Here is a 144,179-nt window from a genome sequence, read left to right as displayed (position 1 = left end):
TTGGATCATTGTATTAACCAGAATAGACAATTCTTTCATAGTTTACCATCATTACAACATTGCTTTTAATGTATACAGTGAACTTCCTGTACTTCTCATTTCACTTTGAGTTGTTATAAGTCTTTCCATGTGTTATTTTTTCTGAAACTGCCACCTTCATAATTGGTGATAACACAAAAAATACTCTATCACAATCATATGCTACAACCTGTTCAGTGATTCCCCAATTACTGAACATCCTGAAAATTTCTAATTCTTTGCTACCACAAAAACCGTGGCTGTAAATATTTTTGCACATATAGATCCTTTCTCTTTAAAAAATTATTTTTTGGATACAGGCCCTAGTAGTTGTATGGCTGGATCAAAAGGTCCAATAGTCCTTTGAGCATAGTTCGAGAGAGTTCTCCAGAATGGTTGGACAAGTTCACCAGTTCATTAATGTACCTGTTTTCTCTCATCCCATCCACCATTTATCATTTCTGATGGGTGTAAGATGATAAGTCAGAGTTGTTTTAATTTGCATTTTTCTAATCAATAGTGATTTAGATCACTTTTTCATTTGTCTATATCTTTGATTTCTTCTGAAAAGTATCTATTCATATCCTCTGACCCTTTATCAACTGGGGAATAATTCCTATTTTTAATAAATTTGACTCAGTCTTTTATATAGTCAAGACATGAAACTTTTATCAGAAAAAATTGCTGCAAAGTTTCTCTATAATATTATGAATATTATTTCATAAATACACATATATAGATACATATACATACATATACAGAAATATACATATATATTCAATGTCTATGGTATGTTTAAGCAAAATGTAGTTTCCTTGATCATGTCTTTCAATTAGATACAACTTGCTGTTGCCCTGTCTTGAGATCATTATTGTCACCCTTGCCCTCTCTACTTCATCTTGAAGCAAAATAAATTCTGCTCCAGTCCTTCATTTCAACTCTGTATGTGTCCTCCTCTCCCAACTGTATCTCTTGTACACAATATATTATTGTATTCTAGTTTCCAATCCATTCTGCTATTCACTTCTGTTCTATGGGTTTTGAATGAATGAATCCCATTCTCATTCAATTATGATCACTATTTCCTTCCCTCCCATTTTCCTCTGTTTATCTTCTTTTTAACCATCCCTCCTCAATAGCCTTTCTTACTTCCTACCACTGCCTTCCTACTCTATCCCTGATCATGATTACCTTCCTCCCCCAGCTCTTATTCCCTTCCCTTCTTATCTCCTTATTAGAAAAGAATGATTTCTGTGCCCAAATGAGTAAGTGTATTTATATTCTTCCCTATGTGAACCAGTTTTAATGATAGTGAGGTTCAAGCATTTATCACTCTTTTTGTTTTCTCCTCTACTATAAAAGTTCTTCCTTGCATTCCACCTCTGTGTGAAAAAAATTTTTTGCTCCATTCTATCTTTCCCTTATTCCTTCTCCCAGTGCATCCCTCTTTCTTACCTCTACATTATTTTTTTTTGGTAAATCATTCCAACAAATTTTATTTATACCCCAAAATTTAAGAACCTAGAGTCACTACCATGTCCACAGGAAACTATCAGGGAACTAGGGAAGGTATTTTAAATTTTCTTTGGTATTTCAATATTTTGAGGTTTCAATGGTCTCAATAAGGAGAAGACCATCTCTATCAGTGAAGATGACATATACCTATATGGGGCAGCTAGATGGGGCAGTAAATGGAACATTGATCCTGGAGTCAGGAAGAACTGAATTAAATCTGGTCTCAGATATTTAACATTTACTACTTGTGTGACCTCTCAAAAAAAAAAAAAAAAAAAAAAAGACAATACATCTACATCATGCAATTTTCTTTCAGTTTTCTAAAGATGAACCACTCAATACACTGAAAGTGGTTATATAGATTTTGTAACATTTTCTGAAATACGTATATTATCTATGAGTATATAGGACATAAACTACAATATAAGTATACATAGTAATATATAAGTTCATGGGTGATAAGTACATGATATACATAATGCACATATAAGCATATGCATAATTATCTAAGTACATGGGATAAAAGTGTACTGTAATATAATAAATATATAGTATACATATAATTATATAAGTACATAGGCAGGAAGTATAGTGCATTTATAGGTACTTATAATATTCATGTAAATATACATGTGCTACATATATAAATGTATAATATATAAATATACAGACTAAGCAAATAGTGTATCTAAAGTACATGTGGAAGTGCATATATAATGATATAAGTACATATACTATATAAGTATATAGTATAGGGGTCTATAGGTACATAGCACTTGGGCTGTCTACTTGCCATCCCTCACTTTTGCTGAGTGATTAGACCATCATATTTTCTTTAATACCTTTTATTTCAGTTTTTATCTGTAACTCATCTTTAAACCTGCTATGTGCCTCTCCATTGTTCTTGCAATCCTGCAATTTGGGCACTTCAGAGACTAGAATATTTCATAAAGGAGACATATTACTTAGGAGAGAACACTGGATAAAAAGACATTGTACCTGCAGCTTAGGGGCTTTGAAAACATTACACAATTTCTCTAAGAAAAGCTGACAACTTTGCAGTTATTTAAAGCTTTCACATTACTATCACCATTAATTTACTTGAATAATAGAAGGAGATACTTGGAGTTATTAAGAGGGAATTTTTTCCTTCCCACAACCCATTGGAATCTTTTTTTTCCCCAACTATTCTTCTAAGATTTCCTTCTCTCTTCCCTATTCTTTTCAAATGGATTCAGACACTACCATTCCTTCCCTTCCACTATGGTGAGGGCCCAAAGAAATGGCTTCAGTTTGACCATATGCCCTTTCCAATGGTCATGGATTTGGACCCTTCAAGCCCTATTGGTACAGAATGTATTTGGCTACTCACACTGTTTCTGTGAACCAGGGAATCATGTTCTGATAAAAAAGAAACACTACTGGGTCTAGTCATACTTCCTGCCAAAATGCCCTAAGCATCCATAAGCTTTGTCACATACTACAACTGACTCTTCCTGCAATAAATACCTGAATATAAGTATAATAAGGATATTCCCCACATGTAGCAAAGAATAGGGGAAGGGAATACCTAAGCATCTATAAGTCATGTCATAGATATTACAACTGACTCTTCCTGCAATAAATACCCGAATGTAAGTGTAATATGTGTAATAAGGATATCCCTCACATGTAGCAAAGAATAGGGAAAGGGAATTGATAAACTCAGAAGTCAACTGTGTCAAGCTTCTCTTTAATCCTAGTGTTCTGGCTCACTAATAACATCAGTTTTTCAAACAGCATTTATTAGGGACTTATTATATGCCACATACTGAGCTAAATCCTGGAAATACAAAGAAAGGCAAACAATAATCCCTGTTCTCAAGCAGTTTGTTAGTTTAAGAGAATGTGATTTACTTTTTGTTCCTGTTTTCTGCCTATTATTCATTTCACGTGCTTGTTACTTTAGGTTGGCTTTAAAAATAGGGCAGGTAGCCTAACCAGGCTTGTGAATGTTGGGGAGAGCTTAGCTGTTTTTCAAATACTCTGGCTGGGAGTGGGAGAAATCTTTATTTCCTATCTCACACAGATGCATCCTCTCTCTCAGGCTATTCTTTGTTTAGGTCCTGATTGACTCAGATTAAATGTAAATAGCAACCAGTTCTGCTTTGGCCAGAAACCCTGAGGGCCTCCCGTCCCAGATTTATTTATTTATTTGTGCGTATATCTGTGTGATTGTGTATGTGTGTGTGTATTAGGAGAAAAAGGAGAGTCTTTGCTTTAATTGCTACCCAGCCTTAATCACTAAATGGGTGCAGCCTCTGAGATCTGCTGAATACTTAGCTTAAAAAGGCCAAGGTCTCCCACTGCATCCAGGCCACCTCCAGTCATCTTGATCTCTATCTGGCCACTGGAACCAGATGGCTCTGGAGGAGAAAGGGAGGCAGATGACCTTGACCAGCCTCCCTCACTAAAATCCAACTCACTGCTGCCCCTCCCTGATGTTTTCTTCGAGAACGAAGGACAAACAGAAACCACTCTATCACAAAATATCTCAAATACAATCTGGGTTAACTGCTACCATTTTTTTTTTTAATTTGGCAAAAGAATAACCAAAAGCCAGAGAAGTGGAGGAAAGTATAAGGAACATGACAGCATGAAAACCTGATCAGTACAGTTCACTGGAAATAACATGCTGAGCAGTTCTTAACTTCAATTTATTTGGTCCAATTTCTTTCTCTTTTGTGGGAAGGAAAACAAGGGCATTTTAGGAATGCACAATTACCAAAGTTATATCCTTTATTCCAAAATAGGAGGGAAAGGCAAAGAAAGGTTCCTCCTGCTCACCTCCTGCTAAAATAAGTTATAGCTATTATAAACTGCCAGAATGCCCATGGCCCCACCTACGCTAGGTGTATAAGCTATGCAGAGAGGTATAGAGGCTCAACTTTGCAGGACCCACATAATATCAAGGTAGAGGAATTCAGAGTAAGAATTTTTTTTTACATTTTTAAAATTAATTTTATAATTATAACTTTTTTTGACAGTACATATGAATGGGTAATTTTTTACAACATTATCCCTTGCACTCACTTCTATTCCGAATTTTCCCTCCTTCCCTCCATCCTCTTCCCTAGATGGCAGGCAGTCCCAAAATGTTAAATGTGTTATAGTATATCCTAGATACAATATATGTGTGCAGAACCGAATTTCTTGTTGCACAGGGAGAATTGGGTTCAGAAGTGTTCCTTCTCTGGGTGTAGCTGATTCTGTCCATCATTGATCAAATGGAACTGAATTAAATCTTCAGAGTAAGATTCTTAACCAAAGTTATATTTTTATGTGTGTGTGGTGCTGTAAACTGTTCCAGGTACCCCTCAATTAGTGCAGCCCCCAAAGAGCTCCTGGAAAAGTATCTCCATCTCTATGGTAATCATAATTCAGAGTGAGATTCTGAAGCAAAGTTGTATTTTTATGTATGTGTTGTTTTTTCCTTTTGATTAGAACATGATTTTCTGGATATGAGGGACCATCTTGATTTTCTTTTCCTTTTTTTTAGTTCACAGCAGTTAGCATAGGGTAAGTACCTTGAAGCTTTTTTTGTTCATTTCTGTGGGACAGTTTAAAATCAGAGATTCTCAAGGAAAAAAATGCAAAAAAAATAATATTACACCCTCATGAGAAAGGGCAACTCCCAACAGACAAGGTGTCAGTGGAGGAGTGCAAAGCACAAACTGCAAAATAAGATTAAATAGACCTTGAATGCAGAAGGTCCCCCCACACACACACACTTTTTCTCCCATCATTTGGGGGAGTTCAGGCTTACCCTCTAAACATGGAAGTTTATCCCAGAAACAAAAGAATATTAGTAACAAATTCTTAATTCAACTTTCCCTAAAAGGCCATATTCCCATAAGAGGTCTTCACTCAGTTTCTCCCATTCTCAATGAGGATGAATTGTGGAGATGAGAAAACTGAGCTTCAGCTACATGGTTTTCCCATGGTCACATGGTCAATAATCATAAAATATGGTATTTGAACTCAGAGGTCTCTCTGACTAAAAGTCCAGAACTCTCTCCCATCGGGCCACAATGCTTCCCAGTATAATATAGCAGACTTTCTTCCTCCCATTTAATCCTGCAACACATTTAGATAGGAACTTTGCATTTCTCTACAAATGCTAATTGGCAACATTTAAAAATATTAACTTCCCAGGTAGGTTATTTCTGAGATATAAAGCTTTATAGTAATATGTCAATAGCATCCAAGTTAGTGAATAATGGAAGAATAGCTTTTAGCACAGCTGGGTCCTTATTACTGCAAATAATAAATCTCTCAAAAGTGTTCACATTATAAAAATTTGTACCACATATCTACACTGGATTGGAACCAATCACCATTATAATTTATATTATTATCATACTATAAAATTGTATTATTATAAATTTTATAAAATATTATTATTATTATAAACTTACAATGTACATAATTGTAACTTTGAATAGTGTAAAGACATGAAACCACTTCAGGGAACCTATTCATACTAATTGGGACCCAGCTATATGATGTGTAGCAGGCTATGCTCATTGGTTTGTATTTGCTTAGCTACATTTTTTGCTATTTGGGGGGGGATTGGGTTTTGTTTTGTTTTGTTTTGTTTTTTTGGTTTTCTTTTGTTTTCCAAAAAGTGTCTATCAAAGGTTCTCTAGTGGAGCATTCAGAGAGCAACTCACTAAGGTATTGAATGATGGTCATTAAAGAAAATTCTATCCATTGAAGATTCTTTAAGGAATCATGAAGTTTTCTTCTAGAGCTATTTCTATTATACTTATATTCACAATTTTTCCTTTTTTTTTAAGTAAACAAGAGGGATTAGCAAAAACTGTTGGGAGATTTGAATTTAATTGTTGTAGTATTTTTTCCTATCTTATATTCCTTTTTCTCTTCCTTCTTTGTTTTTTGGGGTGGGTTTGGTAACTCAAGAATAAATCTCACTTTAGAATAACAGGAGAACCCCAAAGATAGAAAAATGGCTCTGATAAAAAGGAATTCATTTTCTCCCTTGGGCTGTGATCTATGGCCCCTGCAGAATCACAAATCACAGCTTTGCTGTAAGCCATGAATCTCTGAAGTTTCCAGTAGCTCGCTTTAGCCACATGCTAGATTAAACAAATATATCTTCTCTTGCAGGGGTGCTGTTGATATGTTAAATACCATTTTGAGGAACTATTCCTAGTTTTACTTTCAAATTGCCATATGGAAATACACTTGTGAGCATGTTGAATACCACTCCATAAGACAAAATATTTTTTAAAAATACAATAATCAAGCAGCATATGATTGCCCCACATCCCAGAAAACAGTCATAAAAGGAACTAAGGCTGTACATGTTATTTGCTTGTAATAAATGGCATAGTTTTTTCAATACATGTCTATCGAGGAAAGGTACCATAATATTAAAAGTAATTCAAATGGAGTGAGCACATAATTCTTCCCAGATTTCTAATTAGGAAGCTGATATGATTCAATGATTTTTTTTATTGTTCAGTTATTTCAATAATATCTGACTATTCCTTATCCCATATGTGGTTTTCTATGGGAGTAGTTTGCTATTTCCTTCTCCAGCTCATTTTACAAATGATGAAGCTGAAGCAGAGTTAAGTGACTTACCCAAAATCATACAACTAGGAAATATCTGAGGCTAGATTTTCCCGCTTTCTTTTGTTTTAGACCACAGGTGGTCGCGCCATCCCTGACTTTTCAGGGAGGTGAGAACCCCAAAAAGGAGGTGATTACCCCCCGACTTCTCAGGAGGGGACATGAAAGCACTAAAAAGGAGATAATCACTCCTCCCTGACATCTCAGGAAGGGAGATGAGAAGCACCAAAGAGAAGTGGGGATTGCTAGCGGGTTTCTGTGTTGAAGGGCCTTATTAGAGACAAGTATGCACAAACCCAACAGCATGGGAGTTATTACACAAGCACATAGCAATAACGCAGAGGCTATTAGTGATGACTCTCCCCACAGTCAGTGCAGACTCGATGTGGTGTAACAAACAGGAATTGTACATGCAAATAGTGATATAACAAACAATATAAATCAACATGGTATTGTAAGAGATTTCCAGAATTCCTAGAAGGAGGGTATGTAAGCAACAGTCACATATACGCCTTCTTCAGCAACCAAGAGATAGTCCAAAACCAATCTATTGTCCATTGCTTCACGTATTAGGGAATCTAATGATCCCCACAAGTTTTTGAAGTCCCACATCAGTCTTTTTATATGTTAGGGAATCCAATGATCCATACAGGTTTTGAAGTCCTGCAACAGTCTTATGATGCCTCAGAGAATCCAATGATTCCTGAGGACTTTCAAGTCCTACAATAGTCTTATGATGCCTCAGAGAATCCAATGATTCCTGAGGACTTTCAAGTCCTACAATAGTCTTATGATGCCTCAGAGAATCCAATGATTCCTGAGGGCTTTCAGTCCTACAACAGTCTTATGATGTCTCAGAGAATCCAATGATTCCTGAGGGCTTTCAGTCCTACAACAGTCTTATGATGTCTCAGAGAATCCAATGATTCCTGAGGACTTTTAGTCCTACTATAGTCTTATGATGTCTCAGAGAATCCAATGATTCCTGAGACTTTCAAGTCCTACAATAGTCTTATGATGTCTCAGAGAATCCAATGATTCCTGAGGACTTTTAGTCCTACTATAGTCTTATGATGTCTCAGAGAATCCAATGATTCCTGAGACTTTCAAGTCCTACAATAGTCTTATGATGTCTCAGAGAATCCAATAATTCCTGAGGGTTTTCAAGTCCTATAATGGTCTTATCACATCTCAGAGAATCCAATGATTTCTGAGGATTTTCAAGTCCAACGGTTTTTGATGTTCATGAGTCAAATGCCATAACTGCCAGGTTCTTTCAGTGGTGGACACAGTCAGCAACGGAACCACCCGATGTTTCTTGGGTCTTCTCCTTCATTTCAAGGGTCTGCTCCATCTCTCTCCGAAGGATAAGGCTAATACGGCTCATTAGCACCCATCTGAGGAGATACAAGCAAACCCTCTCCACCAAGCAGTTAACCTATTTGGTCCCTTCTATTCACCACTTTCTGGGTCTCTCCACATCACTTGGCGATTATCTAAAGACAGTGGAGCTGCTCACACTGGACATTGCCTTTCCAGTGGGTTATAAAACCTGTCTGCCGGAGCCAGTGCATCTTTGTCAAAAATTTAAAAAATTAATGGTATAGAGAACTAAATTTAGAAATTCTCTAGGGTTACCCATGGCTCCCCCTTTCTTTTGTTTTTGGAGGAGTGTCTTAATATCTCTGTTTCTTCTTTCTACTATTGCCTGCCCTTGAATATTAAAGGGTATGCCTGTGGTATGTAAAATCTTATAATGTGTAAAATGTTTAGATGCATATGCAGATCCATTATCTGTTTTTATTGCTTGTGGCACACCCATAATTGCAAATGCTTGTATAAGGAATTCAGTGACCACTCAGGCTGTCTCTTTTGCTGCTGGCATTGCAAATGTGAATCCTGAAAAGGTGTCTACCACAACATGGATAAAAGATAGACGACCAAAAGATTTATAGTGGGTCACATCCATTTGCCAAATTTCATTGGGTCTCAAACCATGAGGGTTCTTCCCTGGAGAGAGTGTAGGAGCATGGAAAGGAAGACAAGCTGTACAGGCTTTTACTATGCTCCTAGCTTCTTCTCTTGTTATTCCAAATTGTAAACGTAAAGCTTGGGCAGCCTGATGATATTTAGAATGAGATTCTTGTGCTTCTTGAAATAAAGGAGTACTGGCCAACATGGTTAGAAGGCTATCTGCCTTTGAATTACCATCAAAAATAGGACCCAGAAGTCCGCTATGGGAGTGGACATGCAAAATATAAATCTTACCCGGATGCTTTCTCACTCGCTTTTGAAGTTCCTTAAAGAGCTGATATATATTGGAGGCTACAAATTTTATTTGGGCTGCAGCAATTCTTTGTACCACACCTACTGAATAGGCCGAATCAGATATTATATTTATGTCTCCCAGATAAGAAGCAAGAGCTAGAATGATTGCATATAATTCATTCTGCTGAGTGGACTGAAAAGGAGTTCTGATTACTCTATAGTTAAATCACGAGAATACACAGCGCAAATATTATGTTTGGATGCATCTGTAAAGATAGTTGGTCCTTTAAGAGGAACTTTAGAAACCTTTTCTTCAAGAATCCATCACCAATTATGTAACAGTCTGGTTATCTTTAATGGAGACCTGTGTGTAAAATTTGGAGCCATGGCTAATAAAATTTGCCACTCTGGGATGGTTTCACAGCACACATTAACTTGTGCATTAGTATAAAAGGTGTATATCTTGTCAAGTCTTATCCCAGATAATTGTGCTTCTCACTTAATGGCCTTTAATAAAATTCTAGCCACAAGCACTGGGTAAGGAGTTAGGCTTTGTTCTGGTTCTGCTGGGAGGTTCACCCACTCTATCACACTGTCTCCTTGTTGAAGGACTGCTGTGGGTGCCTCTTGTGTAGCAAAAACTGATATTTCCAAGGGTTTTTGAGTGACTCTTTCAACCACATTGGATAAAGCCAGTTCAACTTGTCTCAAAGCCCCTTGACCTTCTTTTGTAAGCTTGCATGGTGAATTTAAAGCACTGTCTCCCCTTAAAATGTCATATAATGGTTGCAGTTGACAGGTAGTCAAGCCTAGCACGGGACGCATCCATTGGATATCTCCTATCAATTTCTGGAAGTCATTTAAGGTGTTTAGCTTCTCTGTTCTTAAGGAGAGTTTTTGTACTGTAAGCACCTTAGGATATACTTCATATCCTAAATATTGAAAAGGAGCATGTCTTTGAATCTTTTCTGAAGCTATATGCAGTTTGTAGTACTTTAGTGTTTCCATGGTCTTTTGTAGACATGCTTCTAACATTTGTTCCTCAAGTGCACATCCCAAAATATCGTCCATATAATGTAACAATATTACTTTTAGAAAGGCTTTTCTTACTGGAGTAAGAGCAGCAGCAACATACATTTGACACATAGTAGGGCTGTTTTTCATTCCCTGTGGCAAAACTGTCCATTCATATCTTTTATAAGGCTCAGCTAAGTTAACGCTGGGCACTGAAAAGGCAAATCTTTTCATATCCTCCTTATCTAGAGGGATAGAATAGAAACAGTCCTTAATGTCTATAACCCACAGAGGCCATTCTCTTGGCAACTGAGTAGGAGATGGAAGTCCAGGTTGAAGAGTTCCCATAGTTTCCATCTGTTCATTTACTCTTCTTAAATCAGTCAACATCCTCCATCTTCCAGATTTCTTTTTTACAACAAATACTGGGGAATTCCAAGGACTTGGAGAAGGTTGTAAGTGTTCTTGGTCAAGTTGTTCCTGTACTATATCTAGTAAGGCCTGAATTTTATTGTTATCTAAGGGCCACTGTTCTATCCACACTGGTGTATCAGTCTTCCACTGAATAGGAACCGGTGAAAGTGCAGGTAGGTCTTCAACAGCAGCCCTGCCTAAAAAACTGAAGTACTCATTTTTAACCCTAATTGTTGCAAAATGTCTCTTCCCCACAGATTGATGGGGATTTTTTCAACTATAAAAGGAGTAAAAACTCCTGTTTCACCTTCAAATACCCATCTTAAAGGGGTAGCACTAACTTCAGCTGCTATTGATCCTCCTACCCCAGACATGTAGGTGTCTGCCTTAGTCTTTGGCCAGTGACTGGGCCAGTTGGCACCTCTAATGACTGTGCGATCTGCACCTGTGTCCACCAGTCCTTCTAATGGTATGCCATTTATATAGATGGTGAGCATAGGTCGGTCAGCTGTCACAGCTGCTGTCCAGTATATTCCTGGGTTTTGCTGCTTGGAGTCAGAACGTGGGTGACTGTCACCAAGTTGCTTATTAGGAGTCTGTATCAATAAACCTGATGCTACTACTTTCCCTGGTTGATAAGTCACACATTGTCTCCCTGTGTTAGTGACTGGGATATTATCTACACATTCCCCAGTTTCCCACATCAGTGTATGAAGTGTATGAATGAACACTGTCTTGTAAGTACTCTCAGGAGGTGAAATGGTCAAGCCTACTGTGCCTGGAGGCAAGGGATCCATAGGCTGGAGAGGAACAGATTTCACCTCTCCAGGAGGTATCTCAGTTGTCCCAGCTGCATATAACTCTATCCTCCCTAATTGTAGTCCCTTTCTCCCATCATGTTGCTTCCTGGCTGACTGACTGTGTAATCCCTTTCTCCCCTCAGATGGCTTCCTGGCTGATTGGTCATGTCTGGGTATTGGACTTGGAGGCACTCTCTGGGTGTGGCATCGGCTGCCATCATGCCCCAAGTGTTTTTTGCTTGGGGCCCTGGAGCTGGGCCCCTCATCCCGTTTCCCTGAATCAGTGTACACTCTGTGGCCCAATGGAGTCCTCTGTTGCATTTTGGACATGGGGTTTTGGGTCTTGTTCTCCCAGCCTGTTTTCTCACTCTGTCTCTATGCCAACATTGAACTTTCAGATGCCCTACATTACCAAATTGAAAGCATTGAGGAGTCTCTCTGGAAACCCCTTGCCAAAAGGGACCCTGTCTTCCCATGTTGGGATCTTGGGAAGTCTGCATCATAGCCTGGCTATAAAAGGTATTTGTGCCCACTGTGGCACGGCATCTTATGATCTCCTCTAAAGGAGCATCCCTATTTAGTCCTAGTATAATCCTTCTACAAACCTCTGTCTTCCCAGAAATCAGCTGGAGTCAGGATCACTAAACGTCTTTATTCTTGATCTTTTACGGTCAAGGTCAGGGGGTTAGGTCTAGCAATCTCACACACACCTTCCTCCCTCAAATGCCAGGAGAGACTGAGTCAGCTTCTGTGTCTTAATTCCTCTTCCTCCTCCTACTACTCCCACACAACGTCACTTCCCCCTCTTTGTCCCACAATCAAGTCAGCACAGAACAGGTGGGGAGGGTCAACCTTCAAACAATAGGGAACTGTCCAATTGGCAATTAGTCTCATGTGCTTCATTATCCAAGTGCATTGTTCAGTTCTAGCCCTTTACAAGATTTAAATTCAGGAAGATGAATCTTCTTGATTCCAGGCTCAGCATACATTGCATTAAACAATGTTAAGTGAGCTTAAAAAGTAGTATTTCCAGTATATTTTTTTAAAAGGCCTACAAAAATTGGTGATGATGCCTTCTCCATTACCTCTAAATTCCATGGACTTCTTGTTTTCTATATGACACTGGTGGTTAATTTAGACTAGATCAGAATCTTTTGATATCATATAGTACTTCCAGCCAATTACTTGTGAAGTCTTTGTTCCCCACTAATATTCTCAGGCCCTCAATAGTTGCATAAGTGACTTTTTTTTTTTTCTGGATGATAGAATAGGCACAGATTGATGCTAACAGTGGTAGCTGCTGATGTTTTTTGTTTTTTTGTTTGTTTGTTTTTAGTAAACCCCTTAACTCCCACTTCATTATTCTTATTTATTTATTTATTCATTTATTTATTTATTTATTTGTTTGTTTGTTTGTTTGTTTGTTTGTTTGTTTGTTTTTGCTGAGGCAATTGGGGTTAAGTGACTTGCCCAGGGTCACACAGCTAGAAGTATTAAGTGACTGAGACCACATTTTAACTCACGTCCTCCTGACTTCAGGGCTGGTCTCTATCCACTTCGCCATCTAACTATTCCCTCAGTTCATTATTCTTTTCACTATATCACTTAATGCACCAACAGCATCTTTAATACCTTCATGCTAGGGTTTGATTTGACTCATATATTAAGGTCCTGAACAAGAAAATAAAAATATTATAGCTACAGATGGCATTTTAAAAGTCAGTTTGACTGTTTGAAGTCAAAGCTTACAGAAGAGAGGTGAAGAAGTGAATAACTAATGAAACAGATAGTATTTCTGAACTATGGGTTAAAATACAAAAATAGTGATCTATTAGTCCAAGATGGAGTGTACCTTGCAAGGGCTGATAAAAAATATATATATATACTTGCCAGGAGTATTTCATTTTGATCAAAAACATTGCAATATGTTTACAATGTATAATATTTTACTTTTCACCAATTACTTGTTAAATATTAAACATTTTTTCTTCCTTCCTTCTCTCTTACCTAAGAACATGTGAAATCATGTAAAACATTTCCATAAAACATTATTCTATTTTGTACAAGAAGATTAAATTTAAAAAAAGAATGAAAGTAAAAAATAGCATGTTTCATTTCTTTCTCTGAGGTGAATAGTATACATCATCATTAGTACTTTGGAATTGTCTTGGATCATTGTACTGCTGAAAATAGTTGTCATTGAGAGTTTTTTTTCTTAAATAATATTGCTAATACCATGTGTAATGTTCTCCTGGTTCTGTCCCATTAACTTTGCATCAGTTCATATGTCTTTCCAGGTTTTTCTGAAATCATCTTGCTTTTCATTTCATATAACACAATGATATTCCATTATTTATATGTTACATTTTGTTCAGCCATTCACCAATTGATGGGCATCTCTTCAATTTCCAATTCTCAGACGCCACAAAAAGAGCTGCTATTGTTGGAATACACGGGGGCCCCCTGATTGTGGCTGCTGGAGATCCAATCCAGAATGGATCTCGTCTTGTGAGAGGATGATACAAGGAGACTGAGAGGCTGTTGTGTTTTCTGACCTCTCTCTTCTCTTACTATGGCTCCAATTTATCTCATTCCCAGTCCACAACACCTGTGTCAGCAAAGGCTGCCCTGCAGCTCCTTTGATCCGAAGTTATGGAGGCTCTCGGATAATTGACCTGTCTCTTAACATGCTATAAATATTTATGTATAAATAAGTCCTTTTTCTTTTTTTTTTTTTTTTTTTTTTGATCAAAAGACATTTAAAGTGTAAAGAGAGATTGAGTGGGGTAAAACACCTTCCCTCATAGTACATGATCAAACTAGATATCAAAGGGAGTAATAGGCATAATAAAGCAGAAAGAATAGCGCTGACAAACTAGAAATATATAGGAGGCAATATGTAAGAAGGCAATAAAACCCATGGACTCAGAGATCTATACATAAATGCTGAAAGTATGAATAATAAAGAAAGCTAATGAAAAATTCTAAAGGAAGAAAGTATATTGAATCTCCTAGAAATAATTCAAAAGTAGTATAAATAAAATGGTCACTGAAGTAGAATCAAATATTAAGAAAATGTTTTTATATGAGGAAATCCAAGGAAAAGTTTTATGAAGTACATTGGAATGAAGATCAAAGAAGAAAGAAATAGAAACCATGTTGCCATAATTACATACTATAGGTCTTCTGGACAAAATGAGAGAATAGTGAGGAGTTATAGATAATACACCCAGTATAGAGAGATATACTTTACTAGTTATAGGACACTTTAGCTATGCTGGAATCTGTTGAAGTTATCTATGCCTCTTTGTGTCTCTCTGTCTCTCCCCATGAAACTCAAGACAGCTAATTAATGCATGTTCTCCCTTAATGATAATTACATTTTTCTTTGAAAATGGAAGAGTCAAAAAGTGGACCTGTTGCTCATGACCTGATTCTTAACAAAAATGAAAGAACTCAAATAACAGAAACCTTGAAAAGAACACCATCACAAAGTTCATGATAGAAGAATGATGAATATAAACTGATATGTACCCTGAGTCCTAGGAACCCAGAGTCCAGAGTTCATGGAAAAGATAAATAATATTCTCTGTTTTAAAATTCTGAAAGGAAGGGAAGCTCTAGGGAGGTAATCTTACTGAGAAAAAAAGTAAATGATTCTGATAAAGGAGGAAAAAACCTAATACTGGCAATACAGAAAATGAATATATAGTTCTACAAGTATAGTTCTACAAAATTATTTCTGGAATGGGTTCTAAAGCTAAGAATAATTTGAGGCTAAATACTAAGGACAGCTATAGCCAAGGGTTACTGGGCAATGTAGTGATTCAAAGCAATTCTAATAGACTTGAGATCAAAAATGCCATCCCCATTTAGAAAGTGAATTATGGTGATTCAATATGGATTGAAGCACAGTATTTTTTCCCTTTGTTTTCTCCTGGTTTTCCCCTTTTGGTCTGATTTTTCTTGCACAAAACAACAAATAAATAAGTTTAACCTATATCAGATTACTTGCGGTCTTGGGGAAAGCAGAGGTAAAGGAGGGAGGAAAGAAATTTTGGAACACAAGTCTTACAAAAATGAATGTTGAAAGTTATCTTTACATATATTTGGAAAAATAAAACATTACTGAAATGTTAAAAATCAAAGATATGTTGGGGACAAGAGAAAGTTCAAATAAAGAATAAAAATTCTATTACTCAAGTGGAAGACATGAAGGTAGTAAACATCAGAGAAAAGTCAGATTTATTTGTTGGCAGCTAAGCAAGATAATTATTTGATCAACTTACTGGTTGGTTGATCTTGGGACTTTGACTATTCTCTCATTATTTGGGGGATGAATTAGTTGGTTTGACACTTGTGGGTTGAAGTCATTTCTTATATGCTGGTCTTTAAAAAGGCAGCAGTTATAGAGACATTTTTATCTTTGCAGAACATAGGTTAGTCACCTGAGTATAGATTTCAGTCTCTGGAAGAAATCTATACATTGGAATGGAAATAAATTAGTCATCTATACTCTGTTCCCAACAGTAGAATACTGAGAATTTTTCACCCACAGTTCCCTGGCGTTGAGTGCCGGGATCCAGCCCGGGAGGAGAGTGGGAAGAGCGTGTTGTATCATACAGACTTCCAACAACCATGAATCATGTGGCCAAGTAATGACAATTCACATACCCCCTGGGAATTCTGAGAGGCAAGAGGAAAGCTTGTACAGCATCAACTTCTTCTGGAGGATTATGGCCCCCAAGAGCTGAAGAAACTGCGAGGGATTAAAACCATAACAGGAGAAGAGACAGACCTGAACTTTACTCTCTAATACAGTAAAGTATTTAAAGAGAGCAAGTCTGGGGGAGGAGTTGCATCTCTAGCAACCCTAATATCATTCTCCTTCCAAAGGAATTTAAGCTCTTAGCCTAATACCATAAACCTAGATACTGGGGTAGACTTCTGAAGTAAAAATGGGGATTAAAGGTAATGTCAGGGGATGGACCTTTTAAAAATTAAATTAATTTCCTTTTTGAGGGAAGTCCAAACCACAGGGTGGTGCTAAAAGTCTGGAGGACCATATAGAGTTCTAGAGAATGGTAAAATTCATAGAAAGGGAAAATTTTTATTTTCTTGGTTAAAGATGACTATGAGTCATTTGTTCCTTTTTTGATAGCTAAAATAAAAGCTGAGACCTTATGGGGTGTGGTTTCCCTTTCATATACCCTAGTAATACTGCTTTCTAGGAGCAGGGCAATCTCAGCTCGTCTCCTCTCAGCACATTCATGTTCTTCTGGGGCTGTCAGCTTAAGTTTCTCGGAAGATTTTTCCCAGAGATTTTGGTGTTTCCTCAAATGAACTTTAATCAACATTATTTGTGTGTGTATGTGTGTGTGTGTGTGTGTGTGTGTCTGTCTGTTTAGAAAACCCAGTAATATTCCTCCTCTTTGGCAAACTTCCTGCTTATGTTCAAATAAACAAAAACCTTCACTGAATCAACAGCTATTTGATTTTAATAAAGTTTCAGCCACATAACAGGAAAATGCAAAAATCCCTCTGCAAGAGATAATCATCTAATGTCAGTTTCTGGAGTTGCAGCCTAAAGGAGCTTTGTCATTTTTGCCTCCATTCACAGCTGTTTTAGATAAAGAGCAGGAAGCAGCAGATGAAGGCAGATAAAGAAAAGTCACTCTCTCCTGAAAAAGTGCCAGGACCTGAAGCTGTTCTCATCAGTGCACCCTTTGAGTCATGCATGGCGGATGCTAGCAGGCTCTGGACTGTCCTGGGGATTGGGATTCCTCCTAGCCAAGCCAGGGGAGTGTGGGCGGTTAGCTCCACTCAACCCTGGAAAATCTCAGCCTAAGGGCCAGGTTAGGACTTCTCTAGTACCCAGCTAGTCCTGTCACCACCATTCTCCACTCTCTTCAAACTCTGTCTTTTAGTCATTTCCCAAATCAGGGAGAAATGGACGGTCTCCAGATGATCCATTCCCTCCCATCACCACACATACTCCCCACCTGTTAGACATCCTACCCTCATGGGTTCTTTTTTTGCTTCTTTACCCCCATTAAGCATTGCACCAGGGCCACTACCGTAAGCTAAGCCACAGATAATGGTAGCCAGTGGAATCGAAGGGGTTAAAAAGAATTCTAGTTAATTTTTCCCTGATTCAGCTGAAACTATCTGGCAGAAGGGAGTAGGGAGTGCATGTTGAGGAGTAGGAAGTCAAAGGGCAGACAGCCTTCCTGACCACAAGAAATCTTGGTCTCTGCCAAGGAGATGAGGGAGGTCTGTGCTGCAAAAATGAGGAAGTCTTAAAGGGGCCTCAGAAGCCCTGAAGGATGTTTCCTTCTTCCTCCTACGTTAGAGCTTCGTGGAAATGGTAAAAGGGAGAGGAAAGAGAAGAAAAAAGTAGGAGTTGCTATAGCAACTACGAGTAACCACACCCTAGCAAAGTTGTCTCCACCAAGGTGCAGATTATGATGAGAATGTTGCAGGCACATGAAGGTATACCTGGATACTGTGCATATGTTTAAATGTAATGTCCCATTGCATATTTATTCCTACAAATTATAGGACTATTATTGAATCTCTGGAATCTTGTTATATAACCACACGGTTTGAAGTAGAATGAATTTCAATTTTTTTCCTTTTTTGTTTTTATGTTCTCAATGATATCTGTAGTGCTTGGTACATAGTAGTCACTTAAGGAATAGTTCAATGAAAGCTTTGCAGGATTTCCTCCATTTTTTGTCAATTTTTATTTCTTTTTATTAAAGCTTTTTATTTTCAAAACATATGCATGGGTAATTTTTAAATATTGACCTTTGCATAGTTTTCCCCTCCTTCCCCTCACTCCTCCCCTAGATGGCAAGCAATCCAATGTATGGTAAACATGTTAAAATATATGGTAAATCTAACATCCAATACAGTTATCTTGCTGCACAAGAAAAATGAGATCAAAAAGAAAATAAAATGAATAAGAAAATAAAGTGCAGCTGAACAACAATAAGAGTGAGAATGTTATATTATAATCCACATTTAGTTCCCACAGACCTCTCTCTAGGTGTTGATGGCTCTCTTCATCACAAGATCATTGGAACTGGCATCAATCATCCCATTGTTGGATCACGTCCATCAGAAATGATTGTTGTATAATATTGTTGTTGCCATACATAATGATCTCCTGGTTCTGCTCACTTCACTCAGCATCAGTTCATGCCTCTCCAGGGTTCTCTGAAATCATCCTTCTGGTCATTTCTTATAAAACAATAATATTCCATAATGATAAATTTTAGTTTTTAGTGACTCTCAGTTCTGCTCTGTAAAAGTTAATTATTTTAGTCATTACAACATAATATATCACTTTGAAACAGTGTCCTAGTAAATGTTTAACAAGATTTGAATTCAGGAAGATCAGCCTTCATGACTCCAGGTTCAGCAGTTTATCTACTAAGTCTAGTTGCCCAGATAGTTAAAAAAATCTTTAAATGGGCACAAGATTGTGTCAACATATGATTTGATCTACCATAGCTCCTGTGCTATTTAAATCATGAATCTGGTGCTGAACTAATATAGTCTTTTCTTTATTTAATGGCTTACATCTGGGCACAATTTTTAAAAATAGATATATTTATAATATATCATAAATAGCTTTTTGCAACAGAAACCTCTCCTCAGATCCAAAAAGAAGAAATAAGGTGTCTCTATTAGATAGAATATGATTTTTAAAAAATGAACACTCTATAACATATAACATGTAATAAGAGTGATTTACTGTTTGCTTTTTTTCTATAAATGTTTGTTCAATTTCTACCCATTATGAAATGTTGCATAATAGAGGCAAGGATTTCAACTCAGAACAGATCCTAGAGCCCTTCCACCCCAAGCTCTTCATGTTAGTAATGCATCTTCATGCTAGTAATGGAGAATTTGAGACCTAACAAGGTTAAGTGATTTTCCTGGAGTAACATAGGTAATGAATGTTAAATGGTCCAGGATTCAGGAGGATCTAAGTTTAAACTCTAATGCTAACACCAGTTGTGTTTCTCTGAGCAAAGCACTTAAATCCAATATATCTCTGACAAGGAAATTATCCATTAAGGAATTATCCATAGGAATTATCTATTAAAATGGAGAACTGAGTTCTGTACTATTCTGTATTGGGAATTCCCCAGAGTGAAAAAATTCTAGTTCTTTCATATGTTAACATAAGTTCAGCTTTTCCTGACTGACTTTAATTCTACTTATTTTATTTTTTCTCTCTTTTTTTAAGCACAGAGACTTTTAATTTTTTTTTATTTCCAAATTCTCTCTGCCTTCTTCTATCTCCCTCACTCACCTAAATGAGAAGAAAAGAAAAGGAAAAAAAAAAACACTATTACAAATATGTTTATAAATGTCTTACAGATTTGTACAAAAACATATTTCCATATTAGTCATGTTACTGACTCACATTAAAAACAAACAAACAAAAAACAAAAACAAAAACAAAAAACCCCACAATGCCTAAAGATGTTTTAAAGAATAGCTCTGAGAATATGGGAAAGGTATTCATGGCATGACATTAGATTTAATCAAATTATTCACAAGGCAATCAGGATTTGAAGGAAGAACTCTTTTTTTTTTAATTTATAATTTTTTTCACAGTATATATGCATGAGTAATTTTTTATAAGATTATCCCTTGTATTCATTTTTCCACATTATCCCCTCCCTCCCTCTACTCCCTCCCCTTGATGACAGGCAATCCCATACATTTTACATATGTTGTTGCACATTAAGTATTAGATTCCGAAGGTATAAGTAACCTGGGTAGATAGACAGTAGTGCTAACAATTTACATTCACTTCCCAGTGTTCCTTCTCTGGGTGTAGCTACCTCTGTCCATCATTGATCAACTGGAAGTGAGTTGAATCTTCTTTATGTTGAAGATTTCCACTTCCATCAGAATATATCTTCATACAGTATTGTTGTTGAAGTGTATAGTGATCTTCTGGTTCTGCTCATTTCACTCAGCATCAGTTGATGTAAGTCTCTCCAGGCCTCTCTATATTCCTCCTGCTGGTCATTTCTTATCGAGCAATAATATTCCATAACCTTCATATACCATAATTTACCCAACCATTCTCCAATTGATGGACATCCATTCATCTTCCAGTTTCTAGCTACTACAAAAAGAGCTGCCACAAACATTTTGGCACGTACAGGTCCCTTGAAGGAAGAATTCTTAAAGTCACATATATTGTCCGTAGTTTAAACTGTTAGGAGAAAGTAGACTTTAAGACCCCCACCCCTTCCCAGAGAGTCTTTAGTGGAGGTATCAGGAACCTAGAAAACACAGATATGTTTCATCTGTAAAAGGCTAGGTTCTCTAGTGGGCCACATTTGACAAGAAGTGGAAGTGAGATCCCAAAATAATCGTAAAATGCAATAGTGTCCCTTTAATCTATAGCTATACAAAAATCTCCCAAGATATATATATATAGTTATAGTTACCTGAAAGACTTTACATGGAATATGTTGACTTGAAAGACAGTTTACTAAAGACAAAAAAAAAAAAAAAAAAGTGGGAGCCCTCCAGCATGAGATAGCTGTCTGTCTGTGATTCAGCACATCACAGAGACAGATATTCTAATTAAATCAGGAATATTGATCTGTTTTGTCCTTGGGGCTAAGTAGGTAATCCTATTTACTGACTATCATCTGAGTGTGGACCTTTAGCTACCAGCTGCTACTTCACTCAGAAATTTCTCTTGATTCATTTGGTAAATAGCCTTAAGGTACTCAGAGTGAAAATGTTGGGAGGGTGAGGGAACTTAATTTGTAATTTTGTATACTGAAAACAGAAGTAAAAAAACAAATATTTTTAAAAGAACTGGTCTTCTGAGAAACAAACTTTCACTTCTTGTCCCAAATAAGGCTTCTCCACCTCTCTTTGCCACCAGTATTGTCATCATCAACCTCATCTGCCTCCCATTAAACCTTGGGTTATAATCTTGGGGAAATGATGTTTTTATTGGCTAGTTAGATTCATTTTGTACTGAATCAGAACTCTACAATACTTTGTGACTTATATCCACACCATGTCACCCAGTCTTACAGTTTCCCTTTATTTGCTGTCTCTTTTCTTATTAAAATAAGAGTTCCTTGAGGAAAGGGATGGTATTGATTATATTTGTATCCTCAGTGCTTAGTACAGCTCCTGACTCATAGTAGGTACAGTCTATGTCTTTGTGTGTGTGTGTGTGTGTGTGTATATATATATATATATATACACACATATATATAAACATACACACATACATATTTGTATAAATACATATACACACATGTATATGTATAAATATATACACACACACTATCTACACTTATATGTCTGTTTTCTTTATCTTTCTCTGTTTTCTATTGGCAGTAGAAATTTGGTACTGATAACAGTTATACAGAATAATCACAGTGAATGGAGTGGACCCCATATGTGATGAGGCCCTCTCCCAGCACACCACATTGGGGTGTCTAGAAGGCTTACTTTAAGAATATGGCCTTTTCTTCCCACCAACTTTCTCCAGACTTTCCTTCTTGCCAAGAAGGGAACTAAGATGATGGAGTCAGAGTCTTTAGAGAGAAGAATATGAGACAAGAATTATATCTATCTTTTCTCTTAAATATTATTACTCTAAGGGATATATTCAGGTTCAATATAACTTCTAGTCAACTGTTATTCATTACTTATGGAAGAAAGACCCAAGATGTATATCCTAGGCTTGACTAATCCTTCCATTTCTACAATGAATACACAGAGCAAAATCTATTTATCCAAACCCCACTAAAAAAATATACAAGTAATTAAGACACACTAAGAAGGGGACCCTATCACTTCTCAAGGTAGGCTCATTCCACTTTTGGACAATTCTAATTGCCTAGGAATTGTTTTTTTTTTCCTAATATCAATTCTTAATTTACTTCTTTATAACTTCTATCTTGTGATTTTGCACTGTGAATGCAAAGTAAATTTAATCCTGTCTTCACATAACAATCCTTCAAATCATTGAAGACCTCTATCTTGTTTTTTTTTTTTTTTTTTTTTTTTTTCCTGAGCCTCTTTTTCCGGTAAACTTTTCCTAGTTCCTTTAGTCTGTCTTTATATGTCATGAACTCAAGCCCTTCATCATCCTATTTATCCAAATTATCAATGCTCTTCTCAAATTCTATTGTCTAGAACTTAATATCATATTCCACATAAAATCTAATAAAGGCATAGTACAATGGGATTCTTAAGTCCCTATTTTTGGAAGTTATACCATTGTTTAAGGAAGTTTAGGTTACAATAGTTTTGCTTTAGTTTTTCTTTTGTTACAACTTTATCATACTTACAATTCATATTGAACTTGTAGTTTGCTTTTTAAAATTTAATTTTTTTCCCAATAGCATGTAAAAACAACTTTAGCATTCATTTAAAAAAAATTAGTTCTAAATTTTCTCCCTCCTTTCTATGCCTCCCTCTTCTGTGAGAAGGTAAGCTACTTGATATGGGTTATCCATGTGTAATCATGCAAAACATATTTCCATATTAGACATATTGTGAAAAAGACACAAACCAAAAAAAAAAAAAAAACTCACAAAAAAGAATAAAATGAAAAATAACATGTTGTAGTCTGCATTCAGATCCTCTATCAATTCTCTCTCTAGATATGGGTTCATCATGAGTGCTTTGGAATTGTGTTGGATCACTACAATTGTCTTGGATCATTGTATTGCTGAGAATAGCCAAGTCATTCCCAGTTGATTACTTTACTATACTGTTGTTACTTGTTCTGTTCACTTTACTTTGTACCAGTTAATATAAGGTTTTCCAGATTTTGCCGAAACAAGCATCTTACTTGTCATTTCTTATAGCACCCTAATATTTCATCATCATCATACATTACACCTTATTCAGCCATTCCTTTATTGTTCATATCCTTTAGCCACTTACTTATCAATTGGAGAATGACTTGTATTCTCATAAATTTGATTCAGTTCTCTATATATTTGAGAAATGAGGCCTTTCTCAGAAATACTTTCTGTAAAATTTCCTCCCCACCTTTTTGCTTTCCTTCTAATCTTGACTGCACTGTCTGCGTGATAAACTTTTAAATTTAATACAATCAAAATTATTCATTTTACATTTTATAATGCTTTCTATCTCTTGTTTGGTCATAAATTCTCTACTTGTCCATAAATCTGACAAGTAAATTATTCCTTGTTCTTCTAATTTGCTTATATCATCCTTTTACATCTAAATCATGTACTCATTTTGACCATAACTTGGTATATGATATGAAATGTTGGTCTATACCTAGTTTCTGCTTGAAACTTTGGGTTTATCAAATACTAAATTACTAACATAATAGTATTATTACATACCTAATTTATTTTACTTATCTACCACTCTATATTCTATTTGAGATCCGGATTCTTTCCCTTTTTTCATAGATTATCTTGATCTTCTTGACCTTTTGTTCTTCTAGATTAGTTTTGCTATTTTTTCTAGTTCTACAAAATAATTTTGGTAGTTTGTTATGGTACTTAATAATTTAGATGGAATTTTCATTTTTATTTTATTGGTTTAGTTCACCCATCAACAAAAACCTTTACTAACAGCCAGGAGAAAGACATTCAAATATGAAGGAAAGGCAATTAAAATAATATATGCTTCGTCATGTGAAATCAGAGAAGAAAATAGAATTGCAAATTTTAAAAAAGCAAAAGAGCACTAATTGAAATCCCAAAATACATATGGATAAACTGAATCTAAACATGAACTTTTAATAAAAGTCATGAAAGCATCCATTAAAAAAAATAGTAAACAATTATTCAATGTGGGAGCACTACCAAAAAAATACAGGATAAAATAGTATTATAAAGACCAAGTTATGAAATCATTTTTCTCACTTTTAATCTATTATTTTTAAAAGGAGACAAGATAGTAAGTGTTTATTAAGTGCCTATTCTATCTCAGCATTATGCTAAGCACTGTAATTGTTTGGAAAGAGTTTTTTGCTCTTAAAGAACTCACAGTTTAATGGACAAGGCAACATGCAAACTACTATGTTTAGTACAAATTAAGGATGTTGTGGTTTTTTCCTCATTTTTGAAGAGGGCAATGACATCACTTATTGGGATAAAATTGTTAATGATGGGATTGTGTGGGGGAGTTTTCAGAGAATTGAATTTATATTTTGGGGATGGTGTTTTCTAAGTGTACTTTAGATGAATCAATATCCTAACTCATTAACCCTAAAATCCATTGGGCCTAGATACTGTACCATAGTTACCATGCTTACAGAAACTAAAGCAAGCAATAACATAAGATCAGTAAAAATGTTTCATGAGTACAGAAAAGGAAACAGGGAAAAAGACATACAAAACAAATATTAGAAATATCCTTAACGGCGAATGCACAAGAAAGTCAGATCAAAAAAGAAAATAATGAAAAAGAAAACAAATGCAAGCAACAACAAAAAGGGGAAAATACTATGTCAGGATTCACACTCAGTCCCCACTCTCTCTGGATGCAGATGGTTCTTTCCATCACAAGACCATTGGAACTGGACTGTGCAGCATGATAAATGTGAAAATATATATAGAAAACATGCACATGTTTAACATATATTGGCTTATTAGCCATCTAGGAAAAGGGTGGGGGGGAGAGAGGGAACATGTTTGGAACACAAAGTTTTGCAAGGGTGAATGCTAAAAAATATTTATAAATATGTTTTGAAAATAAAAGCTTTAATAATAAAAAAAGAAATATTATCAATGAACATTCTTGAAATAAATTTATTTCATTTTCCTCTTTCTCAACATGGTCTGAAGAGGAAGGTTCCCTGAAGTCATCCTATCTCAACCTCTGCCACAAACTGGGGAAAAAAGAAAGAAACTAATACCTTGGAGACCTCAGGATCTCATAGTTCATAATGCTTGACTGAGGCGGAAGAGGATTCTGAATATGGAGCTTGGCCAGCGTTACCAGATCCAGAGGGAATTATGTTCTTACAGAGACTGGAAAAAGATAACTCAAATTCAGAAGATAATTGAATATGCAGATCAGCAGTTCTGGGAACCATCTATTCCTTATAAAATGTAGTGATGTCACCACCAAGAACACTATGCCTGTCAGGGATAACAACTCATACATCAACCATCACAGGCCATCTGGGTACCAATATCTATTCTTATTAATTTCTTTCTGAAAGAACACGTTTGTGGTCAGTGTCCTCATGCCTTCATGGCTGTCCCCCATTCCTGAAATGTTCATAACTTCCTCACCTCCTCCTGCTGGATTCCTTTTCTTCTTTAAGACTTCCACACCTTCTGAAGAAGGCCTTTCCTCCTCCTTACCCCCATCCCTACTGCCATGCTTTGCCTGTGAGATTCCCTTCCTTTTTCAGCAGATATATTTTATTATCCTCAATGCCTCATATAATGCTTGATACTCAGGCTCTTATGTGTTGATTGATTTATTGAAGCAGCATAAATGGAATTCACCAGTGTCTTAGGGGCCCTTATGTCTCCAAGAGAACCCACTTCCCAAAACAGGTTAATTTTTATACTTTCCATAAAGCTTGAAGCTTCAAGATTTGGGCATGGTTGCAGGGGGCTGAGATCTTAAATTTTTACAGAATATTGTACTTGTGGTGACATCTAGAAGTGGGAACATTTGGGGTTTCAGGGTTTGGAGGATTGGCCTTTGGAAGGAAAAAGGGGGTGCCATACAGAGGCAGCAATGAAAATCCATTCTAGATCAGATAATGGTACCAAATCCTCATGACATAGTGGTATTGGGCCTTCCCAGGCCTGTGGAGTATTTGTGCAGCTTTTAATACACTCACCTCAATGGAAGATATGCACAATGGCCATCACCTAGAATGGTGTGGGAAAAAATGGAACCTAAAACATCAACTAATGCAAGCTATACCGGAAGGAAAATTCACTCTGTAAGATATATGATAAGTAGTTATCCAGTTTTTCTTAGCTCTCTAATAAAGAAGTAGCTATTTGATAGTATCCCAAATGTAAAGTCTTTCTACCTCTAAAAAGGATTGCATTTGCATGTGACTATTAGTTGGAGGATTGAATAAATCACAGCCCCACTCCAAAAATGGAATGAAAGAATTGACCTGTAAACTGTTATATTCAACTATTTCTGAGAAAGGAGGCATGAAGGAGCAATGATATGAAAAGCATTGTCACAGAAAACAATATAAGAGGCTGAACATCTCTCCTTTTCAGTATTTAAACTGCAGGTCCTTCCTCCTTTAGTGCAACGTGATCAAGGTAGCCCTTGTCCCATTTTTCCACAAGGAGCATCAGGAAATGATAAATCTGCAATAAAGTATGTTTTCAGATATCAAAACAATCAGATATCAGATTACAGGAAGAGAGGAAGAGCTGCAAACCTGAGTGTGAGGTATAGAACTCTTTCTGGTTTCCTGGGCCTATTTAAGCATATTGGGAGAACTGAAAGGTGGATAATATCTTGAGTATGATAAAGGAAAGAAAATGGACAAAGAGCTATAGAATAGAAGGCTCATGTGACTATTAATAAGAACTTTCTGACAGTTTTAAGTAAGATAGTTGGTGACAGATATCTGCATTTATGACATTTATAAACCAGCCCAGTTTGGCGTAGATTGACACATCATCAGATCATCTGCAGCACTATAAATTTCTCAGCCACAGAAACTCATAAAGACTATTGATTGAGGTATGGAGAGGCTGTAGCATTGATGGAGAGACAAGAGGATTTAAAACTGGGAAGGGAATTTGAAATCATCCAACCTAATTCTGTCATTTTATACATAATAAAAATAAGTTTCAGAGGGGTAGGGAATTTCCTATGGCCATAGAGGCAACGAGTGAAATAGCTGAGGATTCAACACTAGGTATCCTGACTTCAATTAAAATATTTGTGCCTGTATATTGTAGAACTTGAGGAACTAAAATAAATGTTCAAAGGTAGGGGAAATGTATTGTTCTTTATTGGGACATACATAGAGATATGCTATGAGATTTTAGGAAAAAATAAAGTTCATATTGATAAATGGGGAAAATGTACTTGCTTCTAAAAGAAATAGCCATTTAAATGTGAGACAGAATCACAAAATTCCAAATGCAAAAGGACCTTGGATCACAGTGTACAACTCCAACCTTCCCTGAAGGTTCTCTGATTTAGCTGAAGCTAAGAGATAAGGAGGAGTAATAGTAAAGTTATAAAGGAAGGGCAGCACAAAACAGAGGAGATTATATTGGAATGGAGAGAGACTTGAGGTTGGGAAGCTACTTAGAAAGCTAATGTGGTGGTCCAGGTAAATGTCTATAAGGACCTGAATTAGAGTAGAGATGATATAAGTGAAGTGTTAGGGATTGTCAGATTTGTCTTTTTTTTTTTTTTTTAATTTGAACCTCTACTTCATTTTGTTAATTAAAGAAATATGTGTATAGGTATTTGTGGCCCTGACTTTTATTACTAGCTTCTTTCTTGAATTGTATGTCCTGTTAACTTCTAGGTATCCCAATTACTATTCTTTCTTAATCGTAGCTATTCTCTTAGGTATCTTACTCAATGAATAAACATAGTGCTTTTTTTCAGTCCTTTATTTAAGGTTCAAAACCAATAGTCTTCAACCTGTTTGAAATCTATGCAGTTTTTCTCTGAGTATCTAACTTGAACTCAGTTTACATTAACTTAAATCTCACACTTCTATTAGGTGGGCAAGTGTTCTCTGTCTGCATTCTTTCACTTTCATGCCTTTGATTATTTCTAGCCTTGGAATATCTCTCTCCCATCTTGAATTTGTAATTTAGCAACAAGCATCTTAGTATTTTCTGTGAGCAGAGAATCTTAATAGAAACTAGGAATATAAAGATAAAAAGAAAAGAAAAGAAAAGAAAAGAAAGGAAAGGAAAAGAAAAGAAAGGAAAAGGAAAGAAAAGAAAAGAAGAGAAAAGAAAAGAAAAGAAAAGAGTCCTGCTCTCAAGGATTATGAGATTCATTTGTGGTGCATGGTTAGATACAGCCTAGACACAGATAGGTAAATGCAAAATAGTTGGATTAAAGGAAGAGTACTAACAACTGGGGATCAGCAAATACCTCATATAGGAAGGGCCATCTGAGTTGGAAAGAGAGAAGAGCTTGTACAAGTGTATGGCAGAATGAGAGGGTATATCATGAGTATAATATACCCATATAATATGGGTATATATTGGCTAGAATATGGAGTTAGAGTATTGTGAAATGAATAGAAAGATAATCTGAAGCCAGATTATAAAAAAGTGCAAGAGCCCAACAGAAGAGTTGGAGGCTATGGAGAATCATTGACTATTTCTAAGCAGGTAGGTGAAATCTTTAAAGCCCAAATAAAATGTCACTGCTGTTATAGCCCTTCCCTAAAGAAAATGACCTTTTCCCTCAGGTTTCATATAGAATTTTGTTTTGCTCTTATAATTGGCTCAAGATCTCAGATCTAAGCTTACACATGGGATGGGCTCAAACTTTATGTCCCTCAAAAGTAATTCCCAAACAGCTCAGACTTCACCCCTGGATCTTAGCCAATGGGAACACAAAAAGACAACAGACTTTCTTCTGTTCTGTTTGCCTGATTCTCCTGTAAAACAATAAAAAATGTTCCAAACAACAGAAAAAAGGAATAGGTGCATTAATAATTGAAAGAAAACTCACCCCAAAATGCAAAAGCAGTGATCTCTAATTTACAGTCCTACCTTAGTCTTAGTACATTGGGAGTGTCTTAACAGCACTTAGCACAGTACTCAGTTTGGAGAAGATGCTTAAGAAATTTTTGTGGAATAATCGTGACTTCATTAAGACCAAAGGCACTGAATGAGATATTGGCAAATTTGGAACCCCCAAAAATAGAAAAAACAAAGATTATTAGAACAAAATCAAAGGAGAAGTGTTGAAATGAAAGCATGCTTAATATTTCTTAAAACTAAAGCAAGTAGTCTTAAAGACATATCTCAGTAAACAGTCTAAGAAGTGTTGATCTCATGGAAAGATGATAACAACAATGAAGCAGTCCAAATATCTTATTTCAGAAAATCACACAAAAAATTATTATTATAAGGATTTGAAACAAGGTAAAGTATAAACTGATATATTGACCAGGATGCTACCAAAGACTAATCCAAAAATATTGTCACCAAGAAATGGAAGAAAAATGTTTGGAATATATTCTGAAAAACAAAGGAAAATAATTTCAGACTTTCAAAATAATAATGCATTATACAATTGAGCACAACAGTTACTTTCAAAAATGTATTCCCTGCATAATTTAAGAAATTTGGCTCATTTCTTTATTTTTTTTGTGTCAAATGTTAATTTATTGCAATAGTCTCCTTTGTAGTTTTAAACTTGCTGGACATTCCATAGCACCACTTGATGTTATCAATGACATCATGAGGATGTTTGCCATCAATATTGTAGCCCAGAGACTGGGCTGTTCCAAGTATCCTTTTAATGTTTCCAGAAAGCTGTCTTGCCAAGGATGGCTGCCTCATTTGTTGAGCAATGTTGATAATCTCATCAAGACTGATGTTTCCTCTGTGTTGCTATTTCTCTGTTTCTTTCTGTCCCAAGGAGGTTCCTTTAGGACTTTGATCTTGAAGAAAATAATCTCAGTCTGGGTCTGAATGGTAAGCTTCCCTGTGATTAGCCCTTTCCAATTGCCAGTTCCCTTGGCGATGTTATCACCAACCTTTTTGGAAGAAAAACTCAAGACACCAATTTTGGGGGCAGAGTTGGCGTGGCACCAACTTCAACATCTGTGCACCTAAAAACACAACAAACTTGGGCAGCACAGTGGCAACGAAGGTCGGGGCTTGGGCTGGATGCTGCGGGGTGCCTGCTGGTGTTGGAAGAACCTGGATTTGGGATTGCCACCACGAGCTGGGATCCAAAAGGATTCACTCATTTCTAAAGAAGAAAAGGCAGATAGGTGACTTGGCAGATAACTGGTCAATGAACATTTATTAAATGCCTACTATGTGCTAGATATTTTGCTACATACTAGCAAAAAATATATATAGGAATTCATAATCTAATAAAGGAGAGAACAAGCAAAGAGATGTCCAAAAAAACCCAGAAAAATTAGGAAAAAATAGAAGGAAGAGACTAGAAGTACGAGGAGTTGCCAAAGGCTTCCTGAAAAAGATGGGATTTTAGTTGGGACTTAGAAGAAGCCAGTAGGCAGAGATGATAAGGGAAGCAGGCAGACCCAGCCACAGACTACTGCAACCATCAGGCCTGAAGTGGTGGAGACCTGTGCTAGTGGTAGCCGTGTCCCAGGAGAGAAAGGGTGCCTTTGAGAGAGCTTGCGAAAGTGAAGTTGGCAGCCATTGGCCATGGTTTGGATATGGAGAGTGAGGGATGAGGAGATCAGGATGACAGCAGGTTGTGAGCCAATGTTATTGCCCTCAAGTACAGAGAAGGTAAAAGCGGGGTAGGGCTGAAGGGCAAGGATAATGAGTCATGCTTTGGGCATATTTAATTTAAGGTGACTCTGACATTTAATTTGAGATGTATGAAAGGTGACTAGAGATATGAGACTGGAAGTCAGCAAAGATAGGCTGTTGGGCCTAGTCAGGAAGACATGAATTCAAATCTCAACTCACATACTTACTAGTTGTATGACCCTGGGCAAGAACAAGTAAAGAAGGAAAAATGTATTTATAACTGGAAGAAAATTCACCCAAGAACCTGCAAAAGAGGTGGCCTTTCTGATTTATAGTATGACCTTAGTCTTGGTACATCTGTTTAACCTATCTACGGCCTATTTGTCTCAGTTTGAAGTATAAACTGAAGATAATAATGGGTAATTACTTCCTAGAGTTGTTGTGAAGATCTGATGAGATAATATTTGTAATTTGTAAAATGCTCAGCTCATTTCCTGGTATATAATTAGCACCATTTAAATACTATCTATTATTAAAGCTATGATCATAATTATGAAGAACTTAGAGACTTAATGGGCATTTGATATAAAAATTAATAAAAATGAAAAAACTAAAATAAAAATCAATGAAAAAGCGGAGTTAAAATTCAATGATTTCATATTGGAAAAGATAATACAATGAACTTTAAAAGTTTCTCTTTGTGAGGGCAAATGAGAGATTAAAAAGGAAATGAAAAGGTGAAAACAATGAAAAGGCAGCATGCAAGATGAGAGAATGAATGGGTAAAGGAAAGCAATGAGTTTTTCATTTATGCCCTTGTCTCCATTTCCACATAGGCCTTCACCACATAATCTCTCTTCTCCAATTCAAGCTTCAATTTGGCAATGACTCCTCACATCATAATCTCTCTCAATAAACTATAGTGGGGGGGGCAGCTAGGTGGTACAGTGGATAGAGACTAGCCCCGAAGTCAGGAGGCCCCGAGTTCAAATCTGGTTTCAGACACTTAACACTTCCTAGCTGTGTGACCCTGGGCAAGTCACTTAACCCCAGCCTCAGGGGGAAAAATAACTATAGTGGTTCTCTATTCCTCAAGATCAAATATAAAATCCTTTGTTCAGCATATAAAACCCTTCACACCTTTGCTCTTCCTACCTTTACTCTCTTCCCCATGCTCAATGATTCAGCCTATTTGGCCTTCTTGCTGCTCCTTGCAGATGACTCATTGTCTCTGTTCTGTAATTTTTCATTGGCTGACCCCATGCCAAAAATTCTCTTCTTCCATAGTTCTGCCACCTGGCTTCCCTGGCTTCCCCGAAGGCTCCACTCACCCACTGTTAGAAGTTTTTTCCTGTTCTCTTCTCATTACTCCCCATACTGCTAGTATCTTCCCTCTGGGATTATCTTCCATTTGCACTTTATATAAGTTACAGTTATTTGTACGTTATAGTTATGGCTAGTTATAGTTAATAGTTATATTTGTTATAGTTACATATTTCTGGTTAGGGTTATTTGCATGTTATAATTATGTTATTTACACACACACACATACATATATATATATATAATGTTATAGTTATTTATATAGTTATTAGCATGTATGGAATTTGTCCCCTTTAAGGGCAGATATTGTATTTTTGCCTTTCTCTTTAACTTTTGCCTGACTCTTTAACTGCTTAGCACAGTGCCTGGTACAGAGTAAGTGCTTAATAAATGCTTATTGACAGACAGATGAAAATGTAGCATTTACCAAGCATGATAATCACTGAGTTCTTGCTTACTCCACCAGTTCCACTATTAGCAATGTGGTTGATTTGAACTGCATTGCTAACATTTTTCTTCAAGGAGTCATTTTCTATGAGACAGTATCCAGAGACGGAAAATTCCTTTAAAATTTAGAACATTCAGGACATCCTCCATAATGTCTTTAGTTAGTATAGTTCTACATATTTTCTGATTCGTTTGGTGCTAGTTATTAGAGAACTGTTGGATAAAATTATTCCCTATGTAGATTTTTCAAAAAAATCTCATGTAATCCTAGCACATACATTGGAGATAGTGTATTGGATAAGAACTTTTAAAGAATGCAATTTGCTTTACAGAATCAAATGTTTGGGATGAGATAATTAACAAGTAAAAACAGTGGAAACTTGTATTCCTTATATTATTCAAGCAACAAGGAGACTGAAGATTTGGCCACTTAAAGAAAATAATTTGTGAAATTCTCTTTGTTTAATTCCATATTCAATTAAGGTACCTTGATATGTATATGTCATTCCAATAAAGTTCTGAGAAATGAGAAAAAAAAATTAGAACATCTTTTACTGGAACAAATTGGGGTCGAAATTTCCCCTAAATAGTTAGGTGCTGATTTTAATTTTAGATGAGATACCCAAGATGATGAAGTACCTTGAGATGATATAATGTCTAGATTTCTATGTATATTTATGTATGTCCACATCTTTGCAAACCCCGAAATGTGATATTAAAAATAGCTGCTACTATTGCAATCAATTGTAGAAGAAAAAAAATTGGGAGATAAGATATTGTAGCTCTCTTATGGAAAGGAATAAATGTATTCTATTTGTTTACAGAGGGTAATGTGGGAAACTAGTTACACATGGACCATGATACCAGCGTGCATTCCTATAGAAAGAAGTTATAAAGGGGCAAACTTAAACCTAACCTAAGGAAACTCTTTTAATCAGATATAGCCTAAAGTGGAACTGGATGCCTCTGTAGTTAGTGAGTTGAATCTCTCTGCAGATCTGTTATTCTAAAACTAGATGAATTACTTGGCCTACTAGTGTTGTGCTGAAGAGAGAATTGCCAGATATGGCTTCCTCCAGCCTCTGTGGAATTTCTCCATAAACATATTTCACAATCAGTTCTCTGTTAGTAAATGATCTTCATGAATTGCTGGGGCCACAAAACTCATACATCTGGTAGCTGAGTCCTTTGGAGAGGACCCTCTAATCCTAGCTGAGTAAGTCTTTAGGTGACAAACACAAGTGTACCATTCACCTTTCCCCAAAGCAGCTAAAGAATGTAGCAGATAGAGAGGTAGACTTAGAGTCAGGAAGACAGGGTTGTGTTAAAGATCAAATAAAGGTAGAGAATAAAATACTCTGCCAATTTTAAAGGCCTATATGATATATAGCTCTTATTACTATTATTGTTATTCCTTTACAGATTGGTGGGCTCTGCTGGAGTCTGTGTGTTGCTAAAATAGTTTGCAAAAGCCTAGGGTTATCCTAACTCCATGCAATACAAGTCATTCTTTCTTTCTTTTTTGTCATTTGTGACAGGAAGGCAGTGAAGGAAAGCCTCCCCCCAGTGTTTTTTTAAAAATTTATTTAAATTTTTTTTCTTGCTTTTCCCTAATATACTAAATAATAGCATTTTATTTATATCCCCTAATATACTAAAATAATAGTATTTTATTTTTTCAATTACATGTGAAGATAATTTTCAACATCTATTTTTGTAAGAGTTTGAGTTTGAAAGCTTTTTTCTTGTCTCCTTTTCCCTTTCCTTAAGACAGCAAGCAAGCTGATAAAGATTATGCATACACACACACACACACACACACACACACACACAATCATTAAATACTATCCTTGTTGTGAAAGCCATATTGATAAAAAATGAAAAAAACATAAGATCTGCAATCAGATTCCATAGTTCTAGATAGTATTTTCCATCCTAAATCTATTGGAATTGTCTTGGATCATTGTGTTGTTGAGGAGAGCTAAATCTATCAAAGTTAATTATCACATATGGTTGCTCCTTATTCTGCTCCCTTCCCCCTTATAGTATAATATAATACAACCATAACTAATGTACCAAATATACTTCTTGATTTACCTTTTTTTAAACAGCACATTTCACCATCTTTGTCCTTCTCTAATTTAATCCTTTGGCTATTAAGAATTTAGCAAGGGTCTACCTTGGAAAAGGGGTATGGTTACAATACATATATAAATCAGGCAGTATGGGATTTCACTCCAGGGAGATACAAAAGATTAGATGACATGTCCCTTTCTCTCAAACTAATAGCTATAATCTAATTGGCAAAAGAGAGAGCCCGAAGCACCTACCCTGACTATTTCCTTGTCATGAAAACACAAAGATGAAGTACAATGTTAAGACATTCAGAGCCTTAACAAGTTGGACCTCTTTTGTAAATCTAGACAAACAGGACATGTTGTAATTTTCCTAAAGGTCAAAAATTAGGGGACAGGAGTAACTGTTCAAATGCTATTTTTTTCAAGGGGATGGGGTTGGAGAGACCAGGCAAATTATTGAGGGTAAAAGTTGAATGGGAAGGATTGAAGAAGAAGGCTTTTCCTTAGTTTCTTTTCTAGAGTAGTATCTCTAAATATTTGCTAAACCCAAAAGAGTTTAAAAACTATTTTACTTATATAGGCTTTTATATGTTGATGAAGAGGAAAATAAATTTATTTGGGCAACATGTTTGAGTGAAAGGTCAAATTCCAAATGACATTTACAAATGACACTCATTTTCAACTTAATTCAGGAAATTTTGAATCTTTTAATTCAATCTCTTTTTCTTTATAACAGTATTAAATCTTTAAAATTATCAATATATTCTATCCCAGAATTTGACTTCTAAAGATCATAATGATATCATCAATATAGGTTCACTGAAAAACTCTAACCTGCCTTTGGGCTCTTCCATGGACCTATATCTGACTTTAGAAATCTCTATAGTTAATCAAAAGTTAATCATTCATTCCTTGTCAGTCAACAAGCATTGATTACATGTTTACTAGGTGCCAGGCACTGTCTTAAGCACTAGAAATAAAAAAAAAAACATGGCAACCCTCAAGAAGGTTACATTCTAAAGGGAGATAATATGTAATAATTAGGTACATTTAAGATATATAGAAAGTAGATAGAAAGTAATCTCAGAATAGAAGGCTGGGGGTGCTGAAAACAATCTCCTTAAGAAAGTAGGGTTTGAATGAAAAACAGAAAAACTGTTTTGTTTTGTTTTGTTTTTTTCACTGAAACCAGAAAAAACTAAGAAGTAGAGATTCGTGCAAATAACATCCAAGTTATAGGGATTCAAGACATGGAGTGTCCTGTGTGAAGAGCGTAAAGCTAACTTTAATTTGTGTGGAAGGGAATAAATGTAAAAAAACTGAAAAGTTAGGAAGGAGTTATGAAGATTATGAAGAACTTTAAATGTCAAATAGAGGATGATTTGATCTTGGATGTAACAGCTTCCTAGAACTCATTGAATAAGGGGTTGACATGGACTGACCTATTTTAAAAAAAATCACTTTGGCTGAGTGGAAGATGGATTGGAGCAAAATTTTCTTCCTTACTCAGCTTAGATCCCATGATATCGACAGACGCGAACACTTACCTCTTTTTACTTTCGTTTCACGGAGCTCCGTAACGCCAGCAGCCTGGGGGAGCGAAATCGTCTCTGGGGGTCCGGACGGGCGGGGGGAGCGTTCTGTCGGGTCAAAGCCCCTATTTTTGAGCCTCCACGTTGGGCGCCAGTTGACCTGTCCAGCAGGTCTTCAACGTGGGTCAAAAAAAGAAGGACATAGACCGAAATTAAGGCAAAAGCCTGCGGGGGCTAAGACAGCCCGGGAACAGGATCTAGAGAGAGAGAGAGGGGAGACTACTCAAAGCGATGGTCAAGCATGTCTCGTTTATTGGCTTACAGTTACAGAATATATAGGCAGAAAACCGCAATGCCATGTATGCATAAGGATTGGGTAGCATGATAGATGAGTCAAATATTTTTGTAACATTTACCAGGTGCAGATTATGAGACGGTTAGGGGCCCAAGGACGGGGTGGAACAACGTAGTTTTGTCTATTCCATATCAGTTCTGGGAACTGTGCGTCTTGACATTCCTCAGAAATCATCAGCCTCAGGGCCGTGGTGACCTGGGTTTGTGCAAGAGGGGGGAAGAGCAAGGGGAAAGGTTGGGGAAGGTTCCTGACAGGGAGATATTTGAAGAAGAGATACCAATTAGAAGACTATGGTCTAGGGGATAGGTGATAAGGACTTGAACCACTGTGGTAGCTAAGTGAGAGAGAGAGATATAAGAGATATAAGACAGAAACTATGAAACTCTTTCAATGGAATGTGGTGTGAATTCAAGCGAAAATAAAGGATGATGTTGATGGTGTGGGTAATTAGGTGGCTGGGAAGATTGTGGTATCCTCAGCAATAACAGAAATTTGGAAAAAAGGAAGTATGGAGGAAAATAATTTCTTTTAAAGGATTATTTTTTTCACAGATTCCAATATACACAAATAAAGAATACATGAGTATCATAAGAGGATAAGAAGTTTGCTTTCAGCTGTTTAAAACCACATCTGATTCACTGAATTAGTCTGAAAAACAACAAAATTCTATATTATTGAGAACATTTTATATTTTTCAAAGCATTTTCACATAATCTCTACATATTCTTTTTAGAAACTAATGCTGAGTTAAATTTGAAAATTAGCTAGTAAATCGTGAATAGTTATTGTTTTTCTTGTCTCTTCTTACATTCTTAATGAGTTTGATGCAGATTTTTACTTTAAGTACTTCAAAAGTGAATGATTTTCATGTATAGGGTTACTCCTGTACTTTCTGAAGGCAGCCTCCTCTATCCTTAAGTAGTTCCTTAAATGCATTGATGTATCAGAAAAGTATCTTCAGTTTGTGCCTAATCCTCTGGTGATAAGTTACTCAGAACATACTTAAACTGATACTCAGATGGAAAATAGACATGGTTTATTGACAAGTCCATTTTGGTTAGGGCTTTTTAGTGTTTATATTCCAGTGACAAAACCTTCAAGATGACAGCATCACTTTGATGTCATAATGAGACATCTGAGGATGAGCTGATAATACAGGTTTATTCTTTCCTTTAAAAAGTTTGTTGGCAACTGTGGCACTGGATCCTAACTTCCAAAGAAGCTTTGCATATTTCCATTAGCATTGATACATTCATTCAACAAGCATTTATTGAATGCCTATTGTGTGCAGAGCTTTGCTCTCGAAAAGAATGAAATACAAAATTCACAGTATAGCATTTGTCTTTATTGGAACTTGCAGCCCAACAGGCTATACTACAGGTATAGAGAATACATGTTAAGAGCTTTAAATATGGGCAAAAACAGTGTTAGATGAGAGCTAAAGGGGAAAATCTTTGCTGACAAGAGGGCTACCTGGAGAAAGTGGTATTTGAGTTAGGCTTTAGAGGATGATTTCAATAAGCAGAATGAACCTGGACATATTGAGTTCAAGATATCTATAAAATACCTAGCTTGTAATGCTCAACAGGCAGCTAATGATGTGGGGCTGTAGAAGTAAAGTTAAGGCTAGATACATATGGATTTGGGCTCATCTGAACAGAAGTAATAATTAAATCTATGGAGGCTGATGAAGTCACCAAGTGAAAGACTTTATAAAGAAGAGGACCCAAGACAAAAGACTTCAGGAATACCCACAGGTAAAGGTGTGATATGAGGCATGTGTTCAGGAAAAAAAAAAGTAGAAGAATAAAGAGAGGCCAAACAGGTAGATCAGTGTCAATATATCCCAGAGAAGAAAGAGTAAATATCTGGGAGAAGAGCAAGGTAGTCAAGAGTATCAAATTCCTCAGACAGGTCAAGAAGATTGGAACTTAAGGAAAGACTACTCGATTTATTAATAAAGACATGACCATTGGTGACTTATAAGAGAGTAAAGCCATTTTGACTATTGGAAAGTAAGAGAGTAGGGCTTACCCCTACTGCTTGCCACCTACTCAAGGACTACTTAAGAGAGAAAATTGTAGAGAAGAAAGGAAAAGTAAGGACTAGTTATTCTGAGGATTTTGCTATTTCCATACAAATTTCTGATTATTTGCTTTCCTCTAATTCTCTTCTTGGATTCTATGTAGTACTTTATATACCCTTTTAGATACCCCTTTAAAATAGGCAAAGCAAGCATATTGTCCCCTTATAACAGATAAAGAAACTGAGGCTCAAAGAAATTGAATAACTTGCTCATAGCTAAGTACGGAGTAAAGTACCATAATTGAGAAAAAACTCACATTTAAAAAAATAAAATATATTATTTCTTCCCCAAGTATATGTACAGTTATCCCTTCCACATTGTGACTTTTCCCCATCATGATTTTGATAAATTAAGGATTGACATAAGAAATTAAATGGGAATTTTTAGGGAGTTTTGGAGAAACCGCAGATGACATTTAGAAACAGTATTGCATATTATTGACATATTTATCTTATGCATATTATCAACATATTTATCTTATAATTCAAACTTCTCTGATACAAAGAGAGAGCCAAAAAACTGTACACAGATTTTCCAGATGATGGAAGTGTCAAGCCTCTAACCCCTGAGATGTGGAAAGGATAACTGTAAAAACAATTTAAAATTTTTAGAAACTAATTTTGAATTCCACATTTTTTCCCACCCTCCACCCTCTTCCTCATCATTTAGGAGGCAAGCAATTTGATAAACATTATACATGTGCAGCTATATAAAACATATTCCATATTACTCAAGATGTGAAAGAAAACAGACAAAACAACCCAAGAAAAATAAAATAATTATTTTTTATTGGGAGAAAAGACACCAGAACAATACAACATGATTATCATAGGATCAATGGTTAGTAATGTCTATGTAGAACCATTAAATAAAACTGCATTTTATTACCATCAAAATGTTTTCATTAAACTTTTTAAAGTGTATGAACAGAGTAAAATATGGAGAGATAAACATTTGATTTTTTTTTTTTTTATTGGCCTTTGGCAGCAAGTGTAGACTTTACTCCAGATTGGGCATGAAGACATAGATTGGGAAGAGACATAGATGAGCTCCTCAATCGAGGTTGCCTTTTAGCTTTCTTTGCATCCTCAGTGATTAGTGCATTGCCTGAAACACATCGGGTGCTAATGTTTATTGACTGATTTTACAAGTTCCTTTTTTAAAAAACTCACTTAACTGTTGATTCAGAACCATCATGCATAATCATGGGATTTCTGAGCATGGGAAAAAGGGATACATTTCAGCTTCAAGAGGGAAATGTTATCACCGGAAGCAATTTTGTAAGAGGTAGTATATAGTTTCAATTGTTTTCAGGGATCATTGATGGACAGCTGAGAATGGATACTAAGGTCCAATATCCTCTCCATCTGAAGAGATGGAAGTCCGAGTTCCCACAACACTGGCAGATTGATGGAAGAACATGAAAGCCCAGCACAAGTTGTGATATGAATCATCAAAAGGAATATGCAATTTGAGATCACAAACTTTTTTTTAAGATTTTTTTTTTTACAATGTGATTTTTTATTTGATCAGTGTAAGGAGTTGCCAGCATCCTCCAGCAATACACATCAGCACCAGTTCAAGTCTTGGAGGGTTGCCCCGGATGCAGAAATGTTAGGGTTATGTGATTGGGTGCCAGGAGGAGGGCTTGACAGGCTTTAAGGCCATCTCTATCCACCCAAACTTTCTGAAGGATTTCACGGGAGTGATTTTGGCATATAATCCCCTCATTTCATAGTTTAGAAATCTGCGTTCTGGAGAAGTGACTCACTCAGGATCAAAGGTAAAGCGGAAGAAGTAGGATTTGGATCCAGGTCTTCTGACGGGGATCTTTGCATTAATAATACCTTCTCTCTGGTATTTATCTCTGACACGTACTGCTTCTAAGGACACTTGTTCTCGAAAGTTTTTTTTTTTTTTTTCCCTCTTAATGGAAAATTCTAGTTATACTTTTTTCTGTTCTTTACTTTATCCATTAATAAAATATCCGTTTTAAACCCTCAACTCCAACTTTTATTTTTTTGTTTGTTTGTTTTTTGATAACTTCTATCTTTTATTAAGTTGGGTTAAATCTGTGGGTTTGAAAAACGAACAAGTGGCCTCCGGGACAGGCAGGAGGAACCAATTTTGTGAGCCTCGGCATCTGCACTACGCCTTGTTGTAGAGATTAGAGATGAGTTCTGCTTCCAAGATACATCAGTTTCCCCCAGCAAAGTACCCGGCGGGGGAGGGGGGGAGGGGGAGGTTTAGGCGAGTGACGTCACAAAGGGAACCTGCTCTTTGTGTAGACAAAAGGTCAAGTCAAGATCAAGGTTGGTTATGGTTTTTTATGCGTCTCTTCCCTTTCGGGCCTTATCCCCGGACTGTTTGTCCTCGGGGTTCCCCAGGATGGCCGGCCAGGCCACAAGGCTGCCTGGTCTCTAACACGTCGCCTAGAAACCCCAGCCCCAGCGACCCCTTGCCGGGCTTCGAGAGGCTCCGGCCTTGGACTCCGGGCATGCTCAGTAACGAGGGCAGGTGGCGCGTGCCAAAAGGAAGCTTCCCACGGCTCCGGCCCCCAGCCCCGGCCCCTCCTCCACGCTTTTCCCCATGGGTCTTCCAGCCGACTCGTAACAGCAGCGGCAGCGCCCGTCCGGCGTTTTAGGGGCCTGAGTGAACCAGTCCGGCCGCCCGCTCCCTATGACACGCGTGCCGGGATAGGGACGCCGCCACCACCGCGGCTGTGCCAGGGCAGGCTTTACCTGACACCCCGTCCCCCCCGCCCGCCACGCCCCTCCCCTCCTCCTCCTCCGCCAGTGGTGAGCCGCGGGAGCTCAGCGCCGACGCCGCCCGGCTCAGGCTATAAGATCTAGGCCCGCGAGACGCCCCAGGAGGCCGCGAGGGGGCGAAGGCGCTGAAGAGGCTGAGGCTCGGTCTGCGGCGAGGGAGGGCGGCAGCGGCAGCTGCCAAAACCTAGAGCGGCGGAGGCGGGGCGGGCCGCGCCGGGAGGGAGCGCTCGAGCCCCCCCTGGCGCGCCGGGTGCCTCAGGCGAGCAGCCCCGCCGCGCCGCGCCGCGCCGCGCCGCGCAGCACCGCGCAGCCGAACGGAGCCGAGCGGAGCCGAGCGCATCCCTAGACCCTTGCCGACCGGCCCCAACCTCTCTTTCCCCCTCGTACCCCCAGACCGAGTCTCTCAGCGGAAGCCACACAACCGTGAGCATGGCGTCCTCGGCTAGGAACACTCCCCCGTCCTCCAGGAAGAGTCGGGACGACGCGATCAGCAAGTGCGACGTGGTCGTCATAGGGGGAGGCATCTCAGGTCAGTCGGGCCTGAGGTGGGCGGCGGAGGTGGGGAGGCGAGACCCCCGCCGGCCTGTGGGGCAGGGGCCTTTATTCTCCCCATTTTACAAAGGGGGAAACCAAGGCAAATAGCAGCGCCCAGGGAGCGTGCACTCTTCTGCGGGCGTGCAAGTCCTGGAGATTCAGGGCTAGAAGAGGTCTTAGAAAGACCGGGGCGCTCCTTAGGCCCACCCACCCATTTTACAAGGGAGGAAACTGAGGCAGGGCAGCGCATACGGCATGTGCACCTGACACCGACAAGTCCTTGGGATCACAGGTTTGGGTCCGAAAAGCCAAGTAACATCATCTTAGCCCTACCTACACGTTTTACAAGTGAGGAAACTGAGGCAGGGCCCCAAATGTAGGGTATGGACCTGACAGCTACAGGGCCTTATATCCTGGGCCTTACACAAGTAGTGTGCACCGCCTTAGGCCGACCCGCTCATTTTTACCGATGGGGAAACTGAGGCTCGGAGCCAGAGTGAGTGACGTGGTGAGATGCTGAGATGGGGAATGGACTAAGTTGATCCGCGCCCTTTGCTCCAGTAGAGCTGTCGGAGGTGATCCTTCTGTGCATCCCTTCACTTAGAGACTTGCAATAGCTTAGTTACATGGGTGCAACAGCATATATACATATACGTGTGTGTCTACGGGCAGCAACAGTTGGCATCAGCTAGGGCCGGGCTACACCTTGGAATCCTGAGTATATATGGAAAGGAGCCCCAGGGGGTGTCCGGTTATGCAACTGCTTGGGAATCCTATAGTTCCCCTCCCCCCACTGGAACATTGATGCTGGTGTATTTTTACTCCTCTTAAAAGTTTTCCTTGCATTTATCTCTCCCTCCTTTTTACTTCTGTGACAAGGGAAGATTTGAGAAAAAGGAAGGATATTATCAGGAAATGATCAATAGGGTGGTTATCTTCGGCTCTGAGCCTTTTTTTTTTTTTTTTTTTTTTTTTTTTAAGTTCTCTTGCCCTGGGAAGAGGTTGAAACCCTTAAGAAGCAAATGGGTAAAACCTACTCCTCCATTCTTAAAGGGCTGCTGGTGTCTGTTGCAGCTCCTTTTTTTTTTTTTTTACTTACACCACCTTAATTTAAGCACTATCAGCAAAAGAATAGGAGGGCTAGCAGAGGACATGATATCAACAGGTATTTAGACTTGTGTCGTTTTTTCTTAATTCAGCTAACTTGTTCATAAAAGCTCTCAGCACTGTAAACAAGACATTTCCCTTATGATCTCTGAATTTGCTTGTAAAATTGTCAGTGCTGGAAATCAAAATACTTTTCAATTCAAAGAGGAACCTAACTTAGGAAACTGGTTTTTAGCCCCATTATCCTAAATGGTCTGTCAATTCTTGATAAAATGCCTGTACTTAAAATGAGAAATTGGGTCTATGTGGCATCTTTGTGGGTACTTTGGAAACTCATTTATTCCTACCCAAGTCCAAAGCAGGGTCTGCTGAACCTGCTAAAGGTTTACCTCTAGCATCTAATTAAAACAGAAAGGCTGGGGATGGGGTTGCAGAGAGTCATAGAGAAGCCATCATCTTGTAGTGTCCTTTAGGGAGACTCCATATGCTGCTCGCAAATTAATCACAGAAACAGCCTTTTCACTTAAATTGGACATCGATACTTTGGATCATCGGCATCAAACTACTTTAATATTAGTGGTCATTGTATATAATAGATAATGCTTTGTTAACAAAGACATAGAAGATTTGGCTTTAATAACAGATGGTTGTTGGTCCTGGTATTGGGGGGAAGAATCAAATAATATAGTTTCTGTGTTCTTTAATCTGGAAAAATGAGGATGTAGGCTTGTTTATCTAGTCTTCACAAAAAAAGGTAATGTAGAATCTCTTAAAGAGACATGGGATGGCATCTAGAAGAATGTCTCCAGCCAGTCTTTTGTAATTCAAGTATTCGTTCTTAGATTTCATGGACCTGTTTCTGTACTATCATTAAGGATCTTGTCTCTAATTGTTTGACCACTCTTCTTTATTTCTCCCAATTCTCCTCCCTGTCACCAAGCTCTATTATTGTTAAAAAGGAGAGAGAGACAGAGAGGGGAAAGAGAGACAGAGAGAGAGAGACAGACAGACAGAAAGGGGAGAGACAGAGAGGGGAGAGAGAGAGAGAGACAGGGGAGAGAGACAGAGAGAGAAAGAGAGACAGAGACAGACAGAGAGGAGAGAGAGAGAGAGAGAGAGAGAGAGACAGAGAGAGACAGACAGAGAGAGAGAGAGAGAGAGAGTCAAGAGAGGGGAGAGAGAGGGGAGAGAGACACAGGGGAGAGAGGAGAGAGACAGAGAGAAAAGAAAAAGAAAAGAAAGAACTGGAAAAATCTTTCTGCATAGCCATTTTATGCTACACTAGAGGATAGTTCCTGCCAACATTGACACCAGATAAAAAAATAAATAAATAAATAAAAATTATTTACCTTTCCTGATCTGCTACATGTGACTTTAAGTGGAGATATCGAAGATGGTAAACCCTTCCAGAGTAGAACTACAACTAAACCAAAATCAGATGTATCTTTTGTAAGGTATTTACTGAGTTTTACTGGTATCAAATCTATCACATCAGTAAATTCAAGAACAGATCTTTTCATTACTAATAGTGTCCCATGAGTTTATGTATTTCCCCAGCAGCAATTAGTTTGAGTCCCTAAGATACCATTTAGAAACATTACCAGATGTATACTTTTACAAATTTCACTTTGACAATTTGTATATTTTGATAAAAAAAGTAGGTTTTAAACAATAGGATTTTAAATGATTTTGAAACACTTTGCATATGCAAAAAATGTCCTATTGTGGTATCCATGTTGTTAGTTTTTTGTCATTGTAAAATGGAACTTTTATAGATAGGGAAATTGAGGCTCAGACAAGCATGTCCCCAGGTATAAATAGAAGAGATGATTGATGTATAATAAACATTCCCATTGCTTCCCACTAATTAAAAAAACATACTCTATATTGAGTGGGAAAATTTTTGCAAAGGAAATGACTTAAGCCATTTTTTTGGGGGGAGCTAAATCTAATTTCCTTTTTGAATTTTTTTTTTCCAAATTGAATAATAATAGTTCAAAATATACTCTCAGGAACTTTTGAACTCTATTGAAAGGATGTCACTGGTATCTCTTCCTTCTTGAAGCTCCTCCTTTGGTTCTGTTTTTCTCCAACTCTACATCTGGGCCTTTTCTGTTTCTTTGCTTAGAAACAGAAACTGATTATAACCACTCCTATTCTTCCCACAGCAAAAATTTTAGGCATTCCCAAGACTCAATGACTGATCTTTGTTTCTCTTCTATCCCCTTTCTCAGAAGGGAAGCCCTTTCCTGACATCAGCTTCTATTGATGACTCAAATCAAGGTCTTGTCATCTTACATCAGGTTTTGTCTTTTGTATATACAGCTGCCTGGGAGACCTGGATACTTAATGTTTCCAAGTCACCTCAATTTCAGAAGACAAAACATCATCTCTTCCTCCAAAACAGAGTAGTCCTTCAACCCAATTTCCCATTGTTTTTACTTTTTTTTTGTTTTTGTCAGTTACATTGAGGTGACAATTATTCACATAGAATTAAACCTTAAATTTAGTTGTATTTAATTAGTCATGGAGTTCTTTAATTTCTTCCTTTAAAATATTTATCTTATTATCCTATTTTCTTTTCAATTCTCTCTAACCTTAAGCCATATTTCAGCATCACCTAAGCTGACCTCTGTGACTCTATCCTCATTTTATTCCAACTCATGCTACCTATTGCTTCTAGATACATTTATTCTTAAGCCTTTCCTGCATTATGTCTGCTCTAAGTACTCGAGGTTTTTCAGACTCTGTTCACAAAAACTTTTCTCAAAATTCAGGTAATTTAACTGTATTTCTTAATTGCTTATCTTTATGGAACTATTTGCTCTGTCCAGTCTGTTTATTCCTTCAAAAATCCACTATGCTTATTCTTCCCACTTCCATGCCTTCACTCAACTTGCCTTTACCTTGAATAGTTTCTCTTCTTTTCCCTACCTAAAAATCTAATAATAACTGAAATTTTAGCATTTTTAAGGTTTTAAAAATGATTTACTCACAACCCTCTTAGATACAGGTACTATAAATATTAAGGCAGATAGGTAGTACACTGGATAGAGCCAGGAAGACATCTTTCAAATCTGGCCATAGACACTAGCTGGTGATCTTAGTCAAGTCACTTTACCTTGTTTCCCTCAGTTTCCTCATTTGTAAAATGATCTGGAGAAGCAAATGACAAACCACTCCAGTGTCTCTGCCAAGAAAACTCCAAAGGAGTGGCAATGAGTCACACATGATTGAAAAGATTGAAACTACAGAAATATCCACAGAAATATTTACAGAAATCCACATTTTATAGATGAAAAAATTGAGGCTCAATGAAAACATGCCCATGAACACATAGTTTGCCCGGTATCAAAAGCAGAAAACTGAACCCATCTTTTCCAGTTCCAAGTTCTCCTAGAAGTGCTACTTCTTCCATAGGCATAATCTTTCTTCTATTTTTCTATGATCCCTCCCAGCTGTAAAGTCAGAATCTTTTTTATGATTTCCATATTTTTTTTGATTTCCCCAGTCCTCCATGATCATCTTTTCCTCTGGCACTTAAAAGTCATTATTATTTTAATTTTACTTAATTTTTATCCTTGGGGGACTTGTGGTTTTTACTTTTGTTTCACCTGTATTTTACTTCCCTGGCTAGAAAGGTTAGATTTTTTTTTTGAAGGATGCTAGAAGCCCATTTTATACTCCTTTGAAAGTCCTTTTCAGAGCATTAAGCATATAGTAAATGCTCAGTAATTTTTTACTTTAAAATAAGTTTTATTTCATGCCATCTGCTTTTACTTCACAGCAATTTCTTGGGAAAGGGGAAGAGGATTCTTCCCCATTAAACCCAATGTTATAACAAAAAAAAAGCCACAAAAATATAGTGATCAAGTCAGACAAAAGGTATATAATATTTCTATATCCCATTAGGCCCCTGTCTCTCTATCTTGAGAAGGAAGATCATACATAGCTGGAAGAGACCCTAGAAATCATTATGGTTAAATCACCTTATTTTTTTTATATCTGAGGAAACTGAAGCTTAGTGAGTGATTAGCCTAAAGTCTCATGATTATTAGATGCCAAAGATAAGACTTTGAAACTAGGTGGTCGTCTTCAAATTTTACCATTCATTTTTTCTTAAGGGGACCATCACTGGTTTTTCTCAGTTACTCAAAATTTACTTTCCCTTTTAGTGATCTCATTTAAGCTGTATTGTATTGTCATTGCTCTATTATTATTTTAGTTCTGCTTCTTTCTTATTGTACAGAAGTACAGAACTTTCCAGATTTTTGTTTCTGTCCTTGACTGCCCAGTACTGGGATTGCTGGGTTTTCTAGTATAATTCTAAATTGAAATTCATATTCTAAATTGGCTGTCACCAATTGGTATGTTAGCCTGCCTGTCTTTTCATAGCCTCTCCAAAATTGATTGCTCCCATTTTTTATCATCCTCATTAATTTGTTTATGATATAAAACTTCACGTTTTTTTCTGTATTTCTTTTACTGCATGATTTTCATATGATTTTCATATTTTATATCAGTAAATAATTGTTGATTGCATATAGTTGGGAATATTGAGAATGTATATATATATATATAGAGAGAGAGATATATATATATGGGATGTAACCCCTTTCTTCCCTTTCCTTTCCCTCTCCCTCTTTCAAACAGATCACATCAGGGTGACAAATGTCCAGGGAAAACTTCCCTCAGTAATAGGATCCTTTCTCAAAAAATTCTGAACATGCTGCAAATGTAATTTATATCTTAAAAAATTAATAAAACATCTTTATGTTGTAACAGGATTTATTTATTTTGTACTTTTTTATATGTGATATTTATTAGATAATATATTTTATAGAAAGTTAAAAGGCTTGAGCTCTTGTATTATAGGAGTACAATATCTTAAATTCAGAGCATTTTTGCAAACAGAAGACAACATGATGATGAGGATTGTAATGAATATTTTAGTACTTTTTATGTTTGTATTTTGTAAATAATTGTCTTTTAAAATTGTCAGGAGATCTGGAAGGGTATTTGAAAGTAATTGAAAAAGAAAATTAGATGATTAGAAGCTTAGTTTACATTGAATAATAATCTCCCTGAATTATAACTTTTACTATATCTCCATTTCTTTGTTGAATTTGACATGAATCCCTGTGGAGAGAGTATCCATCTATTAATTATTTTTTATTAGATTTATAGTACTTGAGTTATGGAATGCTTAATGCTAGGTCATTTGTTGTTTTGTGTAGTGTGGACATACTCATACTCTTATTTTGATCTTAATTAGCTTATAAAGCACAAATTTAAAAGGCATTTTAAAAATGCTCACCATGTGTTTTGTGTTAGACACTGGCAAAAGTTCTTCTCTCTTAGAATGTTAAGTCTAACTGGAAGATAGGACAAATAAACAGCCAACTATAATACCTAATAAGTGCATGATTAAACGGTCATAACTGGTACAGGGGCAGGGATCAGGGAAGGCTTTTGGATGTGTGAGACATTGTGGTGTAGGGCAATTCTTCACTCTGCTACTTGTATTGTAGAAAGGTTACTTCCTATCTGGACGTATGTTTCTTCATCTTGATAATGAAGGGGCCATACTAGATGATCCCAATCTCTAAGGTGCCTTCCAGCTATGCATCTTATGATCAGATGTCTATGTAGGAATACTATTAGGAAAAAAAGTAGAATAAAGGAGTCTTTTTTTTGTTGGTCTTCATCCTGTGTATGTTGTAGTCAGTCCCTTATATTGTTGGTGGATTTTCTCTTCTGAAGCAGCACTATCTTCTATATTATAGATGGAATTGAACATTTTAATTTGAAAGATCCTGTGGAATATAACCAGATTTGTTACTATTTTAGATACCCATTCCTTACAAAATCACTAAATTCTAAACAATTGTGATGTTTTACATTTTGTGTTTCTATCATCTTTACCTTTTCATTAAAAACTTATCATTTGCATTGTGTGATAATCAACTATGATAGACTTAGCTCTTTAACCAAACAGTCATCCAAGACAATTTCAGTAGACTTGGAATGTAAAATGACATCCATATCCAGAGAGAGAACTATGGAGACTGAATATGGATTGAAGCATATATTTTCATCTTTTCTGTTTATTTTTTTGTGTGTTTTTTCCCTTTTATTCTGATTCTTCTTTCACAACATGACTAAGATGGAAATGTTTACATGATTATACAGGTATAGCCCTATATTGGATCGCTTGCTGTCTTGGGGAGGAGGGAAAGAAAGAAGGGAGGGAGAAAAATTTGAAACTCAAAATCTTAAAAAATGAATGTTGAGAACTATATATGTAATTAGAAAAAAATTACCACTTAGTGCAAAAAAAACAAACAACAACAAAAAAAAAAACCTAAAAAGACATCATTTATTTGATGCTACACTCTCTGATACTAAACTGATCTAGTATATTAGTAGTTTTGCTTAACCCCTAGGGAAATACTTTGATCACTATCCTGCTTTTTCTATTTATAGAATCTTACTTTATAATTGGAAGGAACTTTAGAAACTATCTAATTCAACACTCTAATTTTATAGAATGAGACCAAGGACACATAGCTAAAAAATTGCAGAACCAGGATTCATACCTAGTTCCAAAAGTAAAAGTGAATATTAAAACTCTACCCAGATGACTGTTCACTCTGTCTATTACTAGTTTTGTTTGTGGTGTGATATATGATATAGAGAAAGAAAAGCCTGTAATTAGAGAGCCTCAATTAAAATTCTACCTGGACGAGCAAAGATAAAACCAATGAATGGGAACCAGTAACCTGACATTTTAAATGTTAAACCCCAAAGCAAAAAAAGAAGGATCTCCACTTGAATCTCCACTATCAGTTGCAAAAGAAAGCAAATCTTCAGAGAAGGGTCTCTTCCTTCTTTTCCCTTCTCTTTGAGTATCTGAACAACCATGACATATATCTGTAATGAGGTAATGAGGGAAAGAGTAGAGTAGAAAAGAGGAATAATAAACAGGTGGCTAAAGGTATGATATTTTCATTGGTATTGCTATATTGGTATTGGTGTTGCATTTTCACTTCTATAGATGTCTTAGGCTTGAAAATTTTAATTTACACATCTGGTAATAATAGGCTTACGGTATCAATCAGTTATTTTTACATTTCCCAAAGTGGAGCACAAAACAATATCTATAGTTTGCATAAACTTTCTTAACAATGTTAACTTCAGGAATGGGAAATTGGGCAGTGCCTATTTGTGCTAGCTTGATATTATTGAGCATTTTCACACATTAAAAATTTTTTTTGTATATTCTGTTCAAACTAAAAGTGAAAAAAACTTCCATAGAATTCATATATGCTTAAATATGTTTGTGAATATCCTTTATTAGGATTATTATTTTGTCCAGAGCTTATACAAATTTTAGTTTTAATATGTGGAATAGATGTAAGCATATGTCTATATGTACACTTGTATATACACATGAATATTATATATGTGTATATGATATTGTTCAGTCTTCATTCTTGTCCGATTGTTTTTGACCCTATAGACCATGGTATCTTAGGTTCTTCAGATCTGAGGGTTCATCTTTTGATGTCATTTCTTTTTTCCTCTTTTTTAAAAATTAAAGCTTTTTTATTTATAAAACATATGCATGGGTAATTTTTCAATACCTATCCTTGCAAAACCTCCTCTGTTCCAAATTTTCCCTTCTTTCCCCTCATCCTATTCCTGACATGGAAGGTAGTCCAATACATATTAAATATGTTAAAATACATTAAATCTATTATATTTATGCAGTTATCTTGTTGCACAAGAAAAATTGGATCAAGAAGGAAAAAATTTAGAAAAAAAAAAACAAAATTCAAGCAAACAACAACAGAAAGAGGGAGAATGCTATATTGTGAACCACACTCAGTTCCCAGACTCTTCTCTTTAGATATAGATAGCTTTCTTAATCACTCAGCAATTGGAACTGGTTTGAATCATCTTGTTGTTGAAAAGAGCCACATCCATCAGAATTGATCATCATATAGTCTTCTTGTTGTTATGTATAATGATCTCCTGGTTCTGCTCATTTCTCTTAGCATCAGTTCATGTAAGTTTCTCCAGGCCTCTCTGAAATCATCCTGTTGGTCTTTTCTTACAGAACAATAATATTCCATAACATTCATATACCAAAATTTATTTAGCCATTCTCCAATTTATGGGTATCCATTCAGTTTCCATTCTTGCTGCTACAAACAAAGGCTGCCACAAACATTTTTGCACATGTGGGTCCCTTTTCTTCCTTTAAGATGTCTTTGATACACTACTGGATCAAAGGGTATGCACAGTTTTATAACGTTCCAAATTGCTCTCTAGAATGGTTGTATCCATTCACAACTCCATCAATAATGTATCAATGTCCCAGTTTTCCCACATCCCCTCCAGTATTCATCATTATCTTTTCCTGTCATCTTGGCCAATCTGACAGGTGTGTGGTGGTATTGTGAGTAGTTTTAATTTGCATTTATCTGATAGAGTAATTTGGAGCACCTTTTCATATGACTAGAAATAGTTTTAATATCTTCATCTGAAAATTGTCTATTCATATCCTTTGACTATTTATCAATTGGAAAACGGCTTGATTTCTTATAAATTTGAGTCTTTTCTCTCTATATTTCAGAAATGAGGCCTTTGAATGTAAAAATGTTTTTCCAGTTTATTGCTTCCTTTCTAATCTTACCTGCATTAGGTTTGTTTGTATAAAAACATCAAATTATCAAATCATATTAACCTCAAAATTGTCTATTTTGTGATCAATAATGATCTCTAGTTCTTTTTTGGTCACAGATTCCTTCCTCCACAGGTCTGAGAGGTAAATGATTTTTCTAATTTGTTTATAATATCATTCTTTATATATCTAGATCATGAACCCATTTTGACCTTATCTTGGTGTACGGTGTTAGGTGTGGGTCAGTGACTAGTTTCTGCCATCCTAGTTTAAAAATTTCCCATCTGTTTTTGACAGATAGTGAATATTTATCCCAAAAGCTCTGGGGTCTTTGGGTTTGTCAAACATTACATTGCTATTGTCATTGACTATTTTGTCCTGTGAACCTAACCTATTCTACTGACCAACTGCTCTATTTCTTAGCCAGTACCAAATGGTTTTGATAATATAGTTTTAGATCTGGTACAGCTAAGCCATCTTTATTTGCTTTTCTCTGCATTAATTCCCTTGAAATTCTTGACCTTTTGTTCTTCCAGATGAATTTTGTTATTTTTTCTAGGTCATTAAAATAGTTTCTTGGGAGTTTGATTGGTATAGTATTAAATAAATGGATTAGTTTAGGGAGTATTGTCATCTTTATTATATTCGCTCGAACTATCCAAAAGCACTTGATATTTTTCCAATTATTTAGATCTGACTTTATTTGTGTGGAAAGTGTTTTGTAGTTTTGCTCATATAGTTCCTGACTTTCCCTTGGCAGATAGATTCCCAAATATTTTATACTATTAGCAGTTATTTTAATTGAAATTTCTCTTTGTATCTCTTGTTAGTGAATTTTGTTAGTGTTGTATAAAAATGCTGAGGATTTATGTGAATTTATTTTGTATCCTGCAACTTTGCTAAAGTTGTGAATTATTTATAATAGCTTTTTAATAGAATATTGGGGTTCTCTTATCATCTGCAAAGAGTGATAATTTGGTTTCCTCATTCCCTACTCTAATTCCTTTAATTTCTTTTTCATCTCTTATTGCCGAAGCTAGCATTTATAATACAATATTAAATAGTAATGGTGAAAGTGGGCAATCTTGTTTCACTCCTGATTTACTAGAAATGGTTTCAGTTTGTCACCATTATATATGATACTTACTGATGGTCTTAAATAGATGCTATTGACTATTTTAAGGAAAAGTCCATTTATTCCTATAATCTCTAGTGTTTTTAATAGGAATGGGTGTTAGATTTTATCAAATGTTTTTTCTGCATCTATTGTGATGATCATATGGTTTTTGTTAATTTGGTTATTGACATAGTCAAGTAAGCTAATAGTTTTCCTTATATTGAACCATCCCTGCATTCCTGTTATAAATCCTATTTGGTCATGGTGTGTGTATTATCCTGGAGATGATTTTCTGTAATCTTTTTGCTAAGATTTTATTTAAGATTTTTGCATTGATGTTCATTATGGAAATTGGTCTATAATTTTCTTTCTCTGTTACCTTTTTTAGGTATTAGTACTATGTCTGTGTCATAAAAGGAATTTGGGTGGGACTCCTTCATTTGCCATTTTTCAAATAGTTTATATATAGCATTTGAGTTAATCTTTAAATACTTGGTAGAATTCACATATAACTCCATCTGATCCTGGGGATTTTTTTTAGGGAGTTGATTAATAGCTTGTTCTATTTCTTTTTCTAAAATGGAACTATTTAAGTAATTTATATCCTCTTCTGTTAATCTGGGCAATCTATGTTGTACGTATTCCTCTATTTCACTTAGGTTATCAAATTTATTGGCATAATTTATTGCTCTAATTTCCTCTTCATTGGTGGAAAGTTCTCCCTTTTAATTTTTGAGACTAACAGTTTGATTTTCCTCTTTCCTTTTTCTAATCAAATTTACCAAGTGTTTATCTGTTTTGTCAGTTTTTTCATAAAACCAATAAATAGTTTTATTTATTCAATAGTTTTTTCACTTTCAATTTTATTGATCTCTCCTTTTATTTTTAGAATTTCAAGTTTAGTGTTTGATTGGGGGGTTTTTAATTTGCTCTTTTTTTAGCTTTTTAAGTTGTAAGCCTAATTCATTGACTTTTCTCTTTATTTTATGCAAGTAAGCTTCTAGAGATATAAAATTTCCCCTTATTACCTCCCTGGGCTGCATCTCACACATTTTGCTATGTTGTGTCATGATTTTCATTCTCTTGGGTGAAATTATGTTTCTATGATGTGTTGTTTCACCCAATCATTCTTTAGGATGAGATTATTTAATTTCCAATTACTTTTTGGTCTATTTTCCCTGACTTTTTTATTGAATGTAATTATTATTGCATGTAATTTTTATTGCATCATATGCGAGAAGGATGCATTTACTATTTCTGCCCCTCTGCATTTGAATTATGTCCTAATATATGGTCAATTTTTGTATAAGTTCCATGAACTGCTGAGAAGAAAATATACTCCTTTCTGTCTTTATTCAGTTTTCTATTAAGATCTATTATACATAACTTCTAGTGTTCTATTTATCTCTTTAACTTCTTTCTTATTTATTTTTGTGGTTTGATTTGCTTGTCAAGTTATGAGAGTGCAAGGTTGAGATCTCGCACTATTATAGTTTTGGTATCTATTCTTCTTGCAGCTTTCTTAACTTCTCCTTTAGAAAGTTAGATGCTACACCACTTGATGCATATATGTTTAATATTGATATTGATATTCATTATCAATGGTACTTTTTTAGAAAGATATAGTGCCCTTCCTTATCACTTTTAATTAAATCAATTTTTGCTTTTGCTTGATCTGAAATCAGGATGGCTACCCCTGCTTTTTTGACTTCACTTGAAGGATAGTTGATTCTGGCCCAGCCTTTATATCACCCTGCTTCAAGTGTGTTTCCTGTAAACAACATATTGTAGGATTCTGGCTTTTAATCCAGTCTGCTATCTGCCTCCGCTTTATGGGGGAGTTTACCCCATTCACATTTATGGTTAAAACTATTAATTCTGTATTTCCTGCTATCTTCTTATCTCCAAATTATGCTTTTCTCTTTCCTTTCCTCCTTACCGCCCTCCCTTATATTAGACTTAAGAGTACCCCTTGCCTCACACAGACCTCCCTCTTTAGAATCCCTCCCTCCCCCTTAAAGCCCCTCCCCTTTTCTTAAACCTTTTCCTTACTATTTCTGTATTCCCTTCTATTTATCCTAATCCTTCCATTTTTGTTTTTTCCCTCCCACTTTTCAGCGAGATGGGAGAAGTTTCTATGTAAACCAAATATGTCTAATATTTGATCTTTGAGCCAAATCTGTTGAAAGCAAGATTCACACTATGTTCATACCTATCCTTTCATTCCCTCAAGATATAATAGGTTTCCTTTTCCTCTTTCTGAGATGTAGTTTCCCTCTTTTTGCCTCCACTTTTCCCTTTTTCTGGTACAATTTCCTTCTTCCTGCCCCAGTTCCTAATATGTGTGTGTGTGTGTGTGTGTGTGTGTGTGTGTGTGTGTGTGTGTGTGTGTGTGTGTGTGTATATATATATATATATATATATATGAGTAAAATCAAATTATACATGTACTTTTTATGCATACCCATAACATAAATACAGTTCTTAAGAGTCCTTTTTACTTTTTGAGTCCTATATTTGGAGGTCAAATTTTTTGTTTAGCTCTGTTTTTTTTTGTTTTTGTTTTTGTTTTTGACCAGGAATAAATGGAATTCACCTATTCATTGAATGTCCATCTTCTTCCCTGGAAGAAACTGTTCAGTTTAGCTGGGTAGTTTATTCATGGATGCATAACAAGTTATTTTGTCTTTTGGTATATCAGATTCCAGGCCCTGAGATCCTTTAATGTGGATGCTGCTAGATTCTGAGTGATCCTTATTTTGGCTACTAGGTATTTGGATTTTTTTTTCTGGCTGCTTGTAATATTTTTTCCTTGGTTTGATAGTTCTGGAATTTAGCTATGATATTTCTTGGAGTTCTGATTTTGGAATCTCTTTCAATAGGTGATCGATGAATTCTTTCAATGTCTATTTTGCCTTCTATTTCTATAACATCTGGGCAGTTCTCTTTAATGATTTCCTGAAAAAGTGTCTAGGCTCTTTTTTTCATCATGAATTTTGGGAGTCCAATAATCCTTAGATGATCTCTTCTAGGACTATTTTCCAGGTCTGTTGTTTTCCCAAGTAGGCATTTAACATTTTTTGTAATTTTTTTTCGTTTTTTTTTTTGGTTTTGCTTGACTTATTCTTGGTGTCTCCTCAAGTAATTCATTTCCATCTGTTCAAGTCTGATTTTTAATGAATCATTTCCTTCATTTACTTTTAATTTTTTTTTTGTATTTGTCCAATTGAGTTTTTTAAATTAATTATTTTGTTCTGTGGAATTTTTTTCCATTTCGCCAATTTTTTTTAAGAATTATTTTCCTGTTCATATGGCTTAGCTGTAACTGATCTAAAATTATATTATAAAGCAGTGGTTCCCAAAAACCATTTGGTATTGGCTAAGAAATAGACTAGTTGATCAGTGGAATAGGTTAGGTCCAAAGGACAAAATAATCTATAACTTTAATAATCTAGTGTTTGACAAACCCAAGGACCCCAGCTTTTGGGATAAGAACTCAATGTTTGACAAAAATTGCTGGGAAAATTGGAAATTAATATGGCAGAAACTAGGCATTGACCCACATTTAACACTGTACACCAAAATCAGGTCAAAATGGGTTCATGACCTAGGTATAAAGAATGAGATTATAAATAAATTAGAGGAACAAAGGATAGTTTACCTCTCAGACCTGTGGAAGAGGAATGAATTTATATCCAAAGAAGAACTAGAGATCATTATTGATCACAAAGTAGAAAGCTTTAATTATATCAAATTGAAAAATTTTTGTACAAACAAAACTAATGCAGATAAGATTAGAAGGGAAACAAACTGGGAAAACATTTTTACAGTCAAAGGTTCCTATAAAGGCCTTATTTCCAAACTATATAGAGAATTGACTCTGATTTATAAGAAATAAAGCCACAGTGGCTTCCTTTGCAAGTGACAGTGGCTGTGCTGAGTCTGTGCTGATTCACTCCAGGTATTGGGTAGGCTTGGCCAGGTCCTATAAATTTCTGGCGTTTCTGGGGTTCTCTCTTTTCCTTTTGTGTTTGTGTTGGATGTTTTATAACTTCTCTGCTGATCTACTGGCATGCAGCCAGGGCAGGAAATAACTGTGGTAGAGTCCTTCCCTTAAATCCTCTGGTGCATTGAGTCCTCCCCTTAGATCCTCTGGTGTATGGAGCCCATAATGCCCCCAGACTCTGTGCTGCCAACACTGGTATCTCTGCTCAGCCTGCTTGAGGTTGGCCTGCCTGCCTTCCTCTGTGTTGATTGAAACTGACCTTTTTTTTTTTTTGTGATTTTTGAAATTGTCTTCTGATAATTTGTTGCACTCTCAATATATATGGGTTCTGCCAGTCCAGAGCTAATTCAGAGGCTGGATTTCATAATTAGTGTGAGGGTAGTAAGAGAAGGTCAGAAAGAAGTGTGTCCTCTCCTCTCTTAGCTCTGCCCCAAAATCCCTGATGACATTTCTTTTAGCATTTTGATACCATCCAAGAGGTTTTCTTGGCAAGATACTGGAATCATTTGCCAATTTCTTGTCCAGTGGATTTTGTGTGTCTCTCTGTGTGTACATATATATACATATTCAAATACAAGTTTGAGATTAGTTACAAATCTCAACTATCATAGATAAGATGGTTGATGAAAGAAGTTAGAATTACAGTAAAGTCTTATAATCACATTACCAGTCAGAAGATTATTATACTTTTTTTTTACTGCTTTTAAGAGGGTAAAATATATAATAATGGAAATTAGAATTACCCAGAGTGGAATGGGTTTCCTCAGGAGTGTGGTGGGTTGAAGAACTCCACTGGACGTCTTTAAATACTGTAGATATTCCAGTTCAGCAGCAGTTCAGCCGCAAAATGTTTATGACATCTCTTTTCATTTCCTTGACATCTCTTCTGATTCTTTGAAAGAGAAACATATGTCTAACTACATAGCCAGTTTTTGTTCAGATTTGACAAGCAAAAACATATTAGAAACAGTTTTTATTAAAGTACCTTAGTGACTTTGTCTTTTGTATCCTACAGGCAAACAGGATATTATGTTATTGATAATACATTCCAGAAGCTTGACTAGGAATGTGAAACTAAGCCCCCTATCCCTAAATACATGTTGCATGAATTTTGTATTAATAAGATATATTTGGGAAAAATAAATTCAGAGAACCAGAAAAGAAATCAAGCCATATTTTCTAGATGCTACAAGCACTCTAGAAAAAGAACTATAAGCAGAAGAGTAGACAATATGATAGGGTAGTAAGTAATAGTTCAGTCTCCACATGGAATGCATGAAAGGGAATATGTGAAATAAAATTAAAGTATTAGGTAGGAACTAAATAGGTTAACTAGGCTGTATTTTTAATCTTGTACGTCTTGGAACCATTGAAAATTTTAAAGTAGAGGATTGATAAGGGAACAACAGTAAGCATTTATTAAATGTCTTTCTGTCCAACACTGTGGACAGTGCTAGGGTTACAAAGAATGAAATAATTGTTACTTTTGAACTTGCTTTCTAACATAGATAGAATGCACTTATGCAGGATTTACAAAATAAATATAAAAATGATGAATAACAAATGTGTACGCAAAGGAGGAATGAGTGCTAGTAGTTGAAGGGGATCAGGAAAAGTTTTATGGAATATGTCTTGCTTGGCTCTTTTGAAAGAAGAGAGGGGTTAGATGGGGAAAGAATATATTCCAGGTGTCCCTTTGCCAGTATAAAGGGATAAATATGTGAATTGAAGTGCCATGTGGAAATAATGGGAGGCTAGTTTGGGTAATGGCAACATTCTGGAGGCATATTGACAAATGAGGGTGAAGTGATGATTTCAAAGCTTGAATAGAGCTTTAAAGACAACTAAATAGAATAGTTTATATTTTATCCTAGAGACAATAAGGATATATTATTTTCATGGGAAAGGGAGTGATGTGTTCATATCTGGATATAAGGTAAATCATTTTAGCAGCATTGTACAGGATGGAATAGAATGGAGAGAGAGAACCAATTATGAAACTTGTAAAACACAAAGTATAATCAGAACAGAGGAGAGATAGTCAGCAAAAGTGAAAGTTTGAGATGGAGACTATTTCAGTGTGAGGGACAAGGACATGTATCCTGAAAGACACAGGGACCTGAGAAAAGAGAAGAATTTTGACAGGATAAGATAGTTTCTATTTGAAGAATTTAATTATATCCTCTATGCAGTATTCAAAGAAAAGTGAATTTTTTGAGTAGGCAAATGTGGAGTCACATGTATAAGTTAAAAAGAGATTATATTGGCAGCTGTGTAAATGGATGGACTGGTGAATATAGAGATCAAGTATAAGATGCATAGTTATGAGCCTATATAGTAATAATAAGATATAATGTGACAAAACTAGGAAGTTTAAATGGAGTGAGGAAAGGATGAATTCGAGAGAATTTGAAAGGTATATTAGATTTGGATCTTTCCCAAATATGGTCTTTGAGGGAGAGAAAAAAGTAGAAAATTGTTTTCAACCTGAGTGATTAGGAGAATCAATATAAATCAATATAAATACTTTTAAAATTTGTAACAATTTTGTGGTATAGATGTTGAAAAAAAACACTGTAGAGAGTGCTTCTGCTATGACTTTTTTTTGGGGGGTGAAGTAAAGTGAAACAATGAATTATAAGGTGATGACATTCTCATTTTTAGACCAATTCCTCTTAGCTTAAGTGAAGATGTGGACTAAGAAGTAGTCAAATAAATGGTCTGTCTAGACAACCAGTCTGTAATTCATGTAAAATAAAGCCATTTGCTAACTATTTTCTTTGCATCATTTGAAGGAAAACTGAGTCTTTAGTATATCTAAGGAAAATTGTCATTGGAATGTTTTAAAAAGAATGGTGTTCCTATGAAAAGAAATAATTCATATACATACAGGTTTATTTTGGTGTATGTATGTTCTTATGCACAGGTAGATAATTACAGTATAGTAGCACTTGCATTGCCAGCACATTTTTTGACTCATATTACAGAAAATGTTTAAAATCAGCTGACTATCTGCCAGTCTTAAGTGAACGTGAAGTTTCACATGGTTTGGTATCTACAACTTTTTATCTTGTCTTATCTAGCTGAGACATATGTATTCATTCAGCAATTTGTATATTATATATAATATAAATACATAAATAAATTACATATAAATATGTAAATTTTATTTAATTATATTATTTAAATATCCCTATTACTTTTTTCAGAATATTTATTTAAAACTAACCACAAAGTAAGAAAAAAACAAAAGAGAAAAGAAAGATAAAAAGCAGAACAGAACATTGTTATGTGCCCAGCAGAACATCAGGGAGGATTCAAAATTATGTAAAAATCAATTTCCATTTCAATAAAGCATAGATGATAGAAGAGATTATATATTAATGACTGTCCCATCTTTTCTTTGCTTCCTTATAGGTTATTCTTTTGTTCTTTGTTCACTTTTTACTTTATTCTTTTTTGCCCCCTTTCATCCTCCCAACTTCCCCATGCAGGTTTCACTTAAACATGATTATTCACAGTTACATATATATATATATATATATATATATATATATATATATTTACACATATATAAACATATATAAACACATATATTTTCACACACACATCTATCTACACATTCATATACCTGAATGTGTACATGCACATATACTCACCTGTATAAATATGTATTTACACATGTAGACATGCATCTAAAATAATATTACTATGGCTGATTGACATATAATATAGATTTCTCTCTTGATTGAATCTATAAATTTGACTTTGTCCAAGATCAATGATTACTAGCCCTATTTTTTTCTAATAAATTCTACTCTTAATCTTTGTTATTGTCTATAAATATCTCATCTCCTATCATTGCTAATTCTTCTACTTTAGTTCTACTCCTTAATTTGCCTTGCTATTATTTAGCCACCTGGTATTCATAGATCCCTACCTTATCTTCTCTCCCAACTTTCTCCTCCCTCTTTTTCCCATTCATTTATAAATCTTCAAACCCCTGTTAATCTAAACATACTTCTGTACTCCAACTTATCCTGTGCCACCATTTCCCTCATTCTTTATCCTTTTCCTATTAATTTACCCATTGTCATAAATCTACACACTCATCTATACCCCAACTTATCCTATTCCCTCCCAGCCCTGATTTCAGAGGGTGCTATTTTGGCTTTCATATATATATCATATATAAATACTTTTCCTATTGTGTTTCCTTTTTAATTCATTCCCAATGTAAGTTTTTAGAACTATCAGCCTTCTTCCCCTGTCTAATGGCCCTATGTTGATTCTTCCTCTAGACCTCATTTCATATAATAAAAATATTAGTTTTTACCTTTTCCTAGACAGTTTTGCTTTTTAGAGTCAGTTCTGCCCCAATCTTTCTTTTCAGCTACCCAATTTTTGATGTCAATCTTAAACATATGGTATACATTTCCATTTTAAAAAATTGTCCATGTTTAGAGTTCCTTGAAATTAATCTTTAATATTGACTTTTATATGTTAAGGTTTCTATTGGTATCTATTGATATCTAAGGTATCTATTCAGGTTTTGTTGAGACAAAATCCTAAAAATGTGTAAGTTGGTTGAATGTCCATTTTTTTCATTGAATATATGGTTAATTTTGCTGGATGTGATATTTTTGGCCACAGATGTAGTACTTTTGATTAATATCTATCTATATCTATCTAAATCTTGTACAATTCTTATTGTAGTTCCAGCATATTTGAATTTTTTGGTGGTTTTTTTGTTGTTGTTTTTGTTGTTTTGTTTGTTATTGTTTCTTGTAGACTTTTTCCCTTAATCCAGCGGTTTCAAAATTTAGTAATTATATTCCTATTTATTTTTCTTTTAAAATCTGATTGGTAATTTTTTTCTATTTCTACTTTTTCCTTGTGTTCTATCTATCCAACATAATTTTCTTTGATTATTTCTTGCATTATTGTGTCAAAATTCTTTTGTTGGTCACAATTTTCAGGTAGTCCGATTATTCTTATGTTTTCTCTTCTTAATCTGTTCTCCAGGTCTGTTGTTTTTCTTTTTTTTTCTTTTTTTTTTTTTATTATATATATATTTTATAATATTATCCCTTGTATTCATTTTTCCAAATTGCCCCCCCCTCCCTCTATTCCCTCCCCCCGACGACAGGCAATCCCATACATTTTACATGTGTTACAATATAGTCTAGGTCAATACATGTGTGTGAATATCATTTTCTGTTGCACAATAAACATTAGAATCCGAAGGTACTGCAACCTGGCAGACAGATATTAGTGCTAACAATTTACATTCACTTCCCAGTGTTTCTTCTCTGGGTGTAGCTACCCCTGTCCATCATTGATCAACTGGAAGTGAGTTGGATCTTCTTTATGTTGAAGATTTCCACTTCCATCAGAATACATCCTCATACAGTATTGTTGTTGAAGTATACAGTGATCTTCTGGTTCTGCTCATTTCACTCAGCATCAGTTGATTTAAGTCTCTCCAACCCTCTCTGTATTCCTCCTGCTGGTCATTTCTTACAGAGCAATAATATTCCATAACCTTCATATACCACAATTTACCCAACCATTCTCCAACTGATGGACATCCATTCATCTTCCAGTTTCTAGCTACAACAAAAAGAGCTGCCACAAACATTTTGGCACATATATGTTTCTTTCCGCTCTTTAGTATTTCTTTGGGATATAATCCCAGTAGTAGCGCTGCTGGGTCAAAGGGTATGCACAGTTTGATAACTTTTTGGGCATAATTCCAGATTGCTCTCCAGAATGGCTGGATTCTTTCACAACTCCACCAGCAATGTATCAGTGTCCCAATTTCCCCACATCCCCTCCAACATTTGTCATTATTTGTTCCTGTCATCTTAGCCAATCTGACAGGTGTGTAGTGGTATCTCAGAGTGGTCTTAATTTGCATTTCTCTGATCAGTAGTGATTTGGAACACTCTTTCATGTGAGTGGATATAGTTTCAATTTCTTCCTCTGAGAATTGTCTGTTCATATCCTTTGACCATTTATCAATTGGAGAATGGTTCGGTTTCTTATAAATTATGGTCAGTTCTCTATATATTTTGGAAATGAGACCTTTGTCAGAACCTTTGTTTTTAAAAATATTTTCCCAATTTGTTACTTCCCTTCTAATCTTGTTTGCATTAGTATTATTTGTACAGAAACTTTTTAGTTTGATGTAATCAAAATCTTCTATTTTGTGATCAATAATGATCTCTAGTTCTCCTCTGGTAATAAATTCCTTCCTCCTCCACAAGTCTGAGAGGTAGATTATCCTCTGTTCCTCTAATCTATTTATTATCTCCCTCTTTATGCCTAAATCATGGACCCATTTTGATCTTATCTTGGTATATGGTGTTAAGTGTGGATCCATATCTAATTTCTGCCATACTAATTTCCAGTTTTCCCAACAGTTTTTTCCGAATAATGAATTTTTATCCCTAATGTTGGAATCTTTGGGTTTGTCAAAGATTAGATTGCTATAGATGTACCCTTTTTTGTCCTTTGTATCTAATCTGTTCCACTGATCTACCGGTCTATTTCGTAGCCAATACCAAATGGTTTTGGTGACTGCTGCTATATAATATAGCTTTAGATCAGGTACACTTAGACCACCTTCCTCTGAGTTTTTTTTCATTAGTTCCCTTGCAATTCTTGACCTTTTATTCTTCCATATGAATTTTGTTGTTATTTTTTCTAGGTCATTAAAATAGTTTCTTGGGAGTCTGATTGGTATAGCACTAAATAAATAGATTAGTTTGGGGAGTATTGTCATCTTTATTATATTCGCTCGGCCTATCCAAGAGCACTGAATGTCTTTCCAATTATTTAAATCTGATTTTATTTTTGTGGCAAGTGTTTTGTAATTTTTCTCATATAATTCCTGACTTTTCTTTGGTAGATGGATTCCCAAATATTTTATACTCTCAACATTTGTTTGGAATGGAATTTCTCTTTGTATCTCTTGCTGTTGCATTTTGTTAGTGATATATAAAAATGCCGAGGATTTATGTGGATTTATTTTGTATCCTGCCACTTTGCTGAAAATTTGAATTATTTCTAGTAGCTTTTTAGCAGAGTCTTTGGGGTTCTCTAAGTATACCATCATGTCATCTGCAAAAAGTGATAGTTTAATTTCCTCATTTCCTACTCTAATTCCTTGAATCTCTTTCTCGGCTCTTATTGCCGAGGCTAGCGTTTCTAGTACTATATTGAATAGTAATGGTGATAGTGGGCAACCTTGTTTCACTCCTGATCTTACTGGGAAAGGTTGCAGTTTATTTCTATTGCATATTATGCTTACTGACGGTCTTAAATATATACTCCTGATTATTCTAAGGAATAATCCATTTATTCCTATACTCTCAAGAGTTTTTAGTAGGAATGGATGTTGGATTTTGTCAAATGCTTTTTCTGCATCTATTGAGATGATCATATGGTTCTTATTAATTTGATTATTAATATGGTCAATTATATTAATAGTTTTCCTAATATTAAACCAGCCCTGCATTCCTGGAATAAATCCTACTTGATCATAGTGTATTATCTTGGAGATGATTTTCTGAAGTCTTTTTGCTAATATCTTATTTAAGATTTTAGCATCAATATTCATTAAGGAGATTGGTCTATAATTTTCTTTCTCAGTTTTCGATCTACCAGGTTTAGGTATCACTGTTGTTTTTCTTAAAAATGTTTTACATTCTCTTCTATTTTTCACTTTTTATATTTTGTTTTGTTATTTCTTAGTCTCTTATAGCTTCACTGGCTTCCCCTTTCTCGATTCTAATTTCCAAAGAATTCTTTTCTTCTTTAAGACTGTATATCTCCTTTTCTCTTTAACTTTATGAACTAGTTTTTCTTGGATCATTATTATTTTTTAGTTTTTTTCCCTTAATCTCTATCATTTGACTTTTGAAATCTTTTCTGAGTTCTTCTATAAATTCTCTTTGGACAGGGAGTGATGTAATGCCACTCTTTGAGGTAGAAAAGAATTTTTTTTTTTTTAACTCTCCTCCTCTGAAGATGAACCCTGTCTTCCCTATGCCTATAGTAAATTACTGTGATTGTGTTCTTTTTGTTGCCTACACATTTTAAAAAAATGAATCCTCTATCCAGGGGTTCTCAAACTATGGCCTGAAGGCCAGATGCAGCCCACTGAGGACGTTTTATGCGGCCCACCTGGTTATAGCAAATGGGCTGAGGGGCGGAGACAAGAGTGAGTTTTTGTTTTTACTATAGTCTGGCCCTCCAACAGTCTGAGGGACAGTGAACTGGCCCCCTTTTTAAAAAGTTTGAGGACCACTTACATATCTTCTTACTTTTAACTAGATTGCTAGTTTCTGAAAAAGGAACAGCCATTTTTTTAATTTTAATTTTATTTTATAATTATAACTTTTTTTTGACAGTACATAAGCATGGGTAATTTTTTTACAACATTATCCCTTGCACTTACTTCTATTCAGATTTTTTTCCCTTCCTCCCCCAACCCCCTCACCCAGATGGCAGGCAGTCTTATACATGTTAAATATATTACGGTATATTCTAGATACAATATATGTGTGTAGAACCGAATTTTTTGTTGCACAGGAAGAAATGGATTCAGAAGGTAAAAATAACAGTTTACACTCATTTCCCAGTGTTCCTTTTCTGGATGTAGCTGATTCTGTCCATCATTAATCAATTAGAATTGGATTAGCTCTTCTCTATGTTGAAGATATCCACTTCTATCAGCATACATCCTCATACAGTATCATTGTTGAAGTGTATAATGATCTTCTGGTTCTGCTCGTTTCACTTAGCATCAGTTGATGTAAGTCTCTCCAAGCCTCTCTGTATTTCTCCTGTTGGTCATTTCTTATAGAACAATAATATTCCATAACATTCATATACCATAATTTACCCAACCATTCTCCAATTGATGGACATCCATTCATCTTCCAGCTTCTAGCCACTATGAAAAGGGCTGCCACAAACATTTGGGCACATATAGGTCCCTTTCCCTTCTTTAGTATTTCCTTGGGATATAAGCCCAGTAGTAGTATGGCTGGGTCAAAGGGTATGAACATTTTGATAACTTTTTGGGCATAATTCCAGATTGCTCTCCAGAATGGTTGGATTCTTTCACAACTCCACCAACAATGCATCAGTGTCCCAGTTTTCCCACAGCCCTTCCATCATTCATCGTTATTTGTTCCTGTCATCTTAGCCAATCTGACAGGTGTGTAATGATACCTCAGAGTTGTCTTAATTTGCATTTCTCTGATCAATAGTGATTTGGAACACTTTCATATGAGTGGAAAGTTTTAATTTCATCATCTGAAAATTGTCTGGAATAGCCATTTTTTAAAAGAAAAATCAAGGTTACACATATGTTTTCTCTCTTTGTCTTGTTTTTCTCTCTCTTCTCTTAGCTTCAGTGACTCTCTTGGTTTGCCTTTACCTGTGTGATCATTCGTTCTTAGTCAGGTTTGCTGCATCATTTTCCTTAATGTGCATATTCTTCATGTGTTTGTCCTGGGCTCTTGTCTTTCCTTTCTGCACTCAATCTCAAGACCTCATCTTAGACTACCATTAGTTCTAATAATATCTCTATGCAAATGAGTCCCTAACCTATTTCTAAAAATTAGAATGATTTCTGGAACCAATTGTACCTTTTCCTACTCCCCTAAGGAGCATATCTGATTTTGACCAGTATTGTGATCTAGACAGTGCTTTGTCCTGGGAGAGTTAAGACTACCAAGAGGAAAGATCAGACTTCCTTTCTTATCTTTGGCTGGTTATGTCTCCTACACTTGTATCCCAGGGAAGATTTACTTAAAGTGAATAGAAAGGTATTCCACAGATGATGAAAGTCATATATCTAACAGGTTTCCTATACACAAAGAAATACTTAATATAAAACGTTCTCATAGGTTTATATTTAACAAGGAGTTAAAATAAGTGTTAGTTATAACTTCACATTTTCCTGGAAGGGTTGAGGTTTATATTTTTAAACATGAAGCAATTTGCAAGATTGTAATTGGGTATTATTTTATTTTACTTTGGCTATCCACTTTTCCCCCAGAAGGCATTTTCTGGCCAAAGATTCAGTGTCATTTTCCAGCTGATAATATTTTTCTTCAAGAGCATAACAATCCTGTCATCAGTCAACTGTGTTCATTTCTGGATTGCTATTCTGTCACCTTTAAGTATTTAAAAAAATGCAAAGTGGAAGAGGCAGCCAGGGCACCAAGTTTTGGGGTCAGATCTTCTTTTTGAGCAGTTTACTTTAGATATTATATGATCAGTCACATTTATGCCAGTTGGGGAGGAAGGATACCAATATTCTTTTCCTCATTTATCTTTTGAATAGGTTGTAATAGTCCCGATACTGTCTGTAACTAAGAAAAGTAAAAATCACTGAGAAGCAGTTCAATCAAGGTGCCACTTTTTAATAAGAGTCTACTGAGTCATTGATAAATCCTGCTCAGTGGCCAGTAAGATGAATGCTTTATCATCTTCAGAGTACTTTAATTCTTCAGGACTGAGTTATATGTGTTCAGATATTTTTCTGGCAAATCAAACTTACTGTGTTCAAAGTAGAACTTAATTTATCTCTCCCACCCTAAAACTAAACCTGCACTTTCTCCAAACTTCTTTTTTTGTTGTTTTTAAAGCATCAGAATTCTCTTAGTTACTCAGTAAGTCTTTACTTCCCTTGCTCCCAATATCTAATTGTTTGTTAAGGCCTAATAATTCTATAACCTGATATTTCTTTGTATCCATCTTCTTTTTATCCTAGATCAGTCTCCTATTACCACCTACTTAGTGTAATGTAAAAGCTTTCTAAATAGTTTCCTTGTCTTCTATTGGTCTTCTCTTCAGTCTCTTCCAGATATCCCAAGTCTTCAAAATGAGCATTTCTAAGCATTTTACTACTCTCCTTAGAATCTTCAGTGACTCTATGGCTTATGGTTGCTAGGGTGAAATATAATCATCCAAATTTCTTTATTCAAAATTTTTTTTTTACATTATAGTTCTTGTTTACTTTCTAGCATATGGCTGAGAATGATGAATTCTCTGAGAAAATGAATGAAGAGGGGAGAAAAAAACAAATAAGCTGAGTTTTGAACACCAATGGGTGAAAGAAGACAACAAATCTACAAAAAAATACGAAGATGAAATTAGATAGGAAATTTGTTTTTACTTTAAATAAAGACCTCCAAACTTTTTTATCTTATTCATCTTTAAGGAAGGGCAGCTAGATGGCACAGTGGATAGAACACTATTATATTGGACTCAGAAAGATTATCTTCCTAAGTTCAAGACTGGTCTCAAACACTTACTAGATGTGAGAACGTAGGCCTTTGAAAACCAATTATCTCATATACTGACTGTGACACATGACTGTCTGACATTTGGATCAAATATCAATTTGTATATAAAATATTAGGAGATTTTAAATTCTTTTTTTTGGATAGAAAGCCTTATGTAAGTAGAAATTTTTAATATTTTCTCTCCATAAACTCCAATTTGGTTTAAAACGTTGTTGGTGACCTTAGAATGGGCTAATGAACTTTCTGTGTGTAGAATCCATGTTTGTAGGGGTTTGTATATAAGTAATAACAATGGAATTAACTGTTATAAAAAAATTACTCACGCATATATACTGTCAAAAAATTTTATAATAAAGTGACTTTGTTTAAAAAAAATGGAATTAACAAGCTTATTAGTAATTTAAGGAATTCAGCCTTGAAAGAGAAAACAAAAAAGTGGTATATGGAAAGTTTTGAAATTGTCAGATGACTACCTCATTTTTTTTGTTTTGTTTGTTTGATTTTAGGTTTGTTTGTTTTTTTTAAACCTGCTTTTGGGCTTGTTTTGGTTTGGGTAGTTCAAAAACAGAGTACTATATAATTTTATAATTGAAAAGCTCCTCAAGAGATATTAATCAATTCAAACCTCCACGGAAATTCCTCAGTGATAGCTCTAATTTGTACATGTTGGAAAGCAGCGGTAGAGAATAAGTCTGTAGAATGAGAGACCAAAAAGTACCAGAGAGAGGGAAAAGATATGCAGGACTAGATCCCAAGAAGAAATAAGATTTAGATTATAAGTGAATGAATTTGTTTTAGAAAGAAGACCATTTCTACTGTTTAAGATTATACTGTATATTCGCTTATTTGATAATGCTGCTCTAGTTTTGTTTAGATAATAAATATATCACTTGTGATTTTTAGTTTTTAGATTTTAGACTGCAAAATCAATCAGAATATAGTTTTCTTAAACAGTATGTCTGGAGCTGGAGCTTTGCAGTTACCAGGGTAACTGATATGTCCATATTAATCATCTTACCCTGATTATGCTGTTGAATTATGTATGTTGTTAGACCTATATTGTCTGAAATCTCAAACAAGTCTTTAAAAAATAGACTTTATTTTGTCACATTAGCTAAAACATTGTCTTTTCTTCCTGTCCCTCCTTCTGTGAAAAGCAAAAAATTAAATAAAAAGTCCAGGGGGAAGTATTTTATTCTTAAAATTATTGCTATTTGCAGATAGGATCATGTTTTTCATTTGTAAAACAAAAGAGTACCCTGGAGGCTTCACTGATGGTATTGTCAGTGTTCATTGGAAATAGGCTTACAGAAATCTGCAGTTACACAAGGAGGAGTATGCTGGGCTTCATTTTTTCTAAAGAGAGGTCTCATAGTTTGGACATTAGTATCAAAGGATCCATACATATCTTAAATGCAAAGCTTTAATTTTCAGGCATTCTGCAAACTTCCTGGGAATTTTATACATTGCCTAACCACATACTGGAAAAAAAATCCGTTAATTGTATGTATGTATGTATATATGTAGGTGTACATTATATATTTGTATATATAGGAACAGGAACTAGACTTGTGATTTTATTGATAGAGGGAATTCTCGAGAGATCCTTCTTCTGCCAATGGAAATTTTCATATTCTCTGCAACTTATAGTCTTAGAGAGTTGCTTAGAATTATTGAATGACTTGCCAGGCATCACAGTATGTATTAAAAGTAGAAATCCAGATCTTTTTATCTCTAGGACCAGAGCCATGTCCCTAGCCATTTCACCAAGCTGTCTGTTACACACACAAATATGTAATATATATCTGTATATGTACAGATGTGCATTTAAATAAATTGTCCAAAAAAGTGTTAGTTTGGCTTTAAATTTTAATAGTTTGAACTATTATTTCTTGATTCAACCTATTTTTTACCTTTTTAATATTTTATTATTTTAAATACATGCAAAGATAGTTTTCAACATCCACCTTTATAAAACTTTGTGTTCCAGTTTTTTCCCTTTCTCCCCGCATCTGCTCCTCAAGACTGCATGCAAACCAATATGTTAAAATATGTGCAATTTTTCTAAATGTATTTCCATATTCATTATGTTGTGCTAATAAAATCAGAAAAATAACAACAAGCAAACAAAAAAAGGTAAAAATATATGTTTTGTTCCCCATTCAGTCTCCATGGTTCTTTCTCTGGATGTGGATGGCACTTTCTATCACAAGTCTATTGGAATTGCTTTGAATTACCTCATTGAGGAGCCAAGTCCATCACAGTTGATCATCATATAATCTGGTGGTTGCAGTGCACAATTCTCTTTTGGTTCTGCTTACTTTACTTAGCATCAATTCATGTAAGTCTTTCCAGGCTTTTCTGAAATCAGGCTGCTTCTCATTTCTTATAGAACAGTAACAATTACATTCATATACAACAAGTTAAATCATTCCCCAACTGAGAGGTATCCACTCAATTTCCAGTACCTTGCCACATACAAAAAGGGCTGCTATGAACATTTTTGTACTGCAAAGGTGGACCATAGAATGAATGTGTCTCTGGGTTCCTGATGGCTGTTATATACTCTATTATAATTATATCATCATAGATGTGAATCTTGTAGAACTATATTAAGTACTAAGTACATGTATAGAACTAGACAACTATTAATCACCATGCTAAACTAACATTGTTTTATTAATTCCACTGAGTTGGCACCTTGTAAGAATCCTTGTTTCAAGTTCAGAGTTCTGGCCCATAATGCCAAACCCTGTTCTTTATTTTCACTGTGACCTCTGTTTTCTCAAACCTTTAATTCTTTCTGAGGCAATCACCTCTGCATTGGCTACACTAATCCTTTCTTGATCTTGCACCCTTAGAGAACCAGTTCAGCTGTACACTATCCTCTTCTCTTAAGTCCCCATACTCCTTCTAATTATCAGTATCACTTCAGCCTTGGATTATTCCCACCATCTGCTGATTTCTCCTATTTATATGCTGATCAAAATCGGAGAAAATCACAAAGCTGTGCTGACTTATGCCACTACAGAATTATGTTCCATAATTTCAACTGGAAAAGCAACCCTCTTAAAACTTCCCTGATTGACTTACTATTTTACTCATCACTCTTTTTAAAACCTTTTAATCCCTATTGAAGCCTACCACCACATCCTCTTCCCTCCTCCCCTCAGATAAAAACTTTGCCTTATATTTTCTCTGAAAAAAAATTAAGATCATTTCATAGAGAGCTCTTTTTTATTCTCCTTTCTTCACCTCATATCTCAGATGGATTTTTCGAGAATTTCCTCCTTCACCTCTGTCTCATCTAAAGAGATGGACTTTCTCCTTGCCAGGGAACTCCCCACATGCACTAGTGACTCCATTCCATTCTGTCTCTTCCAGGAGGTTGCTGCCTCTATCATCTCAATTCTCGATTTTCTTCAGGCTCTGCTTGACTCAATAACAGCTTCTCTGCTACCTGTAAACATTACTATATGTCCCCCATCCTTTAAAAACCCTCCCTTGATTAATCTATTCCTGGTCATTGCCATCCTACATCATTTTCCACATTTCTGTGCTAAACCTCCTGAGAGAAGGCACTATCTTTTACAGTCATGTGCTCTTCCTTTTGCTTAATACTTGTAAAAATCCTCTGTCTGGCTTCTGACCTCTTCCTTCAATTGAAACTGCTTTCTTCAAAGTAATCGATGATTTCTTAATCATTAAATCCATAATGTTCTTTTCTGAATCCCCCTTCTTTAATTCTCTGTTGACTTTGCCAGGGTTGTTAGCCCTTCTTCTCTTTGGTATGCACTTCTCTCTAGTTTTTGTGACACATTATAGGGTAGCTCTTTTCTCATCTATGTCTGCTCCTCCTTATCTCCTCTAAGACCTAAGGCATGCCCACCAACTGTGTATATTCCCCAAACTCTGCCCTTGTTTCCCTCCTCTTTCTTTAGATTATAACCTGCCCCCAAAATCTTAGTGCACTGGAACTGCACTGAGTTTCACTTGATTATATCATCAGCTCTCATGGGTTTCATTGTCATCTCTATTCAAACAAGTCTCAGCTTTTATTTCCCAGCCTTTTCTTGGACCTGTCTGGTGTTTAACTTATAATCAACATCTTTTTTACTGGGATATCCCCTCATGCCTTGTATTCACTCTCTCATTCTTTAATATTATTTGTGCTAATCAAATCATATCAGTGTCTGCTGTTGAACCATTTGATATTACCAAAGAGTTTTGTGACAAGAACGTTGTTTTCTGGGTCTTCAGTGACACTGACTGCTAGCAGTACCTGTAGTAACTTACCAGGCTGCATCTTCCAGGGATTGCTTCCAAGGAAAAATAATTAAAACTTTGTTTTCTTCATTTTCTTTTATTACTAAAATTATGACAAATTGAAGTCATTCTCTCTTCAGAGTCATCTCAGCTCCTACTGTTAAAAAAAAAAACCAACAAAAAACAGGACATCTGATTTAGAGGGGGTTCCTGTATGAAGTACAAAATTCACAGTTTGGCAGGAGTCTGAAGACTATTTATTTATAAACATAGAAAATGTAGTGCACATAGTATGTGTTTCATTAGTTTTATATGCTGCAGCATATAGATGAATCTAATAGAAAAGACCAGTATTATTCTAAGAACAAAAGAGTTATGAAGTTCAATCATCTACCATGTTTTGAATTGGCTTTTTTTGTACTTTTTAAGTCTCTATGTAATTGAATGGTATAAAATTCAAAATCTCTTCCAATGCAAACTTATCATGTGGAGATGACCTTGGGTTTTCAGTAGTTATATAGCTAGTTCACAAGTTCTGGATGGTCCTTCAAAATTGGAAAAAAGGTTTGAGCATGGGCTCGATTACAAACATATATCTAGTGGGATCAAACTCAAAAAGAAAATGTGGTGGCATATTGACATGGAAAATCACAAGTTAACATTATCTATATTATGTTTTGTTTTCATTTGTTTTGTCAAACATTTCTCATTTCTTGCTGCATGACCTCTCTGGTACAGGCAGAAAAAATATTGCTCTGATTGTAAGCAAACCAAAACCAGCAAACAATGTCCCTGTATTTCAAATAGGGCAGATGATATATATGCATAAAATATATTTAAACTGCATAAAAATAAAATGAATACAAATATACACAAAAGTTAAATATAAAATAGGAGAAGGAAGGGAGGAAATTAGCAATAGAGTGAATCAAGAAAGATATGGTTCATACTGTCATAGAATCTAACAGTTAATTGGAGAGAAAAGATGAATAAATATTAAATAGTTAGCAAATAATATAAGAAAGTGTGTGTGGGGGGTGCTAAATAGGGTTCTCTAGACCCTATCAATTTTATATGAGAATACTGCAAGATCAGAAAGACCTATAATAACCAGGGAATAGTTTTGAATACTCACTTTTACCTTTTTGTATAGAAACAAGCTTTTTGTGAGGATATAGTGATATGTATTGTATATGGTAGATATTTTTAAAAAGTAGTTGTAGAATTGAATTAAAAATCAAGATACATTGATAAATACATTTTAAAACTATTTTGGAATCTCCTTAGATCAGGTAGAATACATAGTTAAGCATTTACTTATGCATAATTTTCTCTTCCTCTCTTTTCCCCTTAGGTCTGTCTGCTGCCAAAATGTTGGCTGAATATGAAATTGATGTTGTGGTTTTAGAGGCACGGGACCGAGTTGGAGGAAGGACTTACACTATGAGGGTAAGAGTTTCTTCATACTTTACTTGCAATATCTAACACTGGTCCTAAATACCGTTGAGATTCAAAGGGCTAATGGGACTCTGAGAAATAAAAGTTCAGTTTCTTGTCTGCAAGTACCATGGAACCTCAGCTCCTCCATCAATTTAAGGAGGATTGCACAGGTTTCCTCTATTACTAAATTGTACATAATTCTTTTCTAATCAGGAGACTTTTAAATTCTTCCTTTACTTTTATGTTAAGTATTTCCAGTTCTAATCCCTCATCATTTGATTTTATGTTTTACTGCCTACTGTCTTCACTTTTAACAATGTTAAATGATAGACTCTTCTTTTAAAAATTAACATGCATTATTAGGCTGAATTTTTCTTTGCTAGTATTGACAGGTAATGGAATGATGAAATAAGACAGAACCTTATTCACATTTGGAAAGCATTTTAAGGTTATGATCACATAAAGGAGATTAAGGAAGAACAAATATATAGATAGGAAAAGAGGGGCGTGTGTGTGTTTTTGTGTGTGTGTGTGTGTGTGTGTGTGTGTGTGTGTGTGTGTGTGTGTGTTTGGTCCATCACTGAAATACAGAGAGGAGAAAGTAATTGTTTATTTCAATTCAATAAATATTTATTAATTGCCTAATATGTGTCAGACATAGTTTTTAGCATTTGGGAACCAAAATGAGACAAAAACCAGTCTGCCTTTAAGAAAAATAATGGAGGAGATGACACATAAATAAATATATTCCAAGGGGTATATAAGAAATAATTAACAGGGATATGACACTGGAGTTAAAAGGCAGGTAATATTGGGGAAATTTTCCTGTAGGAGTTAATGGTTTTAGATGGAACTTAAAGGAAGATGGAGAGGTAGAGAGATTGCAAACTGAACCCAGTACTGGGCTAGGAATAGTCAGAAAGGCTCTTGTTTCTGAGTCCATATCTGATCTCAGACATGTATTCACTGGGTGTCCTTGGACAAGTCACTTACCCTGTTTGCCTTAGTTTCTTATTTGTAAAATGAGCTGGAGAAGGAAATAGCAAACTACAGCATTGTCTTTACCAAGAAAACTCCAAAATGTAGTCCTGACTGAAAAATGGAGTGGAACAGGTAGAAGGATTAACCTTGCTAAGGAGTAAAGTTACTTCACTATCTGAGAATGGATAAAGAGTGGGTGGGAAGAGAGAGACTGGCAAAAGGCACCACAGTGATTAGAGATGAGGAAGAGGAGAGAAAAGGGAACTTGTGGTGAATGGTCTGTTTTGTTTTGTTTTGTTTTTTGTTGTTGTTTTTTCCTGTAAAATATGAAGTGAGTTTCTTAGCTGAGAGAGTGGGGAGAGGGAACCATGGGAGATTCGAGAAGGGATGAAAATGTTTGCAAGAGCGACTATGAAGAGTTGTTAAAGAGTAAGTTTGTCTAGCAGCAATGAGGGACCCAGTTGAAGTTGTGGCAAAAGTTTACTGTAGCCGACCCAGTCAGCATGATTGTGTAGATCCCCCCCAACTTCATTCAGGAGCACATTAAATACTAAGGTGATAAATGGTGGGAATGATTGAAGGGTGAGGGTTGGCTGGGTATAATCTGCAGTAGGTAAAAGGGATTTGAGAGGAGGACAATGAAGAGTTGATTGTTTCTACCAGGAGTTAGCAGTGTTAAATGCTGCTGAGAAGTCAAGAGGGGTGAAGGTTGAGAAAAAGCCATTAATGTTTTCCCTAGCAGAATATAAAATCCTAGAAGACAGACATTTAAAACATTTTTTTATTCTTTGAATTTGGCATATAGCAGGTGCATAGTAAATGCTTTTTGGTGGTTGTTTGGTTGACTATTACTATTTCACCCAGTCTTGAGAGATTTCCTTTCTGATTTCTTCATTCTATGTGCTGAAAAGCCCTTTTTCATTGTGTTCAGCTAATACAAGGTTGATTTTTTTAAAAATGGAATTTTGATAAGAAACTAAAGAAAAAAACATAAAAACATAGAAAGTTAACATAGTACACATTTCTTTTCCAACAGTATATTTAAGTTGACATTTTAGTTAGGGCACTAAGGAAGAATAGGCTGAAATAAATGATAGAAGAGTTTATCAAAGAAAATTGAGGAGGTGTTAGAATCATTCTTACTTAGTCTTTTGTCCTGCTTTCATCTTTGGTAATTTCACCCTTTTAGCTATTTATTGTTCCTTCTAGTTTTAGCCTTCATCATATTACTGTTGGAAACAAAATTCTGAACTCCAGAAAGGAAATAGTGTTCACTTCAGGCTAAGTGAAGCATTTTCAGTTTTTAATACATTCCTGCAGGAAGGTGGGTATGGAGGTTAAGATGAAACACAACATATAAGTGAGAGCAAGCCTTATATCCCTTTTCCCAACTTCAGGGTCCTTCCATCATCACCTCACTGGCTGGGGATAATGACATTAACACATTTTCTTAATCCTCCTACAACATTACACCCTTAACATGTTCCCCCTTCCACTACATATATTACATGTTCAGAAAATGACTGCTCAACTCCATTCAGAAGTGGAGAAATTAATACTCGCAAAGCAATTAAGCATGCAGACACCAGCTAAGCTTTTGACCTTTATCCTAATTTTAACAATACAACTAGTTTTACCCAGTTTTAGCTGGTTTCAGAAACTCCCCTTCTCTGAACTATTTTCTGTTTTTCTGGTATTTGGTTTTCCTTTACGGGAACAAAAGCTGTTTATTGTTTCTCACACTACAACTTCCATGGTCCCAGCTATCTTCCCTTCCACTATACCTCTGACACGTGTAGCACAACATTGGACTTCCTCATCACTCAGAACACTGTTGCTTCCAAATAAACATATTAGGAATTTTAAAATCTAAAATATTTTATAGCAATTCCTGATGTATTTGAATCTTTAAGGAATCATATATTCCAATTAAGCATATTCCATAAAATTGAAATTTCAACACCAAAACTTTTTTTGATCTTATTTTTGTATGGATATCTTTGTAAACATATGCGGTTAAAGAAAATCGTTCAGTCCATCTTTTTTTTTTTTTTTTTTTTTTTTTTTTTTTTTTTTTTTTAGAATGACTTCGTTGATTATGTAGATATTGGTGGAGCTTATGTAGGACCTACTCAAAATAGAATCCTACGATTATCTAAGGAGCTGGGTTTAGAGACTTATAAAGTGAATATAAAGGAATGCCTAATTCATCATGTAAAGGTAAGTTTTTTTTTAATAAATTATTCTCATTAGTTGTTAGAAAAAGTATTGTGTTTTTAAAGTTGTTTTGATGTTGCATAAATAATGAGACTTTAAAACTATTGATTACTTAGTTTATTCTTCCTTTAAGCTTCTGCTGTATTTTATATATCCTTATTCTAAATCGCTTTTCACCAACTATTTCACTTTGACTTGCAGGCTCAGTCAATAGCACCTATCAGGTTGGCACTACACATCCTTTATGCCTCTTGGTTCCCTTTATGTGTTTCATTTTTGTGCTATTTGTTATCTTCCTGAAGTATTTAGTTGAATTAATCATTTTGCTTTTGCTCATCTCTTCCTTTAAATCATAAGAATTGGAAAGTTTGCCTCCCAGCTTTTCTATTTGCTTTGTTGTTAACTTTTTTTGCTGATGACCATGATTGTAAAGCACACCATGTTAGTTTAGTAAATGGAATCATTATCTTAAAGAACTGACCAGGAACCCTCCTTATCTTCTGCTATTTTTTAATGGGAAATCAGTTCTACAAAACGTGAATCACAAACATTTGTTTGTAACATAGGAAAACAGAGGTAGGGTGGTAGGCTAATTCTAGTGAATTTATATTTAAGTGAAAGATTTGGAACATTTTCTGGGACCAGGCCAGGACTGCCTAAAATCATAGCTATCTGTTTGGCCCCTTTTGTGCTGTTTCCTAATACTTGGGCAAGAAGCTATTTAAATTTGAGCTACTGCACATGAAAGAGTGTTCCAAATCACTACTGATCAGAGAAATGCAAATTAAGACCACTCTGAGATACCACTACACACCTGTCAGATTTGCTAAGATGACAGGAACAAATAATGACAAATGTTGGAGGGGATGTGGGGAAATTGGGACACTAATACATTGCTGGTGGAGTTGTAAAAGAATCCAGCCATTCTGGAGAGCAATCTGGAATTATGCCCAAAAAGTTATCAAACTGTGCATACCCTTTGACCCAGCAGCGCTACTACTGGGATTATATCCCAAAGAAATACTAAAGAGCGGAAAGAGACATATATGTGCCAAAATGTTTGTGGCAGCTCTTTTTGTTGTAGCTAGAAACTGGAAGATGAATGGATGTCCATCAGTTGGAGAATGGTTGGGTAAATTGTGGTATATGAAGGTTATGGAATATTATTGCTCGGTAAGAAATGACCAGCAGGAGGAATATAGAGAGGCCTGGAGAGACTTAAATCAACTGATGCTGAGTGAAATGAGCAGAACCAGAAGATCACTGTACACTTCAACAACAATACTGTATGGGGATGTATTCTGATGGAAGTGGAAATCTTCAACATAAAGAAGATCCAACTCACTTCCAGTTGATCAATGATGGACAGGGGTAGCTGCACCCAGAGAAGAAACACTGGGAGGGGAATGAAAATTGTTAGCACTAATATCTGTCTGCCCAGGTTGCATGTACCTTCGGATTCTAATGTTTATTGTGCAACAAGAAAATGATATTCACACACATGTATTGTACCTAGACTATATTGTAACACATGTAAAATGTATGGGATTGCCTGTCGTCGGGGGGAGGGAATAGAGGGAGGGGGGGTAATTTGGAAAAATGAATACAAGGGATAATATTATAAAAAATATATATATATATAAAATAAAAAAAAAAAGTTTTTTGGAAGAAAAAAAAAAAATTTGAGCTACTGGTATATGACCAAGAAATCATAGTATAGCTAATGTCATAAATATATAAGGATAAATGTATGAGTTGAGGTCTAAAAATAGGCCTGGAGAAATAGTTTAACAATGCAGTCCTACTCTTAACAACAGGTTTCTTGAGAGGACAGATCAATAACTATTCTTTAATGATGGGCCAAGTCTTTACTTATTCACCTAAACTTTCAAATCCTGATAATAGTTCCTCCTCCCAAAAACTTACTGCAGAATGTGGAAAAAAGTAATGGATGAAAGTCAGAAGAGCTGACTTTTTTACTCCAAGATCTAACAAAATTAGCTCTTAAGACATTGGGACAAGTCTCTGCCTCATTTCTTCAGCTTTGAAAGGGAGAAGCAAATGGAAGTAGTTTGTCCTTTTTAGCTTTTAAAACTTCTTTTTCCATACAAGAAGAGATACAAGAATATGCCACTTTTTACTCTCTTGTTGGGATGAGAGAAGGTAGTGGAGATATTGAATATTGTATAGTATATAGGATTTATGGAATATTTGTATAGTATATAGGATTTTGTTTGAAGAACTAATCAACTTTGCTGGATTTTTTTTTTTCTTGCCATTTAAAAAAAAAACATTCTTTGTTCAAAGGGATGGCTTTTAGGGAGAAGAGGAGGGGAGAGATGCAAAGGGAAATCTAGGTGATATAAAAATGGAAAGTGTCCATAAAATTTTATTTTTTTTAAACAATTACATGTCCTGTATGCACTTATCTTGTGGTTAAGGGACTGAAACACTATTGTATTCTAGATTTGCTATAATGTTTGGATAAAGAAACATTAAGATTTTAATGTTTGGGGACAGTTCTGGGGGAGTGTTTTGAAAAAAATACATACATTTTTTAGAGAAACTTATTGTTCATCTTAGGGTGAGATATAAAAAGTCAGTGAAATGCAAGATGTGGATGGAATTCTTTCCCCCTTTTTTTTTGTACAGTATGCTTCCTTGACCACCTCATCATGAATTTTTCTCCCCTTTTTGGACCCCTACATTAGTTTCAGAGAATACAATATCCAGTGTGAATCTGGATCAAGTATGCATTTTATCTCATTTATTTCATGCCATTACTAAATTGACATTGACTTTGTCATCATGTGAATTGCCACAACCATAGAGGATGCATTCCTTTTATTTGATGGAAGTATAATTAAATATAACTCTGCCATTCGACTTTCTTATTTAGTCACTTGAAAGTTTTGAAAGGAGATAGTTCTTGAAAATTTGTTCTTATAATTGTATCTCAGATGTGGTTTAAAAATTGCATTAATTAGACCTGTTTCTGTTACATCAAAATTCATTGCATCCTTAGCAATGTGTTTTATACTTTATAGTTTCTTAATAAATATTGGATTAAATTAAGTATATCTTAAATACTTACTATGTGTACAGCACAGCACAGTTTTTTATTGAACTAAAAGAGATTAGAAAAAGAAAAACAGAAAAGAAAAATTCAAAAAAAACCAAAACATTGTCATGTGCCCAGCAGAATATCAGAGGGATTCAAAATATATAACAATAAATTCCCCTTTCTAGAAAGTATAGTAATAGAAGAAATTATATTCATGAATGTCCATCTTTGCTTTGCTTTGGTTATTACTTTTTTCTTTTGATTTTATTCTTTTTTCCCCTTTCATCTCCCCACCTCCCCCAAGCTGGCTACAGTTTAGCACACAAAGATAAACACAGACTCATACAAATATATACATATATCTATATGTACACATACATATAATTACATGTATAAATACCCACATACACTCACACACATACACACATATATATTTATGTATTTACTTACATGAATCTAAAACAATATGAATATTGCTGATATATAATACATATTTTCTCTTGATTGAATAGATTGACTTTGTCTGAGATTAATGATTACTAGCATGACCTTTTTTCCAATAAATTCTCTGTTATTGTGCTTGTGTATATCTCTATGCCTGCAACTCTTCTACTTCAATTTTGCATCTTAACTTGCCTTGCTTCTCCCACCCATAGATCCTTTCCTTCTCTTCTCCTCTCATCCTTTCCATCCCTCTTTATCCCTTTCTTATTAATCTCTATACTTTCTCCTACTGCTATAAATCTACATATCCTTCTATACCCCACCTTATCGTATTGCCTCCTTTTTTATTTATTTATAGATTTTGGAGAGTGCTGTACCCTTCATGGTATATCTGTATGTATATCTATAGCTATATAGCTATATAACTCTATCTATCTGTCTATTTATCTATCTATGTAGTGTTCTCTAACCCATTCCTGATATAAATAGGTTTTCAGAATTATGAGCCCTCTTCCCTACTCTTAATGCCTCTGTGTCAGTTCTTCTGTACCTCATTTGTATAATATAATTACTATTTTTACCTTTTCCTAGAGAGTTTTGCTTTTTAGAATCAAATCATACTCAGCTCTTCCCCAGTCTTTCTTTGGAACTATGAAAATGCTGATATCAATCTTAAACATATATATACATATATATATATATATATATATATATGTATATATATATATGTATATATGTATATATATATATACACATATATATATATGTATATATGTATATACACACACACACACACACACACTATCATATATATACACATTTCCATGAAAAAAATCATAAACAATCTGTCCATATTGAGTTGCTTGAAATTAATCTTTGATGTTGGCTCTTATATGTTACATTTTCTATTCAGGTTTAGTTAAGAGAAAGCACTGAAAATCTGCAAGTTCATTAAATGTCCATTTTTTCAGCATTAATGGATAATTTTGCTAGATATATTTTTGACTGTAGGCCTACAGTCCTACTATAGTCAACAGTAGGCCTACTTCTTTTGATTGCTAGTATATATTATTCCAGGACCTGTAGTCTTTTATTATTGCTGCTGATAAAATCCTATACAATTCTGATTATAGCTCCAGCATATTTGAATTTTTTAATTGTTGTTGTCTTTTTGTTTCTTGTAGAATTTTCTGTTTGATCTGGGGGATTTGAAATTAGGCAGTAATATTCCTATGTGTTTTACTTGTAAGATCTCTTTGAAATTGTGAGGGGTAGATTTTTTTTTTCTATTTTTACTTTCTTTTCATGTTCTGTCACACCAAGACAATTTTCTAGGATTATTTTCTGTGACTAAAAAACTAATCACAGCTTTCAGGTAATCCAATTCTTATATTTTTCTCTTCTTGATCTGTTCTCCAGATCTATTGTTTTCATTACAAGATATTTCACATTCGCTTTGATTTTTTTCATTTTTTATATTTTGTTATTTCTTGGTCTCTTATACCATCACTGGCTTTCCCTTGCCCAATTCTAATTTTCAAAAAATTATTTTCTTTTTTAAGGTTATCATTTCTAGTTGGTTAACAAATGTTCTTTTGTTTGTTTGTTTGTTTCATTTATTTATTTATTTTTGGATGGTTCTTATTTTTTTTTCCTTCAGTTTCTCTCACTTGGCTTTTAAAGTTTTTGTTTTTGTTTTTGTTTTTTTTAAGATATGTAAATTCTTTCGGGGCAGGTAACCATTTAATATTAATTCTTGGGGGGGTAGAAGAAGCTTTTTTTTTTTTAACTTCATTGTTCTACTCTGAAGATGAACCCTAGTCTTTCCTTTTCCCATAGTAGTTTATATGCTTGGGTTCTTCTTATTCATTTTTTATTTTTTTTTAAATAAAAGGTATTACTATAAGCACCTCTTATTGAGAGGTGAGGGAATGGTGCCTCTAAGTTCCCTTCAGCTCTCCTCTCTGACCAGGAACCCCAAACTAAGAGCTTCCCCCTCCTGCAAGCAGGTGCCCACAGCCAGCAGAGCCCCTGGCCCTGCCTCTGTTTTCACTGGTGCTAGTCCCTTCCTCCCCAAGGCCACATCTCTGCTGTACAGTCCTCCTGCCTATGTTACTCTTACCTTTTCAGACTCAAATCTCCAATTTCCCAAGCTGTTTGGAAAGTGAAAGTCTTTGTGGATGTGGCTGAGGGCCCCCTCTGAACCCAGCTATTCCCAGGGCTCCCTGCTGACTAATCGTGCAGAACTAACCTGCAGGTGTTTGCACTTCACACTGCTTATAAACACTGACCCTGGAGTCTTTCCTAGGGTCTGCATAGGTTGTCCTAGGAGGACCCCTGTACTGCCCCAAGCCGTCTTTGTTTTTCACCACTCTGTGTTCACCCTGAGGCACAAATTTTGTTTGTGGAGGGAATCTGGAGAAGTTAAATTTTCTGACCTTCTCTGCTATCTTCCCAGAATCCTCCCTGTAGGGGAGATTTAAAAAAAATAGTTTGAATAAAGACGAGGTCCTTCCCCTGCTGGAGCTAGAGTTGGTGTGGGGAGAAGGAAGTAAAATAGAAATAAATACAGATAGCTGTATTATAGAATATATTATCTGTTAAGTGCATTTGAGAATTAGAAAGTGCTGAAGCCCAAGTGGGAATAACATTCTTGATCAATCAGGGAAGGCTACAAACTAGTATTTGATGTAGCATTAAATCAAGAATTAATTAAGAGAAAGATAGGCAAAGAGTGCCAGGCAGAGGGAAGAATATAATGTTGAGGAATTAGATAGATGAATTACTTTATCAGAAATGTAGTAAAATATATGTTCACAGCCTATGACTAGTCTATCTTCTTTTTTGATTACATTTGGTTTTGATTATAAACATCAGTGCAACAAATTAATATCAAGATGTAAGACACTGTCATTGCAGTCTACACCAGGATAATAACAGTGAGCAGAACAATATCATGTGAATAAACTCATTCTAACACAGTAATAAATAAATAGTCCTACCAGCAAAAGAAAAGTTAATTTAAAAAAAACCCACAAATATACCCAATAGCTGATATTACTGTGGTGTTTCAGACTTTATAAAGAAATAATAAACCTTTTTTTCTTTCAGACTTCACTTTGTCTCTAGGAATACATAATATTTTTCCTGCTTTTACCTCTTTTCAAAGTTCAGTTGCAATCTAGATACAGCTGTTCACATAATTCACAGAATAATCTGTGTTTTGGAATTTAATAGTCTGTGAGGAGAGAGGAGGGTACATACAGAAAAATGTTATATTTAATATGTATTAAGCCCTTGCAGGATCCTATCTCTTAAAGAAGAATTCATCCAATTACAACACTGATAATGAATTTAAATTCCAAAGAATGAGGAAATGGCTTTAGTTAAATTTGGGCTTTGATATAATTCTATTCCATTAAAATATGCAAAAAACTAAATTAACATTTAATAAAGTTGTATCTATAAAAGAAATCAGAATTTAAATACCACTTTAATGCAAATATGTTTGAAAAGCACTATGATTTCAGATATCCCTTAGTAAAGAAATTATTCCTACAGACATGCATAATTTATGAATATAGCAGCTAAAATATCATTTCATACTGACTAGCCATAGGAAGATGGCCTTAATTTTTTAAATCCAATTTTATTATCTCTTAAATGCCAAATTTGAAGAATCTCTGACTCTAATTCAAATGCTTTAGATATTCTGAAGTAATTTGAAACTGCTAACTTATGTCATCTTCCTTTATCCCTTATCTACTCAGAAGCCTCAGTTTTTTCCCAAGTCTCTATATACTTGTACAGGCAGAAAGGAACAGTAAATTGTAAACTACATTAAATCACAAGTCACTGGTAAATAGTCATCTTAATAGTAGGCTCAGACACGCAAAAATATACAATTAAATTCAAACTTTTTTAGCTCTGTAGAATAAAACCTTTTAAAAATGCTCTTTTCTCTTTGATACTGTGACATTATCTAAGCATTGTTTATGACTAGTCCAAATTAAGTCAAATTTCTAGAGTCAATGCCAGGATTTCCTAACTTCTCCTGGTTAATATTTTACTTTTCCTAGTGCTCAAGGGATGTCTGGAAATTTCCTAAGCACACATTTATAAGAAACAGGTTTGAGTATCCCAAGGATCTGGTTTCATGTCCTGAGTCTGCTGCTTTTTACTAATCTGACCTTGGGTAATTCATTTAATATCTATGAGCCTCAGTTTCCCTATATGAAAATCGAATAGATTACCTCAAAGAAAGCACTCTTATCTCTAACTCTTATTATCCTGTGATTTACCCAGAGATCATGTGGTGGGGAGTTCTTGATTGAACCAATTCCCACTGTGGTCTCTCATTCTCTTTTCCTCACTTTACCTCATTGTTTTGAGAAGTATGTCATTACTTTTTTTTATCCCCAGTGGTTTTCGTGAAAGGAGAGTAGGGTTCTTAACCTCTAGCCCTCACAATTATTTCAATGAACTGCTTACATCTCTTCTTGGTTATTGGTGATGCTGTAAAGCATCTTGCAGTCAACAGCTTTAGTGACAGCCTTTATCAGCTCTTATAGTTTATTCCCCACTGTTTACACCCTATCCACTAGGGTTCTCTACACTGAAAGCAGGGGACAATTAATTCCCTTCCAGATGAATTCTTTTTGGTCTGAATGATTGGCGTGGTTGCCTGGAGAGGTTACACAATAATGGAATAATGTTGGTATTGGACCTAGTTATTTGGGGCAGAATCCCTCTTTTCTCTTACCACATACTACCTATGTGTTCTTAGATGATCCATTCCTTTCACCTTAAAGATCTACTCAAATAAAGGCATTGCACTTACTCTTAGCCTAGACTTGACACTATAGTCATAGTTATGTGTTCTTTGTTCCATTTTTATAAGTATCTGTAAGGATACATATTTTATATCTGATTTGTCCTAATAAAGGTCAATTGTAACTGCCTTTGATTTTCCTATATATGCCAGTTTGGTTCCCCATGGAGTATGATTCCCAGACTTGCAACTATATGACACCATATACAGACAGAGAAATTGTCCTTTCTGGTTCTCTTATCTCCATACTTTTATACTTCATTTTATACTTTATACTCAAGACCTTTGTGACCTTTAGTGACAACTTTCATTACAACTATAGAACTATAGTTATGTTTTTCAAGAAGTTTGTTAATAAAAAAAGAGAAGAGACCCAGTAATTGTAAATAAGTTACTGTAGATAAAAGGGTCAAGAAAAGGCATTTTTAGAGCTGGAGATAACTTGGCTGGTGAATTTATAGGCAGCATCATAGAATCTCAGAGTTAGAATGGCCATCTAGTCTGGCCTCCACCTAACTGTTAGTATGAAGTTCTTATTAGTGTCAGGCACTGGGCTAAGTGCTGAAGATACAAAGAAAGGCAAAAGGCAATTTCTGCCCTCAACATCAGTAAGCAGATATGCACAAACAGCTAGTAGAGGAAATAGCAAGGGGAAGGCACTAGAATTAAAGAGGGATTAGGAAATGTTTCCATCTAGAAGGTAAGATTTTAGCTAGGATTTGAAGGAAGCCAGGGAAACCAGTAGGCAGCATTGAGGAGAGGGATAGCATTGTCGTCTTGGTGGATTAATCTGGAAGTCAGTGTAACTGTATCCAAGAGTATGGGGAGAGGTAGAAGAGGGTGTAAGATATAAGAAGAATGGAAAAATGAAGCTGGGGGTGGAGCTAGGCTATGAGTCAGGCTTTTGAACACCAAGCAAAGGATATTGTAATTGATCCTAGAGGTGATAGGTAGTCACTAGAAAATAAAGTGAATGATGACTTGGTGAAACTTGCTAGGAAAATCACTTTTAACAGTTGAGTAGAGGATGCACTGAAGTGAGGAAAGGACCTGAACAAAGATCACCTCTACATCTATCCCAAAGCTATGTTCCCAGCCTTTGCTTGAAGACCTTCAGTAGAGGGAAACCCACTGCTTCCTGAAAGCAGCCCATTCCACTTTGTTTTCACTTTAATTGTTAGGAAGTTCTTAATTATACCAAATATGCTTCTTTGCAACTTTTGCCCTTTGTTATTATTCCTCCCTGCCTTCCTTCTTCCTCTTTCTCTCTTTCCTTTCTTGTCTGCTTTCCTTTTTTCTTCCTCCTTCCTTTCTTCCCTCTTTACTTTCCTCTTTGTTACTAGAGCTAGCATTTCTAGAATTATGTGAAATAATAGTTGTGACAATGTACATCCTTTAATTTTTTTTTTGGGGGGAAGGCTGTTGGTATAGTTATCCATTATAGATTTTACACACACACACACACACACACACACACACACACACACACACACACACACACACACACACACAGAGTTAGTCCAATATTGAATCAGCCCTGCATGGCTGGTATAAAACCAGCCTGGTCACGTAATGTATAAGCTTTAACATACATTGCTATAACCTCTCACTGATTCCCCCTCAAAATTTAGCATCGGTGTTCATTAAGGATTTTGTTCTCTAGTTATTTATCCCTGAGGTATCAAAAATATATTTGTCTAATAGAAAGAATTTATTAGGATTCTTTCTTTCCTTATTTTTGAAAAAAAAAAAAAGGTATTAGAATCAATTACTATTTGAATGTGTGATAGGAACAGACTTGTATTTTTTCATTAAAAGTTACTTTATGGGTTCCTTTTTTTTTTTTTGCTTAGATTCACTTAATTAAATTCTCTATTTCTTGTTTTGTTAATATGGATACTTTATAATAATACATATATAAATTCATTGTATTTATAAGTTTGAACAAAATGCTTTCTGATAATGTACTTTTTATTTCCTTTCATATGCTAATTCTTTTTTGTTTTGACATTAGCAGTTTAATTTTCCTCTTTTCTTATCTTTATCTCATTGTTCCCCAAAAATATTTTCCAGTTTTATTTGAAAAGTTAGTGGGTCGTCTAATTTTATTTATATATTTAAGTATTGTACCTGATGTTCACCATGTCTTATACTTTCCACACTTTGACTTCTTTTGTGCCAGTTATTATGACACAATTGAATTATATCAATTGAAAACAGAGCATAAAGTTTTTTCACTGGGTTTAGAGGCATTTTACTAAAAATGTATTTATTTCAACATGCAAAAAATTGCATATAAGATCTAGCTGCCTTCATGGTGGTCAGTTATATATATTCATCATGAGCCCAACAAAACAAGTAACAAAATATCAAATGCAGAAAAAACAGATATTGAAATTGAAATATTGTGACAGTAACATGATAAAAATCATAAGCATTAAAGAGCCCTAGAACTAGGAAAGATTCAAACTCGGAGGGAGATTTTTAATTTTAAAGAAAAGTAGATCAAAGAATGAATGTTATAGATTTTATATTAAGGAAAATGAAAATAATGAGATAACAGAGCAAAATTTGGGAGATGAAATTAAAGTAGTCCATGGGGAATAATTTATATCTCTCATTAACAAAAAGCAAGAACTAATCAATGAATTAGGAATTCATCTAAAACAATTAGACAAGCATCACATTAAAAAATCCTCAACAAATACCAAAATAAAAATTTTGAAATTCAGAAATAAACTAGAAAATGATCTTTCTTATTGTCCTTGGATGCCCAGAGAAATCAATGTATTTATTTACCTGAATTTATTCACTTAATGAGCCAGACTTTTCATTGAGCTGTAATTTCAGGATGACTTCCATTCTTGTTTTTTTGTTTGTTTTTTGTTTATTTGTTTGATTTGTTTTCAAATGTCAATTATTGATCACATCTAGAGTACCAGTAATTAAATGTTTATAGATGTCTCTAAGACATATGTAAGCACTCTCTGCTTCCATTTTTCAGATATTGAGAACTTAAGTTCAAATCCATCTAGACACTAAATAGCTATGTGACTGGGCAATTTCCTCAACTATAGAATGAGATCTTTTTTTGGATTCTCTCATTCAGTGTAACTACTTGTCAAGATTGTTGTGAGCAACAAATGAGATATTTGCAAAATGTTTTAGCACATTATCTGGTGTACAATAGGTACTTAATAAATGTTTGTTTTCTTCCTTAGTGCTACACAAGTGAAACTAAACTGATGGCCATTTATTTATTGGTGGGTTGTTAGTTTAATCTTCTTGGACCAGATGGCCTCTGAGGACTCTTCTAATTTACAAAGCTGTTTTTAACTGCTGACTCACAATCTTTCTCTTTTCCTCATCCCTTAACAGAGTATATTGGTGACTTCTCTAACAATCTGACCTCTCTTAGTTAATTAACATTCTTATATCCAGTGGCCACCTCCTCCACACCCAGAGAATGGTCATAAGCCTTATCTCACTATTTGTTATAATTCCATCACCTCTAGTGTCTCAAACTTGGAAATTCCATGTTTATAGACATATATGTGTGTATACACTAATATGGAACTAGGTGAAATCGTTACACTGAATGAGAGAATCAAAAAAAGATCTCAAAAAAGAACACTGGAATAAATTTAATTTAAAATTAGTAAATTAAGTGGTCTTTCTTGTGGGTTCAAAGGATAGATTTCATAAATAGAAGATAAGAGAATCACAGCTAAATAGCGGGGTTTTATGTTTTCAATGATAAATAGCTAGTATATATTTAGTATTTTAAAGTTTTAAAAGTATGTATATATACATATGTGTGTGTGTATAACTTCAACTAATCCTCACATTAACAATGGAAATTAGATATTCTTTATCTTTTTGTTGTTATTTTTAGTCATTTTTAGTCATATCTTACTCTTTGTGATCTCATTTGAGATTTTCTTGGCAAAGATACTGGATTGGTTATGCTATTTCCTTTTCTGATTTATTTTACAGATGAGCAGCTAAGACAAACAAAGTGAAGTGACTTTCTCAGGGTCACATATCAGTAAGAGTCTGAGATTTGATCTCAGGTTTTCTTGTTCAGCATCATTTAGTATCACCTAGTTGCCTCAAGGAGATACAAGTTTATGTGAGTCAACTATGTGATAAAAGCAGCCAAACTTTCCTCCTCCCCTAAAAAAGATTGATGTTTTCTTAGGTTGGTATAAGGGGGGGCGGGACAGAGGAGAGGATATTGTGCCCAGAATTAGTGTGGTGATAATCCTGCAGTATTGGTCACACCACATATGGAGAATTGTGAGCAGTTCTAGATTCTTCATTTTAGAAAGGAGCATCTTAAAGCAGAACAACTAGGAAGAAGGATCTTGTGTTCTTGTTAAAAGAGGATTGACTGAAAGTATAGAGGATGTTCCTGGTAGCATATGATAGCTGTTTTCAGGTGTTTGAAAGGCCACAATTCAGAAAGGAAACCAGGTGGCATAGCCATAATCTAGGTCTAACATTAAGAGGACCTGGAATTTAAATCTGGCCTCAGATACTTGCTAGCTGTGTGTCCCTGGGCAAGTCACTTAATCCTGTTTGCTTTAGTTTCCTTATCTGTAAAAGTGAACTGGAGAAGAAAATGGCAAACCATTCCACTATCTCTATCAAGAAGAACCCCACATGGATTCATGAACACTCAGATGTTATTATTTAATGAATAAACAACAACATACCATGACGAAGAATTCTGCCTATCCCTTTAAGGCATAAGTAAGAGTAGTGGGGTAAAACTTACAAAACCAAATAAGCTTATGTAAGGCAAAAATGTTTCACAATTAGATCTGACAAAAAAGGGAATGAACTAAATGTCTTTAAATAAAAGTTAGATGATCCAAATATTTTTAAAATACATTTTTGTTAATGTCTTATTTTTATATCACTCACTGTTCTTCAGGGTCCCTTTCATGCTTAAGAAAGTGTTTGATCATAGGGGGAGTGAGGATGGTACAGTATAGGACTTGGAATCAGGATAATTTGGCTCTAGTTACTTGTTAGTTTGTGACCCTGGGCAAGTCTTTTAAGCTGGCTGCCTTAGTTTCCTCATCTACCTCTCAGAGTTGTAAGGATCAATTGAGATGAGTTTGCAAATTGCTTAGCACAGTGTCTGTAGGTACTTCTCTCTTTCTCTCTCTCTCTCTCTCTCTCTCTCTCTCTCTCTCTCTCTCTCTCTCTCTCTCTCTCTCTATATATATATATATATATATATATATATATATATATAAATGTAAAGCTATTATGATATTATCATAATTAATGGCATTATTTTTATCTTCCTACAGGAAGTTGTATTTTCATAATCCTTCTGCTCTGTAATCTCAATTGCAAATTTATAGTTTTCTAACTTGTTCTTGATATATTAAAATGACATTATAAAATATTTAAATTGAACTTTTTAAAACCTGTCATATGTGCTGCACATATTTTGTTAATAGAATCCTGTAGTGGAATGATTTCTCTTGTTTAATGGATTTTCTGCAAGTTTCTGTTACTAGCAGAGTTTATTAATATTTGTAAATGTTTCATTTAGATGGAAGATATTTGATCTATTTTATACCTCTTAATGGATTTTCCTCTCTTCCAATTTGCCCCAAGGGATAGTATTTAAGTGATAGATACTGGGACCAGAAAAGATTTAGAACTATTACAGTAGATTGTTTCCCCTCTCCCCCAAATTAATTAGGCTAAACAATCTGTTCTTTATTATAAAATAATGAATTTCAAATTTGGATTTATAAAATACTAAGATCAGCTTGGATACATTAAATTTTTATTTAAGAGTTTGTTTTTAGTTGCAAGTTTGGAGACTTTTCGTTAATCTTTTTGGAATCACACCATGGCAAAAGTACTCAGAATTTTTATTGTGTATAGCTTCTGGACTGTTTTGTATCACAGTTTGATTGAAAATCAAATAAAATGTAGAATTAAGTGGAGAACACAGAGAGGATCTGTCAGAGCTTAATGCTACCTACCCTCCTATCTCCGTTAAGAATCCAGTGACAAACAGAACATAATGAGTCAGTTATTAGGGAAGGATATTAGTAGATGATGTTGTATGTACACATATGACATATGTTTAGAAAAGTATATAGTAAAGTTTTTTGATTCTATAAGAACACAGGTTGTCATACAAAGAATATAGGTTATCTTGTAAGTAACCCATCACTGATAGCTGATTTCAATATTTGTTTTGTTCCTCCCACAGACATTTATCTTTGGTTACCATGCCAATGACAGAAAATCAGAGATTTTTCAAAGTGTATGTGTTCTGGAATCCTAAGTAAAATGTTTGCTCCAAACAGGTGTACTTAGTTTCAACTATGGAGCATTGTGGAGGGATAACACTGGGGGAAGAATTTTGTTTGGTTTTGTTTTGATAAGGTAGACTTAGCTGTAACGGTTGTTAAATAGATTGGTAATAAGATGTTTCTTCATTTTCAATTTGAGTTGACATATCTCTTTTAAGTCACAGGGAGACCTTTCTATATCTATATCTTCACTGAAAGTTATTAATTTTTTCTTTCACAACTACTGAGTTAGGAGGTTTTAGATAAGTAAAATGTTAATGTTTTAAAAATCTGATAAACATTTCATTGCTTTAAGTTTTTCCTCCTGATTACACGGTATTCTGGGGAGAAATTCTCCCTTTGAATCCTTGCCATATTCTCCTTTCCAACAGGAGCCAAGAAGCACTCCATGGCAACCAGCTGAACTATAGCCATTAGTGACTTTTTACTGTGCTACTTTAGAAATGACATGAATGTTTTAGAGTAGGCATTGATGGGAAAAATCCCTAACAGCCTATGGTATTTTCTCTTGAGCTATACTCCAATTCAATTACTTACCCTTGGGAGTGATAGTCTAAATTTGTACAAACTCTTGTACCAGGCCAGGACATAGTCAGACCCATTTTTTTCCCCAAAAAGTAAGTTCAGATTTGTCAGCCTATGAATAAAATTTCCTTAGAAGTACAATATTTTTTTTCCCCTACCTCCTAAGTTCCTTTGATTCTAGAATATGTTATGTGTTTGTTTTTCTAGCATAATTTAGGGAGATACTTGTTGGTACAAGTTTAGGAAGAAAAATGAAGATAGAGATTGTTTCAGTTGTACTGAGCTTATGACTAGCTGTAAAGTAAGTAGTGTGTAAATGAAATACAAAATGGCTGACCTTCATCCTACCATGACCTTTGAGTAAGTATTACACTTTTGAAGATGCCACAGAAATATGCAGGACTAAGGTGTGTTTGTGGAGCTTATCACTTTGTTGGAGATGTCGTGATTGAAATTTTGACTTCATTGGGGTCAGGCTCCCACATCTCATTGTGTCAAGGCCTTTCAAAAGCTGAGCCAGTAAAATTCAAGCTCTGAGAGCAGGCTGAATTAAACTAGAAAGACTTCTAGTGTTAGTCCAGCAATCAGCCATACATCTGTCATATAAAGAGTAGCCTCTAGAGGCAGAGCCAAGATGGTGGAGAAGATACACACTACTCTGTGAACGTCCTTACTCCCTCACAACCGATTAGATAAATCAGCCTCAGAAATAGCGCTGGACTGATAGATACCACAAGGACTGGAAGCACGACTTACCAGCTGAAGAGAATCTGGAGTTTCAACAGAAAAGGTCAGTTCCCAGGGGAGGAAGAAGAGAGGCCAGCACAGACGGCTGGGTGCTAGCACACTGTACTGATCGCACTGGGAAGGGCTCTGGGATCAGAGAAGCCACTGAGATGGAGGAATCTGGCACAGGCTGTTAGCTTTTCTCTGCTTATAATACAGCAATTCAGAAGAGAAATCTAAACCACTTTAAAAATTCAAAGATAGATTAGAACTTCCCGGATCCTGGGGGTGACTCAGCAGATCTCGGCACCGGGGGTGTGGCCCCTAGCTCTCACCTATGACTAGTTAAGAGATTGAGAATTGGGCTGATACGGCCCAAGGCAACACACACTGCCTAGCTCAGCTGAAGGCTGTGGAACTCAGCTCCGGAAGTCCCAAAGAAGCAGAACCTTTGAACTAGGGACCACGGTTTCTGGCAGACACTTCCAGTTTGAGTGCAGGGGCTTTTCACGTCACCTGCTGCTGACATCCACGCCCCACCGGGACGCATAGGCTGGGCTTTGTGTCGTCTTTACTGTTTAGTCTCAAACCTCAGGGAAGCCACTAGAACACAGAGCCCTCAAAGCACAGCAGTGCTGATCACCTCTGAGGCACTTCCAGGGAGGGGATGGAGAACTCTCTCCCAGAGCTCTCTCTTACCTCAGGCTCAGGAGCCGCTGCATCCATCTGGTCTGGGAGGAAGCTGATAAAGAAATAAATAAATAATTTCATACCCCAGGGACAGACCCCAAAAGATTTTTTAAGTATGAGCAAAAAGGCAAGAAAAACCATAGATTCCTTCTACACAGAGAAAGAGCGGGTATCCAACCCCGAGGAAGTTAACAGCAGAGAGTCAGCAGATAACAACCTAAAGGGGAATGATTCCTGACCCCCATCACATAACTCTCTCCTAGAGGAGACTATTAAAAAGCTAAGAGAGTTTGAAGAAAAATGGGGAAAGGAAAGAGAAGCTATTATAGAGAATAACAACGTCCTGAAATTGGAGTTGGAAAAAATAAAGAATTCACAGGAGATGCAGGGAAACAAAATTTGTGAATTAGAGAAGGTTAAAAAATCACAGGAAAGTAGGATTTCTGAATTGGAAAAGATAAAAAAGTCTCAAGAAAATAGAATTTCTGAATTGGAAAAAGAAATTAATTCTCAAAAAAATTAGGGAAATGGAAAAAAATTCAATAGAGCAAAATAGTTCATTTAAAAAACGAAATTGGGCATTTACAAAAAGAACTAAAAACTGTGAAAGAAGAAAATAACTCCTTAAAAGTCAGGATGGAACAAATAGAAATGAATGATTCACAGAGAACCCAAGAATAAGTCAAACAAAAAAAAAAAAAAATGAGAAGCTGGAGAATAATGTCAAATACTTACTGGGAAAATCTATAGACCTGGAAAATAGATCTAGGAGAGATAATCTGCGGATCATTGGACTTCCAGAAAACTATGACCAAAAAAAGAGCCTAGATTCTATTTTACAGGAAATTATCAAAGAGAACTGTCCAGAGATAATAGAAACAGAAGGGAAAGTGGATGTGGAAAGAATTCATAGAACTCCTTCTGAAATAGACCCTAAAAAAAGAACATCACGGAATATTGTGGCTAAGCTGCAGAATTACCACACAAAGGAGAAAATCTTGCAAGCAGCTAGAAAAAACAATTTAAATACCAAGGTGCCACAATAAGGGTCACTCAAGATCTGGCTGCCTCCACATTAAAAGATAGAAGGGCCTGGAACCTGATATTCCGTAAGGCAAAAGATCAAGGACTGCAACCAAGAATGAACTACCCAGATAAGTTTAGCATCTTTTTCCTTGGAAGAAGATGGTCATTCAGTGAAATAGAGGAATTCTATATGTTTCTAAGAAAAAAACCAGACTTAAACAAAAAATTTGATCTACATCCACAAGACTGAAGAGAAACAGAAAAAGGTACACAGAACCCTTGAGAACTGTAACTGTTGTGGGTATATAAAAAGTACTGATGGATAATTTGATTTTACTGATATAAAAGAAAAAAAGGGGGGTGTAGTAAAGGGAAGGAGGTCGTTTCAGAAAAAGGGGAAGGAATGATAAAAAGAGGGAAACTACATCCCAGGAAGAGGCATAGAAAATACACCATATCTGAGGGAATTTAGTGAGGGAGAGAATCATTGTGTGAATCTTACTCTCATTAGAAGAGGCTCAAAGAGTAAATAATTGACATATTTGTTTTTCAGAGAATTTTCTCTCAACTCATTAAAAGGGGGGAGAGGAAAAGGGAAAAGGAAAAGGAGAATAAGTGAAGGGACTTGGAGGGAGGAGGGAGGGATACTAAAAAAAGGGAGGGCTGAGCTTCACAAGGGGGGTCTATAAATTAAAAGAGTAGCCTCAGTAAGTTAAGACAAGTGCTTCATTAAAAGGTTGGCCATGGATGATGAATTTTTAAATCCAAAACTTCTTGATAGAATATGGACTTTAGAATTAATTTCTATATTATTTTGTTCCCAGTTTTACTGTCCTTGAAATTCTAAGGAATAGAGTGCTGCACAAACAGAAGGATCCTAAATCATTTAGAACTAAAAAGGACCTTATAGTTTTAGTCCAACCTCCTCATTTCACAGAAGAGGATATTGAGATTCATAGAGTTTTAGGTACCCAGGGATACATAGATAATTAGATTTATCCTTCCAGGATTTGATCCCAGATCTTCTAATTTGAATTTTTATACTGCTTTCCACTATGCCTGGAAGTTCTTTTTTTCCTTAATAGTATTTTCCCCCAAATAGTCATAATTTTCAACATTCATTTTTATAGAATTTTGTGTCTCAAATCCAAATTTTTCTCCTTCCTTCTCTTCTTTCCCCTCTGCAAGACAGTAAACAATCTGATATGTTAAACATATATAATCCTTTTACATATATTTCCATATTTGTCATGTTGTACAAGAAAAATCAGCCCAAAAGGGGAAAGAAGAGGCAAAAAAGAAAATAAAGGTGAAAATACCATGCTTTCCTTTTCTCCACATTCAGTCTCTATAGTTCTCTCCCTAGATGCAAGTGGCACTTTCCATCCCAAATCTGTTGGAATTGTCTTGAATCACAGAAGAGGCAAGATCATCATAGTTAATTATCACATAATTTTGCTTTTATGGTGTGCAGTGTTCTTTTGGTTCTACTCAAGTAAGTCTCTCCAGACCTCTCTGAAATCATCCTGCTAAGCATTTCTTATAGAACAATAATATTCCATAACATTCATATCCCATAACTTGTTCAGCCATTCTCCAACTGCTAGGCATCTACTCAGTTTCTAGTTCCTTGCCACTAGAAGAGCTCCTAAAAACATCTTTGCATGTGTGGGTCTTTTTTCCCAAAGTTTATGCACAGTGCTTTGTGCATAGTTTGAAATTGCTCTCCAAAATGGTTAGATCGGTTCACAACTCCACCAACAATGTATTAGTGTCCCAGTTTTCCCACATCCCCTGCCTTATCATTTTCTTTATTATCATTTTCTTTTCCTGTCATCTTAGCCAATTTGAGAGATATTAAGTGGTACCTCACAATTGTCTTATTTTGCATTTCTCTAATTTTTCTCTAGTGATTTAGAGAGTTTTTTTTTCATATGAATATATACATGCTATGAAGTTCTTAATCCAATTATGGCTAGCATTTTTGAACACAGTAGAGGCTTCATAAATATTTCTTGATTTGAATGATCAGTGATGATTCAACTCTGTTCTGGGTCTCTAAAAATTCATTGTTATAAAGATTCATGCAATGTGAAGTAAAGCACATATTCTTATTAATTATTCTTAATTTGGGATCTTTGTAGAATGGGCCTTCACATATCGTGGAGCTTTCCTTTATGCAGAAGTATCAGATTTTAAACTTCATGAAGACAGAGATGGTCTAATTTAAATTTTGCATCTCCCCAAACTCTTATACCATATTATATACAGTAGACATTTAATATATATTTGTTCAGTTGAATTGGATCAAGGACATGGTAAAGATAGTTTAATTTCTCTGGAAGGATTTTATAGTGCTTCTTATAGTTTAGCAAGAAGGGAGAGAGCAATTTGGACATTCTAGTAGGCTTAGATATAAGAAAAACAGTAGTAGAATGACAAGAAATATCTTCATTCCCCAGATCAGAGAGCATATGAGTCAGGGCATTTAAGATAATAAAAACTGTTAGATAAGAGCAGTTAAATCCTGGCAAAACTTCAAGTTGATGATTAGAGGTTTTGATTAGATTTTTAGAAGCAGTGGGAATCATTTCTTTTTCTAATCACAACTATCTACACCCATATTTTAAATCAAAAAGATATTTGGCTTGATTAGTTAAATTTTATAACAAAATATATGGTAAAGAGTTATTAAGCAAGTAATAAAGGAAAGGCATCTGTTTTAATGAGGAAAATTTAATGGCAGAAATCCCATTTTCAGTTTTTACTCAAACAATATCTTAGTTATTTTTTAATTTGTAACTTTTTCACTTTCAGTAAGAAAAGTTCATGTTGAACAGTTTCCTGACTACAAAGATTATGATATTCTGGAATCTTACTTTTCAGGAGATTTTTATTAGTGAAGTTCTTAAATTCCACAGCATGAGAAAGAACAAAATAAGTTATTTAATAGGGAAGCTTTGTAAAAGAAAATGTATGTGAAAGTGCTTTATAGAAATTATGTAGTAGTATATTTTAATGGCTTTTTTCAGCATTCAAATCAAACCAATATCTTTTTATGATTTTCTCTTGAGGAAGTAACATTTATTCATTTGATGGTAAAGAACTTCCCATCATTCCACTACTTTCCCTCTCTTCATTTTTCTATACCTGTATCTGTTCTCTGCTTCTCCAAAAACACCACCACAGTATTAACGATAACAAATTCAAAATTCACAAACTGAAACTTCTCATTGTATAAATTATGAACCATTTAACCAATCTATGGAGTCTACTACTGCATCATTGATATCCTGTGCTTCATAGTTCTTCAGAATTACAAGATACAGTCACACTGTGATGTGTAACATTAGGGGGAGGATGTTCTTATTCTCCCTTACATAACCCTTTTGCCTTATGAGACAGTATAATCCCTTATTTCCCAGATGAACAAGCAATTGAGATTCAAGATGAACTAAAAAGAGTTTACCCTACTTGAGGTTCTGAATTCCTCCAGCATTTCTAAATCAAGATAAATCAATATTTATTCATTCTTAGTAAAACTAGCCTTGATTTTAATATATGAAACAGAGAAATTCTGTGGACTTTACATGTTCTTCCAAAACAAGTCAGGATGTAACTTTGTATTCAATGATTTCACTGTGAATATATGCAAATGGAGAAAGTGGCTAAAAAAATGCTCTGGAAAATGTGGTTTCATTTTCAGAAATCAAAGAGTCTCAAATATTGCAGATTATTTAGAAATTTCACACCTTGCCATTATAAATACCATCTTCAAGAAAGAAAAAAGTAAGCTACTAAACAGTGAGCACCAGATAATAGTACATCAAAATTATTTTGGTAGAGGAAATCAAAAAAGAATACTGTCTACTGATGCAGTAGTCACTTCAAAATTTTATCCTTCTAAATCGCTTTTCAAATTCATAATCTTATATCTCATTCTATATCTATAAAGAAGTCTATGACTTTGTCCTTGCCATTAATTCAGATGTGCAGGTGGCTTCCAAATCTATATAACCAGATTCTGAGTTCTAGACCCACATCTTTAAGTGCTTACTCTAAAATTCACCTATGTAATCCAAAGACATCTGGAATTCATCATGTCTACAACAGAAGTCCTTATCATTCCCCTAAACTCTTCTTTATTTCTGTTCAGAGAACTACCATGCTTCCACAAGTTTGCAATCCACAAGTTATTTTTGATTTCTGGCTCTCACCCTTAGTTTTGTCCTATCACCAGGTTTTGTTGATTCCACATCCTCAACATCTCTTTAATGCATATCCATACCCTTTTCTCCTTACTTCATAGCTACCATAGGCCAGGGCTTGATCTCTTTTTGCACAAACTATTGCAACAACTTATTAATTTATTTCTATGCATACAGGTTCTTGTTTCATCCACTCATTTTCTATAACAGCTGTTGAATTGATAATCCAGTTTTAATCATATATCATGTTTTGGAAGCTTTGGTGACTCATGACTTTGTTAAAATACAAACTTCTTGGTTTGGCACTTAAAGTCATTCATAATCTGACTTTCCAGACTATTATTCATTCCAATTACAACAATTTATTAAGTACATAATACTGGATCCTAGAGTTACCAGTAGTATAAATGAAACAACTACTTACAAAGAGTTTACCTTCTAATGGAAGGCACAAGTACATATTGAAATATAAACAAAATAAATAGAAAGATAATGAATATGGTGCACTTAAAGGTGAGGGCACTAATGGTTGGGGGGGAATCAGGAAGGTCTCCATGTAGAAAATAATTATGTCTTAGTTAAATTTAAAAGAAGAGCAGAAATCAGTGAGATGGAACCAGGACAAAAGTAAGAAATTAGGACATAGTGAGCTCTTCTACCTCCTTTTTAAGGAATTTTTTTCATTATTAATGTTTTTTGTTCCCTTTTGCATCACTCTTGTTTCTCTTCTTAATTTTTCCTGTACTTCTCTTACAAAATCCCTTTTGAGCTCTTCCATGGCCCCCAGACCAATTCTTTGTGTTGTTGTTGTTGTTGTGTTGGAGGATTTGGAGGTAGGAGCTTTGACTTTGTTATCATTATCCTGAGTGTGTGTTTTGATCTTCCTTGTCACCATAGTAACTTTATGTGGTCAGGATCTTTTTCTGTTGTCTGCTCGTTTCCCCAGCTTACTTGGCTTTTAACTCTTTGTTAAAGTAGGGCTCTGTTTCCAGAGTGGAGCCTGCAATGTCCCAAATTGCGGGGGTTTTGTACAGTTGTTTTCAGAAATCCTTCTAGGAACCTATAGTCAGCACTGCTACCCCAAATCCGAATATGTGCAAAATAACAGAGTCCTGGGTCACAGCACTAGCAAAGAGACCCCTGCACACTCCCTCTGACCAGCTATTCTAGCATCTCTGCTTGTAGACTGAAATGTTTGGAAGCCATTGCTGCTGTGGTTGCTGTCACTACAGCAGTAGTTGCTGCTACTCTTTTTCAGTGACTCACAAAGCCGGATACTAGTTTCCTAGGGCTTAGTGTGCCATCCTTTGCTGCTGAGTTATCTTTGGTGGTTGTGGACTTAGGGTATTGGAGATTGCTACTGGTTATTAAGCTATAGATTCAAGAGATCGTGGCCAGAGACCTTTGAAGGCCTCAGAGGAGGCAAGCCGGGAAGAGTTGACACTGCAAAGGTCAGTGGTCAAAGGTACTCTGTTGGGCCTAGGAAAGACTAGTAATTGTAACTGCCAGGAGGGCATGCTACAGATTCAGAGCCCCCCCCCCCAACCTATTATTGGTTGCCTGGGGCCTGGGCTGTGCTGGCCCAGCTTTGTACTATGATTGCACTCTAAACCTACCCTAGTGTAATGGATACCTCCTGCCAACTTTCTGTGTTGCTCTTGGCTGGAAAATTGTTCTATTTCATTTTTTTCTGGGTTCTGATACTCTTATATATATATATATATATATATATATATATATATATATATATATATATATATATATATATATATATATATATATATATATATATATATATATATATATAAAGAGAGAGAGAGAGAGAGAGAGAGAGAGAGAGAGAGAGAGAGAGAGGAGAGAGAGAGTCATTATTTGAATGGGTTGTGGGGAGCTCGGGGGAATCTGATGCTCTAAAATTTTTATAAAGTCATTACTTGAATGGGTTTTAGGGGGGGAGCTCAGGTGAGTTCCTTCCTTTACTCAGCCATCTTGGCTCCTTCTCCCAACTGTTGTCATTTTTTTTAAAGAAATCTAATCAACATAAAACACTTGCTTTAAAAACCAAAAAGGGAGCCAAGAGAGCCTATAAGTGGTCTTATCTAGAAAATACTTTTTAAAAAAAATAGTATTTTTTCCAATTACTTGTAAAAATAGTTTTTAATACTCATTTTTTATAAAGCAATCTGATGTAGGTTGTACATGTACACTCATTTAAACCATATTTCCATATTAATCATGTTGTGAAAAAAATCAGGAAAAGAGAGGAAAAACCACAAGACCCATACTGATGAAAATATATGCTTCAATCTGTATTTAGACTTATAGTTCTCTCTGGATATGGATGGAATTTTCCATTCCAAATTTATTGAAATTATCTTGGATCACTGTATTGCTGAGAAGAGATAAATTTATAATATTGATCATCATATAGTCTTGCTTTCTCCTGGTTCAGGTTATTTCACTCAGCATCTGTTCATGTCAAGTCTTTCCTGGGTTTTCTGAAATTAGCCTGCATAGCAAATACTTAATGAAATTGGCAAACAAGGAAGCATGGTAGTAGCCAAGGGTGACATCAGTTTGAATATGCACTCAGTTGTATGGAACAAAAAAAAAATGAATGATTTCAAAAAGGTATTTCTTTCAAGAATTTGGGGGGAGAGAGTTCTTGAAGGGAGAGAGTAGAAAATAAGACTTTTAATGTGAGTTCAAGGTAAGTCAGATCATCTTAAGATGAAATTTGTGAATGAGACTAAAAGAGAAAATCTGAGATAAATTTGTCTCATTCTATTCCTCAAAAAAACCCTAAAAATTAATTCCCTATTCTCTCATATGCTCCAGTTTCAAAGAAGTGAACCTTCTTGTCAAGGCCAACCTATCTGCCTGTGTTCTTGATTCTAATCCTTCTTGTTTCATCCAGGAACTATTATGCCCTTTTTCTTTGTCATGTCTATCTTCTTTTTATTCATGAGCATCCCTTCCTTATAGTTAAAAAATGTCTTCATTTCTCCTTTTCATTGACAGACTGTTAGAAGTAATTGCCTACTACATGCATTATATTAAATTCATGTTCTCATATAATATTCACTTCTCAGCCCTTTGCAGTTTAACTTCTGATTATAGCATGTGAATGAAACTGCCATCTCAATTGTTAAATCCATTGGCCTTTACTCAGTCCTCATTCCTTTTGACTTTTGTACAATACTTGATGTTGTTGATTTCAGGATTCTCTCTCCTCCCTGAATTTTTATGATGACAAACACCTCTTAAATTCCCTAGTTCCTATCAAGATACAGTACAAGTTTCACCTTCTAACTGAGACCTTCCCTGATCTCTTAGTTATAAATGGCCTTCCCTTCTTCCAAACACTTCATATGTCTTTCTTATATAAGATATATTTATTTGCATGCATATTTTCTGTTTCCCCAGTATAATATAAGTTTTCTCTATATATAGATATATAGAACATATATCTTTTTATCATCTTTCTATCTATAGAATATAAATTTGAAAACAAAAGCTCTCTTTTTTGTCTTTCTGTTTTTAATGTCTCATGCAGTCAAATTAAGAACCCTTATTCTTAAAGAAATGGAACAGAGCTGCTATAATTTTGGGGATATACTCTATTTTTATCAGTGATGAATGAATGAATGAATGAATGAGTGGACAGAGTGCTGAGCCTGGAGTCAGACTTTTCATCCTGAATTCTAGCCTCAGAATCTGTTTTACCCTAGACAAATCACTTAAATCTGTTTACCTGAGTTTCCACATTTATAAAACTAGCAGCTAGAGAAGGAAATGGTAAACCATTCTAGTATCTTTATTAAGAAAATCCGAAATGGAGTTATAAAGAGTTGTACTGGACTGAACTTCAACTGAAACCAGTGAATAACAAAACCATAGTATTCTATGTATTTTATGAACATGTGGCAATCTCTTATTACTCAATCTCTCTCACTCACATGCATATATATACACACTCTCCTTCCCCACTCATACTCCAAATAGTTAGCAATTTTGAAAACATGAACTTGTATTTAATTTGATTTTCTTTATATCTCCAATAGTTAATACTGTGCCTGGCATGGTAAAGGTTTAATAAAAGCTGTTGATTGACCAATTGTTGTTGCCTCATTCTTCTTAAGACAATGAGTGATTTTCAAGATATCTAAAAGAAGTAAAAATTAAAAGATTGTGGAAAAGATTTTGTATTAATATTATTGCCTATACCCCAAGCAAGAAATAACAAAAAAGGCATTTATAAATCCTAATACAAATGCCATTGTTTTCATTTTTGTTACTACATTAAGAGTATACTTGTTAAAGATATGAAATAGAAGATGATATAGAAGATTTTCTTTGGTATATGTCATTTTGATAATTACCATAAATGCCACTAAATAACAGGAGAGAGAGAATATCAATGCTTGGCAGTACCAACTGACAAGCCTGGGGAAATGAAACTGTGCTTTGCAATTACAGAGAGATATGCAACTGCTAATCTGGATGCAGTAGAGTGGCATCATATGCATATGTTATTTATTTGAATTGAGCTTACATATAGTATATAGCAATTGTTCATTCATTTCAGTTATGTCAGACCCTTCATGATTCCATTTGGTATTTTTTTGGAAAAAGTTCTGGAGTGATTTGCCATTTTCTTCTCCAGTTCATTTTACAGATGAAGAACTGGGGTAAAGAAGGGTACACAGCTAATAGGTGTCTGAAGCCAGATTTAAGTCCTAATATGTCAGCTCTAGTGCTCTATATTCACTACACTATCTGGTTACTTCCACATAATTATAACATTGACACTAGTTCTGTCTTCTGGGACTAAATAGGTCAAGAATAATCTCCTTTTTCCTTAAAACTTAACGAATTAAATAGGGGGCAAGGAGTAGAGGAAAGGTGACATTGATTCCCATTATGCTTGTAAAATTTCTTGTCATGATATTGAATTTCATCTTGGTTGTCTTCCTTTTGACTGTCGGCTTTCTCCTCTAGTTAAAATTCTCCCAAGTGTAGTCTTATTAGGGCAGGGCATACTAGGAGAGGAGGGAAATTTCCTGTTAGGAACTGTTGTGAACATAAGCTAGCATCATCTCATACCCCCAGTGCTTTGCTCCTACATAGTAGGTATAATTATGATAATCAGTCCCATAAGCTTTATGCTCCTGTCATGTGCCAGACATTTTGTTGAGCACTAGGGATATGAATAATAGACAATTCCTTTGCCTCAATGATCTTACAATCTAATGGGATAAAACAACACACAAAAGGAGGCAGGAACCTGGTAAGTAGGATGGGGAAGGGAACAACAGAGACCAACTGAAGCCAGGTAGAGCAACAGATGCAGAGTAGACAGAGCATTGGATGTGGAGTCAAAATAGACCTGTTTCAAATTTTCATTCAGCTTTGTGTCTGAGAAAACCTCTGAATTTGTGTCTTTTGTCTTCTAAATGAGAATAATTGCCTTATCTATCTTATAGGGCCATTGTGAGGACCACTTGAGATAGATATACACACAAAACACTTTGACAGCCCTTTATTGAGTACTTCATAAATATAAGCTATTTATAATTCCAGTGGATAGCAATCATTTTAGAATAAATGTTCCTATGTGAAATACAATTGAAAATAAGGGTAGAATTGATGTAGCACCTGTGGTAGGTGCTATAGACATAGCCCTATAACTCATTCCCATGATGACCATTTTCATCATTGTATTTCATTAGAAATACAGACTTCTATAATAAAGAAATAGTAGGTGCTTATAAATATTTGTATACTTTTTAACCAACATAGCATGATCTTCAGTGAAAGTCTTTCTTTTCTGATTTCTTGGTATGATTAACCAACAATATTTCTTTCTTTTTTTCCTGTATGGCCTACCTACCTTTCTCCAAAGGCCCTATTTTTATTGAATATCTTCATTGTATGGTTACTAACATGCATTGATGTAGTTATTGTCCCATTAAGGTAAACATTGTTGGTTCTTCATCCTCAGGTTCAGTTATAAGTTCTACTGAATTTGTTTACTTTGTTGAATGACACATATTTAGGTCCAAAATTGTACTCTCATGGTGTCAAGGAGTGGTAACAGTAGTTATCTCCAACTTTGGGGGTAATTTCGTATAACATTTCTTGTGATTAGTGACGGGAGTCACATATTTAGGTCCAAAATTGTACTCTCATGGTGTCAAGGAGTGGTAACAGTAGTGATCTCCAACTTTGGGGGTAATTTCGTATAACATTTCTTGTGATTAGTGACGGGAGTTATAAAGGGGCAAGTGTTTAGGACTTCCATATTCATGCCTTTTTGCATTTCATCATGGTTTACCATCGCAATGTCTCCTTTGGGATAATGATATAATTGGCAAAAGTTGGAAATTGAGTATAGGAATTAAAGGAAAAAAGAGATCCAAACCCTGACAAGTTATGTCCCTGAGTGATAGAAATTCATTCATTCAGAAGAAGAAATAGAGCAATTTGACTAAGGAATAAAAATGTCTCAGATCTGGGTATTCTCAAATTTCAGTCTGTCTAGTTCTTGTTGTAGATAGAGAAGCTAGGTATCACAGTGGATATAGTACCAAACCTGGTGTCAGAAAGATTCAAGAGCTTCTTGAGTTCAAATCTGGATTCAGACACTTATTAGCTTGTCCCTGGGCAAGTCACTTATCCATGTTTGCCACAGTTCTCATTTATAAAATGTGCTAGGGAAGAAAATGGCAAATCACTCCAAAATCTTTGCCAAGAAGAATGGGATATGATTGAAATCATTTAACCAACAACAAATTGTATAAATTTTAAAGATAACATTGAAGAGAGTTTATATGAAGAGAGTAAATTTGATTTTATGTTCCCATGAAAGGATAATATCAGGTAATGATTTAGAAAGTGATAGCTTTTTTTTTTTTTCATTCTTGGACCAGACACTCTTGCTTAAAATGAAGGTGAAAATTGAATAATTAGATAAATTGGGTCTATGTTGACAACCAGCCCAGCCAATTTGGAGCAAAGTTATACCAAATGTTAACTTTAATCATGGCGGGGGACAGAGCTTTACCCAACACTGTCTTTTTAATATGGTAAAAAATTCTTAAACTTGGAAATTTATTTATTTTTTCCACTTAACCTATAAAAACAATTTTAATCCTCTTTTTTTTAAACTTTGAGTTCCAGATTCTTTCCTCTCTTCCCTCCCTCCCCTTCCATTGAGAATACAAGAAGTAGATATAGGTTATACATGTGTAGTTATGCAAAACCTTTCCATAATAGTTATTTTGTGAAAGAAAACTAGACCCAAAAAAATCCTCAAGAAAAATAAAAATAAAGTTTTAAAAGTAAATATCTGTCAATATGTATTCAGACACGATTTCTTTGGGTATGGATAGTATTTTTCATAAGTCTCAGTTGTCTTGAATCATTGTATTGCTGAGAATGGCTGTGTTATTCATATCTCATCATCTTACAATACTTCTGTTACTTTGTACATAGTACATTTCACTTTGAATTAGCTCATAGAAATCTTTCCAGATTCTTCTATGAGCATCCTGCTCATCCATTTCTTATAGCAAACAGTCCAACTTCTTTAATTTCCATATGATTTTCTTTATTGTTTATCTTTTCATGCTTCTCCAGAGTCTTGTATTTGAAAGACCCCACTTGATGGGCATCTCCTAAATTTCCAATTCTTTGCCCCCAGAAAAAAGCTTTATAAATATTTTAATATGTATATGTGCTTTTCCTTTTTTTTTTTTTTTTAATTTCTTTTGGATACAGATCTAATAGTAATATCATTAGGTCAAGGATATGCATGGTTTTATAGCCCCTGGGGCATGGTTCCAAATTACTTTACAGAATGGTTGAATTTACAGTTTCACCAATAGTGCATTAATGTCTCTTTTCCCCCTATCATCCCCTGTTTTTTTTTTTTTTCTGTTTTATTAGTCAATCTTAAGGTATGTGATAGAATTGTTTAATTTGCATTTCTCCAGTCAGTAGTGAGTTAGAGCATTTTTTCATATGACTGTAGATACTTGATTACATCATCTGAAAACTTTTTTATCTTTTGAACTATTTATTAATTGGGGAATGGCTCTTATTTTTATACATTTGACTTAGTTGCCTGTAGTTTGAGAAATGAGGCCAGTATTAGAGAAATTTGCTTCAATTTCTTTTCACAATTATTCTTGCTAACTATTTTCCACCTATTTATTAAACTGTCTCTCTCCTTTCACTCTGTCTCTTCTCAAAAATGTTTTGCTTCTGGCTATCCCTCCTCCAATCAGCCCTACCTTTTATCACTACCACTCCTTTCTCTTATTCTCTTCCCCTCCTACTTTCCTTTTGGGGGTAAGGTTAATTTCTATATCCAATTGAGTGTGTGTGTTATTCTCTCTGAACTAATTCTGATATAAGTAAGATTCATTACCTCCTCTCTACCTCCCCCAATTTCCCTCTGCTTTTTCTTACTCTTTTTTATGTATAATTTACTTCATTCTACTTTTCCCTTTCCTTCTCTCCCAAGATATTATTTTCTCACCCCCTTAATTTCAACTTTTTAGGTATTACCCCTTCACATTCAACTTATACCTGTGTCCTCTCTCTCTCTCTCTCTCTCTCTCTCTCTCTCTCTCTCTCTCTCTCTCTCTATATATATATATATATATATATATATATATATATATATATATATATATACTCTCCCTAATTGCCTTAATAATGAGAAAGTTCTTATGAGTTGTATCATCTTCCCATGTAAGAATGCAAACAGTCCAACTTCATTAAATCCTTTATGGTTTTCCTTTTCCGTTTATCTTTGTATGTTTCTCTAGAGTCTTGTATTTGAAAGTCAGATTTTCTATTCAGCTCTGGCTTTATCATCAAAAATGCTTGAAAGTCACCTTTTTCTTTGAATATCTATTTTCCACCCAGAACCACAATAATCATTTTTGCTGGTATGTGATTCCTGATTGTAATCCTAGCTCCTTTGCCCTCCAGAGAATCATATTCTAACCCCTCCAATCCTTTACTGTAGAAGCTGCTAGATTCTATTTTATCCTGACTTTGGCTCCACCATACTTAAATTGTTAATTTTTTGGCTGCTTGCAAAATTTTCTCCTTGACCTGGGAGCTCTGGAATTTTGGGATCTCTTTCAATTGGTAATCAACGAATTCTTTCAATTTCTATTTTACTCTCTTGTTCTAGAATATGAGGGCAGTTTTCCTTGATAATTTCTTGAAAGGGCTCTTTTTTTGATCATAGTAGTTCAATAATTTTTGAACGATTTCTCCTGGGACTGCCAACCCAGGACTGTGACTTGAATTCGAGTATGGGCAAAACAACTGAGTCCTGCCTCATTGATAGCAAAGAAACTCCTGTAGTTTCCTTCTGTTTTAACCCCCTTACCTTTTGTGAGCTGAGAGCTCTGCAAATTCTTGCTGGTTGGAGCGAATATAATAAAGATGACAATACTCCCCAAACTAATCTATTTATTTAGTGCTATACCAGTCAGACTCCCAAGAAACTATTTCAATGACCTAGAAAAAATAACAACAAAATTCATATGGAAGAATAAAAGGTCGAGAATTGCAAGGGAACTAATGAAAAAAAACTCAGAGGAAGGTGGTCTAAGTGTACCTGATCTAAAGCTATATTATATAGCAGCAGTCACCAAAACCATTTGGTATTGGCTAAGAAGTAGACCGGTAGATCAGTGGAACAGATTAGATACAAAGGGCAAAAAAGGGTACATCTATAGCAATCTAATCTTTGACAAACCCAAAGATACCAACATTAGGGATAAAAATTCATTATTTGGAAAAAACTGTTGGGAAAACTGGAAATTAATATGGCAGAAATTAGATATGGATCCACACTTAACACCATATACCAAGATAAGATCAAAATGGGTCCATGATTTAGGCATAAAGAGGGAGATAATAAATAGATTAGAGGAACAGAGGATAGTCTACCTCTCAGACTTGTGGAGGAGGAAGGAATTTATGACCAGAGGAGAACTAGAGATCATTATTGATCACAAAATAGAAGATTTTGATTACATCAAACTAAAAAGTTTCTGTACAAATAATACTAATGCAAACAAGATTAGAAGGGAAGTAACAAATTGGGAAAATATTTTTAAAAGCAAAGGTTCTGACAAAGGTCTCATCTCCAAAATATATAGAGAACTGACCCTAATTTATAAGAAACCGAACCATTCTCCAATTGATAAATGGTCAAAGGATATGAACAGACAATTCTCAGATGAAGAAATTGAAACTATATCCACTCACATGAAAGAGTGTTCCAAATCACTACTGATCAGAGAAATGCAAATTAAGACAACTCTGAGATATCACTACACACCTGTCAGATTGGCTAAGATGACAGGAACAAATAATGATGAATGTTGGAGGGGATGTGGGAAAACTGGGACACTGATACATTGCTAGTGGAGTTGTGAAAGAATCCAGCCATTCTGGAGAGCAATTTGGAACTATGCCCAAAAAGTTGTCAAACTGTGCATACCCTTTGACCCAGCAGTGCTACTACTGGGCTTATATCCCAAAGAAATACTAAAGAGCGGAAAGAGACATATATGTGCCAAAATGTTTGTGGCAGCTCTTTTTGTTGTAGCTAGAAACTGGAAGATGAATGGATGTCCATCAGTTGGAGAATGGTTGGGTAAATTGTGGTACATGAAGGTTATGGAATATTATTGCTCTGTAAGAAATGACCAGCAGGAGGAATACAGAGAGGCCTGGAGAGACTTAAATCAACTGATGCTGAGTGAAATGAGCAGAACCAGAAGATCACTGTACACTTCAACAACAATACTGTATGAGGATATATTCTGATGGTAGTGGAAATCTTCAACATAAAGAAGAGCCAACTCACTTCCAGTTGATCAATGATGGACAGAGGTAGCTACACCCAGAGAAGAAACACTGGGAAGTGAATGTAAATTGTTAGCACTAATATCTGTCTGCCCAGGTTACATGTACCTTCGGAATCTAATGCTTATTGTGCAACAAGAAAATGGTATTTACACACATGTATTGTATCTAGGTTATATTGTAACACATGTAAAATGTATGGGATTGCCTGTCATCGGGGGGAGGGAATAGAGGGAGGGGGGATAATTTGGAAAAATGAATACAAGGGATAATATTATAAATATATATATATATAATAAAAAAAATAAAAATAAAAATAAATAAAAAAAAAAAAGAATTGGATTCCGAAGGTATAAGTAACCTGGGTAGAAAGACAGTAGTGCTAACAGTTTACATTCAATTCTCAGTGTTCCTTCTCTGGGTGTAGTTGTTTCTGTCCATCATTGATCAACTGGAAGTGAGTTGGATTTTCTTTATGTTGGAGATATCTACTTCGATCAGAATATATCTTCATACAGTATTGTTGTTGAAGTGTATAGTGATCTTCTGATTGTGCTCATTTCACTCAGCATCAGTTGCATGACCTTTAATTCTCAAATATAACATCTTATTTCTTAAATCTCATTCTTTTTTAACCTTCCTCTAGTATTTGACATGTTGATCACTTCCTCCTCCTAAATATTTTCTTCATTCTGGACTAATGTAATAAATAGAGTGCTGATTTGGAGTCAGAAAGGCCTCTCAAGTTTAAATCTGGTCTCAGATGCTAGCTATGTTGCAAGTCAAGTATTTAACTTCTGTTTGCCTCACTCTCCTTAACTGTAAAATAAAGATAACAGCAGCTAACTAAGGTTGTAAAGGTGAACTAGATAATATTGGTTAAGCAATTTGCACAGTGTCTTGCTTGAACTTGGTAAAAAAAAAAATGTTTATCTTCTATCCCTATTTGCAGTATTCTTTGCTAGATAAACACAATGGAGCAACTTTTTTTTGTCTTTATATACTCGGTAATCTCATCAACTTCCATGGAGTAATATCTAGCTCTCTCTCTCTCTCTCTCTCTCTCTCTCTCTCTCTCTCTCTCTCTCTCTCTCTCTATATATATATATATATATATATATATATATATATATATATATATATATATATATATATATATATATATATATATATATATATATATCTTCTGATTTGAATCTCATATAAACAGTTAACTATTAAACATTTTGAACTGGATATCTCATGTATACCTCAAACTTAACACATTCAAAACAAAACTCATTGTCTTTCCCCTTAAACTATGGTTCTTCTATATTTGTTTATTACCTTTAAGGATATCATTATTCCAGTCCATCATGATCAAAACCTTAATATCTTTCTTGAAACCTTACTCTCAATAACCCCACAAATATAATATTTTCCTTTTTTTCTTTTTATTTTCATATCTTTCACATTAATTCCCTTCTTTTTACTCAACATAGCTACCATTCATGTTTATTTCCTGATCAGTTCTGACTAAGACAGAAATATCTCTTAATTGTTCTTTCAATTCCAGTCTTTCTTCACTATAATCTGTTCTTAATTATCAATGGGATTTTCCTGAAGTACATGTATCACATTGTCTTTCTCCTAATCAATAAGCTTTGTAGTTCCCTATTGCCTTTAGGATCAAATATAGTTTTCTATTTGGTATTTAAGGTTCTTCACAACCTAGCCTGACCTTACCTTTCTAATCTTTTTTACTTTTTATTCCCCTTTATATACGCTTAGGTCCAGTCACCCTTACACAGTGTCCCTACACAGGACATTCCATCTCACATATTTGGGGCTGTGTGCATTGGCTATTTCCTTGCCCAAACTATTTTCTCTTCCCACCTTCTGTCTATTCCCAAGTTTACTTGTTTTCCTCTAAGATTACTTGTATCTTTTTTGTCTGTTTTTTTTATTTGCATGTAGACATATATGTATCTGATATATTATCCTACCCAAATTTGAACTTCCCTAAATGTATTTTAATTTAAAAACCTCAAAAGATGAATACTTTAAAATGTTCATTAGTGTAATCCATTGTATTGTTTTGTAACTCTGATTTCATTATTTCTAACTATAGAAACCCTCTTGTTGTTAAAGATCTAAACTGTTCCTGATCTGTTTTCTGTGGATAATAAGGAAGATCATTTATAAAATACCCGGTCATTTGATATTGCAAATTGTTCCTAATACTGTATTCACAGATGAAGGTCCCAGCAGTTAAAAGTAGAGGCTGAGTCACTTCATTAAGATTATAAGCAGTAAAAATTACTGCAAATATCTGATTTGCACTTCAGCATCTGAGTGTTTTAAGTATCTTGACTTGCCAGCAAGCTTGATAAGAAAAACCAGTATAGTCTAACAAGTTAAGTTATCACAGAAAGCCTGGAAATGACAGCAATTTACAACCTTTTAAAAATGTCCTTAAAGATAATGTGCCATAATATTTGCATTCTAAATTTGAGGAATCTGAGGTGCAGTTTAGGTGAGCTTGGTCTTGAGGTCATCAAGCTGGATAATGGTAGAGTTGAAGCTAGAATCCAAATTGTCTGTTACATCTTCAGTGAATTTTTCTCTTTGATTGTTTTTCAAAGCAAAGAAAATTTAACTATATACAATTTTTATGTAATTTTAGTCATGCCATGGATAAGCCACTGGACTTTACTAATATGTCAGACCTACAAAACTGATGCTTTAAAAAAGCTTTTAAAGAAATATATATATATTTTTTAAATAAAAAGGAACAGCAGTAAAAATTTCTAACAATGCCAAATGATAAATGCCTGCAGTTGTTTACTGATGTGCCAATACTTGGCTTACCTTGAAAAGCCCAACATAGTAATGTCATAAGTTCAATAAATGATTATCTTTTGAACAGTGTTCCCCATCTCTTATCACAAATAAGGGTTGGTTTAAACAGTACTTACTGTAAACAGGACCCAAGAAGCTTTGGTATTCTTCCAAGGACATTGTGTTCTGCTTAAAACACAATGATTCTTATGGCTTTGCAGAAGACTTTTTCTCTTGAGATGGGAGAATTGGCCATAGGAAAAGTAACTAGAATCTCAAAAACCTAAGACTTGAGGAATTATGTGCTTATTCTTCAGGTGTCTGATTTACTAATACTTCTTTAATTTCTATTAATTCTTTAATTTGCTAATAATACTAATTCACCAAAATCTTTATTCATGAAAAATGTGTGATGATCAAGAAGTCTTTGAAATCCTGATCCTAATATTATACTAACATATCTGAGAGCACTAGCTATTCTAGAGAATGCAATCAGTCACCATTTTAGAGCTTTTCTCTTCTGCTTCTGCTTTTTTTTTTTGTCCTCCATAAATTTTCCCCAAAATTGAAGTTGTTAGAGGCTTAGGATTTTCTGTTTAACAGAAGGAGGTGGGCTTTGACCTGAGTTTCTAAGGATTCCTTGGAAGCTAAGACATGGAAGAGAAAATACCCATATTTAGGAGGTGAAGATCTTGAGTAAAGAAGAGCAGGTATATCAGCATGGCTGAATCATAAAATGGGTGAAAAAGAATGAAGTGTAAGAATACTCTAAAAGTAGGAATAGTGCAGGATTTTATATTTGATCTTGGAGATAATTGGTAACCACTAGAGTTTACCGAGTAGAAAAGTGACATAGTTTAGACCTTAACTGTAGTTATCAGGTGAGTGGAGAATGCATTAGAACAAGAGAGCTCTGAGGCATACATGTAGACTACTTGAAGAAAGTCAGTCTGGCCAGCTGCACAGATTAAGGAATCTCTAGGTAAATCTCTGAAGGTAAATGTACATCTTGACAGCATGTGGAAATGGGTGCTTATTCTCAGGACTTACAACCTGTGCTGGTAAAACATTTTAATGTAATTAGATTGAGTACTGGACTAGAAGTCAAGAAGATCTAAATTTGAATTATGTCTTTGGCACTTAATAGCTATATGACCTTTGGCCATCTAATTAACCTTTTTGTCTTTCCTCATTTATAAAATGGAAATAAATAAGAGCACCTGCCTTATATGACTGTTGTGAGAAATGTGCTAATGTATATAAAACATTTTGCAAATCTTAACACTATGTAAATGTTAGTTATTATTGTTATCACATCCTCCAATTTTTTGTTGATTTGTTTCTCTGTCAAAACTTGCAGAAGGCTGAAACTATCAGGCTCACCTTTTTACATTTGCAATTATTTAATATGATAGATTTTCCTCATTTGATAAAAAAAAAATGTTAACATCAAAATGTTTTTCCCCTCCTGTGGTCTTTGGATTGATCTGTATCCATTATCCAACTATTTTAAGTTTTACTCTCTTTTTATTAATTTCCATGTGTTAAATAGATGTTCATTTGTTTACATACTTAGTCACCTACATAGAGACTCTTCTATTTATTTTTCAGAAACCAAATTCTTTGGTCTTCAGGGCAATATGCAAAGTACAGTTATTCTGTGTGGCTAGGGAGTTTAAACTTAGGGATGTGGGGAAATATTTGTTTAATTTTATCTAAAACATTCTAAATGTTCCCCAGAGGCATATTTTACAGCAAATTGAAAAGAATCAAATGGAACTGCTTATTTTACATTGAGTTATTTTTTTTCAAAAACATTTGTGTTTTTGTGAGAAAATGTGAACTAAGTACTAGTTAAGAACTGTAACAAGAACTAGCTGTTCAAAGAGCTACCAGTGAAATTCTTTGCCAAATATAGCATCTTAATAAGTATCTCTTTTCCCCTTCCCTTCTTTGTTTTGTAAATAGATTCTGTATCATTGTCTTTTTTTAGAGTACATGGAATATTTTGCAGGATCTTCTTTTGAATTGTCCAAATACATTTTCTACTGTTCTTCCAAATCTCCACCTATTTCTTAAAAACAAAGCTGTTTGCTAAAGATTTACAGATAGTCATTCTCTCACAACAGAATTGACTTGCCCCAGTTATTTATAAAATGTTTTAAAATATTTTTTCTTCTAAATAATAGTAACTGTCAATGAAAACAGTTCACATATACCTAGAATCATGAATTCTGTTATCTAAAGTTTGTTTTTAAGTATAACTATTGATTTTAACAAAACTATTAACAAAAAGTGTCCTATTTGCATCTTTGTCTCTTTACTCTTTTTTGTGTTTTTTTTTTGGGGGGGGGATAAATTATATTCTTTACATATTATTTTATTTATTTATTAATCATATATTGTTCCATATAAAATTTTCCATAGTAGTTGGCATTTTTCATATTTGCATTATATTCCTTACATATCTGTTCAGGAAATCTTCAGCTGTTCCAGTCATTAGATATTGATTTATAAATAGAAACAATTATGGTACGAATACTTTCAATATTTTTTTTCTTTCAGGAACCTTGCAGTCCTACTAGTAACCCAATTGTCTCACCAACATTGAATTTATTATTTCTAATTCCCTTTGGCACTTATTGTGTATAAGATGAAAACCCACAGATATTTGAACTTCTATTTTCCCAGTTAATAAAGAGGCTAAACATATTTTTATGTTGTATCTTTCTTTTTAAAATCTTTGAAAATAGAGTACTTGGGTTCAGATCTCAGCTCTGCCATTAGCTATATGACCTTGATCAAGTTGAGATCCTTAAATCTGAGGAAAATGAGGAGGTTGAATTAAATGGCCTTTATGGTGCTTTTATCTTTCTGTGACATAATCCTAACTTATTTGTTCACATCTCAGCCATTTTTCCTTTAGAAAGTAGATTGTAGGGGGCAGCTAGGTGGCACCAGCCCTGAATTCAGGAGGACCGGAGTTCAAATCTGATCTCAGACACTTAACACTTCCTAGCTGTGTGACCCTGGGCAAGTCACTTAACCCCAGTCTGGGGGGGAGGGGGAAGAAAGTAGATTATACTCTTGATTCTTTAATTTTTTAAGATGTCTCATTTTTATCAGAAATATTAATAGTAAATATTTTCCCCTAATATGTTTCTTTCCTTTAGAATGTATTGCTTTATAAACTATTTTTAGCAGTTCTGATACATTTTGTTCTAATAATTTTCTTCAATTCATTGAAAAGATAGAATTTCTCTCAAAGTGTGATAGATATATTACAACTTTTATTAGTTTTTATTATTTGATTATTGATGTATTTGGTTTATTTACTGTATATTATGTGAAATATGGACTTAGTCATATCAACTTTATTCATTGGTATACTCCTTAATGTTTATTATCTTCAATTTATGAGCTGCTAGTCTATTGCATGATTTATGTTCTTGTAAGTTTTTGGTTCTGGTCCATTTATATATTTTCTATGTTTTGTCTATATAATTTAATAAGTTAATGCCTTTCTCTCTAAAGTTAACTTTTCAAACTACTTTCTTGTATACAAGTATCTTGTATATACTTAAATATGTGCATACTAGTTTTTTTCCTATTCAAATGTAAGTTCTTTCACTTTTGTTTTTGTATGTTTAATCACAGTATCTAGCATATTATAGATTTAATAAATTGTTGATTAATAATAATAATTAAAAATTAGGTCACTTAATAATACTATCTTTGGTATGAGACATTTTTTCTAAGTATAATTTTCCTTGATTTCCATTTATTCAGCCTCATACACTTTATAAGTATATCTAAACATATAATTTTTTTTATTTTAGTAAAAACATTTTAAGGGGAAATGGTTAAAAACACCTTATAGATAATCTCACCTCATTTTATCTAATATAATACAACACTCACTATAATACTCAATACATAATAGCTACTTCATAAATAATTGCTGATTTATTTTTCCACAATTTTAAAACATTGATAATTTCCCATTGCTAGACTGGCTACAGTATCAAGGCTAAAAAAACACAATATTAATGTTTTTAATGACCCTTTGTAGTCTAGAGACTGTCTTCTCCTTTTCACTCTGATCTGAATTAGATGTGGATAAAATTTTAATTCTTTTCAATTTTTTATTAAATCAGGATAAGTATTAGTTTTGTCAGGTGATAAGAATATATTAAACTACTCCTTTCTAAAATCATAAAAATAGCTATCTTGATCTCATCTGTTATCAATAATAGTGAAATTTTGTTTCTCTTATTGAAAATTTTCAGACTAGATACATGTGATAATGTAAATAGTTGTCCTCATTGATTTTACCAACCTATTGGCTGCTGCTGCTTACAGTTTACTTGAAAACAATTTTTCTTGTTTTTGTTGTTATAATTATCAATTCTTAATTCAAAGCATTGTATAACCTAATATTTTTTCATGATTTTTATGTTAAAGGGAAAATCTACAGTCTTCCGAGGGACATTTCCTCCTGTGTGGAATCCCATAGCATATCTTGATTACAACAATCTGTGGAGGACAATAGATCATATGGGGAAAGAGGTATGATGGGAATGAAGTTTCCATCAGAAATTTATCGAGTAACTATATATTTTATAGTTCAACTATATCAAATAGCTTTGAATAGTCACTTCCTATCAGGAACTGTGGCTCTAGCATATAGTGCAAAGGTATTAGCTCTGAACTCAGTACCTGTATTCAAATCCTACCACTTTGAATCAGAGGAATTCTATCTCTATAGCTAATCTTCCCATACCTTAATTTCCTTATGTATACAATGAAAGGGGGTTGGACTAGATAGATCCATGATCCTCATCTATAAACTGGCAAATATATATATTTTTTCATAAGTTAACCACAGATAATATGATAATTGAAATTCACCTCCCCACCTTTCTACATTTAACATATCAACTTACTATGTAGTAGAATCTCTTTGTAACTGGGTGATTAAGAAAGATTTTCCATTTAAGGTTCAGCATCACTCTAAAGAGGAATACAGACATATTCCCTAAGTAATAAAAATGTTTTTCTTTCAGATTCCCGCTGAGGCTCCCTGGCAGGCACCTCATGCTGAAGAATGGGACAAGATGACCATGAAGGAGCTTATTGAAAAAATCTGTTGGACAAAGTAGACCTAATTTAATTTTGGAATTGTTTTTATGTTTCCCACTTCTCTTTAGTCACTGCCTATTGTGATTTCCATAGTAATTTAGAAGAAGAAAATGAAAACAACACTTGTATTCCTTTTTAATAGCAACCTTAAAGGAACTGTTCTTACACTTAGATAAGGGATCCTTATCCTCTTCTAAAGTGTAGAAATCTGGAGAGGTTTATGAGTTCCTTCTAAGAAAAATATTTCAAAATGTATAGAAGTAAATCTTTAGAATTATAAAGAAGAACCATTATATTGAGACATAGTTATCAGAAGCTCTAAAAGAAGAAATATAATTAATGTAGAAGAACTTTTTATAGGGTAGAGTTGTCCAAGATTATGAAAAAACCGTCAAGCTGCCCCGAGCAGCTCAGAAATATGCTCCATATAGTTATAGCAAATGAGGGCTCTCACTATTGGGCTTTATTAATGTATCCTTGAGTACAAGCCGGATCTTTTCCAGGAAGCTCAGGAAAACTTGGATTCAAAATCACTCTGAAAAATCTATAGCTATGCAACTCCAGGCTCTGTCACTTCATTTTTCTCAGCTTTGATTTTTCTCATCTGTAAAATGAACATCATAATAGTAACTCAATTCAGAGGTTGCTGTGAAAATCAAATGAGAATACCATTATGTCAAGTCCTTTACAAAGCTTCAAGCACTTGTATGATGATGGTTGTTCTCATTTTAGTCATGTCTGACTCTTTATAATCCCATTTGGGGTTGTCTTGGCAAAGATATTAGAGTAGTTTGCCATTTCCTTCTCCAGCTTGATTTACAGATGAGGCAAGCAGGATTAAGTGACTTGCCCAGGGTCACACAGCTAGTAAGGGGTGTTTTTGAACTCAGGGCTTCCTGATGCCAGGTCTGCCTTTTTTAACTCTCCCACTGAGCTGTGACAGTGCTATAGGAGATGTCAACTCTTATAAGTCTCAACATGGGATGCAGTTATGACTTGTATAATTCTTCCTTATACACATTATCCTCAATCTCTTTAAATCATTTGACAATGCCATGTGCAGAACATTGTGAGTCTTTTTATTATTTTAGCTCCTCATTCCAAAGAAAGAAATGTTAAATGTTTTGAATCAAACTTACCCTGGCACTTTGATTTCACTGGAGTGAGGAAAGAACCAGATACCAAAAGTAAAGAGGAATTAATTAGATCACCAAAGTGATCCAAAGTGCCCCTTATTACAGTAGGTGTTTAATGCTTTAGGCAAAGACTCTGATGATAAAATTAGAAAACATTATGAATGTGTATTATCTTTGTTATTATTGCTCATTAGAATTTTAGCCTTAAGGAGATTATTTCTGTCATTCTTTCTCTGTTGTTAAATAAATTTTAAAGTACCCATGAGTATATTCTGCCCATGCAACTCTCCTTTGAGCCTGAAGAATGCTGGACAAAAAACTCTTGGCTTAAATAACATCTGATTTTCCTAGAAGGAATTACATAATTACATGCAAAAATTACAGTACTGAATTAGATTGATTGGGGAAATTGAAACTAAATTGGTGGCACATCTGAATTGTAGCTTACTTTCAAAGAAAATATAGTTTTATGATTTTCACTTCTCTGCAGTAAAACAAACAAATGGCCTAAGGCAGTAGTGTCAAGAAAAAATTGTATGGCTTTAATGAATTCGTAGCGATCACTTCTAATGAACTCATTTTGCTAGGTATACAGGATAATTGCTGTTTAGGGCTTAGACATAGTTTCAACCTACCTCACTGGGCTGTTGTAAAGGTTAAGATTTTTTAAGTCATTCTAGAAATATGAGTTGTTATTGTTCTTTGAATGAGATTTTACTTTTAAAGGCCCTCTTTGTGTGCATAGAAAAAGTATTTTAGTGTAAGCTTGGGGTTATCTAAGATTAATGATCCCTGAGTTCTCTTTTGTCCTTCCTCCAGTATATGGTCCCTCCTTTTGTAGGAAAGGCTTGGTCCTACAAAAGGGTAGAAAGGTTTGGTCAGAATGCAATGAAAATCAGTTTATCTTTATTCCCAGACAAAACCTATAATTAAAGTGCAGACATCAAATAAACATGATTTAAAAAGAACAGGACATTCCCAAGGGTAAACCATGCCAATTTGCCCAAGCAGTGATGAAGTAGGGCCGGGAAGGAAGTGAAGAAGAGATAAACTAGGAGATTCCAGGAGTGCTAGCCATCAGGACAACAGCAAAAATTTTTTGTGGTCAGGTCACTATTTAAGCTGTTCAATAAGCTAGACAGTACTTCAGTTACTCAATTTGGAATTGCAGTTATACTTGCAATTGTTTGATTTCTGACATTGTTTCATGTTTGTATCCTAAAGGCCTTTTACCCTAAAGAACTCCAAAACTCCCCAGTATCATGTTCATATCACAAAATTAAAGAGATTTTCTTTGCAATTCCTACCTATGAACTTGTTCTTTGTCTAAAAACAATTTACATCTATGGGTTACTCAGATTTTTGGCTATATAAGCAAGTAGGGATCATAATAAACTAAAAATAAATATAATAAATATTTTGTCAGTTTAAGGGCTTAAGGAAAAATTCCAATTGCAAATGTATCCATATAGGCATTTTCCTCTTTGTTAGCCAGGATCCTATTGGCTGTTAACAAGCATGTTGAATATTTAGGTTATTGTAATATTAGAAAGCCAATGGTTTTCTGAAAGTAGGTCAGACTTTGTTCTCCCATTCAATGACTCTCCTCTCTCCTTAATCCAACAAAGAGATTAGGAAAAAATAAGAAGATACATACTTTAGGGGGTAATAGAAATATATACCAAAAAAAATCCAAGAATAGATGATTAATGATATATAAAGTCTTATAGCTCATTATATGTGTGAACATAGATTTGTTTTTTTTTTCTTTTTGTTTGTTTGTTTGTTGTTCCTTTGGCAGAACTGCCAGGCAATTTGCTTTTCTTTTTGTGAATATCAACGTTACATCTGAACCTCATGAAGTTTCTGCCCTCTGGTTCCTGTGGTATGTGAAGCAGTGTGGGGGCACAACTAGAATATTTTCTGTCAGCAATGGGGGTCAGGTATGCATTCTTACATTTAAGTGTAACTTTGTGACAGATTGACATTGGTATCTTAATGACTGTCTTAATAATTTAGTGAATGAGTAAATGATTGGTTGAAAATTCTATTGAGTGCTTTTTCAAAAGTCATTTCTTATTTTCATTTTCATTACTGAAAAGAAAAATTTAAATATTAAAAGATGTTTTCCCCTTTGAGATCAATGTCTTTTAAAAATTAGAGGGATGTACTTCAATCAATCCAGCTTTGCTTAATTCTGGAATGTATTTTCTCTCACTCTATTATGATGATGTAGTATTGTGAAAAACTTGGCCTTGGAACCAGGAAAACCTGAATTCACTTCCTGCCTGGAACATTTTGGCTTTGTGACCCTGATCTAATCTCTCAGTGCTCAAAACAACTAGGTCTCAACCTCAATTATACAAGACTTTCCTTACTTAGAAGTCCAGTATACCAAATAATATCCTAATCTCCTTTATAACCTGTTATGTTATCTTCCATAGTTAATTTAAAGGAAGACTGTGAACTCAAATTGTGTCTTTAATTTCCTAGTTAACCCCTGCCATGAATTCATATATATATATGGAGATATATTTAGCCTCAACAACTCTTGGCATAACCAATAAATATGCACCTAATGCCCATCCAAAATGGTTGTACCTGTTTAAAGTAAAAAATATTCAATTCATTTCCCAAAATAGTTTATGAATAAAGTGTGGGTCGTGCCTTACTCTGAGGGCCTTTTCTATGAAATGAATAGATGAGTGTGGGTACTAAGGTATGAATATGTACCCTTCAAGTTATTTCTGTACTTTATGGATGGAAGCTTGCAAGTGGTCTTGGACCTCAAGAAATTCAGAACTGGTTGGAAAACAAGTTGAACCCACATGAAATTATTTCATACTTATGTGGTCAAAAAAATTATCTGATTTCTTTTTCTTACCAGTAAAGCCAACAATTCAACATTTTAAACATCAGAACAAACAAGAGAAATTAATAATATCTTCATAATTGTAATTTGGAGAAGGAAAACAATAGTGATTACTGCTGGTCTTTCAATTTTGAATCAGCATCCTAGTTGCAAATACTCCATGTGATTCTGACTTAATCCTTTCCCTATCCAAGTATAATAAATATAATGACCTTATGTTTGCTGGACTTGAAATCAGGAAGAATCATCTTTCTGAGTTCAAACTGAGACTCAGACCTAGCTATGTGGCAAGTAACTTGACTCAAGAGTGTCTCAAAAGAAAATGACAAATCTCTCCATATCTTTGCTAAGAAAATCCCTTATAGGTTCATAAAGAACTGGACACAATTGTAATGACTGAACAATACTTTTTGATACTAGATAATTACAACTTCATTGCCTTTTCAAAATCAACCCCATTGGTTTCCTTAATTCTTATTAAAGGCATTTGATTTTCTATATTTGTAGGTTTAAGCTATTTTTTTGTGATAGCAAGATGTGATGATAAAAATATATAGAACCATAAGGTCTGTGGCCATGTTAAATGAGTAAATGAGTCAAAACGGTTGAAAACTTTTAATTCAGTCAATTCCATCAAAATATTGCCTAAGAAATGAAAAAAATCAGATGCAGTTCCCTTTAGGTTACCATATTAGTAAAACTTTCATCTCAGGTTATTATGTATATAGAACACTGGACCCCCTCATCAGGAGGTTAAGTAGTATAGTCCTATCTTAGATATTTAGTAGCTATGTGACTTAGAGCAAATCATTTAACTTCTCAGCCTCAGTTCCCTCATCTAAAAAAAATGGGGATGATCACGATATTTTCTGTAAATACTTTTCACTTAAGGCAATAGTGTACTGAAAGAGTTCTTTCTCTATTAATGTTTTTTTCATTGTTTTGTCATGCAAATAAAATTAAATCAGAAGAGACTTGAGGGAAAGGACAAGTATATATAAGGCCTATTGCATGCCAGGCATTGGGCCAAGTGTTTCACAATTCTAATTTGATTCTCATAACAAGTGACACGTAGGTGCTGTTTATCCCCATTCTACAGTTGAGGAAACTGAGGCAGGCAATGGTTAAATGACTTAATAGGGACACACAGCTAGTATATTTCTGAGAACAGATTTAGACTCAGTTCTTCATGAGTCCATGTACCACTTAATTCTTGCCTTCCTGCAAATGATATTAATCCAGATAGATGTTGGAAAAAGTTAACTGTTTCTAACCAGATGAGTCATCTAGACAACTAATTGTCACTAAAGACATAAAACATCAAAAAAATTCCCTTATGCCTATGTCTTAGTAGATGGTTTTCATGAATAATTATGGGTAAATATATTCATTTCCATGGTATCCATATTTGTGGTGATTTATTTCTTTGAAAAAGCCTTTAGTCATAGAGTGAAACATTCCATAGAGGTAGCTACACCAACCAAAGTATTTTTAATATGTATGTTTTGACTTTTTTCCTTTTATTTTCTTTCCCATCTCTCTTGCCTCTCTTAGGAAAGGAAGTTTATTGGTGGCTCAGGTCAAGTTAGTGAAAAGATCATGGAACTTCTTGGAGAACGAGTGAAATTGGAGAAGCCTGTATGCTCTATTGATCAGACAGGTGATAATGTCATTGTGGAGACAACAACCCATGACAAATATGAGGTAATTTCATTCAAACAAAAGGAATATATTTAATGGGTGATGCAGCTTTAAAATAAAATTAATAAGCTTTCTAAAACATCTTTGCAACTTTCTTTACTGTTTAATTGATACTACATTGTATCTTTTTCATCATTTCCATTAGTACCTGTCATTATTCTTTCTTGTTTATGTTTTATTTTCACCAGTAGTCTTATTTTAGACGTTAGTACTTCCTGCTCTCTATTAATTGAAAATTAATTCATTGAATTGAATTGAAAATTAAAAAATGTAAATGATTGTTTCTACCTTTTCACAAAAGGCTGCAGTCATGGTTAAGTTGATGTCATATGTGTGTTTTAGTGCAGATATGTAATCAGTGCCATACCTCCAATCTTGACTTGCAAGATCCACTTTCAACCAGAACTTCCATCAGAAAGAAACCAGTTAATTCAGCGTCTTCCAATGGGGGCCATCATTAAATGTGTGATGTATTACAAGGAAGCCTTTTGGAAAAAGAAGAGTAGGTTGCTTTTATTCATAATATAACTCAAATTAAATTGAATACTACATTGTGCTAAGAGCCAATGTATACACTGGACATAATATTTTTTTTAATTCATATAAAGGATCAAAATAAACTAGCTCCCTTGATTTCATGAAGGAATCCCATTAATAACTACAGTGTCCTACATACATGTAGAGGTTACTTAATAAATGTTTATTGAATAAATTGAAATGAATTATGAAATAAAAGGTTGAGAGTGTCATCAATCTTTTCAGAACTAGTAAAGTAAAACAATCTTGTTTCAAATCTAGTATTTAGGTTTGAAATAGATTTCTTGATTAAGTTTTCTTCCCCATTCTTTTACCAATAGACCAACATGGAGAATATACTAGTGCTCTAGAACTGTGACATTGTTCATGGCATACATTGGACAGGAATGTTTCTGAACAAGGAGAAAAAATATTTTTCCTCCTTAGGGCAGAACTTTTCCATGAAGTCTGGGATTTGTACTTAAGAGATTAAGTTGCAGGTTTAAGAAAATCAGACTTTACTATGTCTTTAGCAAATTATGATTATGTGTAATTATTCAGAACATGTCCATTTCTGGTCATTTGCCATCATTGTATTTTATTTTTCTTTCCAATAAGATTATTGTGGCTGCATACTCATTGAAGATGATGAATCTCCAATTTCAATCACCTTGGATGACAGCAAACCAGATGGATCTGTACCTGCCATAATGGGGTAATAGAGAATTTAAAATGTTTTATTTTTAGAATTAGAAAACTTTGTTGAGAAGTTTTATTTATTATGAAATACAATTAATAATACAAAGCTCAATTTGCAAAGGAAAACTTAGGACTTTAGAATTACTTCATTTTAATTCCACAAACATTTATTAAGTGCATACTGCAAGCTAGGCATTGTGCTAGGACCTAGGGACACAAAAACAAAGACAAATCAAAGTAGATTTATACAAAGGAATTTGTTGAGGGAGAACAATATCAACTGGGTGTGGGATGTAAATCAGAAAAGGTCTTATATATTATAGGAGGTGGCATTTGAGATGAACTTTAATGGATCTAGAAATTCATAAAGAGGCAGAGGTGGAGTTAGGAACATTTCAGGGATGAAGGCGGAAAATGGAATATCACATTTGGGGAGGATAGGCTAGTTTGGTTGGATGATTCTGCAGAGTGCAGAAAGGGGAAGTACTAGAGAATCATTCAAAAAAGGTAGGTTAATGCTAAATTAAAAAGAGCTTAAATTCAAAACAGAGGAGTTTCTCATTGATTCTGGTGGTAATAGAGAGTCTCTGTAGTTTATTATTCAGGGAAAATAGACATATACTTAAAGAATGTCAGTTTTGCAACCATGTGTAGAGAAGATGGATTGGGGGAGACTAGCAGAAAATGACCAATTTGGAGACTATTATAAAAATGCAGGAGAGATAGAGAGATCCTGAACAAGGCTACTGACTGTGTAACTAGAAAGGAGTAGATGTGGAAATAACAAGATTTGACTGTTGATTGGATTTAGGCAGTTAAGGGGAAAAACCCAAAGGAGTTTATATTTGATCTTAGAAGAAATATGAATCCATTAGAGTTTAGATAATGGGGGAGATGGCATGGTGAGAAATTCACTTAGGAATTAGAAATCTTCACTTAGAAAATTCATTAGGAAAATTGCTTTAGTAAAATCATGTTGTTAGCTGTGGGGAGGATGAATTGTAGCAATGACAAGAAGCAGGGAGATCAATTAAGAAGCTGTACAATAGAGGAATGGTGATGAGAGACCTGCAATAAGATAATGGTTATATGGGTATAAAGAAAGGGGTAAATAAAAGTCATTTTATAAATAGAAAGTACAAGATATGGCAGTTATCTGGATATATGGAGTGATTAAGAGGGGACCGTTAAGTATGACATTGAGATTGCAGACCTGAGAGACTGTAAATAGGAAGGTGCTGGGGGAAAGATAATGAGTTATATTTTGAACATACTGAGCTTGAAATATTTATGGGACATTCTATTCCACACATCCAGAAGGCAACTAGTAATGTGAACTGGATCTCACATGGAAGACTAAGACTAAGTATGAAGATCTGTATAGAGATGCTAATTGAGCTTAACATGGTAGCAAATGAGGTTGTGAAGTGAAAGTATAGAAAGGAAAGAATATACCCAGGATAGAGTCTTGGGAAGCACCCACAATTAGTGAACATGACATGGATGTTAATCAAAAGATCCAGAAGTCATCAGACAAGCAAGAGGGAGCAACAATAAATAATGATGTCATAAAACTCTGCCAAGAAGAGAGTATTCACAAATTTAGGATAATCCACATTGTCAGATGTTTAAGAGAGGCCAATCAGGTAGGATAAAGACTGAGAAAAGGGATTGGTCATTGGTCACCTGCAAGGAATAACTTTAATCGAGTAACAGGATCAAAAGCTATATTACAGAGGATTTAGAAGAGAGGGAAAGAGGGGAAGTAAAGACATGGAGATATTGGACTTTTTGATCATTCAGGAATCAGTATAGGACCTTTTCACACAAAGTATTGATTTTTCTTGTATTGGGATTTCTAGTAAAAAATAATTTCTAATAAAAATAAAGGGAAATTAGGATTCTGTTATTTTTTTCCTACTTGTTAATGTTAATTGTGCAGTTTCCAGAAAAAAAAGTGTATATTTTGTACTGATACGTATTCTTGGATAAAGTTGCCCAATAGAGGAGGTGAGGAATATTTGTCCTTCCTTTTGCACTGAGTGTATGTAACACAACACAACACACAGCAGCTTCAGATTAGAGACTCTAGCCTGAGGAGGAAGGGAAATACTGATTGAAATTAAGCTGGGAAATGGATAGCTCTCCATATAATAGTGTGGAGCCTCTAAGATTTACCTTGTTTCAGGCTCTCAAAGGCTTATTTTTCTGTACACCAAAAGTATTTATGTAGAAGGAGCCTGCTTGTGACATCATATAATCAAGATCACATCTTCTATATCAGCCAGATAATCCTTCAAGGATCAAAGGGTTCAGTTTTTGTTTGTTTGTTTTTGCCAGGTCCCTCAGAGATACATAAGATAGAGGTGGATTTAGAAATTAAAGATGAAAGCTTCATGGACTCCAAGAGCTCTTTATTTAGTTGAGTTCTGGCTGTGATGTTTTCTATTTGTCACTAACAACTCTGGACCTAAATTCCTCATCTCTAAAATGAAAGGGTCAGACTTTATGGCTCATAGCATCCCTTCCAACTCTGAATCAGTGATTCTACCTAGAATCATAGTGGTTTGTCTGAGTGTTCCAAAACTTCCATGAAATTATTAAAAGTGAAATGAGCAGAACTAATTGTATACAGTAACAGCAATATTTTTTTAAAATAATGACTAGGTAAGTAAGCCAATTTTGACTGTTATGTCCTTATAAAGGACATAAAAAAGATATTCTTGGAATTCAGAGAAAGAACTGATAAATAGAGGTATATTTATATATGCAAAATACATACTTACATTTATGTGTAAATATGTATATATACATATATATGTGTATATGCATATATGCACACATATATACACACAGCAGTTGGTGTCTAAGGTCATCTTAGATCAGAGGGTAAAGGAAGAAAGAAAGGAAGGGAAGAAAAAAATTTATGAGATAGCTTTATTATTTATTTAAAAAGGAATACCAAGTTGTACATGTTAGTTTTGCAGTTTCATATGCAGACATCCTTTTATTGTAAACATCTTATAAAATATTATATTAATTATTATAATATAAAATATATAAATATAAATGTTATAGAGCTGCTTGTTTTATCCACATATTAAACATTTAATAATTTTTTTTCTTAACAGGTTTATCCTTGCCAGGAAGGCTCATCAACTTGCTGTCATTAGTAAAGAGCTAAGGTAAGAGTTGAATTTTAAAAAATCTATTAAAACAAGGCATTGGTTGCATTTTGTTATTCAGATCTGTGAAAGAGAATCCCCCCTTTTAGATGACTCCCTCTAATTCCACAAATCAGCAACTGTTCTATGATTTAAAGTAATGAGAAGTGCTATGACACTCACTAAAATATGGGAGAACTAGATGCATGTCTTTTCTCTGATAAATACTGGTTGTGTGACCTTGAGCAAATCATTTCTTAAAATGTCAACTTCATTTTAACTGGGTTAGTTTGGAGAGTTTCCATGATAAAAATGATGAATAAATCATGAACTGACTCTTAAAGTTAGAAGAGAATACCTTAGAAAACATCTAATGCAAACTTCTCAGTACAGAAATGTCCTCTAATGTAGACTATAAGATTGAGAAGCAGAGTAATGAAAGGGGAACTTAAAATTGACAGATTCAGTCTTATCTATTCCAAATAATCAGTTGCTGTAGGAAAAACATCTCAATCCTGTTAGTTTCAGTTTCCTCATCTTTAAAATGGCAATGGTAATACTTATACTACTTACCTCAAAGACTTGTGAGAAAAGTACTTTGTAACCATTAATTCACTATAGAAATATGCTTTGTAATGTGTATTTTTGTAAGCAAGTGCACCCATTGCCATTCAAATCTGTATGGGTATCTAGTCAAACATTATGAGTGATTGTTTTAGTTGTTGACCAATTTAAGGTTTTCTTGAATGATTTGCCATTTCCCAGCTCATTGTACAGCTGAGGAAACTAAAGCATACAGAGTCAAATGACTTGCCCAGTCTCACACAGCTAAGAAGTGTGTGAGGCCAGATTTGAACTCATTAGGGTATCTTCCTGACTCCAGACCCTGCTTTCAAACCACTAGGTGGACAGGGACCTAGTTGTCCATTTACAACTGATTATCATACATAAATTATAACTTTATGTCTAAAACCATACATTAACTTTGAAAGAGTAGATTTGTCCAAGTAAGGAAGTTGATTTTGAAAATTTCAATTAATAAAAATATAATTTTGAAGAGAACTAATAGGAATTAAAGTGTCTAATTAAACTTTGACTTGAAATTATTATAATGAACTTAGTCATAGAAGAGGTTTTGGAAAGGACTTGCAAGAGATATAGGCTTTAAGAAGGTTGTTTTTGATAAGCTATAAAATAATGAAAAGCTGTAGTAATGATTTTCCTTTCTGGCAGTGAGTTGTTTATTTTACTTAAGTCAGAAGTTTGATGGTATAAAATGGCTCTAATATAAATAATTATCTGAACTTACATAGTTTCTAGAAGATTAGCTTATTTGAAAATGATTTTTGTAAATGTAAGCCAAACAATATCTAATAATTAGTTACATCCACAGATGTTTTCAATTAGAAAGCTGGTTCTTTACTTTAAAAAATGTCTTGAATGTCCTAGGACAAAACATTCTCAGTGCTTTTCCTTAAAAGGTAAAAATAACAGACTTTAAAGCTTCAAGATGCAAATAACTTTAGAAAAAGAAGTTGGTTTACCTGCAGTTTCCTGAGACACATGTCTGACCATGTCACTTCCTGACTCAAAATCCCCAGTAGCTCCCTATTACCTCAGTATATAATATACATATTATATGCATGTACATGACAGAACATTTACAGGACATAAATGCCTTTGCTTTCCAGTCTGGCCCTAACCCACCATTCTGACTTTATCAACATTACTCCATTTATACACATTTCATTTTTAGTAGACTTGGCTCACTTAGTGTTCTGTCTAAATGGGTCTCCGTATCCAAACACTGTCTTTCCTCTGTACTTGGAGAACATTCTTTCTTCAGTGCTCCCTTGCTTGTCCAGTGTTCAGCTCAGGCACCACCTTCCACAGGAAGCTGTTCTGAATCCTCCAAGATATTGGTGATGATCTGTCGCCTCTTTACTTCATATGTCTAACCTGTAAGTGTTTGGAGGGTCTACGGGAGACCAAGCAGAACTCAGAAAGGCTTTGGGTCCATGTTGTATGAAGATTGGCTGCAACCATCAGGCTATTTTGAATATCTTACTGAAGAGGAGGATATTTGGAAGTTAGAGTGAGTGGCAAAGTGAGTGTCAGTGATAAAGATGAAGAAGAGCTCATTCTAATTAGGGAATACACTATGCATAGGGCTAGAAAATTGATTTTGACATTCAGGAAACATCTGTTCTTTTTTCTTTCTCATTTAGAACAAAATAAACAGTTTTACTTTATACAAGGGTGGTAGTAAACATTTAATTGTTTTTACAATATGCCTACTCTTTTCAAGTGTTCATGGGACATCTAGGATTCTTGTATGTAACCCTTAAAACTTTAAATAAATTGTTTTGATTAAAGAAGGTTGAGTTGCACAGTGACATCTGATCAGTATCTAATGTGATTCACTTTTTTTTGGATTTCTGTCCATATTCCTTTTTTACATTATTATAATCATTGGGCATATTTTCATGTTGAGTCAATTTAACTCTACATCAGTTAACACAGAACTTTGTGTGTTACTCTGAATTCATGTTAATTTATTTTTTGTAGTTTTTGCCTTTTCATCTTTTTTAATAGATTTTTACTTTCAAAATATATGCAGTTTTCAACATTTACCTTTGAAAAACCTTGTGTTCCAAATTGTTTCTCCCTCCTCTCCTCCCACCCCCTCTCTTAGACAGCAAATAATCCAATATATGTTAAATATATTCAGTTCTTCTAGACGTATTTCCACATTTATCACACTGCACAAGAAAAATCAAATCAAATATGAAAAAAATGAGAAGGAAAACAAAGCAAGCAACCAACCACCAAAAGAGAAATACTATGCTGTGATCCACATTCATTCCCCATAATCCTCTCTCTGGATGCAGATGTCTTTCTTCATCACAAGTTCATTGGAATTGGCCTAAATAATTTCATTGCCAATAAGAGCTACGTTCATCAGAGTTGATCATCACATAATCTTGTTGTTAATGTGTACATTGTTCTCCTAGTTCTGTTCATTTCACTTAGCATCAGTCATGTAAGTCTCTCTAGGACTTTATGAGATCCTCCTACTGATTGTTTCTTACAGAACAATAATATTCCATAACATTCATATACTATATCTTATTCAGCCATTCCCCAACTGATGAGCATCTACAGTTTCCATTTTCTTGCCACTACAAAAAGGGCTGCTTTTATAGCTTTTTACATGGATCCTCATGATCTCTTTGAGATATACCCTCAATAGAGACACTGCTAGATCAAAGGGTATGAATAGTTTAATAGCCCTTTGGGCACAGTTCTATTATTTTTGTGATCAAATCTCCCCTGCAAACAAACATTTTTTTTTCCTACCTTGACCTCAAATCTAGGCATGAGTTAAAAATATTTATTACCTGCATACTAATTTAATTGTATTTTCAATATTATATTTATTAGCATAAAATCTTCCTGAAAGTAGAGATATTTATTTCTCTCCCTTAATACCTGACTTATTAGTCTACAAGTAATAAGTCCATAATAAATTTTTGTCCTGTTGAATTGGGCAGATCATTTAAGTCTGTGACTTATTTTTTTCATAACTATTTTCAAAGGAAAAAGTCCCTTCTTGCTGAAATATTCTATGATTCAGACTTTTTCTGAGCTCTGAGAATGTTGTATAGTAGGAAAATTTTCATAAAATGCTATGATTTGTGCTTGAGGGGTGATTCTGAGACCTTACTTTTTTTTCAACAAGACAGAAGGAACAGAATTGGTACTGTAGCTTCATGATTTTTGAATTGTGACTTGTGAAATTAACGGTTAAATAAGTAATTCCCTTAAGAAACAAATCTCCACAGCTCTTGTGATTTCAAATCCCTGCCTGATGTTTTATGCCATTTCTCAGGGATATTCTCTGTCTCTCTGTCTCTCTCCTTCCCTCTCCCTCCCTCTTTCTCTCTCTCTCTCCCTCTCTTCTCATATATCCTTCCTTCCTTTCTTTTCCCCCTTAAACCTTCTGTAATACACTATTGGAATCTGTTTTATAAGTTTGTATCTCATAATTTTAAATTCTACTCCTGTCTCACAAGGATATTTTACGTACTTTATGCCCAAGCCAGAGTTTGGAGAATAGGAGGAAACTCATTGAAGATAATACTGTCACCATTCATCACTCTAACATTCCTATAGCCCCATACAGAGAAAGCCAATAGAACTCATAGAACTCACTCTTCCAGATCCCTTAAGAGTGTACATGGCCTTCTTCACATACCATTAGGTACTCAAAGGAAGGGATAATTCTTGAAATCTTAATGTGATATTTTTAGGACAAGTAATAAGATATTCTACATTATTTAACAATATAAATTATGGAAATTGGCACACCTAGAGATAGTCTAGATTGAAAATATAAATAAGTTTAAGAATAATTAAATTTGTGATAGATCCATAATGGATTCTAAAGGGAATCTAGAGAAAATGGACATATGAGCTTTAATACCTTGAAGTGACATTGTCGCAATTGGCTTTATAACCCTGGACAAACTTTCCTTTGTATGTACCTCAAAACAGAATCCTAGATTGTGAGTTAAAATAATGGTTTGGCTAAGTCTGTTATTTATTATACATTAGAAATACTAATCAAATATTAATTAAACCTTATATATTTATTATTTCAGACAAGAATGAAAGATAATCTCATTATAAACTATACAACTTCAATAACTTTTAGGGCATATAACTCCTTGTCCAGAAAAGTGACTTAGAATCAATACTTGAACTTTCTTGTGGTTTTCTCTACTGTCTAAAGTTAATAATGTTTTATAGGTTAATATTGAAGTCAGTAATGCAGAAAGAAAAAGCCCAAGGCCTAAGTATCATCAAATTAAATGAGAATTTTCAGTATCATGCAGTAGTTTTAATTATAATATTTTAATTTAATAATTAGCTGTCCATTAAATGCAGATTTGGATGCTTTTGAATATATAATATATATATATATATTTATATATATGAATTACTGCTTCGATTCTGTAACTAAGTTATTAGAGTTTAAAGTTTATCTGTATGTCTCTTTCAGGAAGAGGAAAATCTGTGAACTATATGCAAAAGTGTTGGGGTCACAAGAAGCTTTGCAAGTAAGCAATTATCTTCAAATGGTTATACTGTTCTCCTTGATTTAGTTGCTAAAACAATGCAAATGTTAATTTCCCAGTAAGTTTATGAGAATTAATTGAAAGGGGTTTGTTTTAAGTTTGAAGATTTGTGTTAGCAATTAAATTAAATTTTAAAAATTAAAGTTTTCAAGTGCTAAAAGTGTCCAATTCATTAAAGCTTTAATTGGATACATGCCCATTGATTCTTTAAACTTCAGCACTTTTAGTTATTGATGCAAAGGATAGGTAGTTTAGTGGTTCCAAGAGGAGAAAGTTGTTTTTTCACCTAGTTCTTAATTCTACATTATTTTCTTACATGCATTTGATTATCACTTCTTCCCAATGAACAGTGTTACTGTAGTTACCAAGATTCACAATGTAGATGTCATATTTATCTCTTCAAACTCTGTCACACCCATCTCTAATCTCTTGTCAAGTTCTCTTGATTATACTTTTTCAACATGTTTCACATATGCCCCCTCTTCTCCTTTCTTATTTCTCTAATATAATCAGCTCAAAAGATACATAAGATTATCCCTGCTTTTTTCTATAAAAAATTTTAAATATGGGATGATCACTCCCTTCCAAGATTACCTTCAGCAAAATTAGTTCCTCCTCTAATAGTGAGAAGCAGATCCAGAAGAATAATTTCCTTTTTATGGCTTCTCTGCTTTTCAAAAGATGAAATCATCCTTGAGGCAAGCCAAAACAATCATTTAATTTCTCTTCTTTTGGCAGAGAGATATACAGATGATTAAAATCACTTCTCACTATTATAATCACATTTCTCTGTTGTCAGTATTTGATTTGTTTCTGGAACTCCTAAGCTGTTCAGTCCTTCTGCCTAGATTTTCTGTATTGTATATTACAATGATACCATCAAGTCTGTTGACCCAAATGCCACCCCATTCCCAAATACTTTCTTTCTCTGATTTCTTCATATTGGAAAAGCTTCTTGATCCATACCCCAATTCTCCTGACTCTCTTCTACATACATATGCTTTTTTAGAATTGCTATTTTGAATAAGATATGTCCTTTAAAATACTCTTCTTGTCATTCCTAACACACACACACACACACACACACACACACACACACACACACACACAGAGAGAGAAATAGCTATAAAATTAAATTTATTGCTATCTAAATATAAATTCACATCTTCTAATACTGAGTCTATAATATCATCTTACTAAGACTACAGTATGTGTAAAACTTAAATATTCATTCTTCTTTCATCTAGTATATAGTAGATCTAGATCCTTATCATTGGATAATACAAAATATTGTAGTGGGTTTTGTTGTTCTTGCTATTGGGAATAGATTCTTTGTTTTCCTTCATTTCACTTTTCAGTGAAATGTTTTCAGCTTTGTTTTCACTTTGTATCATTTCCTATGAATCTTATAGCCACTTCATTATGAGGAGAAGAACTGGTGTGAAGATCAATACTCTGGAGGCTGCTACACAGCCTACTTCCCTCCAGGGACCATGACTCAGTATGGAAGGTACAAATAAACTACTTTTCTTTTAGAAAAGCCAAAGGGTTAACTTCTGAATAGATAAAATAAAGACAAAAGTAGAAAGTCAATCAAAGACCTTATGATTTTAGTGAACCAGCAATATGTAAATCTTTAAATGTCTGGTTACCAATTTTTATCTCGTTTTATAAAACAATCAAGGTACAGTCAAATACTAGTTTTCTTGTTTTTTATTGGGAAATAGGTATCCAACTGAAGATGAAACAAATAATTTTTTCATAAAATTAAAATGATATACAATCAAATAACTTGTGAACAGAACCATCACAGCAGCAAAATAACCCAAGATGACAAAATATTAACTTCAGGGAGGACAGCCAGTCAGCAAAAGAACTATAAGAAGTCAAGGAATATAGGAAAGCAAGAGAGCCTCAAGAAAAGAGAAGAAAGTAGTTGAATTCCTACTTTGCCCATCCTTCTTATTTATTCTCTTAGCCAAGAAACCTTTTCACATGCAAAATATTTTGCCTGCCCATAGTTACCATGAGATGACCTTTGATTTAATAGAATACCAGTAGTCACTTCCTTTGCCAAAGTTGTCACCTTAACTTTCTTATTTCCCCCTTCATGTTTCCTATATTCACCTCAATATCTTTTATTACTTTTCCCTTCTTCACCACAAACCTTGACAATAGGGCATTTTAAAGAGATTGTCATCTTAAAAAGAGGGAAAACCCTTTATTATTGATTGTTATAAAGAGTTCCTTATTGGCACAAAACATCCATGATTTGGTCTAAGAATTAAGAGAAGAAATTTATCTCACTAAAATAATACTTGTTGAAAAGAAATAAATTCATTTTTTAAAATTTCTATAACACATTTATGACTATTCATGGAGTGAGTTTTGTCTCTAGCTGCTTAATAATTTGATCTTTGCCTGATTAAGTGCTTTCATTTCTAGCTGAAAACCAGGAAATTTGTTTTTGTTCGTTTGTTTTTAATAATTGACCATATCCCCCTATCTTCATTGTAAATGCATTACTTGGCTCTTGTAATCTACCCAGGATACTCTTTGATTTTTCATATTCACTTTGAAGGGTTATCCGTCAGCCAGTTGACAGGATTTATTTTGCTGGGACAGAGACAGCAACTTCTTGGAGTGGATACATGGAAGGAGCAGTGGAAGCTGGAGAAAGAGCAGCTAGAGAGGTACGTTCTGGACAAAGTAGAATAATGGATTTTAAATAATTCTAATGTTAGTTTACATATCATACATAGCATTTGTTAATTTATAAGATACTTTCCTTAAAACAGCCTGTTGTGCATATCTTGTATGGCTATTTCCCAAATGAGAAAACTGAGGTGCAGAGAGTTTGTGACTCACCCAAAATCACAGAAATAGGTAAATCAAAGAAACAGGATTCAAACTCAGGTCCCCATTTCTACTTTTCACCATTATATTTATGCAGTTTTTGAGTAGAGAAAGGACATGGGTAGAGTAAATTATCTTTGAGAGAAAGAGGAATCTCTCTTCTCCATAACCCAGAAAGAAGGAGAAAATGGATTATGGCATAGAGAGGTTTTATTGTATAGAAGTAATTGACAGAGGAAGTTTTATGTTGCCTTAATCTTTCAGTGAAATAGGAAATAAAAGTTGCCTATTTGGAGAAATGAAATGGATTTAAAATGTAGATATTGGTTTGAAAGAATAGAAAGTTTTTAGGATGTCTGTGTGAAGTGGACATGTGTGAGATGTTGTTCTGATGGGGATGATAGCCCCTTTAAGATTCCTTGTCTGATCTCCAACTTCCTTTGTGACTGACCTTTGATTTACAAGATCTGGTCAAAACCACCCTTTTGTGTTCCATGGGGAGAGATTCGTATTTGAGCTGGTTTGGGCTGTACCCAGCCCCCATCAGATCTGAGCTGGCTTGGATTTTCTCAACCTCCAACTATCTGCTCAAGTTTCCCCAAAACAGTTTCTTCCTTTTCTGAAAAGCCCGCCAAGAATTTGCCTACTATTTGCCTACTGACCTATGCTTCTTAAAGCAAATAAAGGAGTCAAGGCGGAATCATCCCTTGGCAGAGAGTTGAAAGATGCCAGCAACCATGCACAGACTCTCTGTCCCGCTGTTTCTGGTGTATTTCTTCCTCTATGTAATGCCTTTTACTAACCAGACTTTAACCTTGTTTCCAAACCCTGCAATAAACCTTTTTTATCAATCTAGGTTTTTGGGCCTATAAATTCATTTACAGGGGACTCTCGCCACCGCTAGACCTCATTTAACTGTGTATCCTTGCGCCAAATCCAAAGGGGTTGCAGGGGAGCTCCATTTGACTCCCTGTACCCCAATCCTGCCACTAGACCTCAATTAATCCTAATTTAATGAGGTATAGACCTCATTATTAGGTATATACCTCATCAGTTCTATAGCTAGTTTCTTCCAAACTGCTTTCCAATTTTCCCAGGAATTTTTATCAAGTAAGTTCTTGGCCCAAAAGTTTGGATGACTGCATTAATAAACACAAGATCACTGTGATTATTCACTGCTATGTATTATGAGTATTAGATCCCTAATAATAATACATGATAATAGATCATATTTTGCTCAGTATAATACATCATAATTATTATCTATTATATATTAGATCCCTAATAAAAATACAGATCCTTGCTTCTCTAGCACCAGGACCTCTGGGATGCTAGTGCTTTTCCTCTCCCTGGGACTGCAACCTGGAACTGATTATAGGATTCCTGCACCCACTGCCCATAGAGGGTTTCTTATAATAGTCTTCTGATCAATTGTCCGATTCCCTTTAGGAGCTCTGGAAGTTGCTGCCTCAGATTCAGTTACTCCCAGAGCTTGCTGCTGTATTGTGTTGGATGTGGCTCCCACTGCTTGCCTTGTTCAGGCGTGCAGGCCTCACGGCTGTCTTGTGCCAAGGCCTTGTAACATGACTGTTGGTTGGGGTCTGGAAGCCTCACTAAGGGTTTTCTCTAGAGCTCACATCCTGCTGCTCAACTTGCTGGTGTTTGCTGTACTGGAAGACAGACATTCTGCCAACATTCTAAGTTGTTTTGGGCTGAAAAACCACTTCACTCCATTTTTTTTGTCACTCCTAAATCTATTTGGAAGGTATTATTTTAAATTTATCTGGAGTAGAATTTGGAAGGATTGTGTGAACTTCCCCATCTTGGTTCTGTCTCCTTTTGAACTTCTAAGTTCTCCTAAGCTGGAAAATTGTTTCACCCTGTCCCTTCATTCGATCTGCCACTCTAGAATTTGTTTTGGGACATTATTTTGAAGTTGGTTGGAGCGGAATTTGGGGAGAGATCAGGAAAATCCCTGACTTTACTATACTATCTTAGCTCTGCCTCCAAGGGCAATACATTTTTTTTGGTCATAGTCACCTTATGAAGACTAATCTAATAAGGATTTGTGGACAGAGACAGGGAAGGGGGAATAGTAGGATGGAATAGAGCAAGATTATAGTCTCATTGATAGAAAAAAATATACAAAGTAATTAAACTAGATTATATCTATCTATCTATCTATCTATCTATCTATCTATCTATGTGTATGTGTGTGTGTGTACAAATACATGTACATTTGTTGGTTTATTCATGTATTTATTTGATTACTTATTCATTTATATTTAAATATTGAGTCTTCCAATTTTGCCCAGCTTGGAAATTCAGTTGCTACTCAGGGGTCTGGTTCCAGGAATGATTACTATGGGAGCTGTTAGCTGGTATGTTTCCAACCTGAAAATTTACATTTCCTTAGAACATCTGGACTTTCTGTTCCCAGGGATTTACTACATTAATGTCAAACTTAGTGCAGAAACACTTGCTTGGGTCAACTCTTTATAGATCCAGACTCTCAAATTCAGGAGACTCAATCTTCAATGGTACCTGAAATTACAGTTAGCTCACCACACCCCCAGCCTATGTGATTCTTGAAATAGTGAAATGTAAGCAAAAAATCAGTGATTTCTTTATCACATTTGGGAATGTGCTCAGCCTACAACCAGATCAACTATGATTTAATAAAGAAGTCTGACTTTGGTCACAGTTATACGCTAAAGTGTAGGATTTGGATTTAGGTCTCCTAGTTCCAGGAGAGTTATTCTAGCCCTTATGGTTTGTTGATATAACATTTAAATATTGCTTTATCTAATAAATAACTAGTAAAGTAGAGATATGGTGATTTGCTGATTTGTGGAAATTTAAATACAAATTATATTAAGTGACAAAAATATCAACTATAACAATATTAAAATGGATTCATGTATACTAACAAAAATCACAAGATATTCTGAAGTAATAAAAATACAAATTCATAAGATTGTTTCCCTCATAAATAAAAATAATTTAAAAATAATTTACATACCCTAACCTCATCTTTTTAAACCAGAATTTACATTTATCATGTTTCAGACTATGTTTCAAGTAGGCAGTATAGAAAAGAAATCATTCATTCCTACTGCTGACACTCAACCAGTAAATCACCACAGGCTCCAATTAGGCCTCCAGGCCCATAAAATTCACATAAAGCAAAAATTTCATAAAACTTAGTTGTGAATTTATCATAATATAAATAAACATCTTACATAAATTAGCTTTTGTAACTAGTTCCATTAATCTTATTTAAATTATACAAGAGCTATACTTTTAAACTTTTTAGTAAGACACTGATTTCACCTTTTAAATTAACATCTTCCTGTTTTGCTTTGGTCAGATAACTTTTGCCATGTTAGCAGCAGGGCTTTGTTCTAAATTTAAACTATTTAGACATATTAAATACCAAAAAAAGATTTTTGTTTGCTTCCTGTTGTATGCCCCATCTCATATGTTTGTGTTTGTGTATGCTTGTGTGTACATATAAATCTATAATACTGAAATTGATTTAATTCTTCCCTTTGATTTAAGTCTGCATGTTTTAATCTATGCATTTATTCATATATTTATATCTATATCAGATTATATTGCCTTCTTATCTCTGCCTATTGATATTTTCTTCTTTAAGTTCAAATGCTGTTTTTTTCTATGAAGACTCCCCAGAACCTCCTTGACTGAAAGTAATCTCAATCTTTAGATTTTACAGGAATATTTTATGTTTCTCTTTTGCCTCATCACATTCTTATCTTTTATCAGAATTTTTGTGTATATTGTGCCTTGTCCTTACTTTCTCCAGATTTGGTTGTCACTTTTTTTTGAAGCTAGGGGCTGCCTTGACTCATCTTTGTAACACTAGCCCTTAGTAACTTATGTTTTGTAGGCACTTATACTGAATAAAAGAATGAATTCAGTAATACTTAATAGTATTTCCTTTCAGGTACTGAATGCCTTGGGGAAGGTGGCAAAAAAAGACATTTGGGTACCAGAACCAGAGTCAAAGGTAAGTTTCAATCTTTCTTTTATTTCTTCAACTTCTTATTTCTCTAGCCATCCCTTAAATTTTACCTGTTAACTTCTGGGTTAATTGTATATCTACTGTGAAATATTTTAATGACTTCTCTTTCTTGGATGTACAAGCCTTGCCCAAACTCATCTTGAGACAGCCTGACAGATTTATTCTTATGTTCCTTCCCCCAGGAAGTTCCAGCCCTGACAATCACTACTACCTTCTGGGAGAGAAACTTACCGTCGGTTCCAGGCCTGCTGACGGCTCTTGGAGTATCTTCTTCTATAATTGCCCTCTGTGTGATGATTTGCAAATGCAAGAGCCTTGTACGATAGATTCTAAAATTTCATTTTCATGCTTTCTGCTTCTTCCCAGCACCATCAAAAGGAAAACCTGGAAAAATTAAATGCGGTAACTTTGGACCCTATTTTTGTGCACTGGATTTTACAAGCCAATTTTTTTTTCCTGTCAGTGTTAAAGTCATTCAAAAAAACAGAACAAAACAACAACAAAAATTTGCAATCAATTTCAGTAGGAGCAAGGTCTATCTTATCATTTGTATTGCAGATTAAGTTGTATTCATTGGTAGAATAAAACCATAGTATCAGATTTTGAATTTCAGGAAGTTAAAAGTCTCAAGAGAAAGCTTTTAAAGATCAGATGCTCATAAGAAACAATCACTTTACTTCTATTTCCTGATTCTTCCTTTAAAAAATGAGAGCACTTATGATTTCATAAATAAATTTCTTTTTAACCTTCTCTCTGTAGTGGCTCTATAAGTTAAGGATCAGTCCCATGAAATAATCATCACAGAAAGGAGGCTGGCCTGATGGCCAGATGGCAGGGGTAACTATATGGTTGGGGTCCCTTCTTCCTTCTTCAGGATGGGGGGATATTTATAGAGCCCATTGTTCACAGAGCTTCCTGCAGTGAGCAGGCCTCCTTTTTCTCAATCATTTTAATATGATACTAGAAATAAAAATACTGGATTGCAGTGTGTGTTTAGAACTACATCTTGCATATTTGCTGTGGAGAAGTCCATTCCATTTCTAATGTCCAGAAATTGTTCTGTAATCTGGTCTTTTTTGATGTGTGTGTGTGTGTGTGTGTGTGTGTGTGTGTGTGTGTGTGTGTGTGTGTGTTTGCTGCTGGAGATGTATTTCAAACCTGAGAAGAATGTATTTACTTAGGTATAGTTTAAAGTGTACTAGTTGGTTAGGATAAAGTCTATGAATAGAATCTTGTATTAGTCCAAACCAAGCATTTTTCTAAAGAATATCAATTAATATATTCTTACAGATAAGAGTAGTATGCCCTCCTTTCCCCTCATCCCCTACTACTTAGTACCACATAAAATTTGGGAGAGAATCAATTCAATCTTCATTAGTAAAGCCTATAATGTGGGTTTGGACTAGAATTGAAGCTGGGGCACTATCAGGAGCTTCCCCCCCCCCATTTGTGGTTGTTTTTCACATAGACCAGAGATTATTTCTTTTTTCTTAGTACCACTTTTTGCTATATTATGATTAAATGGCAGTCAAACCAAATATTTTGATGACATTGTTGCTAAAAATTCAAATTGTACTCAAATATAATAACAGATTTTAAAATTTCAGATTGCTATATATTTTCAAAAATAATTCTGAAGGATGTCAAATGTGACCTTATAAATTATTCATCAAAAAGAAAGTAGAAATCAGTTTAAATGAACTGACCTTTTTTATTATTCATTTTACTTTAAATAAAAGGCAAGAAATCAAGTGGATTATAAATGATCTTTATATCCTACAAGATATATCAATCCAATAGTATACATTTCTTCTACATGATGCCATTTTGCTGTCACATTTTTAAAAACTTTCTTAAATTCAAGGCAGTACTTCTAAAACAGAAAGGATGTCTTATTAATATTAATGTGAGAAAGAAGAAGCCATCCAGATAAACAATAATATAAAAAGTAGTTTACAAAATCTGACAAAGTCAATCATGGCAAAGTAATATCTATGTGTAATTTGTTTAGCATAAATAAGTCCAGGGACCAGAATGTTTCACTTTAGTGAATTTTCCAGATTACTGAAGCTTAACCCTTCAGGTGCCAAAACTTAAAATTAACTTTTATCAAGCTCTCAAGTGAATATTGATACATTTTCATATTTTTATTAAACAAAAATTTAGATTTCCCTTGCTTTTTCTAAACATCATTTCTACACCTTCTCAATACCCTCGGAAACTTTTTTCTAAAGGCTTTTGCATTGTGATTCTTCAGCCTTTACTATTTTTGTCATTTGTCATGGTCAGCTTTGCCCTTTTTTCTCAGTTTAACATCCTATCCTTTATAAATTTTTGGTTGCCAAAGAAAATCAGATAAACGACTTATTAAATCCCTACCTTCCTAAAAAACAAAACAAACAAACAAACAAAAAAAAAACACATTGCTCTGAGGTGGCAGGAAGCTTGGAAGACTGTTTTAAGCAAAAAGTAGTTCTGTGTACTTTGCAGCTCTGACTCTGCAGCTGGTTGCTTTCAGATGTTCTGTTCTCTTCCCTGGGTACTTGAGACTGTTGTAACCTAGTCCATCACATTAGTCCTAGCTCTTCAGTGGCCAGCTGCTGATTTAGTTTCCTGTTGGACATGGTGTGAGGGTCAGGTTTAATAATAGCCTAGGGGTGTTATTAGAAACTGACTCCTAAGTTTTATATGCTCCATTAGGAGATAGCTGTGGCATCGAGGATGAAGACAGCTTTGATCATGTTTCGAAAGACTAATCAGTTCTATAACTGAACAAGTCACTTGTCTTCAGTGGGCCTCAATTTCCTCCTCTGAAAAAAAACAAAAGGGATCTTATTCTCTTTGTTCTTAGTCAGTCCATTCTATTCAATACAGTTGTCTTAAACTACAGATTAAATTAGCCATAAAATAAGTGCCAATCCAGACATTTCATGGAATCATCTATAAGCAAAAACATATAGATCACGTTAACTGGCTAAATAGAGATTATAATAACCTTTCTTGGACCAAATGAATGAAGTCACTTTGAAACATTTGATAGTGTTGGCTTATTTGGCCATCTTAAGAATTTCAGACACTGAAGTAGGTGTCCTATGTCAAGATCTCTAGAAATGGATAGCAGTTAACCCTTGGTGGTTATTAACTGTGTTATAGAAAATGTTAACATAATGTGTAGTAGACAAACTTTGAAATGAAGGATTGGGGAATGTGTTCAATTTGGCAGTTTAGTGTCTGATGTTTTGTGTCTCAAATTTGCCTCATAGTTGCATATTGGAAGTATGTGTGTGTTCTTTGGCTTAAAGTAAGATTTTTGCCTATACTGTTTTGTTTTAATAAAGTAGAATGAATATTACTTCTGGGCTAATCTTGTTTCCTTTCTTGGAACATTAATTTGGATTTATGGACAGAGCTCTCTGTAAGATTTTATGGCAGGGACCAATATTAAAGCAGCAGTCACAAATGTTTAACTGGAATTAGCATTAAATCCCAGAGCTACTTGGTTTGCATTCCATATTTTGATTCATGAGATGTGATTAGAAAAATTGATATCATGAGAGAGCAAGTCCTTTTGCATTTTACCTCTTAGGGATACTTCTGAGGGATTGGATTGTCTTGTCTTTAATGCCACTGTATTGAAATCCTCATTGCAATATGAATCCCCCACTGCAAGCAACCAGTAACTAGAGTGTGAGTTGCATTTAATTAATCAGCTTTTTCAAAGGGATACTTACTTCAAAGACATTTAAGATATAGAAAGTTCCTTAAGGGCACACTCTACCCTATATCATCTTGGTCTCTGGGGGGGTAATGAGGAATGAGTCTCCAAATGCAGCAGTTACCTCCAATTGGTTCATGAAATTCACTCCTTATGGAATGGAGACTGGACTAGCTGCAAAACCCAACGGGGATTTAGTTCCCTGGATATCAGATGCCTCATTTGATTCCT

General features: G+C 34.9%; 1 protein-coding gene and 1 long non-coding RNA gene across 3 annotated transcripts; one reads left to right on the top strand and one right to left on the bottom strand.

Annotated features, from left to right (window-relative positions):
- Positions 1-29,737: 29,737 nt before the first annotated feature.
- On the bottom strand, positions 29,738-36,791 carry LOC141561335 (uncharacterized). Its single transcript, XR_012488026.1, has 2 exons — positions 36,498-36,791; positions 29,738-30,623 (listed from the first exon to the last, which is right to left on the bottom strand). It is a non-coding gene; the product is annotated as an uncharacterized LOC141561335 (long non-coding RNA).
- Positions 36,792-41,079: 4,288 nt separating this feature from the next.
- LOC141561334 (amine oxidase [flavin-containing] A-like) lies at positions 41,080-140,983 on the top strand. 2 transcript variants are annotated; one of them, XM_074300809.1, is made up of 16 exons: positions 41,080-41,235; positions 42,085-42,220; positions 74,092-74,186; positions 77,241-77,378; positions 117,426-117,530; positions 118,028-118,119; positions 121,041-121,182; positions 123,666-123,815; positions 124,155-124,314; positions 124,947-125,043; positions 128,159-128,212; positions 133,257-133,314; positions 134,745-134,842; positions 135,914-136,025; positions 140,156-140,218; positions 140,416-140,983. In XM_074300809.1, the coding sequence occupies exons 2-16, from the start codon at positions 42,121-42,123 to the stop codon at positions 140,557-140,559; spliced, it is 1,608 nt and encodes a 535-aa protein (XP_074156910.1). In that variant the 5' UTR covers positions 41,080-41,235; positions 42,085-42,120; the 3' UTR covers positions 140,560-140,983. The 2 variants fall into 2 exon arrangements, with proteins under 2 accessions (XP_074156910.1, XP_074156911.1); XM_074300810.1 differs by lacking the exon at positions 41,080-41,235 and having other exon boundaries at positions 41,830-42,220.
- Positions 140,984-144,179: the final 3,196 nt, after the last annotated feature.

The sequence above is a fragment of the Sminthopsis crassicaudata genome, chromosome 3 (assembly GCF_048593235.1).
Source record: "Sminthopsis crassicaudata isolate SCR6 chromosome 3, ASM4859323v1, whole genome shotgun sequence".
NCBI classification, from domain to species: Eukaryota; Metazoa; Chordata; class Mammalia; order Dasyuromorphia; family Dasyuridae; genus Sminthopsis; species Sminthopsis crassicaudata.
This window is presented reverse-complemented; position numbering and strand designations above follow the sequence as displayed.

Coding starts and splice junctions, on each gene's coding strand:
- LOC141561334 (XM_074300809.1), top strand. CDS start 42,121: ATGGCGTCCTCGGCTAGGAACACTCCCCCGTCCTCCAGGAAGAGTCGG. Junction 128,213..133,256: donor GTCATTAGTAAAGAGCTAAG/GTAAGAGTTGAA, acceptor TGTCTCTTTCAG/GAAGAGGAAAATCTGTGAAC. Junction 133,315..134,744: donor GGTCACAAGAAGCTTTGCAA/GTAAGCAATTAT, acceptor TGAATCTTATAG/CCACTTCATTATGAGGAGAA.